The 144,179-nt window shown below is 35.3% G+C and overlaps 4 protein-coding genes across 15 annotated transcripts; 2 read left to right on the top strand and 2 right to left on the bottom strand.

The window, feature by feature from the left end:
* Window positions 1-21,848: 21,848 nt before the first annotated feature.
* Window positions 21,849-34,675, bottom strand: LOC131143800 (NADH--cytochrome b5 reductase 1-like). 4 transcript variants are annotated; one of them, XM_058092159.1, is made up of 10 exons: window positions 34,433-34,675; window positions 34,214-34,320; window positions 32,644-32,785; window positions 32,343-32,433; window positions 32,152-32,229; window positions 25,126-25,206; window positions 24,904-24,993; window positions 22,939-23,004; window positions 22,245-22,331; window positions 21,849-22,146 (listed from the first exon to the last, which is right to left on the bottom strand). In XM_058092159.1, exons 2-10 carry the CDS (start codon window positions 34,317-34,319, stop codon window positions 22,054-22,056), a joined length of 834 nt encoding a protein of 277 aa, XP_057948142.1. In that variant the 5' UTR covers window position 34,320; window positions 34,433-34,675; the 3' UTR covers window positions 21,849-22,053. The 4 variants fall into 4 exon arrangements, with proteins under 4 accessions (XP_057948142.1, XP_057948141.1, XP_057948140.1 ...); XM_058092158.1 differs by having other exon boundaries at window positions 34,214-34,326; window positions 34,433-34,672; XM_058092157.1 differs by having other exon boundaries at window positions 34,214-34,624.
* Window positions 34,676-48,524: 13,849 nt separating this feature from the next.
* Window positions 48,525-49,538, top strand: LOC131144989 (probable transcription factor At1g61730). The gene has a single exon (XM_058094000.1). The coding sequence runs from the start codon at window positions 48,525-48,527 to the stop codon at window positions 49,536-49,538; it is 1,014 nt and encodes a 337-aa protein (XP_057949983.1).
* A 29,391-nt stretch (window positions 49,539-78,929) lies between these two features.
* On the top strand, window positions 78,930-95,747 carry LOC131143799 (endoplasmic reticulum oxidoreductin-1). 2 transcript variants are annotated; one of them, XM_058092154.1, is made up of 10 exons: window positions 78,930-79,311; window positions 79,577-79,708; window positions 87,222-87,483; window positions 87,863-87,973; window positions 93,622-93,740; window positions 94,321-94,425; window positions 94,524-94,726; window positions 94,995-95,118; window positions 95,236-95,420; window positions 95,529-95,747. In XM_058092154.1, exons 1-10 carry the CDS (start codon window positions 79,123-79,125, stop codon window positions 95,548-95,550), a joined length of 1,452 nt encoding a protein of 483 aa, XP_057948137.1. In that variant the 5' UTR covers window positions 78,930-79,122; the 3' UTR covers window positions 95,551-95,747. The 2 variants fall into 2 exon arrangements, with proteins under 2 accessions (XP_057948137.1, XP_057948136.1); XM_058092153.1 differs by having other exon boundaries at window positions 79,036-79,311; window positions 94,321-94,429; window positions 94,528-94,726.
* A 4,148-nt stretch (window positions 95,748-99,895) lies between these two features.
* Window positions 99,896-129,590, bottom strand: LOC131143797 (methyl-CpG-binding domain protein 4-like protein). 8 transcript variants are annotated; one of them, XM_058092145.1, is made up of 5 exons: window positions 128,976-129,590; window positions 115,707-117,209; window positions 100,816-101,012; window positions 100,473-100,623; window positions 99,896-100,339 (listed from the first exon to the last, which is right to left on the bottom strand). In XM_058092145.1, the coding sequence occupies exons 2-4, from the start codon at window positions 117,093-117,095 to the stop codon at window positions 100,503-100,505; spliced, it is 1,707 nt and encodes a 568-aa protein (XP_057948128.1). In that variant the 5' UTR covers window positions 117,096-117,209; window positions 128,976-129,590; the 3' UTR covers window positions 99,896-100,339; window positions 100,473-100,502. The 8 variants fall into 8 exon arrangements, with proteins under 8 accessions (XP_057948128.1, XP_057948132.1, XP_057948129.1 ...); XM_058092149.1 differs by having other exon boundaries at window positions 115,707-117,164; window positions 128,976-129,557; XM_058092146.1 differs by having other exon boundaries at window positions 99,896-100,393; window positions 128,976-129,480.
* Window positions 129,591-144,179: the final 14,589 nt, after the last annotated feature.

Here is a 144,179-nt window from a genome sequence, read left to right as displayed (position 1 = left end):
CCCCTCCATCATCACCTCCATCACCACCATCATCGGCATCGAAGTCAAAATCCATGGTCATCTGATCTCTCTCGTCCTACATCTCTTGAATGCGATCATTCAGCTCACTGAAGCTGACTGTCATGGACCTCTCAAGATCAGTAAAGCGACTGGCAATAGAGATGGAGAACTCCTGGAACTCCTCACAAAGCGCAGTGGAAGACGATGCAAAATCTCGTAGGTCTGACTGGACTGATCCTCGAAACTATGCGAATGAGTCAGACAAACTGGTGATGGCAGCCATAAGATCCACGTTTGATGGCTGCGCAGGCAATGGTGGCTCCTGTGGGGCCTCTTCCTGTGCTGCTGCACCTCTAGAAGGCAACCAGATGTTGCCGACGAACTCATACCCCATCAGTCTCAGGGTCACGCCAGAGAAAATATCAGCAGGTCGTCTTCTCTTCAATGAAGCCACATTTGAGCGAGTGACTCCAATGGATCTAAACAACTTGTTCAGTATACCCCCGTATGGCATTATAATTAGGTGGCCAATTGTTTTGGCCATCATCCATCAGATTATCAGGCTGGGCAAATCTAACTTCCTCCGGGAAAATAGACACCACATAATAAAACAGTCTAGGAAAGACACGTGCACTCTAGACCCTGCCTTGGGCAGGACATTATACGTGATCAAGTGGTGCACAACTTTGGCCTCTAATGTAAACTTTCTATACTGTGGGGGATGGTTTTGGCTGGTCGTTCCTAGATCAGATAAGGTTAGGTTTGCAAATGTGGCAACTGTGAATTCATGTTCGTAGATCTAGGAATTTACCATATCTAGGCACTCAAAATCTCCACGGTCAATATCAAGGACATCTGAAAGGTACTGTGCGTCGAAATGTACATCGGTCCTCAATACTCGGGAGAAGTACCCATTTTCATTATTACCCAAATTTGCATAAAACATCCTAATGTACGTTGGGTAATGACCCCTAGGCTAATAGGAAATAAATGTTTCCTAACCTTGATAGTCAAACATGTCCATTACATTGCCAAAATACTGATTCATAAAATCCAAGCCTAGGATCTTACCCAATATCGCCTACTTAGGACGAAACTCCCGTATGTATCTGACCTTGCACCATTCGGAAATGAAGTACTCATCCTCAGCGTGTGCTATGTCATGGGCTTCGATGTGTGCCATGACTGTAGGATGAAGGATGTGAGGCTCGAAATCAAAGTTTGTTTGGTAATGGCAGGGAAAGGTGAAGGATCTCTCAAGATTTTCGCGCAAATGAGCTTTGATGGAAGGATAAGTATATATATATCGCAGCTCGGTCGACCAAAAGTAGATACGTTCGATCGACGATTGAAGTTCTCCATGCACCGACACTATTCGATCGACTGGGGAGAATTTAAACTAAGATGGCCGGTCGACCGAGAGGGAGTACTATATCCATGTTCGGTCGACCAAGGGAAAACTGAAACTTTCGGTCGACCGTGAGGAATATGGTCACTTAGGTTCGGTCATCCGAGAAGGTCAAAGTCAACATGTTTCGATCAACCGGGAGACTTTACTCATACAATGCTTGGTCGACCGAGCATAGTGAATTTTCCTGATTTTTCTTCATTTTGATCCAAAGTTCTCCCTCAGGTCCAGATTTGATATATTGCAACATAAACATGATTCTTAGGGATTCTTGGTGACGAGATGTTGCACAATTGAGGTACATACCAAGATTTGACTTATTGAGCATAGATTACTTCCCAGTTTTGTAATTGCTTTGACTGTACTTCCCTTTAAGTCCTAACTATTTTGGCACCAAGCACTAAGGAGTATATGACTTTTCTTGAACTATGCTCTTTGGTGATTGGAGAGTATCCTTCAGAAATGATGACATAGATGAGCAAGGATACAAACTGAGAAATGGGTGAAACCTCACCGAGTATGATCGTGGTTTGGTAAGGATTTCCTATGGATGAGATAAACAAGAATTAAAGGTTTCGCAATTTAAACTCAAAGGGACCATTTCCCTAGACGATACCTTTAATTTGGGTTATAGCTATGAGAACCACTCAATATATATTAGCCATTTATGATCAATCATGCTTTAAGCCTAAAGTGATGACTTGATTTCGATTTAGGCTTTTCATGTTCAAAAGTGAGTTTAGGGTATGGTGATATAAGATATAAGATGGAACCCTAACACTCAATTTTGTGCAATGGACAATTGTTGGTTAACTTTATGATTTTCATGTTAGCATGGGTTAAGCATTTAGAATTAAGTACTAGGCATAGATGACATGTCCATTTGGAAGTGTATAAAGAGTCTTAGTATAACAAGAGAGTTTAGTGAGTGTGTATACTAAGATTTTCATTTTAAACAACAATCACTTCCCAAGCCTACAGTCATCACAACCCCATAATCCAAAGCTTAGGATCTAAGGAAACATTTAATAAAGTGATATTAATTTATATCCATTTTTCCTTATGACCTACGGGGTTTGCTTTCATGATTACCCACATCATTTCTTTTTCTAGCTCTCTGGCACTTCTAGATAAGAGAATAAATTGGTTGTGCCTCTTTCTTTTATAATGCAAGCAGGTTTTGTAAATGCATGAAAGGATATGCTTACAATTCTTATGATTGCTTGTATAGACATGATAGTGGGAATTATGTGATAGTCCTAAATCCTTTTTGAAAATATTTTTCTTCTTAATCTCTAAGGATTTATTATGATTATTCTTCTCATTTATAACTTTGAGTGTAGCTCTAGAATAATCATCCATTTCTTCTTCTAAGCAGATAATTTTTAAGATCTTCTCAATCTTTCTCTTTTCTAAGATGGCGTGGTAGTCTTTTAGATTTTCTAATTGTGCAGCCAACTTTTTGCTTTTGTTTTTCAGAAATATTTTCTGCTTAGACATCCTAATTGTAATCTTATGAGCATTACGAATTTTCTTTTTCTGTTTTTCATAAGATTTCATGCTTCTAAAAATTGATGCACATGATTCAACAAAGAATTTAATACAATTGTTTTCACATATATTGTTGCATGCATCATATACAAATTCGTCATAAAATGCAAGAGATGATTCATTCCATAATATATTGCAACATTCAATATATGAATCATCACATATATCATTAACGGAATTATTATGATATTCAACAGCCGATCCAGCATTTGATACATCACATGATTTGGCACAAGAATCATCACAATAAATATCACATGAGCAATCACATGATTCATCACAAAATTTTTCGTAGTAAACATCGCATGAACCATTTACAGTATTATCAATAGATGATTTAGTATATGACCCATCACAACATTCATCACAAAAACCATCAAACAAGCCAGAGTGAGAATCATATACCTCTTCGTTGATTTCTAGCTCATGATTTACCTCCTCCTGATCATTTGAGCTCGGAGCATTTGGAGGAGTTACGATCTCCTTCTCCTAGGATTCTCCATATTTATTTTCTAGTTCATCCCAGATTTCCTGTGCACTATGACATGCCACAAACTCAACAAAAAATCAGAATCTAATCCAAGGTATAATATGTCCATGGCATTAGAATTGATCACATTAAAATCATTTTCATTTATTTGTGCACATCTTCCTTTAGCAGTCACAAGTCAAACCCTCCAGTCCATAGATTTCAAAAATATGGTCATTTTAACTTTCCACGTGTTATAGTCGACACCACAAAATAATGGAGGACTGGAAAGTGACTGTCCCTCACCGAATGGGGATACACCAATGTGAGCCATTGCGATCTTTTTGCAAAAACGTTTAATTCAAGTGTAATAAGGCTCTGATACCAATTGTTAGAATTGGTGTATTCCCAAGAGGGGGGTGAATTGGAATTTTAAACTTTTCTCCCAGGTTGAACTAGATGTTAACAAAATATTACAACCTAGGGTCTTTCTATGTAGTTCTAAATACGCCGATAAATATAATATACGGAAATTTAAATCAAGCACATCATTCACATAACAACATACACATGCGGTAAGTATAAAGTGTGAAAATATAAACAGACACATGATATGTTATCGGGGTTCGGCCAACTATGCCTACGTCCCCGCCTCTAGCTCGCAAGCCCTAGGATTCCACTAATAGCTCACTTAAGGGTGGAGCGGCACCGATTACAACCAGGTCAATTAGCACAAGGCTGACCTCAACCTTAACCAGGTCAATTAGCAGGGCTGACCTCAACCTACACGCCTTAACAGGATGACGCACCTAGCTTTCCTAACCGGGTCTAAGCCAATCCAGGACTATTCCAGGGCTAGTCTCCCTCTTCAAGCTCGTGCCAGGAATACAATAGTTTTTCTCAATAAATGAAATGGTACAGTGACTATGCTTTCAAGCAAAGCATATGTGTACCCAGATGCGCTCAGTCACATACACCACAAGATGATTTAATATGTAAGCTCAGTGTGGTCTAATATTTTAACTCTCAAAGTATTTGCTATATGTGTAATGAGTACGTGAGAGTGTCAATCTTTGTATCACAATATGTGTTCAATCTAACAGCTCACACAAAGATACTAGCCACACAATATATATATATATATATATATATATATATATATATTTCAATCAGTAGATTTTCTCAATCGTATGTTGCTCTAGTGATGTATATGTTTGGTTTGCAAAAAGATATTCAATCTTTGTATTCAGCAAAGGATTTGTAAGTTAATGAATATTGCAACAAAGATTAATGTCACAAACACAAATATCTTTTCACAAATATATCAATATAGATCACACAAGATATTTGAGTATTTTTTGAAAACTATTTTGCAACCCAAAGACAAATACAAGCTTCCTAAGATATTGCAATACAAATGCAATACTCAGAAGCTTAAGCAAGTCTTCTTAGGATAGGTTTATTAGCAAAATCCCCCTAAGAACACTTAGGTTTAGCTCTCGTAAAAATAGAATCAATCAATCAAGAGTGGGAGAGCAAACTTATTTAGACTAACTCTCAATCAATTTACAGAGGGTTTAATCAATATGAGAAGGTAAGTATGAGTGTAGGAGGCTCAAAAATGAGTATTATAGGTTTTTGGATTTTCAAAGAATTTTCCCTAATCAAGTATGCTAATCTACTCCTAATAAACCCAAATGAAGGGGTATTTATAGACACCCCATAAAATATAACCGTTGGGGACCTATGGGGAATTATTAGGAAAATTTAATGACATTTTAGAAAATTTAATCCTGTTTAAAATATTTAACCACGGTAAAAAAATTAGGGCAACCCGAGAGGCCCGGTCGACCAAAACCATTTCAATCGACCAAAGTTCATATGGCTCGGTCGACCAGGACAAATTTGAACTAAGGACTCAGTCTACTGGATGTACATGTCCAAGGGGATTTTTCCATTTTACCGAGGTTCGGTCGACCTGGCCATTTTGAACTAAATGGTTTGGTCGACCAAACAGTTGGGATTTCTCCCGAGGACTCTTGGTCGATCAGGTAGTTGGTATTCAATTTTGGCTCGATCGATTAGGTGGTCAAATTGTTGACCTCAAGAGGTTTCGGTTGACCAGGGGATTTGATCTACAATGGTTCAGTCGACCGAGGCATTGGTCAACCGTTGGCCTGGACCTGGGTTTAGTCGACCGAGGCACAAATGAACTATAGGGTTCGGTCGATCAGGCTGAGATCAAATTGTTGACCCAAGCCGGATTCGGTCGACCGGGGCAAAACGAACTGCCAAGGTTGGTCGACCGAAAGTGCACAATGTGTGCATTTCGGTCCTGTTATAAGTCACACAAACCCTATTCAAGTGCCTAACATTCATAGGTGCAATGGTGAGTGTCCTAGGGTCATTTATGTCCTTTTTAAGACACCAAAAAATTAGGTGTCGGTCGACCGACCCTAAGGTCTTTCTATGGTCACTTTAGGTTATATTTGGTTTGAGCTTACGTATTATATCATGCATGTGATGTGTGTGTGTGCTTATTACAAACCAATCCCTATTTACTATTACAAACCCTTTGCATATAAATGAAATACAATACAATCGTAAATTGGGCCTTCAGCTTCAGTTCCTCTTTGTGCTCATCTCAATCTTGGCAATTTTAAGGTTCCTGCACAAAGTCTCAAACACTCATTAGATACAACGAGTATTTGTCATAATCAAAACCAGGCGTGACATATAAGGTCAACAGAGTTGAATCAATTTGAAAGAAGCAAAGTATGGACATTAGTCCCCAAACCGAAAAATCATTCAATTATAGGAACTAAATGGGTATTTAGAAACAAAAAGGATGAAAATGGAATTATATTTAGAAATAAAGCTAGACTTGTAGCTAAAGGATATAACCAAGAAGAAGGGATAGACTAAGATGAAACATTTGCTCTTGTAGCTAGAATGGAAGCAATTAGGATGCTCTTAACTTATGCATCTCATAAAGAATTTAAATTATATCAAATGGATGTAAAGAGTGTATTTTTAAATGGTTATATTAATGAAGAAGTATATGTAGAACAACCATTGGGCTTTGAAGATATACAAAAACCTGAATATGTGTACAAACTAACTAAGTCCCTATATGGTTTGAAACAAACCCCTAGGGCTTGGTATGAAAGACTTAGTGGATTCCTACTAAATAAAGGGTTTTCTAGAGGTAAGGTTGATAGCACTTTGTTTATCAAATCTAAGAAAGATGACATGCTCATAATCCAAATATATGTAGATGATATTATTTTTGGTGCAACAAATGATAATCTATGTAAAGAATTTGCTAAATGTATGTAAGAAGAATTTGAAATGAGCATGACGGGTGATTTGAACTACTTCCTAGGATTACAAATCAAACAAGCTAAAAATGGAACCTTCATAAGTCAATCCAAATATATAAAAGAATTTCTTAAGAAATTCGACATGGAAAGTAGTAAGCCCATAGGGACACCCATGAGTACTTCATAAGCCTCGATAAAGATGAAAAAGGGAAACTGGTAGATATGAAATACTATAGAGGTATGATAGGAAGTTTGCTATATTTAATAGCTAGTAGGCCCAATATAATGTTTAGTGTTTGCATGTGTGCATGTTTTCAATCAGCACCAAAAGAATCACATCAAATAGTTGTAAAAAGAATCCTAAGGTACTTGATAGGAACAATTGAATTAGGACTTTGGTATCCTAAGGAAACTGGATTCAAAATGATTAGCTATTATGATGTTGATTATACGGGGTGTAAGATAGATAGAAAAAGTACAAATGAGACTTGTGTCTTTCTAAGACAATCTTTAGTGTCTTGGTTTTCTAAGAAACAAAACTCTATAGCCTTATCGACAGCTGAAGTTGAGTATGTAGTAGCTGGAAGTTGTTGTACACAAATCTTATACATGAAACAACAATTAAAGGACTACAATTTAGAATACTCCACCATTCCAATTAAGTGTGATAACACCAGTGCCATAAACATCTCTAAAAATCCTATATCACACTCAAGAACAAAACACATTGACATAAGACATCACTTTCTAAGAGATCATGTTCAAAAAGAAGATATCATACTTGAATTTATAAGCACAAATGAACAATGGCCGGATATATTTACAAAACCTCTCTCCGAAGAAAGATTTATATCCATTAGAAGAGAACTTAGGTTGTTACATAATAGATAAGTAAGTTAAGAAGGTTTCAGGTTAAGAATAAAGAGAATTTTAGAAGTCTGGGGACTTTAGGAGACTGAACTTGAAAGTTCAGGTGCCTACATAGAGGCTTAGGAGCCTGAGCTTCAAGCCTTAGGCAACTGAGGTGCTACTGCCTGTTGATATTCACCTTTAGAAAATCTTCAGGAGACTGAGCTTATTCTTCAGGTGCCTGAAGTCATAGGGTACTATATATATATATATATATATATATATATATATATATATATATATATATATATATATATATATATATATTAGCGTGAAAACCCTAATCTTTTTAGATTCTAGGCTCTTGAACCCTGCTCCACCACTCACCCAAAGTACCCACTTCCAGTTTCCTTCAATCCAAGCCTCACAAACACGATTCTACATCTTCTCCCATCGATTTTAGGGTTTCTCTTGGCTGATTTCTTCCATCAAAAATTGAAGATGCCTCGCACAAAGACAACAACAAATAAGGGTTCTTCTTTAGGAAAAGATGACACCAACATTGAACAATGGTTGGTCACTTTGCATTCAAAGCATAGATATCGAACTCATCTTTGCTCCATAGAACCAATCTTTGGTAAAGTTATTGACACACATTTCTTTGATTATGAATTCTTAGAAATCCTACCTTTATTTCAAGATATCAATTGGAAAAATTTTGTTTTTTATCAAGCCAAAGGCTTATTTCCTAACCTTGTCAAAATATTTTATGCGAATATGGTTCATGGAGAGAATGTTTTGACCACCGAAGTTAAGGGCAAGAAGATAGTTCTAACTCCTCAAACATTAGCTCCTATTTCCATATTGCTCCGGGCGAATTTGAATGCCCTACCTTTGCCCAATCATGGATTCTCGAACAAGGCTTCCCACACAAAGAATTTTTGCCACTCATTATGGGACATGAACCTATTTACTTTGGGCATCCTCCTATGTACAAACAACTAAATTTGAAAGCTCGGATACTTCACAAGATCATCACCAATAACATCCTACCACACACCAGTTCATATGATCATATTTCCTATGTCGATTGTTTTGTGTTGTGGTGCTTGTTGAAAGGAAAGAAACTTGATTTATCTAGCCTAATTTTGAAATGGATGTGGGCTAAAATGGAAGCAAATCAAGTCACCCTTCCATATGGTGGTGCTCCTAATATTATCTTCGCCAATCTTAGTACTACCACTCCTTCATAACTGTTCATCAAAAGGACTCGGTACAATCTTTTTACTTCCACAACCCCCAAACAAATGGACTATGAAAAGCACAATCAGGGTTGGTTCTTGAAAGGAGGGAGACCATGAAGGCCAGCAACTATACCTCCTCCTAAGGATCAGCACCAAGGCCCTGCAGCTAAAACCCCTTCATGGTTCGTACCTTTCTACATTGAGTTCACATTATTCAGCCGTGGCATGCGTTCAAGTCTTCAGTCCCTTCAGGATAATTACTCTTCACTAGACCAGCGTCTTACACATATTGAGCAGACTAGGGCTAATCTATTTCGCAGTGACCCTATGGGCACTAGCTCTATTCCTCGTAGTGACAATTCCTTGGATGCAGAAGAAGGTGGTGAGGAAGGAGATGCAGAAGAAGAAGAGGCTGAGGATGATGATAATGATGATGCTGATGATGTTAATGAAGAAAATGATTATAATGCTGATGATTAGCTTAGCATTTTTTTTCCGTTATATTACAAAACAGCCTATGTTATCATTTTGCCTTGTACTGCTTTGCTTGCTTTTTTTGTTAAGTTTGGTCTATTATGCTTCTTATGTTACAGCTCTTTGTATTATTGGTTCTTATCACTTTTTGATTGATGTCAAAGGGAGAGAGATATTTTGGAGATCAAATATGAGAATATGAAAATGTAAGAATAAAACATAAAAGCACATGACCTATAAACATAAAAGAATATAACATATAGTATGAGCGAGAGAAAGTACAATGAGGATATAAGCAACATCAAAATATGTTTTAATGAATGACATGATGTTATAATTCATATGATTTTTGAACTTATATGAAATCATCACTTTAATATTAAGTATGCTTATTGTAAGGGGGAGTCTTTTTCAAGGCTTTATCATTTTTGCTCCTTATTTGTCATCATCAAAAAGGGGGAGATTTTTGGCCTAACAAGGCTTTCACATCTTGTTTTTATGGTAACAAATAAAGGATGGTTTAACTAATTCGTGTTCAAGTGTTGAGATTTCAGGAACTTTAAAATGACAAGTTCAAAAAGATCAAGAAAGAATGACCAAAGATCACCAAGTGCTTAAAGTCATACTACATTTACAAAGTGATCAAAGGGAAGCTCAAGGAGACTCAAGATAGTTAAAGCAAATGAAGCTCAAAGAATGATCAAGCTCAAGGAAAAAGAAAGGATATTCATGAAGACCTCAAAGAACAAAAGAGTTGTTAAGTTTTAGGAAGCTTCATGTAAGTACTTTAACTCTAAATATCATTTTGGATGAGATGAAGCTCATTAGGGGATAAAATGGACTTAGAGACCTTATTTTTAAAACCTTGAAAAATATATTTTAAATGTAAGAAAGCAAGAAAGCCAAGGGTTTTGAAAACAAAAATAAAAACAGATTTTTTTATCTGTTTAGGCGATTGAGGAATAAACCTCAGGCGACTAAAGATTTTTCGAAAAGAATTATGAAGAGGCAGTGTAGCCTCAGGCGACTAAAGTTGGACCTTAGGCACCTGACTCTGTTTTCAACAAAAAAATAAAATAGTGTGCTGAAGGCTCAAGCGACTGAACTAATTGTTCAGGCGACCGAACCTCGACAACAGCTATATTTTTTTTAAATGTTTTAATTTCAAATTTAAATTTCTTGCACCCCAAACTTTCTAGAAACTTGGGGAACACTCCAAGTAATCTTGGGCAGCACGAATAAGACTCTTTCTAAGCCTATAAATACATGGTCTATGAAATCAAATAATACCAAGAATTGAAAATCATCTCTCAAAGCTCTCTTGCTCTCAAAGCTTTCTTGCTTACTGAATTGCTGCTAATCAATTGAGATTATTATGAGTTTCTGATTTCTTCTCTAAGCAAAAGTTTTGAGTTCTTAAATCTTATCAAGAGAAGGATACCGGTGAAATAATTCTTGAGCTTCATACTTCATTCTTTTTTATATTTTGATTGAAGTATATTGGTGATTTCAAATTGTACTAACTAGCTCTATTTGAGAGCATTCTTTGTACACACATATTTGATCTTCTTCTTGTTGTTTTTGATGGTTCAAGGTTATTGGGATCATTGGACCAAGCATGGGGAATCGCTTGGAGAGGGGGCTCCATCCTTAAGGAGGTTTGTAATGGTTTGTTCCGCTTAGAAAGGAACGGTATAGTGGAAACCTTAGGTGGTATTGGCCTAAGGCGAGGACGTAGGCTGGGGATAAGCCAAACCTCGTAAAAAATCTCGATCTCATTCTTAACCTTTCTCTTTATTTTCTGCATATATAAATTGTGTGGTGTGTATTCAAAGTGGAGGAAGCCAAAACCAAGATTGAGAAGACTTTTGACTTACAAAAAGTACGTTGATCTTTTGCGGAAACCTTAAAGGGAGTACATTGATCGTTTGCGGAAATCTTAGTTGAAAGAAAGAAAACAAATTTCATTCTTAATAGGGCTTGAATCAAATATCCACAGGGCTATAACCAAACTCTACTTTGAGTGTTTGGAATCAACAAAGTGCTACAACTTGTTTATTGTGTTGATTGGATTATTTGGTTGTTGTTTGCTTCTGTTGAGATTGAGTGTGGTTTGTGGATTGGTTAAATATCTAAGTATTATTGTGTGATTGCTAAAAAGGTTGTGAATTCAAAAAGAGTTTATAAAGAAAATTTTAATAATCCAATTCACCCCCCCTCTTGGGACTATACCTCAACTTTCACTTACCTTTCTTCTTTGAGATAAAGTGCTTCTCCTTTCCTTCATCTTCATTCAAAATAGTCTTGCGCATAGATCTCTCTTCCTCAAACTGTTCTGATTTCTCAATCATGTCAAACAACCTTAGCGTCTCCGAGACAAGAGCATCTTCCTCATCCGAGGTCTTACTATTCTGGGTTCTTTCTTAATAAGGAATATGTTGTTGTTTCGATGGTGTGAATATGAGATATAAATCCTTAAGGTTGTGTCTTGCCATAATGGGCTTGGTTGGATGTGAATAGGCCCACCACCTAGTAGGAGGATATGTCCCCCTTTCGAAGTAACAAATGGCTTTAACTAGTCAACCTGCATAAATTTCTCTTTATCTGTAGGCATAATCCTTTCCATAAGCTCATTCATCTATTTTCTAATGGCCTTGATGTCTTTACAACGTTAAGTTGTCACATATAAGCTATATTTAAGCCATTTGAACATTTAATTTTAAGCTCGTGTATATATATTAGGTAGGATTGTAAACGAATCAAACTACTCGCAAGTTTAGATTGGTAAGAGATCATTTAAACTCTTTTATTATATAAAAGTGATTTTCAAACCTAATTTTGCAGTTTGTTTAATAAATAAGCCAAATTTAAACATGAATGACTCAGCTCATTTCGAAGCATGAGCAAGTCGATTATTGGCTTGGTTTGGACTCATTTAATAGGTTTGGCCCGATTTTTCATTATTTTAAAATAATATATTAAATAATACCCTGTTCAGGAAAATATTTCCTAGAATGATGCTCACGTAATCTCTTTGCTTGGTCCAGCGAGATTTGTCATGTGTCAAGACTAGCTTTTTTCCTAGGCAAATTTCATTGGACCAAGTAGCGAGATTTGCTTGCCACGCGTCAACACTCAATTGGGCTACCATCTAAATCTTGTTGCTTGGTCTAGCAAGATTTACTATGCATTCAATTTTTTTATTATTATTAATAATCCAAAGTATGTCATTTTCAAAAATCTTTTTAACTACAATTTGTAACATGGATTGTTTCGATTTTTTGTGTTCTCCTTATTTATGTATTTATTATAATAATGATAATAATAAATTAAATTTTTGGTGCAAATAATCATTTATTAATTTAAATTTTCACAGAGAATAAATTAAATTTTTTTAATTTAATTAAAAATATTATTTTTATCATAAATTAATATAACAATCATATGTTATAAATGTATACTAATAACAAGATTATTTTTAATTAAAAATAATTATTATTGAAATTGTTAACTAAAAATATTAATAATTCTAATTTAAATTATATTTAAAACTAACTTAAATTGAATCAAATGTCACTTATAATTTTTAGGGCTTCTCCAATCCAACACTTATTATCAACACTTATTAAATTCAACACTTCTACATAAGGAATTCCAAGTCACTAATTTATTTGTCTTGATTGTAGTAGATCATACAATTTGTGCATGCAGAATTCGTGGTACTTATTTGGCACCACCACTATAAATTTTATGCAAGCATTATTTATTTGTCAAATAATGTCTTAATGAAATTTCTAAAAATGTGATCCTATAACAATAGGAGGCAACAAAATGGATGGATTCTTTTACTTTAATATATTTTGCATTGGTTGATCCTTATTCAAGTACAATGACCAACCTTCAATAGGAATGAGTCACGTAGTAGTCATTATATGCTTATTACAGGAGAAAGGTCTAGTCTCACTGTCTCGGCCTTTAAAAAGACGTGTGGTCGTACCATCCTTGCAGCCTCAATGTCTTCTTTCCTAACCATTGTTTCCCTTCTCCTTCTTCTTCTTCTTCTTCTTCTTCTTCTTCTTCTCTCTTCTAAAGATATAATAATTAATAGCTAAAGTGTACTAGTGGAGATCATCAGCAGTGGCTTTGATCAGAACATTTTTTGGGTGCTTGATTCGTCTTGTTCAAGTAATTACATTCAACTTTGATCTTGTTTTATTTGTCATTTTTAGCACTTATATATATGCTTCTCTTCTCTTAATTGTTTAGAAACATATAACGGGAGGGCAAAGACGAAAACCCTAAATAGATGCTTCAAATGACCAAAATACGGATATAAATGTTGCATTGTTCTCGCTAACTAGAACAAGAGTCCATCACTATAGTCCCAGAATTGTACGCGCACATCGCTTCCATCCACTTTGGCAATGTTTGATAGGACATCTCCCAATCGTCGAATACTTGGGCAATTACCTTCTCTTTGCCCAACCAAACCTTCTTATACAAGATCGAATAGCTGAAATAACGATCTATGAACTCTTTCAATATGGCGATTGATGTCGACGCATCTCCCCTTATCATATTCACTATCTCCCTAGCAATGAGGGATGATGTGATTTGATTATGGTCCTGTGAGAGAAGTTTGTTCAAACAAGTGTGTGGACCACCATATTGGGTGATTTCGAAAATTCGATGTTTCATCTAATACATTGCTCGCACTCTCCATCCGCAATCGAACTTCTAATACCTAACAACCAATAACACTGGGGTAGATCGCACAACGTGGAAGTCATGGTGGGTTTGAGCGTGATACATTTGCACTACTGCTATCAACTAATCCTTCGACCTAAATAGCATCCCCCTACTCAACTCAGAGGATTCATCTCAACGAGTCGCCCGTATAGGAAGCTCTTCTTCTGCAGTTAAATCTGCAGCATCTACATCAATATGATCGTACATTAGAGGCTTGTCCATAAATTGGGCATCATACGTGGCATCATTCGTTTCATGGGGGGTGGGTTCACATCATCGGGGAGCTCATTTAACCATTCACCTGTTTCCTGCTCGTACGTGTCTTCATCTTGAAGATTAACATCATTCGTAATGTTCATCCCCTCGTCTTCACAATGGTGAACAATGATCCTGGGCCCTCTATCAGAATTTCTTCGCAACCTCCCTAATCATCCGTGTCAAGAACAAGTGTTTTGTACGTCGGCAGCTCGAATGACAATTCTGGACATTCTTTGAAATCCACCGTAGGCATACCACTAACCTCCGCACTCGTACAAATATGACGTATTTTTTGGGTGTCTTCCTCCACTTCAGCCAAATGCTCGGTAGGTGCCCCGGGCTACCTATCCATAAGGACACCCATTTGAGGAATGGTTTCGACATATAACTGTACAATTAAATATGTCGGATCTATGCAATGTGCATCCAACACATTGCGCACACCATAATCATCAGATATGGGAACAACCTCATAGAGGACTGTGCCATTGAACCTTTGCATAGGGTATCTTGCAGTCACCCGCAATGCATATTGATCTGGATCAATATGCAAATATTTGTATATCTTCGTATACAATTTATTTAATTTACACCTATGGCCAATTCGAATTGGTCAAACCGGTTTAGTACTATAACTAACACCTTCTACTCCGGTGATAATATCCTCCCCCCCCCCCCCTCTCATATACAGCAACACTGTCACCGAAACACTGATTAAGCCTCTTGCCATTTAGATCGACCCTAAGGATATAGTAAAGACCTACGAAAGACAAAATTGTATATATAAGCACATCGCATAAGACATCTGTTCATTTATGCTAAGCTAATCAACTATAATCACAATTCAATCCATTATGTAATAATCCTTTAAAATAAAGTTCAACAAGCAGCATTTGTTAATCATTCGGCACGTGGTTTATACACTTTGATTATTTTGGAAAAATTCTTATCAACAATTTGGTAGCATGTCGTCTACAAATAGGACATTTTCCCATCTTGCATATCACAAACCATGTGTCAGATATCTTATGAGTTTATACGACATGCAATTCACAAGCCACTGCATCAACCATGCAGGTGGCATTCAGGTCAATCAACATGCAATCCTAAGGAACTAAATTGAGTTAGTTCATATTGTAGACTAGATTTTGGGTTTCTAAGCTAGCAAACAACAAGAAAGAGCAATTAATGAGCCAATTTCAATCTTTATCGAGCTGCTTAAATTGTCTAAAAGAGGTGGGTTTAGACAATAGCAAAGAGTTACAGTAGAAAGTGCAGCTTGGCAAGGAAGAAGTCATGTTTGGTCATAGCATTCGACGCAGAATACTGTTTTCTTTAAATTGACATAAAGTTAATGCCAATATTGCAGTAATATTATTAAATCATATTTGTATGAAGTTTCGCATAATAACATTCAACAAATATAAGTACGATTCTTAAATCATGATGTAGCAAACTGTCATTTGACAAATTATTAATGCAAACAATGTTTTTGTTTAAATTTATTCATATTGTTTAAACACTACACCCTATACCATGTGGAATTCAAAATCAAACTTCACTGACCATAAAATTGTAACCAACAATATAAGGAATATCAAAATCAAACTTTTCTATATAATTCAAAATCAAACTTCACTAACCATAAAATTGTAACCAACAATATAGGGTTTTTAACTCCTACCGATTACTTGCCTAATCAAAACCCCTTTGTGACTTTTTTTCCAAATTTCAAGGAATATCAGCACCTTTTCTTTTAAAAAAAATAATATTAACTACACTTTTTCTACAAAAAAATAAATTGATATTGTGTGAAAATTAAAATTGAATCTATCATATGATTTTCTCCATATTAACTAGTCAAATATTCTTGTTTTCAATGGTCATGAAAATAAAAATAAGAATATATGATGTATGCAAATTAGAGTTACGAGTGATTCATGAAATTTTATTATAGTCATTTGTAGTGTAATTTTACATGTTAACTTATATAGTTTTTAAAAATTAAAAAATAGGTTGTCCTTTTCAAAATTTAAAAAAAAAACTGAAAATAATAAAAAATTACACATTTAAACCAATTCTTTATTTTCTTCCTTTCTAATACTACTCTTAAAAAGTTTAAAATAAGATAAATTTATAATACTTTTTTGAAAATTTTTTTAAAAAATAAAAAGTTCAAATATGTACTTTAACATGCATTTAGGAGTATAGAATTAGGATCACTACATTTAAATGAACACAAATTTAAATCCAAATTTTGAAATTCACACTCCCAAACTCTATCTTATTTCTTTTACTTTTGTACTTAACTATTCATTAGAAAAGTATCCTAAAAAAATTTTTCAACTGTCAAGTTAGCAAGGTAATTGAATGAGTATTAATTTCATAAATTTTGTTTATTTTTTAGTGAATAATTAATTCCATACTCGCAAAATTTTGTTAAAAATTTCTTCTATTTATATTTACAACAAATTAATTTTGCAGCAAACAGAATTACCAAAATTACAATATCAAAACTTATCTTAAAAAATACAAGAAAACCCCTAACCTTATAGCATACAGCATACAACATACAAATTTGGGCATACAAATAACAAAAATTTGTCTTAATAAAACTACATTACAGCATACTAAAAATTAAATTTCACATAACACATAATAAATGAAATGAACCAGGAAAAACCCTAACCTGTAGTTTTTGGGCATTTCCAAACAAAGCCTTCAATCAGCAAATTGAAGGAGTTATGTAGTAATTTATAAGGCACACTAACAATTTGATCAATTAAACTAACAAACCCTCCAATCAAAAATATGAATTTCAATTTCAAAATAAATAAGCAAACGGTATATATTTTAACTTACCCCATCTCCTCTGTTTATATGGGTACTCCTCAACATTCACAAGGACCATTCAGCGAGCAACAGTCACCTGGCACACGTTTGGCCTATGGAATCTGCCCTCGGCAACAGTCACCTGTAGTCTTCTTCGTCTCTCTGCGTCTGTCTGCGTAGCCTCTAGTCTCTTTTCGCGCATAAAAGTGAATGAAAAAGGGTTGTTGAAGGACCAAAGCAAATCTTGCTGCTTGGTGCAGAAAGATTTGCCACACGTCAGCTCACAGATTATTTTTGAAAGCAAAACTCCCTGTTTTGTTCAGCGAGATTTGCAGGAAGACAATGCCACGCATCACCACCGAAGCCCTACCCATGGCAAATCTCGTTGTATCAAGTAGTGAGATTACGTGAGCGTCATTCAGGGAAATATTTTCCCGAATAGCATATTATTTAATATATTATTTTAAAATAATGATAAACTGAGAAAAAAACTCTATTTACGCTCTAGTTTAATAAGGTTGAATTGGATTTCATAGACTGTAAAGGGCTAAAAAGTAGGGAGCGTTGGGGCTATTGGCCTATATCAGGGCTCACATATGAGAAAGTAAGGTCAAAGTGCTCACAAGGATCAAATGAAGCTTAAATGAGTCAAAGCATGGATTTAAAGATGATATATTAAACCTTGAAGAATATGAGGTCATGCATGATTTTTTGAAAGCCAAGAAATGTTTAAAGTCAAAAGAGCCAAATAAAAGCAAAGTGAGAGAGTTCAAAGAATATTAAAGCTTGAAAACCAAGAAAGAGCCAAAGTGAGCATGAAGACTTGAGCGTCTAGAATGTTAATGTATTAGAAGTCTCATGTAAGTGCTTTAATGTTTAAAATATCGTTTGAAATATTATGAAACACTTAGGTTAACTTCTTGGACGTAGATACCTTTTAAAATACTAGGAAAATATTTTCATAAGGTCAAAAATTATTTTAAAAAGGTTAGAATCATTTTTGGAATGAAAAGAACTAAAAAGAGTTTTTTCCAAATGCTATCAGTTTTTATACATCCGCATTGAGGTGAACTTTTCTCTATCAAAAACTCCTTATTTTAAAATGTGTTCAACATTAAGGTTGTAGGATTTTCTCTTAGCTTTCTTTTTACACCAAGAACACCTAATTTGGAGTTATACAGAAAAAGTTATGGCCAAAACATTGAAACAGGGTCACAACTGTCAGCCAACCGAACACTATTCACGGGAGGAACTTCAGCTGACTGAACAGCACACAGAACCACTTCAAATGACCAAAGTGTAACTTCAGATGTCTGAAGAATAACTTTAGACAACCGAAGATTAAGTTCAGTCATCTGTAGATTTTTTGCTGAATTTTTTTTAGAGGCAGAATCACCTCAGATGACTGAACCCGAGACTTCAGTCATCTGAACATTGTTAACAGGCAGAAATTTCAAAAATTTTATTTTTTAAATATTATTTGCTTGGACTCCAAACTTTCTAAAAACTTGGGAAATTATCTAAGGAAACTTTAGCAACAAGGAAACAAGTTTGAAAGCCTATAAATACATGGATTTGCAAATCAAAAACATACCAAGAATTGAAAAAATCTTTTTGAGAAAGCTGAAAGCACTCTTATTCTTACAAGTTCTCTTGTTTACTCATTGAAAAACTCTTTTGCTGAGATATTTTGAAATGCTAATTCTTCCTCATCTGATTCCTACTGCTAATCCTCATCTAAAAAGGATATTGGTGAATTCTACACTTGAACTTCATTCTATTTCATATTGATATTTTACATTGAAGTATATAGTGCTGAACTTGTACTAATTTTCTCTTTCTAGAGAGTGTTTCTTGTACACAACTATTCTTTTTATTTTTCTTGTAGATTTACGATTCCAAGGATTGTTTGGATTGTTGGCTAAGCAAGGGGATATTGCTTAGAGAGGCGGACTCTAACCTAGTTAAGGAGTGACCGGACTAGGGGATATCGTTTGGAAAAAGCGGACTCTAACCTTAACAAAGGAGTGTTGTAAAGGTTTGTTCCACCCATCAACGGAACAGGTTTAGTGAATCCTTTGGTGGTTTTTCCAAAAGCAAGGACGTAGGCTGTGTTGAAGCCGAACCTCGTAAAAATCTCCTTCTCACTCTCTCTTTCCCTATTCTTTATTTTCAGTGCATATTTAAATTGCGTGGATGGTTTAAATTTGAAAATCATATAAACTACGTATATTTGGAAATCAAACAAACTTAAGGTTTAATTTTGATCTGGGTTGCAGAAATTGAAAAGGAGTACGTTGGTTGAACCATTCTTTGTGGAAACCATACGGGAGTACGTTACTTGGTTAAACACCCAAAGATAAATTAACTGAGAGTTTATTTGGATTCTGAATATTTGGAAAGAGTGATTGGATGATGCATTGAATATTATATTGAAGGAACAAATTCATATATACAGGGCTTGGTTCAAATTCATATTAACAACAGGGCTACACACAAGCTAAGAATTCTTATGATTGTTTGGTTTGATCATCATGGTAAATTGATTGGTTTGGTTGAAAAGTTGTTTATTTGTTTGGTTAAGTAATAAGTGTTATGGTTGAAGATTGAATGTTTACTTAGTTCTTGTTTGATTGAAAAAATAGATAAACAAGTAAAAGAATTGGTTAAATATTAAAAGAAGTTAAGGACTTTAAAAAGAACTAAAAACAAAAGTTTTAAAAGTCAATTCACCCCCCATCTTGGGAAGCTATTCCTAATTTCAGGGGCTATCTAACTCATACATCATTACTTAAATTTAGTGATAAGGCTAATGCCTGAGGCCAATGCATTACCTTGGTCACACACACACACAAACTAAAGGTAGTGTCATTGAAATCCCGTTTCTTACCTTTTTATCTAACAAAACCTTAACGTTGAGTTTGGAAGTATGAATTTCGGATCTTAGATTTTAATTTAAGAAGATTTAGACAAATTTTAACACGATTTTTGTATTACATCTTATCCAAATCAAAGGACTCTATAAACATGGGGTAAAAATCTAATGAGAAGTTGCAAAAGAAATAAATTGTTCATTAGCATCTCACTAGTTCATCGTAATAAGGGCTTGTGAACTCTCATTCATTATATAATAAACAAGCTTGAGTAAGTATATTTAAACCCAACTTGAATTCAATTTGAGTTTAGTTAAAATTTTAATAAATAAGTTTGAGCATGTCAAAGTTGGACGCGATTTAACTATGTGCAACCTTAAGATCAAGGCAAGGTGAGCAAAAGTTTTGTTTTATTGAATTAAAACACTAATAAAAACCAAACCAAACCAAACCAAACTAGCTATAAGGACGTTTTGATTTTTGTGAAACCCTCAATTTTTAGTTCGCTTTTAATTTATAAATTTAAGAATTAATAATATCAAATTGGTTATCCATTTTTTGATTGGATGGTTTCTCCATCATGGTTTCTGGTTATGATTCTCTATGGAAGGCGGATTGAACCTCTGTTATGGTTTGTGCTGGTGGTAGTTTGAGCTTCCAAGTGGTTACTTGGTCTTCAGTTATCGTCATGGCTTTCCTTTGGAGGTGGTTCGAGTTGTTTGTCTTCATCTTGGTCTTGGTCTTCTTTCTCATTGTGGATGGTGTACCGGCAAAGTTGATGATCCTTTTCAAGCTTGAGGGCTGATCAATGATTTTGTGCAGCTCATCGTCTTACGGCTTTGCTTGTTGGAGGATGTTGCGCCTTGATTCCTCCTAAATTGGATATCCATCATTTTTATGGGTTTCTGTCTGGTGATGGCTTGAGTTCTAAGGTATTTTAATTCTTGCATTAATTGATTTTTGGTTTATGGTATATTTTTTGTTAGTTTTGATGACTTATTGCCCTGGGAATGCTCAGGTTTGATGTAATAGTGTAGATCTTGTTGATGGAAGTTTTTGCTTCCTTCCTCTCGGGTATGCCCAGAGTTTATGTACATATCCATTTGATCAATATAATTTATCATTTACTTATCAAAAAAAAAAAAGTGTTGGTGACGACACAGTGTAGGTCACCGCTAACTCCTCAAATTCTAAAATTACTAAGGTTACGTTTGGTATATAAAAATAATAGTATAATAAATTATGTTATTACTATAAAACAAATAATAATATGAAATATTTTATAAATCTATAATAAAAATAGATAATGAATAACTATTCCCAAATTTTACCATGAAGATGTCTATTCCTTTCAGCAATTAGGAACATTATTCCCCTAATTCCCAAAATTTATACCATATCCCATCATATTTCAAGGAGTAACTATTCCTTCGAACCTAACTAACTGTAAATTATTTTACATGGCTTCCAACTTCTTAACTCGCAGCAAAATTAAAATATTAAGATCACTATAAATAGATCCCTCAATATATTTCATATATACATTAGCTTGACTCATAATTAAACATCACATTCAGCTGTTTAGGATCCAACATTTTGACCCTAATTTTGAATCCAGCTTCCAAGTTTGACCAAAATAATCCATCCAAGCAAGCTTCTTTCCACACTACATCAATTTAGTTTCTAGGGATTGGTGTGGCATTTCAACTCATCAATTTCCATCACCAAAAAAGCCTAGTTTTCCGAAAATGATGAAACAATTACATAGAAGTAAAAGCACAGAGCAAAACAAACATTGAGATACTTAGAATGTGACGATTTTGTGTTGCAAATGAAGTTAATCTTATTCATGAGTGCACCATTCTCACAGAATCATGTCAAAAGTTGTAAAGTGCCAACTATTCGCAGAGTATTAAAATCCCATCGAATGCCCTCATAATAGAAATACAGAACAAAAATGTCTTCCGCTGAACCAAATGCGATGGTTAAGTCCAAATACAGGCTGAAAACCCAAGAAATAGAATCAGAATTGAAACAGCATCCCTGAGGAATATCCAAGATCATCAAGATGGGCAGCCATGGCCTTGTTCATAGGTGGTGGACCGCATCTTAGAATCTGAAGATTAGAGGATCAAAGGATGAGTTGACTCGTATCTCTATGATACGCAAAATGCAAGCCGAGCTTTTAGAGCATAAGAGGAGAAACAATTTCACCTTAATATCAGGCGCAGGTGCAGGGCAGTGGGCTTGAATCATCTCCTTGGAAACAAACCCAACACCACCATTCCACACATCAGGAGGCTACAGACACATTCAAGCAGAATTTACGTGAGGGAATACCCATCAACAATGACTGGCAACAACAAAAGGGCTCTATCCTGATCCTGATCATGGGTTAGCTTACATCTCCATCAAAGTGAAGCAGTAATGGACTGCTGTACATATAAGCAAACCCATCCCATCAGGACGTGGCAAGATACAAAAAAAAAATAGTTCAGAATTGAAATATGCATTTAATGTGTTTTAAGCAGCTGATTGATCAAAGTGCAAGTACATGATAATGTTATTGTGAAACATTAAGCTCCCTAGCAGGCACCCAAGCAAAGGTCCTTTCAGAACATGTGCTGGTTATAATGTCAACATAAACTTTAGCCAATGGGGGTGCCAGAGCAATAGTTTCCAAGTTGCCAATGGAGGTGTTAGAGCAATAGTTTTGAAGTTCATGTAATCATTGCTAGGACCTGCTGTGTGGGAAGTTCGGCGTCATAACCATACATGAAAAATAGGTTCATATTCTCTAAAAGCTACTCCAGAGATATAATAAATTTTCAGCTCAAACAAAAAAATAAAAATAAAAAAGGTATAAATAAACAAAAAAAAGGTATGCCACATCAGAAAGGAAACCAACCTGATTCAGCACATAGTAGACAGTAAAGCGATTAGGGTAGTTACTGGCAAGGCCATCCAACTCTTCCTGAAATGTGGAGTACAAATTAGTTCAATCAATTTAACTCAATCATGAGTTAACACATTGAATTTGTTACTTCCACGTAGTTTATTTCAATCTGCCAAAGACCCCTTAGTCAACAGTCATCATCCTCTTTAATTAAGTCCTATAACCAGAATAAGGAAAGATAAGTGCTCATATGTAGCGACTGGAGTGTGCGCATGTGTCTCTATATCAAGAAGCAAGGAAACATAATAGTACTGTAAATTTAAAGAAATTTTAGAATAAATAAACATATTTACTCCCCCCCCCCCCCCCCTCCAAGACCCAAAAAAAAGAAAAAAAAATAAAAAACAAAAAAGCAACAAAACGAAAACATTCACTAAATATCTAATTGAAAGTGCAACAAGCTCATCACAATGAACTTTAACCTTCTTTGATAGACTTGTATGGCAGGTAAGACATGTCACTGCAAATGATCTACTTTGATTTCTGATATAAATGCGAGGCAACTGAAACAAAAATGACCAATCCTTCTAGAACCTCTTCCAAAACCTAATCCAATACCAACCAGAAAAAGAAAAAAAAACAATCTTCTCTACAAATTAGTAACAGAAGTCTGTCATTATCATCGACACTCCTTTTCCTTAAAAATCTCCCAGAGTAATGCAATAGGAAACATCCTCCAGAGATATATATAGTATTACTCCCTCTTTGGACGTATTTAGAATTTATTGTTGATACATGAAAGGTTCTAGTTTTAGAAGTAATTTTAAGTCATTATTGCTATCTCATATCCTACCATGGATGTATCTATGTTAGATCTGTTTTTAGTGTAGTCAGAAGAGCCCAGGCAAATTTGATGAAAATGAATTATTTGAAGACCATCTGGTCTCCCCTTCCCACCCCCGTCTCCCTCTGATTATCTCTATTTCTCACTAGAAAACCTAGAGGCCTGTTTATTGTGGAAAACAATTATCATTTTCCATTTCTAGTTTTTCAAAGAACAACAGTAATGCCACCCCACCTTGTCTTCTAATTTTCTAACATTTGTATATGAAACATGGTAAATGTCTTTTATCCTTATCCAAGTTCTCTATGTAAATGTTGGAAAACTAGAAAACAAGATGAAATTTTTATAATTATTTGCAAAACTGGAAATGGAAAATGAAAACTTTTCTTCACAACTAACAGGCACTAGTTTCCTCTTTTCTCATTATTTTAGAAGTCACATTTTTTAGGAACCTCTTGGAGGCTTTATCTAATTAGAATATGAAAGATATTAGTTTACATTACCTTAAAAAAAATAATATAAAAAAAAAACAAAATGCCAAAAATAAAAACAATGCAGTCATTCACTTCACAATGCTCAAAATTCACTGGTAACCTGAATGAACTTGACACAGTTCTATGTAGCTAAATAAAAAAATGTTCCTATTAATTGCATAGTAGCCCTTAGAGAGGAGACACCTCAATGGTATGACAAAAGGACTTGCAGGTTGAGGTCTCAAGTTCACACTTTAATAAGATATGAAGGGAAGGGGCTAAGAAAGAGGAATCGACCCCCAGTCTACCCCTCATTATAGAACCAGGCCACAATGCACCCTCAATGGACCCAAAAAATAAAAAAAGGTTGGGCACCGCCCAGGCTGCAGATCACCTACAGAGGTCCAGCACCTAGACACTACACCTTAACACTTCACTTCAATACAGTGCACAGAAAATGAACATATTCACAATAAAGTGCAGGGTGCTGGAGGCTAATTAATCACATTGGTAACATCTCAATATGCACTCATTCCACATTCCCATTGCTTCTTGGTTCATGCAGAAACAGTCCTAAATCAAGTTTCAAGTGCTAAGTTACTTTAACACACGGCTCAAAAAACAGGTAAATAAATGATACATATTAGAGATACAAATTACCTTCAAAAGAATGTCTTCAAATGTAACATTGGCATATATAAGATGAACTTTTGTTTTGTCCTTAGGGTTTTCCAATATGGCTCTAGCAACCTTATTGCAACCAGAAAAGAAACAACTGAACACATTAATACCACAGGCCTCAAAAAGATATCAATTGAAAATAGGAGCAAAATGAGATCTCAAAAAGTAAAATATAAATATAATAAATTCTCAAATACATACTTGAAACATTGGTGTAATTCCAGAGCCTCCAGCAAGCATCCCAAAAGCTCTAACTTGGCCAGGTTGGTACTTAAAACGCCCCTAATTGCATTACAGAAACTAATAAGAGCCCTTTTCATCAGAGTCAATAAGTGAATGTCAATCTAGACATGAACAATGTTGCCCGATTAGCCACCTTGAAAACCATATTTCACAAGGTGCTAATGAAGTCCTGGTAGAACCATTATGCAAACATCGTTAAGGGGTCTGACATCAAGCACATTCACAAGCAATCCATTTAAAAATACTTTAGCACCAGAGTAGACTGGAAATAGGATAATGGTAGGGATTGATGGGATTCCCAGCATGTTTTTAAAAACCCAGACCCGCAACCAGCCCGGACTGGTGGGTTAAACCGGTGGTTGAATTGGTGATGTAAGCATGATGTTACACACACACACACACACACACACACATATATATATATATATATAAAACAACGATACTATTACAATCATAGAGATGATATTACAAATATGTGATTATAATCACCTATTATAATAATAATAATAATAATAATAATTACTAGCAATACTTCAGATAAATTTATACTTTTCTATTCTCTAAAATATTCTTTAAATTTATTAATATATCATATTAAGTGTCAAATAAATATCAAAATGCAGAGAGAGAAGACTTTGATTTCATTAAAATTTAAGTTAATGCCTTTATGCATTATCTACATGGAAGATATGACATATGACATCAAAGCACAGTCGGTTGCATGGCAACACACTTATGTTGGTTCACTGTTGTCCTGGGATCATATCCTCCCCACAATGTTTTCTCTACACAGCATTTACAGTTCTTTTGTACTGGGCTGGTTGACCTACTATTGCCCTGGTCTAATCCAGTACAGGTCAGATCTGACAGAATTGGCCGGTCAACTCCAATTCATTCCAAATAAGGCTCATAGTTAGCAACTGGACAGGCTCGGTGACCAGTTCAGTCGAACCTAGTCAGCTCAGCAGTCAGTCTGGGTTTCAAAACCATGATCCCCAGGTTGTAAGCTATCATCAATCAAGCAGCATTGAAATATTGTATGTGGTTTTTGCAATGGATCATAAAATTTCACTGAGATGAAGAAATTCTTCAAAAGTCCCTCCATACTAAAGGAACATGATTTCTTCAACAATAACAACAAGCCTTAAGTCTCACTAGGTGAGGTCGCCAACATGAATCCATTTCCGCCAATTCACCCAATCAAGAGCATTTTCCTCTATTAGATTAAGGGCTATTAAATCCTTACTCACTTTTGCTCCTTATTTGTCATCATAAAAAAAGGGGAGATTGTTAGCCTAATAAGGCTAAATCTAGTTTTGATGATAACAAATCAAGGGTACTTAACATGTTTGTTTTAAGTCTAGTTTCAGGGTTTAAAAGTATTCATGAGATCAAGTTCGAGTGTTTGAAGAGCTTAAATGAAATTTGTACTTAAAGCCATATTAGATAGTTTTATCTTATAAGAGTCTCATGTAAGTGCTTCACAAATTCAATACTAATGTTTGAAGCTCTTAGGAAATATCATTAACTTAGAGACCTGTTTTTAAATAATGGAAAACATTTTCTCAAAGTTTCAAGTAAGTTTTTCCAAGTTACAAGTTAAGTGTCGAAACCAAATTTTGAAAAACAAAGAAGTGGCAAGCAGGACAGTCGACTGATGATTAATCATCAGGCAACTGATGTGTTGCTGACTTTGTTAATAAATAGACAGAACAAGAACAGGCGACTCACCTTTTAAAGTCCAGTCGACTGACTCAGCACTGACTTTCAAAATGCGCTAATTTTAAAAAGCTCAAGCGACTGACCCTCGGGCCTTAGTCGACTAAAGTCTATGTTTTAACTTTTTAGCAATGCTGATAAAGTTTCCAAAATTGATTTCTTGGTTTCCAAACTAAGAGAAAACTTAGGGAAACGGTAAGAAACCCTTGTGCACTATTTATATGTTTTATTTACGCATATTAGGGCAACTCACAACACACAAACAAATTAAATTTCTAAATTCTATTGCTGAAAAGCTTTCCTAAAGAACTGCTGAGTTATTGCTGAAATTCCCACATGAAATTCTGATTTGCTCTACTGAAATTCTCAATCTCTAATCAGAATACTGGTGATATTACTCTGAGCTTCAACTTCTTTATTGTTTTTGATTGAAATATACTGAATCTAACTTGTACAAATCTACTCTAACGAGAGTACTTCTTTGTACGAACAAGTTTGTTCCTTGTTTCTTGTTTTTGTTTGACGGTTCAGGATTGTTGAATTGTTGCCTAACGAGAGGGTTGTTCTCATTAGAGAGGGATCTCCACCTTGAATGGAGAGAGGATTGCTCCACCTGGTAACAAAGTGGAAAGGAAATCCTCACAGCGTGCTACTTGAGGCAAGGACGCAGGCCGCTGGCCGAACCTTGTAAAAAATCTGGTGTTCAGCTCTTCTTCCCTTGAACCTTTTACATTCTTGCAAGATTATTAACTGCGTGTATCTTTAATTAATTATTGAGAACTTGCTGAATTTTGGGAATTTGTTGAATATTGATTTTTCTTGTATTTGAATCAAGGAATTAATTGGTTGTGTGGATTGGATTGAATATTCAGACAAACTTTAAATACTAAGTTTTAAATATACAACTGAGATAAATCTTGTGAATTTGATTATTTCATTAAAAGAAAATTGCAGGGTACTTAAGATCAATATGCTGAGATTGCTTTGTGAGATTATTATTGTACATTGTTGAAAAGAATAACTGATTTTGAATTTTGCTCAACTATTGAAGCATTGAAATTTGGATTTGGATTGTAATCTCATATTCACATTCATATATACCTAGGACTCTCGATTGGTATAGTACGGTCGCTGATTAAAATTTTTGTCTTTGTGTGATTGTAGCAAATTAATTTGAAAAGGGTAATACTTAACTAAAGTTTTTGTAAAGAAAATTTTAAAAATCCAATTCACCCCCCTTCTTGGGAGTACACCTTTAATCTCAGACCTCAATTGGATCAAGGGCTTTCAAGCCATGAGACTTGACCACTGAGATAGACATTTGAGTGTTTCTTTGGATTAGGATAAGCATGGCTAGGTTGGACTTGATATAGTCTTGTCGTCACACGGGCATGACTCCTTGACAGTTTAGGTAGATCAAAGCGAGGGTGATTCCTTTTGGCCTTGGTGATCTGCACATCCAAGATACAATGCAGCATACCACCCACAGAAAACTACTCCAACTTTTTCCCTTTGATGTTGGTTGTGATGGATAGTGCCAATGAACAGAACCTATGAACCTATAGTACTAGTGAGTAGTAGGGAAGAATAGTGCTCGTGAGGAATACTAGTGGGTAGTGCTCATAGAAGTGCTGATGAACAATACTCAAACAATGTCCATGGACATGATTACGAACTATAACTCAAGAATGATTGTCAAACTTCTAGGACAGATAATCAACAAGAGTAAGACCAAGTATGGACAAATTGAAGCTTGTTGGGCAGATTGAATCTTGCATTAATATCAATTTGCTGTAAAATAACCAAGAGAGAGAGAGAGAGAGAATAGACAGATCCGTAGACACAAGGATAAACCATTAAACACAATTTAATTCCAAATCAAATAATTAATCACATAATACTGGTATTTAAATACCTGAAATGCTTTGCTAATAGTTAAATCCTAGAATTTGCTAAATTAGGACCTAGCAAAATACAACCAAAAGAACACCATAAAAGATACAAAAAAATCCCAAATGCTTTGAATTCAAATCCCTGGCCTGGTTTGTGTACTATATCAAAAAGTAACTTCAAAAGTAAGGAATGGCTATATCAAAAAGTCACTTTAAGAATAAGGAATGACCCCAATGGTAATGGACTCATCCTACCCTGCGTTTTAGTGGGGTTCAAAATTTCCAAGACTGCCCTTGCCCCACTTGCCCAAAATATAATAAAAATTAAAAAAAGAGTACGAATAATATGTAAAACAAACCCAGGGAATCAAGAAATATTCTGTTGACGATAGTTAAAGTTTGATAGTCAATTACAAATAATTCTGTGTGGTGGAAAAGATAATAATAAATTTGTTTTATATACAATGAATGCATCTTGGAGAAAAAAGACCCATTTTTGCCATTGAGATTTTTAACAGACTTATCCATACTCATGAAAAGCAGAAAGTTCAATAAATGATCAGCTGTCTAATTTACACACACACATATACAGAGACAGATGTTAAAAAGTCAAAGACAATCAAACATAAATAGAGAAGTATTATGAATTTATGATACTACAATTAAGAAAAAATATATCAACATTTTTTGTTGTATTTCCATGTTTCACACTAAATTTTCACCTGCTTCTTCCTAAAAGACCTTGATATGCAATCGCAAATCACAACAGGTGGGAGAAATATTTAGCTAACAACACAGAAGGAAAATAAACCATCATCCTTACCAAATTGGTATATTTGGTTGATCATGGAAGATGAAAAAAAGATGCTAAGCTTCCTTTAGGTTAGCATTTCAAATAGAAGTTTCTTCATTCAGAAACACGGGGCATCGTGTTTGATTAGTCATTTTCTCCAAAACTGTATATAAGATTGCACCTCATAAACATCCCAATTTTTTTAGTTTTGAACAAAATTTATTTTATGTAAAACTGGGTACAGTCCTAGACATCAGACCACCTCTAAGACCAATGGTGAAGCTCTGAGCACAGAAGCAGCAAAGAAAAGGCTACTAAAGCAGCAAATAATTGAAAGTTGTCTTCATCATGTATTCAACTCGCCCATTGGGTTGTGATTATTATGGAGAATTCCATTTTGACAGCAATTTTTGGGAACTAAGGAAGGATTGTTGCCACATGCTTGGATCTTGTCGCACCAGTTATGATGTATAAATCAAGCGAGCTTGTGAAAAAGAAATTGAAATAATAAATAGATCTTGAGAAATTTGAAACTCAAAGGACAACACAATTCAACATCATCAACCCATATTCAAGCCAGATCAAATGCAGCAGCTCCAGCAAAATTGAAATGCCACGAAGGGAACATAATGCAGCTCCAGTACTACGGGCTCACTGGTTTGCCCCAGAAAACAAGGAAGCAGGAGACAAAACTAGATGTCCATGGCAACTGAGGCTGTCAGTTAATTGCTATTTTTTGGCTGCAGAAACTTGGTGGCTTTTTTTTTTTTTTTGTGCCTCCTTCAAATGTAGTTTTGAAGATGTTGTAGAACTTGGCTTGGCTGCTTAATTTGCTCTTCATGTACAATATACATCCACTCACCCAAACACATTCCTATTCTCATTTGCAAAAACAAACTTGAATTTATTTATCAAAACACATTTTTGAGTATAAAGTATGCATAATGCAACTTAGTGTTTTCATTTTTTTGAATACAAGAATCTGGATGCAAGTTTTTAAATTGCTAACTAAATGGGGCTGGTCTGCTCATGAGATTGACAGAAGTGCAAATGCTGCTGCTCACAACCCCTAACAATGGGCACCTTCACTTAATGTTGATGGCAGCATCCCTTTGTCCTGTATCTCAGACCGTGTTGTCTCCACTTGCAGCTCATTTTGTTTGGCCTTGTGCAGTAAAAAGAAATGAGGATGAAAAAAAATGCATAAATATAAGAAAGAGGGAACAGCCTGGATCAATGGCAAGGTTACTCCTTTGTGACTAGTTGGTTATGGGTTCGATTATAAGGAAACAACCTCTCTGCATAAAAGCAAGGGTAAGACTGCGTACACTGTGATGACCCTCCCCCTACTCTCACAAAGCAGGGAGCCTTGTGGCCCGGGAGTGCCCTTTAAGAAAAAGGGAAGAAGTCCCTCTCCACTTGAAATTTTGATTAAATTAGGGATAGTATGAACAAAGGAACATCCAATGAGCACAACCCAATATTTCCTAAATGCCAAACTCAAAAAAAATAAATAAAAATAAAAGAAATCAAACTTTGCCCATGGTAATATTGTAATTAAAAATTTACAATACATTTCACCTATTTTTCAATAGTATAGGCTATTCCATAAGAGAAAATATTTTAAAACCTTCACAACATAAACTTAACACAAGTAATTTCCCGGTATCATTGTGGCAAAATAGCAGCTTCGTTAAAGGGGAAAGAAAAAACATTCACACTATAAGAAAGGCCATGACTAGGATCTAGCATGAAGCATGCCCTCAGAAAGTCCAATGAATATGTTGACAATGATGTAATAGAACTTGGCTAGGCTGCATAGTTCTTTGGTTCCTGTACAATTCACGTCTGATTATCCAAACAATTTTTTGCTCACTTTTGGAAACTAAACTCAGATTTAGGTATCCAAACATACTTTTTTAGTATAAAATATGCATAATACAAATCATCTTTTTCATTTTTGAAAACACAAATCTGGCTACAATTTTTTTATCAATATCCAAAAGGGGCCTAAGATATTGGGCTGTCCACTCAGACAGTCCATAGAGAAGTGTAAATGGTGCTGCCCACAGTCTCTAACAATAGGCTTTTTTTTCTTAATGTTGGGGACAGCACGGTGGCATCCCTTTTTCTCCTATATCTCAGTCCCTGTTATCTCCACTCTCCCTTGGACCTCACAAGACCACCAGTTTTATTTTGTGTCCAAAAAAAAAAAAAAACAAAACCAGTCCCCTCAAAGCTGAATAAACAAAATATCTCCACTTGAAATTTTGATGAACTAGAAGAGTTGAATTGGAAAAGGCATGAGGAAAGGAGAAAAAAAAAAAGATAGAAAGGAAATTTGTTCATCCTACTTTTATACTTACAATACATTTTGTTTATTTTTCCGTGGTATAACCAATTCTGTAAGAAAAAAATAGTTGAGCATATCAACAGCCTAAACTTATTTCAAGTTAGCGCCGAGTCACATTGTAAGGAAAAAAAAAAGGATCATGAAAAAGGCCATGAAATGGATCTAAAACAAAGCATGCAGTCAAGGGCAATTTACTGAATATGCTACATGAAGAAGATTGACTGTACCTTGGGTCCCTTCACAGCCAAATAATCACCCTCACACATTTCCCGAAAATGGTGAGACATCCTTCCTTGGGGATACATCTACTTGCAGTGAAATCAAGGAGCACATATTTAAATGGAGCAACTAAACAAGAAAAGTGATTGATAGAAATCAAGTCAATTAAGTCCACAAGAAGCAGGTTTGGGGTTATTACCTTGATAACTAGCTCAAAATATCCAACATCAGAATCCAAAGTGGTTGGGGTATATGGTTTAATAACCTCTTCTCCTTGGCTATCTTTGCCCCTGTTTGAGAATGCAGTTGCCAAGCCAAAATGTCAAAACAATAACTAGACCTCAATCCTATCTACAAGTTGTATCATTCACTTGGAGCTCCAAACATTTGAATGATCAAAAATTAAGAGCCATTAAGTCATGGACAAAATGAGCATGCATGTACATATATCAGACTATGACAAAAGGCAGAAACAACAAAACAAATTCAATCCATCAAACCTGCAACTTATATGTTGTCCAATAGGGAGACCCAACACTGAGGTCGGTGTGGGAAGTTCAAATTTGAACTTTGCCACATTATGGCTAAGCTGCACGCGCTTGACAAGTTTAAATTTCTTGAAGTTTTCAGGATCTAAACAACCTACATGCACCCAAAAAAACAAAAAAAACAAAAAAAAAAAAACGACAACGACAACAACAAAAAATCCATCAATCTACAGAGGTAAAAACATCAACAATTAAAGAAATGAAACCTCTTGGAAAGCAACAGAATAATTCTAGAGAACAAAAAGGATATAAAAAGCATTTATCAAATAATCCACCAGTACAAAAACGATATTCAAAATTTTCAAAATTGTTATATTCCTTCACTCTAAATAATACATTTAAGGAAGAATTCAAACTTATATAATGCTTAGAATTTCAATAAATCAGAATAAATACATAAATAGAGGAAAACAAACTAAAATGAACTAAGATGAGATAACAGTATCTAAAGCAACAAAAAATGGAGAACAGAAATAGGTAAGCCTAGAGAATGCAAGCAAGTGGACAGCTCATTGATATAGATTAGACCAAGTGTGTGCTACTTCACAAGCCTAAATGAATTTATCATCATCCCAATATAACATGGACTTCCACATCAAACCCATCTCTTCCAAAATAAACTAGTCACCGGGAAAAATGTTACTTGCATTCTTTTTTATACTTGGAACAGTTCTACATTACTACTCAGTTGCTGAGGCCAAAACCTTAACCCCCCCCCCCCCCCCCCCATCACACATTTGCACAAATGCTTATTTCAATTGCTCTCAATCCCAAAAAAAAGCAATGCTCTGTCTTGCTCCATAGTCCATATCAGATTGTTAGGCTCCATATTGTATTATTAGCAAATTGAAGTGAACCCAAACCTTGAGATCTCATTAGGCCAGACTGGCCAGTCCATGAACCCGAACCAGTTAAGCTGCGCAAAAGCAGCTTGGATTACTTAAATCTTAAGTATACCAGCGACTAGTCTTATTTAGAAAACTTCCTGAACAAACTGGGCCTTTTGGAGAATATTTATGTAGCAGCAGTCATCAAATCTAAATTCAGCATACACATAAGAAAAAGAAATTTTAATTTTCAAAAAAAAAAAAAAGGCGAATCGTAATACCGCTGAGTTAATGCCGAAAGGATAACTAGTTCTGGAGAGTTTAAACACAAAATGATAAAGCAAACTTCAGTTATCTAAACAAACAGGAAAAAAAATCTAATTGTTGACACGCATAAAATATGCTGAATTTTTTTCAAAATTCGAAGGACCCATTATTCAGAACCCCAAAACTAAGCATTACTGATAATTAGAAATTACTCATGATATTTCCATAAATAGAGTACATATAAAAGGCAATGGAACAATGATGAAGAATCCAAACAAAGAAAGAAAGAACAACAGTACAGCCATTAAAGTTCCACCCAACAAAAATAAGATTCAGAAGACTTGTTACGTGTCAAATCCAGGCAGAAAGAAAACGCAACGGATAGAAGCTCAAAGCCTCAAATGCATCATCTCACTAAAGGGTCCAACCTTTTGGTTTCTTTGTGGAATAGAAATAGGCAGCACCGGCAACAACGGCGACGAGGGCCACAACCACACCAAGAATCTGGACTTCCGGCGTTTCCAAGAATTCCATGCTGCGACTAACCAGAAAACCCAAACGTTAGAGTTGATTTGTGGAAACTTTGAGCGGATTTACCAATAAATGACTGAGGTAGGAAAAAGGATAGGCGGAAAAATGGTTAGTACATCTCCGCTTTGAAGGATTGGTGTGGTCAGGCTTCAGCTGTGACAGTGGCGAGACGAAAATAATTGATGTAGATGGGATACGGTCATACTGGTAGGTGGAATAGGGCGATGTCGTTTCACGATTTCACCTACCCCGCGGCTCCCCAAAGAAGAAAGAAACAAAAAGAACAATATGTACAGAGTCTCAATGGAAGTTGTTCTAACAAATGGGGTGGACTCGACTGTTTTATGTTTTTGGATATAACACTCATGTCGAAAAAATGATTTAAACTTTTTATTGAAAAAACGGGCATTTCATTCTTGTTTTTTATTTTATCCAATGTTGGATCCATGACTTACGTATAAAGTGTGTAAAGTTAAGAACGATTTTTTGCTCTTTTGTGTTTTTCGATATAGAACACTCATGTCGAGAAAATAATTTAAACTTTTTATTAAAAAAACGGGCATTTTATTCTTTTTTTTTTATTTTATCCAATGTTAGATTGATGATTTATGTATAAAGTGTATAAAGAGCAAATAGAAAGGTATCCCAGGCTTCTGTTATTTCTATTCGTGTTTTCTCTTTTCTTTTGTCTTCTTCTTTTTTTTCCCTTATTTTTGATCAGGAACGGACCTATCACAAGAATATTTTTTTTAGTGGGGCGATAGCTCTGAAAAGACAGATTGCCTATCTTTTCTTTCAGCTCAGGAGAAATACGATCAGGGAGGGCTAATTCAAACCCTTCAGGTAAAATAAGAGCAGCCCCTACATTCAAAGCCCCCTTTTTACCATTAGCAAGAACTTAGGCCAATCCGAATTGATCTTGTAAGAGATCCGCTACAGAACGAATACATTTATTTTTCAAATGATTCATATCTTCACGTGTACCCATTCCTTCATTTCTCCTCTTTGAATAGAAGATAGCGCAATTTCTCTTGGGTTTATCAGTCTAAGCACGAAACGATATACCTTGATATTATTGATAATTTTTTGACTCAAAGGATCATTCCATCTCAATTGAAAAAGTAAATACCTTTTCAGGAAGAAATCCAGTTCTGCTTCTGCATTGCTATTGTATTGTTTTTTTCTTTTTACGTTTTTTCATGTTTGATCTCGCATACGTGAATACCCCCCGAAGCTATGGGCAAAACACCCGGCAATGAGACCCAATTTCCCATTCCTTAGTTGGAAAGATAAGTGGCCATGAAAGGGGGATTAAGTGGAACAGAATTAACTGGGTGATAGAGTCATGGAAACACTTGTTTTTTTTCATATTTTGGACCTTAGCTTCGTGGAACAATAGGCTATTGCTGAATTAGGGAATAATTGAAATCTTAGATCAAAACATTGTTCATGTCGCTTCTTCACTTTATCGTGTGAATGTAGCAAGTGAAGTGGGATACAAAAGAAATATAATTAAAATTAAAATTATAAATGATCTTAAGAAAGAAATTTGACTTTATTAAGCTATTTTTAAAAGACAAAAGATAAAATGATGTAGTCACAAAATTAAAACTTCAATTGTAACCTTCCTTATGTATTTATAGAATTTAAAATTTCACATATATCTTAAAAGTCAAAATTGAATGCACACCCTTTTTTATATTTTCCCAATGTTTATACAAATTTTAACTGTTCAGCTTCTATCAAACTTTGGAAATAAAAATTGTATTTTTTTCCTTCATCCTGTTTACAGAGATGAAGATACACATATATAGAGGATTATTGAGACCTATATTTGGATATACAAAGATTATGACTAGAATAAGGGGTGACCCTTGAAATAAGGGATTTACATTCAAGGTTCATCCCTATAATCTATCTAGTTTTAATGGCAGTTCACGCCAACACTCCCCCTCAAGTTGGTGCATACAAATTTCTTATGTCCAACTTATCAAGTGAGTTGTAGAAGTTCTTCCTACATACTGCCTTTATAAGTATGTCTGCTAATTGGTCCTTAGACTTTACGAAGGGAAAACGATTTATCTTGGCCTCGAGGTTTTGTTTGATAAAATGTCGATCTACCTCCACATGTTTTGTGCAATCATGTTGAACAAGGTTGTAAGAAATATTAATAGATGTCTTATTGTCACAGAATAGGTCCATCTCAGAACTAGGAGCAAAGTCTATTTCTATCAATAGTCTCCTCAGTCAGAGGAGCTCACAAAGATCCTTAGCCATTACACGGAATTTAGCTTCTACACTTGATAATGCCACCACCTTTTGTTTCTTACTTCTCCATGTAATCAAATTCCCTCCAACAAACATGAAGTAACCTAAAGTGGACTTTCTGTCCAAGATATTCCTTGCCCAATCAGCATCAGTATATCCTTTAACTCTTATATGATTATTCTTAGAAAACGTAAGTCCTTTTTCCAGGAGATGACTTTGAGTATCGAAGAATCCTCGTCATTGCAACAATGTGATCCTCACTAGGACAATGCATGAATTGACTTACTATACTCACAACATAAGCAATGTATGGGAGAGTATGTGAGAGGTAGATAAGTTGTTGTATAAAACTTGAATTTGCATAGCAGAAGTCAAACATAGCAATCAATGAAATAGCAAATACAAAACACAACCACAACAAACAAATGACAGCAAGAACAACACAAGGAATTAGGTGATTCAGCAATGCCTACATCCAAAGGAGCAATCAGCAAAGAAATATTAATATCTTGTGTCAAAGACATTTCCAATGTTACAGATACATCATAATAGACATATATATATATATATATATATATATATATATATAAACACCACGGAGGCTTTCCGTCCAAACCCTCAACCAACTTAACATTCATATTCAAAATTCAAAAATCTGCAATGGGTTCCAGAGCCAACCGTCGTTGGATTGGGCCAAGTCGTTGACGGTTTCAAACAGTGTGCAAATTATCTGAATTCTAGTGTCAAACTGTCGATGGTTCCCTTGCTCCTCCTAGCATTTTTTATTTTCCACTATGTCTTCTTCCTTGTACATGCATCTCATCAAGTATATGAGTCACATAACTCGACAATCTCCACCTTGGCTAGTATACGCCCTTTAGGAGAACCCAAAAACATAGTCTATTGCTCCACCTTGACCTTGGAATGTTAGGTTGGGGATCGTCTCCCTACTAGCACTTAGAGACATGAAGCAAGTCCAAGCAATGCTTTAACTTTTTAGTGGTAACCGGTTTTGTCAAAATGTCCACTGCATTATCAGATGTGTGAACTTTCTCAAGTACAAGTTCACCTGAAGAGATCAATTCTCAAACTGTAAAAACCTGACCTGAGATATATAGATTGACTAAATGAGAAAGGGTAAAAAGGTAAATTTTGTAGGCTTCGTCGATGAAGCTATTGTTCTCGTCGATGAAGGGCCTCATACTCTTCGTCAACAAAGAGATACCAAACGTGTTGTAAAATATCAGAATAGGGTTTGTCGCCGAAGGAGCCGATTCGTTGACGAAATGTGTGGATGATTCATTGACAAAGGCATCGTCTCATCGACGAATTAGACCAGGTCAAGGGTCTATAAATAGGATATTTTGTTGCTTAATGGCTAAGAAAGCTAAAACTCTCTCTCTATCTCTCTCTCTATAAGTTGAATCCTCTCTCTCTCTCTCTCTCTCTAGGATTTTAAGTCGTCAATTGCCGAAATCTACGATCCGATGTTACCACGTGGATCAGGAGGAGAATCTTTATGTTTATAGCGGATCAGAAATTCATTTCGAGGATTTTCGGGTTTTGACCCAAAACCGAGGTAAGGGTCCAATTTAAGTTTTGTTTTGGTATATATATATAGTAGTAAGAATTGTGGTGAAGTATAGTTCTTAGATGTTTAGGTTTTAGGGACTTGGTTCATAGTTTTGGAGCCGTAGAGTTCGTATGTTGGTATTTGGGAAAAGGTAAGGGGATTCTATTTATATCAGTCATTTTTGGAAATTGGAATTGGTAAACATGTAGTTTACGATTGTATGTATGTTTTGGTTACTTATTTGGGAAAATATATCGTGTAAAAATGAGGGATTTTTGGGTTACAGTTTTTGGGAAAATTGAGGGTTTCGGGTATCATCTCTATTTCTGTTGGAAAAACTGTATGTTGTATAAAACTGTAGTATTGAGATGACCTTACATGTATTTGTATTAAACTGTATTTCTCGAATCGAAAACGATATGATTTGTTGTATACTCAAATAAGTGTGGAATGAAATGTTGTATGTAAAATGTTCTAGGGTTTTGTAAAACAGATAGGGGCTGCTAATTACTGTAACGCTGATGGGTATAGGAACATGAGTTCCAAAATTGTTCCAGGTTTTGTAAATCAACTAGGGGCAGCTAATTACCATACGTTGAATCTGCTAGGGGTGGCTAATTATCGTATGTTGACACCATGTCTCGGCTAATTACTGTGGGCGAGAGTATCCGGCTCTATATCTGAGGGTGTCAAATATCACCTGTTTGTTCCGGCTGGTCACCCATGGGTGTGAGTGAACACCGTACTGGCAACGGTATCACTGTAAGGCTTCGATTATCGCAGGGTATCGTGTGCTTGAGTGTGACAACACTGACCGTATATTTGGTATGGTATATACTAGAACTAAATTGTGAAAATACTGGAACTGTGTCGTGTTATGTTTCATATTGAAAGAACACTTGTATGCCACACTGATATAACATGCTTTCTTCTTTACTGAGAGGTGTCTTACCTCGAATATACAAATATTTTTTTCAGGTCCTTCGGGTAGCCAAAACTAGCGTCCTAGCATCCGAAAGCGTGGGTGTCGATTAGATATGTTTAGTACCTGTGTAGGTATAGGTTTTATAACCGGGTTGTCAATATTGGGTTTTTGGTAGATACTTGGAGTATGTATTGTATTTTGGCATGTATATTTCTAGTAATGTATAGACTCTGGTATGGTATAATGTATGTATAGAAAGAACATTTTCGCTGCGTATTTGATGTGTATGGACATGTATGTAATTGTGTATAGGGTTTACGTGTACCTCACGGGGTCAAACCCTCATTCAGTATAGTATCATGTATGTTTTAAATGATACAGAGACAAGTTAGGTTACAAAAATTACACTTGGGACCCATCCGCGAGTTTGGGGTGTGACAGCTTGGTATCAGAGCTAACCAGGTTGTTAGGTCTTGTAGACTTGGTTAGGCGTAGCTTTTTGTACATACCATAGTATAGGATGTAGGAAATGGGTAGAGTAAGTCGAGGGTTGTTTTGTTGCTAGACGGGTACTCATTGGCTGTGTTTTGTGTTTTTACTGGAATGACGATTTCAGAAAAATCACGGTAAACCATTGATGGCTTCGTATTGGTGTGGTAAGATAGACCTAGACCCGTGAGAGTAGTAGTTGACATGATTAGCTTTCAATGATTGTGTTAACTGTGTAGGATATAGGAATTATAACCGATTCCTATCTTATTTTCAAAATTGAGCCCAAGGATAATAACTTGGATAGTAGTTCCGAGGGGACTGCAAGTGATGGGTCTCCTTCTGTGCCTCAGAGTTTGATAAGGCAGGTTATGTGGGAGATTGAGTGGAGTGTTAAGAGACGTGAGCACTCTCCTACTACCACAGGTTGTACTATGGAGAGTTTCACCCGCATGCACCCTCCGACATTTACGGGAGGACCCGATCCGATAGTGGCAGAGAACTGGGTGCAGAAGACCGAGAAGATTTTGGAAGTTTTGCACTGCACCGACCAGCAGAAGGTTTTCTATTCTACCTTTCAACTGGTAGGTTAGCGAAAAGATGGTGGACGGTGGTGAGTCTACTTGAGAAGCAGAGAGCTGGTCCATTTGGTATGACTTAGAGCCGTTTCAAGGCGGTATTTTTCGAGAGATACTTCCCGGCTTCTACTCGTGACGCGAAGGCAGATGAGTTCTCGAGCCTAACTCAGGGAACCCTGATGGTGCAGAGATATGATGCCAGATATATTGAGCTATTTCATTTCGCGCCGTATGTGATCTAGAATGAGTATGAGAAGACTCGGAGGTTCGAGAAGGGTCTGAAGAGGGATATCCGTAGGCTTGTGGGGATGCTGCAGATTTGAGAGTTTTTTGTTCTGATGGATAAAGCCACCATAGTCGAGGCTGGCCTCCAGGGGGATGAGGTGGTACAGTAACAGAAGAAGAGGCCAGTATCTTTTAGTTCTCAGACTGATCCTCGACAGGGACAATGGAAAAAGAAGAAGAAGAACCCTATTTTACCAATTCTGATAATTTTGCCTTTTGCATTGTCACCGAAAGTTACATATCCTCCATCCTTTTGAGTAAGGATGGTGAACTTTAATCTATCTCTCATCATATGTCTTGAGCATCCGTTGTCCAAGTACCATTTTTCTTTAGATGGAGTGGACCTAAAGTAGACCTACAAAAGAGGATTTATGTTGTTACTTTTGGGACCCAAACTTTCTTAACTCTTTTTAAGTCTTGTCTATATTTAGTGTTTATCTTCCATTCATTTTTCACTTTGATATTTTTTTTTCTGAGTGGACAATTAAACATTACATGTCCCTTATTTTTACACATGTAGCAAGTAGTAAGTTCATGTATGTTTGTAGATGAAGTACTTGCCTAGTGTTTAGATTATTTTACAAAATATCTCATGAATAAATTTTTCTTCCTTTTGTTTGGTATTCTGTTGTAACCAATTCCTTCTCTATTGTTAGCCATCCTTTGTTGTCCTACCATTTTTTTCAAAGTTTTCTTTTCCTCTAGTAAAGTTGTAAATAATCTTTTCTTTATCTTGAATTGAGTTTTTAAGTTCGTTTATTTGTAAGTATTTCTTTCCATCTTCATTTACTTGAGACTTCACTAATTCTTGAGACATGTCATTAATTTTCTTGTTAAGCTCATCAATTCGTGAGTCTTTTTCTTTTTCAGCAGATTTTGAGGTTTCAAGTGATTTATAAGTGATTCATTTTGTTGTTTCAAGGTTATGTTCCTTTTTTATACTTTAACAAATCTATTATGAAGAGAAAATAATTCAGCTTGAATTTCTTTGTAGGAGGGCATACTCTCGCATGAACTATTACATGATTCATCACACGAATCTTTCGGAGAGGAGTAGTAAGAGTTTACCTCTTCATTGTGAGCCAAGAAGCACATGTTGGCCATCTCTTTTTCGCTGGATTCGCTTTCTGATTCACTTGAACTTGTGTCGTCCCATGTAGCTTTCATTGCTGGCTTTTTCTTCTTCTTTTCCTTCTTGAGCCAAGGGCAATCCGGCTTGATGTGTTCGAACTTTTTGCAATGGTAGTAGGTAGGTGGATCATTTTTGTTCTTGTTTTCCTTTTTACTATTTTCACCTTTTTCAATTTTTGACCCTATGAATTTTCTAGTGAATTTCTTATTTCTTTTGAAGAATTTTCCAAGTCTTTTAGTTATGAACGCTAATTCTTCATCATCTAATTCACTGGAATCATTTTCTTCTTCACTTGAATATTCTTTTGAGGCTTTAAGAGCTATGAATTTTTTATTTTTATTTTCAATATTTCTTTCTTTCATAGTCATTTCATAGGTTAGAAGTGATCCTATGAGTTCATCTAGTGAGGTTGTTTTGAGGTTTCTACCTTCTAGTATGGTCATGGCTTTTGGTTCCCAAATGGTTGGAAGTCCTCTAAGGATTTTGCCAATCATCTCATATGTGGAGTATGTTTTCCCTAAAGCATTTAGTGAGTTTATAATATATGTGAACTTAGTGTACATGCTTGTGATGGTTTCGTTAGAATTCATCCTAAAGGCTTCGTATTCACTAGTCAACATATCAATCCTATTATCTCTAACATCTACGGTACCTTTGTAAGTTACTTCTAATTTATCCCAAATTTTTTTTGCTGTTTCACTTGCCATAACTCTATTGATATCATTAATATCAAACGCACAATATAGGGCTTTTATTGTACTAGAGTTAACTTGTAGCATTTTATGATCTAAATCATTCATCTCTTTTTCATCTTTAGGGACTTCTTTTCCATTCACAAGTTTGGTGGGGATTAGGTTACCATGTGTAACAACCTTCCAAGTCTTCCAATCCATTGTTTGAAGATAGATTCTCATACGTTGTTTCCAAAAGGTATAGTTGTCCATAAAATATGGGATGATTATTTGAGGATTGACCTTCACCAAAGGGAGCTACTCCTATGTGTGCCATCTAGATCTTAATATAGCTTCTAATTAAGATTTGTTATAACCCCTCTCTGATATCAATTGAAAAACAAGGTGTAGTCCCAAGAGAGGGAGTGAATCGGATTATTAAAATTTCTTTTAAATCCCCTTTTTTTTAATTTTATAAATTCTTTACCTCTTTTAATTCTTTCAATGAATTCTTGACTTCTTGTAGATTTAGAAATCACACAAAAACTTAAGTCTTTTTATTCAATCCGCAACCACACAAGTTAAACAAAAACTTCAATCAACCAATCAAACAACCACAATGTGTTTAATCAAGATATGTTGTATAATTCCTTTGGCAATTCTCAACTTGGTTGTATATAGCCCTGTGAAAAATGAATTTTGTCTTTCTGGATAATAAACAATATAACATTCACACTCTTTCCAAATTTCATATTTCAAATAATCCTTCAGTTAATAGGTTTTGGGGTGTTGACCAATCAATGTACTCCCTTATGATTTTCGCAAATTATTGATTAACCAATGTACTCCCTTTCGGTTTCCACAAGTCCCAAAAACAAACCACGTAGTTTTTATGATTAGGAAATTTAAATCATCCACGCAGTTAATATATTTGCTGAAATATAAAAGAGAGTAAGGGAAAGAGAAGGAGACCAAGGTTTTTATGAGGTTCTGTAACACCCCGAACCCTTAAACTCGGGTTCGGTGCGTTATACCTGATATAATCCTAATAATCCATAATCCATAATATACATTACATACGTAGCGGAAAACATAAATACAATTTTCATAAACATAACATCATAAACACCAGAGTTTACTATTCCTATTTAAATACCATATAATTCATCCATCACCTGCATTTCCATAAATTTACATATCTTCCAAAACATTTCAATATTTTCACAACCATTCCTTACTCAACATCCTTAAAACATAACGACCTGAAACATAAACATATACTTAAACTTAATATAATTCCACAATATATCAAAAAAACATACCCTTTTTCTTTTACAATCCTCAAAAGACAATAAACCCTCGAGCTCCCTAAGCCCGACCTCGATGATGTCCTGAAAAAGAAATAATCATATTCGGGTGAGACACATCTCAGTAAGGGAAGAAATATACATATTAAAATAGCGTGTGACCAACATGAGGTAAATAGATATCATTTTAATTATATTTGCAAATCATTATTATAACACTGAAATCGTTTTCTGAACCTAAACAATCACATGCAAATATTTAACCCACGAGATTACCCAAGGATATGGGTGATTACCCGCCCATACAAGTAGTACCCCTCTGTTCTGATACATAAGCAACCCGAAGGTCACTACTAAAGCATACCAGAGTACTCACCTTTCTCAGTAAGCCCTCAAGTATTAGATTGATCTCGTACTCACACAGTTCAACATTGGTTTACTAGTAAAGGCCCTAAGGATAGGGGAATTTACCCGCCCATATAAGTAGGTTCTCTCTGCCCTAATACGTTATGCAACTACTACCACATCTGAAACTACTAATGCACTTGCCTTTCTCAGCAAGTCCTCAGACGAAGAGTACACCCAACCTGAATCATAGCATGTTCTACGTACATAAATACTTCTACTATCATAATACATCATTCTTTCTATCATTATTCAATCATACACACCTGTTCATATTCATAACTTAAACATTACATTGCATTTCACTTTAAGTGACTCTTTCCCATTTTCATTGTTTACATTTCACATTTCATTCCATTGCCATTTCATTGTCATTTCATTGCGAAACGTTTTCATTTCATTCCTTCGTACTATAGCGATCTTTAACCATCATCAGTTAATTCACATAGAAATGTGTTAGAATCTGCTAACACAGCTCCTTTTAGCTGTCATCAGTTAGTCCACATAGAAATGCACAGAATTTGCTAACATGACTGTCTTTCAGTTGTTTTATATTTACTCAGTTGCATTTAAAATACACAAGCAACATAGTTCATATCATATTTTATTCATAATGTTTTACTTACTTAGCCTACATCTCACACAATTTAACAGTAAAATTCATACTTATTTCTGTAAAATAGGCCAACCCACATTTAACATTTATATGTTGAAAATACATTTCATTTCTTACATAATTCCTCAGAAATTACTTTTCACTTTCATCCATTTACTTTCACATATACATAGCTATATAAGTAGTCCTAGACTCAGAAAACATAATTTTACATGGCTGACATTTTATACCCACATGGGAACATATATACTTAAATAAAACATAATCCATTTTAATTCATGAAAAACTTGACTTAATATGTAATTTTCCCTTACCTGACTTTCGAACTACGCTGATAGGATCCTTAAACTGATGCCCACAGCGTTCACTTGGGCCCTGAACTAAAAATCCTAATTTAATTAAAATAAATTCCAACTAACTCAAATCTTAAGAAAAACACATATTTACTAATTCTTTGGTTCCAGATAATATTATTTGTTAAGGAATTCCCAAAATAACTCACTTACTCTGGTTTTGGGATGTTTCCCAAACTCCTCAAATCAACGATCAACTCCAACAGCCTTGCAGAGAATGATCCTACGAACCCCGTGGTGGTTCCGGATTGTCAAATCGGGTCAAATATGGCCCGAAATTGAAGAGAGAAGACTGGGAGACCGTTTTACATATATATATGTACATGCACGTACACCCCCGCGTGCACACACATATAGATGTGGAGGAAAATGATGGTGACTGGTCCATATTATAAATATAAGAAGCAAACAAGTTTACCTACACAATCAATATAGTAAAGAAAATAATAAATCCAAAAAATGGGGGAAACATTTTCCTTAAATTTAAAATGATTTATTTTCCTCAATTTGACTATAAATTTAAAATGATACAGCAAAATTGAAGATATGTAAAAAGGGGTCCAAGGGGAGAAAAAGGTGCAAAATTAAGATTATCTACGGAATAAAAAAAGACAATTGTGAAGCAAAAGCAGCCCATCGTAAGGCTATTGATGTATTAGAATAGGACACTAATGTTTGAATATGAGGAATTGACCCATCATTTTTTTTAATTTTTTTAATTGGAGATCAAATATGGGCCAATCAAATTCAAACAACTACCAATTAGATAAGTAACATTAAATCAATTTTTGTGGTGATCAAGTGGTTCAAGTCTTTGTAATCTTACCAAAAAGTCCTATTTTTTTTCTTTTCATAGATTCCTCTAATATTTTACCCTCACATAGATAACACCAATATATCTCACAACTAACACAAATTAAATTTCCTTTAGTAGATGCAAATTCTTGCAGTCGGACAAAAATTCTGACAAGGAATTCACATTGATAGTGGAAGAGTCCATTTCTTCAACACCATGTGCAATAATCTAAGTTGTTTTTGAAGGCTTGAGTAGCCTTCTCAATTACACAACATCATCCAAGCTGCAATTAGTGTAAATGACTTCAATCGAACCATTTTTTCTTAATCCAAGTTCTCAATACACATGATTTCATCGAGCCGCAATTAATGTAAATGGCTTCAGCCAAGCCATTTTTACTAATTTGAGCCACATTCTTGATATAGGTGGCTTTATCTTACCCACATTTCAAAATCTGAACCAACTTCTCATGTAAATGACTTGATTTGAGCTAAATATTGAGTTGTTCTTTAGAGCCTTTTGGCTGAACTGCTTTGCCTTTTGGTTAAGTAGCTCTTTCGACCGTGCTTATGAAACCTTTAGCTGAATAGTTTTATTCATTTTCACCAAGCAACTCTTTTGGTTGAGCAGTACTATAACTCATGAGCAGTGCTCATCAAGTGGGCATTTAGAGGACTTTATGGGCGGTGCTCATTATGTGGACCCTATTAGTAAAGCTCATTTCTTGATGTCTCATGGGTTGTGCTCATCAGATTGGTCTTTTAGAGTCTCATAAGTTGTACTTATCAAATGGACCATATTTGTGGTGAGTAGAACTTGTTTCTTGGTGTCTCATGAGTTGTGTTCATCATATAGATATTTTTTAGTCTCATACGTGGTGCTCATCAGATAAACCAATGTATAGCGAGCAAAGCTTGTCTTTTGTTGCCACATGAGCGATGCTCATCATATGAGCATTTTTGGACCTTAAAAGTGGTGCTCATCAAATGGGCCAATATTCTAGTGAGTAGGGCTTGTCACCTATTGCCTTATGAGCGGTACTCATCATTTGGACTTTACAACAAGTGACCATATCGAGCATGTTGAATCAGCTTCTAACCTTTCTAAGCTAAACTTGCCTCCATTCAAATATTTTTTTAAAAATAAAGAATATCTCATGATATTTTAATAAAGTTACATTGAAATCATCTAAAATGGATTGATTGCAAACCTCCATCATTTTTTTTTCAAGTTGATCAACTTTTTTTTTTTAATTTATCCTCAAATGGCAACAAGCATTGTCCATCAACGCCAACGCTGTTGAAATCGTCAAGACTATGAATCCTTGCAATATCTGAAATCTTCAAAGTTGATTTCTAATACATTGGTGATTTTCCTTTTGGTGACATATCCAAAAGAAGCATTCTTGAATTATGTTCCGGATAATCCTTCTTTGTTGTAGAAGCACTTCATATATTTTTTCCATTCTTTTTCTAGAAGACCAAAAAGTGCTCCATTTTTACTATTTGCACTTGTGAATAAACATCAATTGTGTTGATTGAATTAATAGATGTGAGTGATATCTAAAATGATGATAGGAATCAAACTTAAGAGAGGCGGTCATGATCGTTATTAGTTCAACTCTTCCAACCTTCTCACAAAAGGCACAAAATTGTTGCAGCTAAAAATTTGGTCGAATTAACTAGATTGATTACAATCCTAATCACATGCAAAGAATGAAGAAAAAGAGGCTTGGAGGACCCGGAGTGTATTTCGAGGGACTACTTTGATGCCTAAGTTAAGGAATCTAAAAGGATTGTATGTTTGCAATAGTAAAAATATGGATGAGAATAAGAGATCCCTTTTATAGACACTAGGGGTGTGCCCTCATTGATTTCCATTTTAATGGGTAGTTACTACGACAGTAAGAGTTATATTTCAACTAAGAACATTTACTAGGAAATATTAACATCAGTTTCTCTTCTTTTTTAATATTTTGCACAACATTATTGATGTTAACGTGGATCTTATTTTTTATATTATCAAATATAAGATTTTATTTTAAATATAATTAAAAAGAGAATGTTAAACATCAATAAATTTTTATACCTGAGTTTGTTTTTGAAAAAATTCATACACATTAACTATTGAAAATTTAAAATAGTATGATTTTTATTATTAGTTTCAATAATAACTTGAGATAATTTATTAAACTATATCTACTTTGATTATTCAAAACCTTTTATTTATTGTTAGTGTATGTATTTATTTAGTTCATTAGAGAACAGCTAATTAATTATGTTGAAATAAACATTATTTTGGTCTTTGCTAATGTCTATGTATTTATTTATTTATAACTAAATATTGTGCATAGGCTAGAAAGATGTTTTGGCATACAGGCATCAAGCATTAAGAGTTTCGATAAATATTAAATTGCATGACAAATAAATACTCAATACTTTCGAAACAATCCCACAAATTTATATTTTTCATTTTTCTACGTGCTAATAACAATTGAACAAAAATTTTTTTGTTCTGCTCACATTAATTTTTAAAGTCTTTTTATTAAGAGAGAGAGAGAGAGAGAGGGAAGTCATGGGAGGTAGCCATGCAGGAGTAAAAGTGGTTGGAAACAGTGGAGTGAGCCAGTGAGAAGAAGACTTGAGGGGGAGATCGTTTCGGCTTCTTCCTCGGGGGCAATGCAGCCTCCGCCATTTCACGTTCCATCCTCCAGCTCTCTACGCCACCACGCCTTAAAACTCGCGCCCTCACCTACTCACCCAACCCCCCTCGGAAATCAAAATCGACTCTACCTCTCTCTCTCTCTCTCAATGGCGCCCGCTTCAAGCTATTCTTCCTCTTATTCTTCTTCATCCTTCTCCTCCAGAGCATCCCAATCCCGGGAACCCGTGGAAAAGTTGATGATGTCACAGGGTAAATCTGCTAAAGAGGCAGTACAATCTGATTCCTCTTCCGCATCTGAAAAATTCTGTTCCGTTTCTGAATCCAGCTCTCGTGCGAGAACGGTTGATCGTCCCTTGCAGTTATCTCATAATAATATTCCAGTTCCTCCGGTGCAAGGCAAGATCCAAGGTGCCGCCCATGAAACCCGCAAGACCGTCACTACTGGTAAGCGCTTGGCAGAAGGTGAAAGCGAGAGGAAGAAGGAGCTCTCCTCCAAAAAAACTAAAAGGGTGAAGATTGTGGTGAATGATGATGATGCAGAGGGCAAAGTAGGAAATGAATCATCTCCCGCTGATTCCAAGAAGGTTCCGTTTCTGAGGATATGGAGTGACGAAGATGAAATCGCAGTGTTGGAGGGTATGCTAGGCTATAAAACCCAAAAAGGTGTTTTACCTTCTTCCAACATGAACTCTTTTCTGATTTTCATAAAAAAATCTCTCCGTCTTCATGTTTCTAAGAATCAGCTATCGGATAAGGTTCGGCGCCTTAGAAAAAAGTACCGTAACAACGCTGGGAAGAGAAAATCTGGCTCCACCCCTCATGAAAAAATTTCTTTTGAATTGTCTAAAAAAATTTGGGGGGATGAGGGTGCTCGTGACATTACTCCCGTAGTTAAAGTTGAGCGACAGCCCCATGGCAACCGTCATCCTTCGTGCTTCCCTGGGAGTTCAAGCACCGCCTGGAAAGCTCTGAATGAGCGTGGCATAGGAGAAGACCTAATTAAGCTAGCCATTCACTCAATAGGAGCTGCAAAAGTGGCCGAGCTGCAGGAAAAATGGAAGAGGTTTGATATTGATGAAATTGAGATGCTTTTGAAGCGTCTAGACTTGATCAAGGAGAAAGCCGAGGAGATTCTGGAAATTATGAGGTCCAGGATTTAGGTTATGTTCTTCTTGTTGGCGTGCTATGAATTTTTTGTTTTTCCCTTTAATACCCTAGTCCCTATATATGGCAGTTCTGACAGTTTTTTGGATCTATGTGGATTCATGCTGGTCTTGACATGTTTGCTTCCTAGAAATTAGTTCTCTACGGTGGTGATCTTTTTTTTTTTTTTTTTTGGATTACGTACCGGGTGTCCACGTGTCCGTTTTACGGTCCACGTGACTAATCCTGCGCCCCTTGAAGTTGATCCCACAACTCCAAAGGGAAGGTAAATTCAGGAGTTCAGGGGCGGAAATGAGTTCAGGAGGGTTTGAACACCTGACCTCATGAGAGGCACTCCCGCAGCCCACACTACTACCTGAACCACATCCCGGGGGTTCTACGGTGGTGATCTTAGTTTTATGTAATGTATTACTCTTTTTTTTTTTTTTTTTGGCTTAAAAACAGTGTTGGTACTTTAGCTGAGAAACTTCTTGATTTTCAACAATATTTGTTTGTGATTCCAATTAATTTTCATGGTCTGCTATTGACTGACTGCGTAGAGCTTAATATTTCCAATTGTACGTTTTCGTATAAATTACTGATTCTGTGATAAGATTGATATGATCATGATTGTATTTCATTTTCTTGAATGTTCATGTGTGTCTGCTAAAATATATTTGTAACAAGCTTTTATGATAAACTAGCCTCTCCTAAAATTTAACAAAGAAAGGGGCTCTGAATCTCCCCCATTGGAGGCTCCTCTTCAGTTTGTCAAACCTCCTCTTTTAGGATTAAATTTAAATTTGAGGGCTGCTGTCAACGGATCTACCCTAGTTGGCTTTATTTATGCAGTGATTGATTGAGATTCATTAATCTAATTTTTCATCAATAGAATTTGCAAGAATGAACTTGTGTGCGAGTGAAGAATGGACTGAAGTGATTTTTTTTCCCCCAAGCTGCTTGCCTGATTGTAGGATGCGAGACTTGGAAGCATTGTTTTTTACTGTAATGGTGTAGGGATCTGGAACACATAACGGTGATAATAGTTTTTAATATTTGATTATGGTTATAGTTGGAGGTCAGCTTAGATTCCATAAAATTCTTACTCAATGCTTTGGTTGAATAGTTGCAACCATGTTGATATATATATATATATATATATATGAACTGGGAACCTTTCTTTCGGCCATCATTGTACAAAAGCAACAGCAGTAGCAGCTTATAAATTCAAACAACCTCCCTGAACTCATTCCCCACCCCCATCTCTCTCTCTCTCTCTCTCCCTCTAGGATCATTTCATTTCTTAATCAAAAGCAGGAGGGTAAATGTTGTACCGTGCATCGCTCTCAACTTTCAAGCTGCTCTTGCACTCAAAATAGTCGCATACATGATATTATTACATGCATACATGCATGTTAATGATGCGAATACACGATGTATTGTAATTTACTATTTAATTTTTACTAGTAGAGGCATGTATGATTAGTTTGCAACGGGTACTTATCTTGTAAGACTTAATTTATGAAGACACAAATGATGGTGTGGAAAGTGCAAGGTATAGGCACGGCAAAGAAATGTCTGAGGAATTTTGTTAGGAAATATTTGATTTATGTGTTAACGATTTAGGAACCATTCATGCAGGAGGACTCTATGTTTTGTTTTGCTCAATTTTTAGATTTTCCTAACTATTGTTCGAATGAAACAATAAGAGGTAAAATGCAGGTAATGTGGAATGAGCATGATGATTTTGAAATAGTGAGTACGTCGAATCAAATGATCCCGAGATGGGTGGTTTTAGATGGGACAAAAGTGCTTGTCACCCTTTTTTTAATGCAAAATGCTCCTTTTTATGAGCGTAGGGGTTTTTGGAAAGATTTAGAAGCTCTACAAGTAGGGTTGAATCCTTAGCTTATTGTGGGGGACTTTAACATTATATATTTGGGAGGACGGGAAACGAATTGGGGGGCAGCCTAGACCTTTGGCTCCTATGGAGGAGTTTAATAATTGTTTAAACAATTGTGGTGTTGTTGATTTAAAATTTCATTGTGGGCATATGACTTGGTATAATGGACATGTTGGTCCGATTAGGAGATAGGCGAAGCTTGACCTGGCTCTTGTTAATATGCCATTCATTAATTGTTTTCAAATTACTAGGTTGGAATACTTGGCGAGGAAGAGGTTGGATCATAAACATATGCTGATACACTTCTCAAATCACTCGACAAGATATGTGCGACCTCCTTTCAGGTATCAAAATATGTGAAGTTTCCATGAAAATTTTTTCCCTTTTATACGTCAGATTTGAATGGATCTAGTTTAGGTTTCGAGCATGTGTAAGTTAGTTGCTAAGGTAAAAAAGACCAACACTACAAAAAAACTGGTTTTTAGTAATGAAAGTATTAGTGACAAATTCAATTTCGTCACTAAAAGTTGGTATTAGTGATGGTTTTGACAGCCATCACTAATACAACACTATTAGTGACGGTTTTAAAGTCGTCACTAATCCTTTCGTCACTAAAAACCGCGCGGGAAACAATTATCGGAAAAATATTAGCGAAGATTCTAGGGGTATTAGTGACAAATTTAATCCGTCACTAAAAGTCACTTACTAGTGACGATTAACTAATCGTCACTACTAGTATTTATTAATAAATAAAAATAATTTAGTTAAGAGTATTAGTGACGGCTTACAAATTTGTCATTAATAATAGGGTATTAGTAACGGTTTAGATTCGTCACTAATAGTATTTTTAATTTTAAAAAAATTTGAAAATAATTTAGTTGACAGTATTAGTGACAGTTTGCAAAATTCGTCACTAATAATGGGGTATTAGTGACGGTTTAAGGATTCGTCACTAATAGTTTTTTTATTTAAAAAATATGAAAATAATTTAGTTAAGAGTATTAGTGATGATTTACAAATTCATCACTAATAATAGGGTATTAGTGACGGTTTAAGAATTCGTCACTAATAGTTTTTTTATTTAAAAAATATTGAAATAATTTAGTTAAGAATATTAGTGACGGTTTGCAAGTTCGTCACTAAAAATAGGGTATTAGTGACGACTTAGATTCGTCACTAATAGTGTTTTTAATTTTAAAAAATATGAAAGTAATTTACTTGACAGTATTAGTAATGGTTTACAAAATTCGTCACTAATAATAGGGTATTAGTGACGGTTTAAGGATTCATCACTAATAGTTTTTTAATTTAAAAAAATTGAAAATAATTTAGTTAAGAGTATTAATGACGGTTTGTATATTCGTCACTAATAAAAGGGTATTAGTGACATTTTAAATTTGTCACTAATAGTATTTTTAATTTAAAAAAAATATAAAAACAATTTAGTTGACAGTGTTAGTGACGATTTTTAAAATTCGTCACTAATAATAAGGTATTAGTGATGGTTTATAAAATTCGTCACTAATAATAGGGTATTAGTGACGGTTTAAGATTTGTCACTATGAAAATAATTTATTTAACTAATAGTGACAGTTTTAAAATCGTCACTAATACTTTAACCTAATCTAAATTCATCTCCCCGCGCACAATCCAATCTCCCTCCTTTCCCAATATTCTTCTTTCCCTCCTTTCCCTCCTCCCTTCTTTCCTCCTCCCTCATTCCTTCTTCCGGCCTGTGCACGTCCTCTCCAGGTTTCCCCACAGCTGTTGTTGCCATCGTCGTTGCTTTCCATTGCTGTTGTTGCTTCCCACCGCTGCTGTTGCTTCCCCCTCCTCTCTTCTCGCAGTTCTCCCTTGCCAATTTCAAAAGCTGCCACAGACAACTTCAGCTCAGAATTCATCGTATCCGAGAGCGAGGAGAAAGCCCCCAACGTCATGTACAAGGGTCGCCTCTTGAACCGCCAGTGGATTGCCGTCAAGAAGTTCACCAAGCTTGCCTGGCCTAACCCTAAATAGTTCGCTGTGTGTTTTCTTGTCTTTGTTGTTTTTTCATCTTCTTCCTCGGTTGTTAGTGGTTTTCAGTTTTTAGGGTTTAATGTGTGTTTCTTTGTCTTGATTTTGATTGATTCTTAAGATGAAGCTTGGGGTGTTGCGAAGCTGTGACATCGAAGGCTGGCGAATTTAATTGGATACTACCGTGATGGCGATGAGAGGCTGCTCGTTGCTGAGTATATGCCCAAGGATACCCTCGCCAAACACCTATTCCACTGTACGTTTCTCTTCCCCCTTTTTTAGGCTTTGATTAGTTTCAGTGATTAATTATTGTCTGCGTGAAACTGTGAGGACTATTAATACTGACTACTCTTTGCTTTAGATGACCTCAGATGTGAAACTAAATTGCTGTAGATTGATTCAAGCATTTTAAGAAGCTAATAAGTTGTCCAACACGTAGAATAAATCAACTAAAGTGAATAGCCAACCGCAAAATTTGCCTACTGATGCTGTTAAGAACGGATCTCTTGTGGTTTCCAAGAAATATGAATCAAGTGAGAGTTCAGAATCAAACAGTAGTTCTGACGAGGAAGATGTGAGTTTAGTGTTACTTCTAAACTGGTCTTGGAGGTTTTGATATAATTTTGTGAGCTTTATGCATGCTTTCTTGGCAAAATTGAAAATTTAACTGTTTAAAATTATGTATTGTGTTATACAATTCTGTCCTGTACTTAATTACTCTTACTGTTGATTTTGTATGACTTGTACCCTAAAAAAATTTTGTAACTACAGGAAAGGTTATTTTCATTTTTATAAATATTAAGCTATTTATAAGCTTGTGAAATAATTCTGCTACCACAACCACAAGCCTATGGTTCTTTCTTAAAGCCCATCCTTATCAACTAGAATTAAAGAATCCAGCCAGGTTTTTTGATAGCTTGATTGTGTTGTAGCTAATCTGTTGTTCATGAGTGATACATCAAATGTGGGAAACTTCCATCTATTATGCATCTTACCATGACAATTACTCTTTTTTTTTTATTTATTGTAATTGATAATCCAAGTTATGAGTAATCCCTAAAGCTGAAAACTTTGTGACAGATATTACTTTTTTTTATTCTGTTGGTGTTTCTATTGTGTTGAACTTTGATGCTTACCCTCTTGTCATTGGAGCCTATAGAAAAAGGCAAGGCTTAAAAAGGATGACAACGATGACGAGGATGAAAGTTATGAGGAAAGTGATGAAAAACCTAAAAAAAAGAAGAAGAAGAAGAAAGTGCTAGTAGATTTAGTGAATTTATGAAAATTTCATGTACTTGTTGCCCTTTCAATTGTTTGTGAGTAATATTGCACATGTGAAATTGTGTGGTAGTTGGTTGCATCAAATGCTGGAAAACCAAGTGCAAAGACCATCCAAAAGGAGAGTAGTAGTGAGGAGGAAAGCTTTGATGAGAGTTTTGATGATGAGCTTGAGAAGCCTTTAAGGACTCCAAAGAAAAATGTAAAATTCTCCTTAAATAATTTACTAATAAATAGCACTTTATCCTAAAGATGCATGAATTTCCTAAGGTTTTCCTAAAGATGCATGAATTTCTTGAGGTTTTTGCTAATGTTAGTGTTTATCTGACATCACTCAATAAATGTCCAAGTTCATAATAATTGGACCTGCATTTCCATGTTACACTCACCCATTTAAGAGTATGATTGCATTTCATGCGTTACAACAAAGAAACTGGTTTTTAGTGACAAAATTATTAGTGATAGTTTTAATTTCGTCACTAAAAGTGAGTATTAATGACGGTTCCCTTTTGATTTGAGTGCTCTCTTTGTCTTTGGCCACTTCTTTCCTCTTTTTCTTCCTCGAGCAACTAACTTTGGTACTTCGCTCCTCTTTTTCTATTTAAATTTTGGGGCTTTCTTTTTCTTCTATATATATATATTTTTATGGACAAATAAAGATGGTGGGTTCCTTGGATTACTCTTACCCTTTTATTTCTTTGCAATACCAGTCAAACTCAGCCCTCTTCTGCCTACCTCCAAAAGAATCAAAATCGTATTTTTTTAATGTATATTTATGTAAGTAAAAAAATGATATTAACAAGGGAACCCAAATGTTCTTTCTACTAAATAAAGAACCAGATGATAATCTCTTCTTGTGCGGTTGAAATTTTTTTAAAATTTTTTAACAATAATCTCTTTAGAAATAAATATTCTTCCTTAAACAACTAGCCTTGACCATGAATTAATGACATCGAACGTTACCACTAGTCAGGACCATTCTCCCTTAATGCTCTTAATTAGCATAGTATCAACTATATTTTTTTGCTTCAGATTCTTTCTCATAAGAAATCTTGTGCTTTGTGATTGTTGTGTTCAATTTGTTGCTCAGCTTACTTCAAATGATGTGGTTTTTTTTTTTTTTCAAAAGCTCTATCATGTTTAGCACTTTGGATGGTTGCACCATCTATAAAGTACAAGAAATGACATTATGATCCTTGGGTTCATTCTGATGGACCTATTTAGTTTAAACTATATCATTGGATGCCATTAAAAGTCAGTCTTAAAAAAAAGGTTGTCTGTAAAAGGTAAAACAAAATTTGACCAATTAAAAGGTTGTCTAATATTAATTATAGTGATCAACTGCTGATAGAGTTTAAAAGATAATTACACTGTTCATGTGTCCTGCTCATCAATTGAATGATCTTTTATCGAGTAGTGTAGTAATTGATTTTTTCCAAAAGGGAAAGAATCATGGGGGCTGTATATAAAACTTCAATTTCTCATTCTCTCCTTAATCTCTTATAAAGTGAGCATGAGCCTGCTGTGACCAGCCTACTATAAAACTTCAATTTCTTATTATCTCCTTAATCTCTTTAACTATAGCCATTTAATTCATTATTTAATAAGTAAATAGTTGTGTTACATTTGGAATGTGCCAACACAAAAAGGGTCCATTATCACTTAAGAAAGACCAACATCACCTGAGAAAGACCAACAATGTTGTTTTCGGAGTTTGGATCAGCACCAATTTAGTAATGAAAGTAGGATGAGCACAAGAGAGATTGAGAGCTTTGAGAGTACTTTGAGTGTTGGAAATTTCTTAGGGTTATAAAATCATTGGAGTTTGAGGCTATTTATAGATATTTAAAAGATAATTCCTTGCCCCCCAAGTTTACTTGGAGTAAACATCAATTTTTCTAAAAGAGTAGTGCCCAAGAAATCTATTTTAAAAAATCTTCTCGTTGAGTTTTTAAAAGTCTGTTCGAGTGGCAGTTGCCTGCCACGGCCTGGTAATCGCCTGCCACGGCCTGGCAGTCACTTGCCATAGTGATAACAAAGCAACTAGAAGATTGGCAGTCGCCTGCCAAGACACAGGTAGTCGCCTGGCTTAACCACCCAAGCGCCTGACAAGGTTCAGGCAGTCGCTTGGGACCCTACTGCCTCCCAAGTTTAATTCTTTTAAATTTTGGCAGTCTACTGCCTATATTGGGTAGTCGCCTGACTCTTAGAATATTCCTTATTTATTTTGAAAACTTTTCTTCTTTCGAAACCTTTGTTCCTTTGATTTAAAAACATATTTTAAGGTCTTTTAAAAATGTGTTTTTTAGTTTCTTTTTATTTATAAGAGCTTTAATTCAATTTATATTGAAATTTACATGAAGTACTTACAAATAGACATCCTTAAAACTCTAATTTTTTGATCTTCAAGTAAATCCTTGTTCTTCCATGATCATATATCATCTTTGAGCTTTCATTCATCTTTTTATCATCTTTGAGCTTTCATTCATCTTTCTTTCTTCAAGCTTTTGTATAGTATGTTCATCATGAGCTCTATTAACCTTTTGGTCTTTGAAATACTTAAGCTTTGCTTTCTTCCTGAAAAAGTTTAACTTGAAACAAACCATATCAAGTTTATCTTGATTTGTTATCATCAAAATAAGAATTGTAAGCCTTGTTAGGCCAACACCAATACTTACCATGCTTGATTACTATAGGATTTTGAGCAAAGCATTGGAGAACACTATTTACAAAACTATAAGTACATAAAATTATAATTTTTTTTTTTTTACAAATGTTTATGCTACACTAAGCATATGAACAACAAATATTAATGCAAAAACCCTCTTTCTTCCTTTTCATATAGTTATCAATAGAAAATTTTAAATTATCTGACAGAAGATTGTATACTTCTGCACCTTTCCACTTATCTTTCTGATTTTGATCAGATGGTGACATTGGGGATCTTGAACAGCAGTATAGTTTAGGAAGTTATATTTACATTATTGTCATCATTCACGCTAAGTTCTTTGTCATTATATATTTCGAGCGCGTCTCTACTTGTGTTCTCTGGGTCTATAGTGGGGTGTGGTGACAATTTGTTAGTGATGGAAAACTAGCAGGTGATGTCGCCAATCTCCTCCAGATGATGCGGGTGGCTCCTCTCATTAGAAGGTATGTAAAAGGTAGTTTGTTTTTGGGGCATAATATGATTGTTTTATTTTGACTACATTGCACTACACTACACTGCACAAACATCCACTATCCATTTTTAACTACTTGTTTTCTGTTGGGATAAAAGTACTGAAGTGAATGGATGCCCTTGGAAGGACACTCTTTTAAATGCCATTTTAAGAAAACTTCAATTGCACTTAATGCAGTGGATGACTGCATTTTTTTTACTATATTGAATCTTGTATATATATTTGGAAATATTAATATTAATGAATGTACAGAACGACACCCATTAGCAAGATCTATATAACAGTTGCTCAGCATTGATTAGTCTTTGATTGATGTTACCATGGGAAATTATACAGTTGCTCAGCATTGATTAGTCTTTGATTGATGTTGCTATGGGAAATAATGTTTTTACGGAAAATGCTTTGCACTTGGACTGTCGTGTTAAGTGAGTTGGCAAAATTAGGTGGAAATGGAATAAAATGGAATGAATTAAATTTGAGTTTATTAACTTGATATGTGTGTGTGTAAAATTTAATTTTAGGCTTCATTTTATTATTATCATGTTTCATTTCGCAAATCCAATGTGACGTGAATATATTTTAGGTTTCATTTTATTATTATCTGTTTATTGACCTGATAGGAAGTTATTTTTTTTTTTTTCCTAAAACCCTCTCTATAAATAATGTGCATTACTACTCCTAAGCATGCAAGAGCATATCTTCAAGTTATGTCATGATATTTTAGCATGATTGTTTATTCAATGGTTGGACAAAATTTAATATAATTTTGTATTCAAATTTATTCAAATTTATACAAATTTAAATCCAAACCTTAAAATTCAGTCTCAAATAGAACCTTAGATTTTTTTTCTTCTATACATTTATTTTATTTGATCGAGAAAGGATTTGTAAGTTTTCACTAGTTATGGGAATTAGTATGTGTTAAATTTATTTGTGGCATCTTTTTTTCACACTTGGATAGTAACAAACATCTTGTTGAATTCCTCTGATTAAATAATAATTGTTTGGGTATGTAGTTTCAGTGTTGAGCTGCATATATATATATATATATATATATATATAGTATTGTGTTTGTTTAATTCTACGACCTGGACATCCTTACAAGATGAAAATACGTGTCCAAGACCTTACACTTGGATATACATCGAGACACTCACACAAGACAATAAATATGGTCACACACTAATGTACCTCACAAGTACTACAAGATAACACTAGGCATTCTCACTTACAAATCACTTCCATGTTACCAACACACAACACACACTTACAATTCTTTTTTGTACATATAGCACACACAATTTCTATTGTTTGCACACTCAAATTTTTTTCCTGCGCACAACACACACAATTTCCTTGTGCTCATCTAACTTCAGTTTAATAGATGATTTAACTTCTGGACCACATGCTTGGATTGATATATCTTGTGAACTGCATGCTGGTAGTGGACATTAGGATTGCATGCTTGATTGGAATGCCACCTGCATGGCTGATGCAGTGATGTGTATTGCCTACTGGTAGATACTTTTAGGTTGTTGCATGTTTTAATCTAAATGACATCTGTAAAATGCAAAAATATTGTGAATTGCATGTTTTTGTGACTTGCAGGTTTGGAAAATGTTCTATTTATAACTTTTGAAATTTTGTTGACTTTTTCCCAAAATAATCATAGTCATACACCATATGCTCATATGGTTATAGTGTGCTGAATGTTAAAACATTTTTTAAAGAATGAGTGAACTTCAAATAAACTTTGAACTTTATCTCTAAATTTACTTTTACATATGCTAAGTGAAAATTCTATCAATCATAAACTCATTTGCATTATTTGATTATTATAGTTGTTTTAGAGTCCTATGGAAGCCATGTAAATCATAAACATCACATTCTATTTTTTCATAGAACTATATTTTGATATATATTGTTTATGGGTTACATGAACACGTTACATTATTTAATGCTTATTATATGAAGCTCTTGTGCACTTGTAAAATTCATTACTGGTTAGATTATTGTGAACTGTTTATTGTAAATACCTAGGTTTGGAGCATATCTCTATGGAAAATATCATATTTACAGGAGAAATGCTGCCAAAATTTTTCAAAAAACGTATACTATTTTTTTTAATTTTCTTTATTTGTAGGGTTTGCAATCGTCACAACATCAGTACGATGTCATGCATTATAGATGCAGCTTTTGACTTTTTTTGTTATTTGAATAGATGAAATTTCTCTATTTAAATTTGAATTTGTATAATGTATTTGTATTTAAATTTAAATTTGTATAATATATTTGAATTTGAATTTGTTTGATATATTTTTATTTGTATTTAAATTTGAATTTGAATTTGAATTAGAATTTTGAATAATTTATGAATTTTTTTAGAAATTATGGTTTAATGTTATGTATAAGAAAATGTAATTATAGATTTTTACAGGAATTAATAATTGAAAAAAAATAATTTAAAATTATTAGTGATAATTTTAAAACCATCACTACTAATTGTCCAATTTAAGTATTAGTGAAGGTTTCAAAACCGTCACTAATAGTAGGGTAGTGATGCTTTTAATATTCGTCATTAAAGCCTAATTATTAGTGACTGTTTCAAAACCGTCACTAATAATTGCATTTTTTAAAAGTTTTAGTGAAAATTTTCAAATCGTCACTAATAATATAGTATTAGTGACGGTTTTAAAATCGTCACTAAAGCCATAATATTAGTGACGATTGTCACATTCGTCACTAATACTATATTGTTAGTAACAGTTTGAAAACCATCACTAATAGTTGCCTATGAGCAATAGTGACGATTTTCAAACTGTCACTAATAATAGAGCATTAGTGACGAATTTAAAACCATCACCAATACTATGGCTTTAGTGACGATTCTTGATCGAGCCGGTGTAGAATTTATAGTGACGGGCTTAGATTTTTAGTGACGGTTTTAATCTGTCACTAATAAGTATTAGTAACAACATATATAACGACTAATTCAAAACCGTCACTAATACTCACAAAACCGTCACTAACGATCCGTCACTAATAACCTTATTTTTTGCAGTGTAAAGTTGCTTTAAAAAGGTGGAATGCAGAGGTCTTTGGCCGGGTGGACCTTAATATCAAGCATTTAGAGAATCGAATGATAGACCTGGGGAAGCAGTTACAAAGGGGATATAGTCAGGAGGTGGAGATAGAGTTCCTGCTTACAAAATGTGAATTGGATTATTGGCAAAAAAGAGAGGAAAATCGTGTTGCTCAGCTTGCGAAGAAACGATAATTGGTGGAGGGTGATCAAAATTTCAAGTTTTTTCATGCAGTTATTAATCAAAAAAGGAATTCTTCGATGATTAATTCTATGGTCTTAGAGGATGGTACGGTTTTGGAGTCCCTCGAGGAGATTCACGAAGGTGCGGTTAAGTATTTTCAAAATTAATTTCTCTCAGAACAATCTAATAGAGCATTACCTGATTTGAGCCAGCTTATCTCTAGGGAGATTTTTTATGAAGAAAATGAGTACTTGGTCAAAGATCCTTCATAAATGGAATTAAAAACAATTCTAAATTCTATCCCAATAGATAGTAGCCCAGGACCTGATGATTTTGGATCAAGATTTTACAAATCTTGTTTGGACTTTGTCAAAGAGGATTTGCTAGAAGCTATCATGCATAATAGGTATTTATGCTCAAAAGGCCTTAGAATGACCATAGGAACCATCACCCTTTAAACTTAAATGTCATATGCTTATTCACACAGGGTTGATGAAGCACATAGGCCAAAATGAACTTAAATGCACATTTTTAAGTGGTCTCGGACGACCGAACCCTTGGCAGTATAAATGCCTTAGTCGAACGAACAGGTCAGAAGAAATACATTGACTTTGCTCAGTCGACCACACTAAATTGAACGCTCCGTCCTAGGTTGACCAAACCATAAAGTGTCTGACTCACCAACTACTAGTCGACCAAATATGTAGTTCAAGTTTACCTTAGTCAACCGAACCTAGATGAGTAACCGCCTAGACCTTTGTTTTGGTCGACCGAACCCACGAAGGGTTCAAAATCGGCCTGAGATGGTCGACCAAACCTGTAATTCAAATTTTCCTTGGTCAACCGAACTTATAAAAGTGGTCGACTGAACCTTATCCTTGGTCGACCGAACCTCTCAGGTTGGTCAATTTTTACAGTAGATAAATGAGATTAATTTCAATTAAACACCATTAATCTTTTTTCCAAAAGGACCTTTGTATCCCCAACGATTATTTTTTTATGGATGTCTATATATACTCCCTTATTTGTCTTAATTAGAATAAGATTAGAAAATATCATTATAAAAAATCCTCTGAATTTTTTTCATACTCATTTTGCTCATATACTTCAAAACTTCCAAACAGATTTCATATTCTCCTTTCACTTTAATTTGAAAAAATCTTTCTTGAGGAGAATCATTTGCTATACCCTTTTGGTTGCAAACAAATTGCAACTTGTAAGGGAGTGTGATTTCGTATTATTGTGCTCATTTCCTATATTTGTTTGAAGCTTACAACTCTCTCATTTTGTCTCGTCTAAAATTGATTTTTAGAGAGTAAGCTAAAGTTTTTCCTGTTCTATTTTATTGATAAATACTATTCGGGAAGAACTCATATTTAGCTTCTAAGTTTCGGCATTCTTTTTGCCAGATTCAAAGGCTTGCTTGTGCTATTTGATAAAATATTGTTTGCAAGCTTGAAACCCTAATCTTGGTTGTGCCTAACATAGAAAATATATTTGTTGAGATATTTGCTTAAAAGTTTAAAGTCTTTTGATTATTTACTTGTTGAATATATTATCTCTAATCAAAAGGCATTACTCTCACGTATATACAATATATATATACACACATTTGTTGAGAGATTGACACATAGCTTGACCCTATCTCATTTGAGCATAAATTACTATTATCTATGAGTATATTGATTGTGCGTATTGGTACATACTTGCTTATTGGAGAAGCATTGATATTGTACACAAAAATTTATATTATTTATCTGTTGTATTTCAGGTGTGGCTTGAGGGGGTGTTGATCTAGCCTATACGGATTGTTTGTAAAGGTGAGGTCAGTCTTGTTAATCTGAAATGGGGTTTACCTCACCCAGTAAGGAGAAGCTTTGTAAACGGTGCTGCTCCACCCGCAAGTGAGCAAAGGTTTAGTGGAAATCTTCCTACTTGTTAGCTCGAGGCGGGGACGTAGGCACTGCTGCTGAACCCCGATAACATATCTGGTGTTATCTCGTATTTTGAATGCTTTACTTTCTAGCACTTACTTCTTGATATATATATCTGTTGAATCTATCCTTGAATACATATTTGTGATTGACTGAAAATATATGAAGTAAATATTCGTGCACATTAATTACTGATATATTTATCTGTGTTTAAATACGAGTTTTAGACAAACCCTAGGTTGTGAACATACTGATTGCTGATCATTTGACCTAGAAATTTTAAAATATCCAATTCAACACCCCTCTTGGGATTACACAAAATTCAACAATTGGTATCAGAGTCTAGTTGCTTAGACTTAATCGTTTTTCTACAAAAAGATCGTAATGGCTCATGTTAGTATAACCCCTTTTGCTGAGGGACACTCGTCCACACGTCCTCCTATTTTCAGTGGTTTGAACTACACTTTCGGGAAACAAAGGATGCGTATTTACCTTCAAAACATTGATTGGAAGGTGTGGAGAGTGGTCTCTAGAGGAAATTATATTCCCATGAAAACTGTAGAGGAAGCTAGAGTACCTAAGACTGAAGAATAATACACTGATGATGACATGAAAGCAGTAAATGTAAATGTAATTGCTATGAATAATTTATATTGTGCACTTGATGCAAATGAATTCAATAGGGTTATGGCATGCACAACCGCTAAGGAAATATAGGATAAATTATAGATTACTTATGAAGGCACTAGAGATGTTAAGGACAATAGGATTGACATGTTAACTAGTGGGTACGAGACATTTAGGATGAATACTAGTGAATCCATACAAAGCATGTACACTCGTTTCACACACATCACTAACTCATTGCATGCTCTAGGAAAAACATACCCCATGTACGAAATGATTAGAAAAATACTCAGGGGACTACCACTAGTATAGGAAGCAAAGGCTACTGCTATAGTCGAAAGTAGAGATTTAAAAGCAATGACTTTAGATGAACTGATAAGGTCACTCATCACATTTGAGATGGCTATTAATGAGAGACTTAATGAGCACAATAGAGTAAAGAAAGTAACTGCTTTGAAAACATCTACTAACACCTCTAATGAATGTAGTGAACCAGAATAAGGAGAAGATATGACTATGCTTACTCGAAAATTTAGTAAGTTCTTTAAAAAGAATAGTAGACCATATAGAAGGTTCCATGGCTCAGCATCTGAAAAGGTAGAGTCAAGCAAAAGAAAAGAAAAATCAAATGCTCCCATATGCTACAACTGTAATAAAGTCGGGCATATCAAACCAAACTGCCCATTGTTGAAAAAGGAATCAAAGAAAAAGAAGAAAGCAATGAAAGTCAGCACATCGTGGGACAAACATAATAGCAGTGATTCAGACACAGACTCTCGTGACACTAAGGTTGCTAACTTATGCTTGATGGCACACAATGATGAGGTACTATCATCTTGCTCTTTATCTTCTTACTATTTTGATGATGATTTTAATTCTAATAGCATGCCTATATATAAAAAACTGCAGCATGAATGTATTCGTGTCTTTAAATTACTAAATAAGATGACTAAGGAAAATGGTGTTTTGAAAAACAAATGTGAAAATTGGTCAAAACTTTTTGAAATTGGAAAAAAGTCCCATGTTGTGTCACTTAAATAAAATGATTTGAAAATTGTAGAGCTTGAAATAAAATTGGAGGATAGCTCCAAAAATATCTATAAATTTACAGAGTGCCAAAAAATATTTGAAAAAACTTCTTGAGGTCCAAAGAAATTCACTTGACAAAGAAGGTCTCGGCTTTAATGGAATTGAAAACAAAAGACAAAATGATCTTTATTTGGGACATTTTGCTCGTGAATCAAAAACACACATTCCACCTAAAGATTCATTCAGGAAAATGACATGTTATAAATGCAAACAGAAGAGTCATATTCAATTTGACTGTCCATTTAGAAATGGAAATATGAAAATTAAGAAAGTATGGAGAGTCAAAGGTGAACCAAGCACTAACCCTTTTGGACCCAACAAAATTTGGGTACTAGCATCAGTTACTTAAATATGTTTGTAGGTGTGTTTAAGATCATCCTCCTCTAAAGACAAGTGGTATGTGGATAGCGTCTGTTCACAACATATGACAAGGCCAAGTTCACGTCCATTGCACCCAAGGAAGGAGGGTTCGTGACCTTCGGGGACAACGCAAAGGGCAAAATCATCGGAGTAGGTAAGGTTGGTAAGGAACCTTCACTTGTTATTGATAATGTCTCATTAGTTAATAGTTTAAAACATAACCTACTAAGTATAAGTCAATTGTGTGATAAAGGTTATAAAGTGTCCTTTGAAAATAACAAATGCATTGTCGAGAATAAATTTGATAACAAATTTTTTTTACTGCTGATCGTCACGAAAATGTTACACCACTTGTTTTGATAATTTAGTTTCACAACATGTGACATATTCTTTTGCAATAAATGAAATAAGTTGGCTATGAGATAGGTATCTAGGGCATGCTAGCATGGATCTACTATCAAAACTTGTGAAAAAGGACTTAGTTAAAGGCTTACCAAAAGCACATTTTGTGAAAAATAAAATTTTGATGCATGTCAAATGGGTAAGCAAACGAGATCTAGTTTCAAGAAAAAGAAAATCATATCCACTACTAGGCCACTTCAAATACTACACTTAGACTTATTTAGTCCTAATCAAGTTTAGACTTCAGAGTCTATGAGGAAAATTATATACATTTGTAATTGTAGATGATTATTCTAGGTTCACATGGGTACTATTTCTTACACATAAAGACATGGGTACTATTTCTTACACATAAAGATGAATCATGCGAACAATTTACTAGACTTTGTAGAAGAAATATTAGGTTCTTACAAAAAATGGGTAGAACAATGCTTAATGAACATAAATTACTCAAATATTTCTGGGCCAAAGTAGTGAGCACTGCTTGCTATGTAATGAACAGAGTCTTAATTAAACCCTCTCTTAATAAAAACCCCTTATGAATGGAATGGTCATAGACCAAACATCTCCTATTTTCATGTCTTTGGCTGTAAATGCTTTGTACTTAGGAATAATGAGCACCTAGGAAAGTTTGACTCAAAATTTGATGAAGGAATTTTTTTAGGTTATTCACTTGACAGCAGGGCTTACAGGGTATTTAATAAAAGAACATTGACTGTTATTGAATCCATCCATGTAGTCTTTGATAAGTCTAATCCTTTTTCTAAAAGAGCTTATGAAAATGATATTGAAATTAGATTAGGACTAGAGAAGCTCTCCATTGAAAATAATGCAGATAAGAATTCAGAGATTAAAGATAAATCAATTGAAGATAATAAAGCTGAAAATGAGGTTCAAGAACTGCCTAGAGACTAGAAATTTGTTAGGAACCATCCTGTTGAACAAATTATAGGAGAACCCTCATGTGGAGTTGCCACACATTCTTCCTTAAGAAACCTGGTTATTCATTTTGCATTCTTATCTTAGGAAGAACCTAAAAATATTAATGAAGTCATAGAGGATGAATCATGGGTACTATTTATGTAGGAAGAGCTAAATCAATTTGGAAGAAGTAAAGTCTAGACCCTAGTTCCTAGACCTGACGATCACACTACTATTGAAACCAAATGGGTTTATAGAAACAAAAAGGATGAAAATGTAGTGATTAGAAACAAAGCTAGGTTAGCAGCCTAGGGATATAATCAGGAGGAAGGAATATACTTTGAGAAAACATATGCTCCCATGGTTAGGATGGAAGTCATTCGCATGTTACTTGCATATGCTACTTTTAAGAACTTTAAATTATATCGAATGGATGTTAAAAACGCCTTTTTAAATGGCTATATCAATGAGGAGGTCTATGTAGAACAACCATCAGGATTTGAAGACCATAAATATCCTGATCATGTATATCAATTACCTAAAGCCTTGTATGGACTGAAACAAGCTCCTAGAACTTGGTATGAGAGGCTTAGTGGTTTTCTTCTAGAAAATGGATTTATCAGAGGCAAGATTGACACTACACTTTTCATTAAATCTAAAAATGATCACATGCTCCTTGTACAAATCTATATTGATGATATTATCTTTGGAGCTACAAAAGATGAATTGTGCAATAAGTTTGCCAAATGCATGCAAAACGAATTTGAAATAAGCATGATGGGTGAACTAAGCTTCTTCCTAGGACTCTAGATTAAACAAGCCAAATATGGGACATTCATATGCTAATCAAAATATGTTAGGGATTTGCTCAAGAAGTTTAACATGAAAGATAGAAAAATTCTAGGAACACCCATAAGCTCTTCCACAAAACTAGACAAATACAAGCAAGGTATACCGGTAGATGTCAAGCTCTACCGTGACATGATTGGTAGCTTGTTGTACTTAACTACTAGTACACCTAACATTATGTTTAGCTTGTGCATGTGTGCTAGGTTTCAGGCTGCACCCAAAGAATTACATATATTAGCCGTTAAGAGGATACTTAGATACCTTGTTGGGACTATTGAATTAGGATTGTGGTACCCTAAGCATATTTCATTTGAGATTGTTAGTTACACGGATGTTGACTTTGCCGGTAGTAAAGTAGATTGAAAGAGCACTAGCAGCACTTGTCATTACTTAGGATAATATCTGGTTTCTTGGTTCTCCAAGAAACATAACTCAATTGCACTATCCACAGCTGAAGCTGAATATATTGTAGCCGGAACTTGTTGTGCTCAAACGCTTTATATGAAGCAACAACTTATGGACTTTGGATTGCACTATGACACGGTTCCGATCAAATATGATAATACTAGTGCAATCAATATCTCGAAGAACCCCATATCACATTCACGAACCAAACACATTGAAATTAGACATCATTTTATTCGTGATCATGTGCAAAAGGGGGATGTGGTACTTGAGTTCATGTGCACTAATGAACAGTGGGCTGACATATTCACAAATCCTCTTCAGGAGGATAGATTTATACATATTAGATGTGAATTAGGTCTAATGCACAGTAGAGATGCCACCTAGAAATATGATTGGGTGCATAAATTGAGGGGGGGCAAATTAACTTAGAAAACTACGGCTCTGAAATTATAAACATTCTCTCACATCAATTATTAATATACTTCATACTTTGTGAGATCACTTTTGTTATCCATTTTGCGCTGCATGACTATACTATTTTTTGGATGTTGGAAGTAGTGTGCTTATTGTATGAGCTGCTTTGATCCGTACTGGACTACTTGAGTTCATGGATGTGGAATATTATAAATTGCTTGTTGAAATCAATCAGGTCTTTGATAAATAGATTTTTTTTGGGAAATGCTCTACTTTCAAACGACATGTTGGCCAAATTTCTAAAAATCTTCCCAAAACTAAATTTTGTATATGAATAACTGCTATCCACTACATGCTTATAAGCTTCTATCACCTTATAATCATCTTAGCACATGGTTTATGAATTTCTAATTATTTTTGGGAAAGTTCTAAAGAAATTTTGGCAGCATGCCGTTCGTAAATTGAACATTTCCCAAAAATACATGCACTTGAAATATGGTTGTTTTCAATAAATAATTCATATTAAGCATGCAATAACCTAGATCCACTATCAGCATGTAATTCACATCACTGCATCAGTCATGCACATGCGTTCTAGTTCAAGCATGCAGAAAAATATATTTAATCAATATAAACTATCCATTAATTAATATAATCTTTTTGCAAGCAATGGACAGTGGCATTCAGCTCAAAGCAGTTTACATTAAGAAAATATCCATTTTTCAAATAATATGTCATTAAACAGAAATGGATACTTGCATCCAGCTCAAATAACAATTTATGTCATAAATTATCCATCCATAATATAAATTTAGCAAAAATGGATATTAGCATTCAGCTCATACAGATCATCCAAAGAGTATAAGCACAAATTGAAAGTGTTCATTTGATGAACTTAAACAAGGCTCCTTCCCCTTAATTATGTACCCCAAGTATGTTGAGGATCACACAACTCATTCCACCGAGGCTTCCCAAATATAGCTGCATTGACCCCATGATTTTAGATATTTCATTCATTCTAGGATATTAGTTTCCATTATACATACGGTATCATTTAATTGTAATTATTTTTTGTAATTATAAATATAGTATCCACACCCACGTTAATGCATGGCGGTTTCTCAAAATATTCACATGGTATCATAACAAAATTGGTCCTTCTTCAGTGCATGAAAAATTTCCCTGCTGCGCTCTGTTCCCATCACACCAAACCCGACGGACACCACCCTTGTATCTCCGTTCCCCCCTGTTCTCATCATCAACTTCAGACGACATCATTCTCCGACGTCATCGTCTCTATCCTTGTCACCTAAATCCAACATTATTTGCGACATCGTCTCCGGCAACCCTTGCCAATCGCACACTACTGCACCAACTCCCAGCGACATCACTCTCAATTATTCAACTCTGCACGTTCATTCCCGATGGTCGCCATCACCTACCTGCTTGCCGATGGTCACCACCCACCATCACTAACCATGTTCTTCTAGATCTCCGTCTTTGTAGGTTCCTTGATCGTCACCGCTGCCTTCGTGTCTCGATTCTTCACCAGCACACGTCCTTTGCTATTGTTGCTGCTTTCATTTTCTTATATGTTTCTTTGTTTTTGGTCTTTCGCTCCATCCCTTAGTTCTCACCTCCCATTTTGTTTTCTATTTAATTCTTTTGTGATTAGTTCAAATGCGGAAGTAGCACGCTAACACATGGCAATATTTTGTATCTTTTCTTATATTTAAAAAAAAAAATCATATTGAAGCACCTCCAGAGTTGAGATCAAGGTCAAAAAATAAAAAATTAAAAAAAATAACCAACCTCTTCTATTTGTCTTCGTGGCTACGAATACTGTAGGCACCGACAATTTTGATGATCCAAGTCACGTTTTTTATCTCAATAATTCTTACAATTCTAGCATCGTCTTGATTTCCAGTCTCTTGATTGAAACCACCTACAATACATGGATCCAATCCATGGTCATTGCCTTTAGCACCAAGAATGGTACCATATCCAAGCCCCCCAAGACCTCTTTTGTAGAGTATCGACAATGGAATCGTTGCAATAATATGGTAAAAGCATGACTTCTCAACTCTCTTTCAAAAGAAATTTCTGCTAGTATTCTCTTTTGTGATCTTACTCGAGATATCTGGATAGATTTGAAGGAGCGTTTTTCTCAAGTTAATGGTCCTAGGATGTATCATCTTGAACAAGAAATCCATAATCTTATTCAAGGTAATACGTCTATGACCACCTATTTTATAAGGCTGAAATTGCTATGGGATGAGTTTCCGTCTCTTCAATCTAATCTCTTTATGGGAGATGTTGCTCCATACCAACAGTACCAGCCTACCATGAAGTTCCTTATAGGACTTAATGACTCCTATGGTGCGATTCACGGCCAAATTCTTTTGATGGATCCTTTGCCCATGATCAATCGCATCTACAGTTTAGTTCTTCAAGAAGATTGTCAACGAAACATCCAAACTCCCTCACCTGTTGTTGGGGTTGCATTAGTTGCAAAAGGTATTCTCTCCACCCCAAAAGATGGCAAGCTGTTTCGCAAGCCCAGACCAAAGTGTACTTACTGTCACAAAGAAGGTCATACTGTAGATCGCTACTTCTTCATCCATGGTTTCCCATCTGAACTTCGTGAAACTAGCTTGGGTTCCAAGCCAAGTGCACCCTAGGTCTCTTCCGTTGACAACAATCCATCCACTAGCAGTCTTCCTTTTACTTCGGATCAATGCCAAAAGCTTTTAGCCTTGCTTCACTCCCAATCATCACCTATGGCAAACCATATAGGTACTACTGAGTCTTTATCAGGTATATTCTCCCATCTTTCTTCCGAAAGTCGTTGGATTCTTGACAGTGGAGCCACCGATCACATGGTGCGTTCTCCCACTAACTTAACCTATTCTATTCATATTCTGGTCGCACAGTACAACTACTTGATGGTTCTCATGCTTTGGTAACACATATTGGATCCATCGTTTTCTCTCCTTCCCTTATCTTGAAAAATGTTCTTTGTGTTCCTTCCTTTCATTTTAACCTCATTTCTATTCACCTGTTATGTCAAAATCTCAATTGCTTAATCGTTTTTTCTACACACCTGTGTTTTATTCAGGACCTATGCTCGATGAGAATGATTGGACGGGGCACTAAGAAAAATGGGTTGTACTACTTCCACAAGACATCTCCTGCACGTTGTTGGGTGGCTACATCGAATTCCCAACTATGGCATCGCCGACTCGGTCATATTTATCCAATTAAATCTTGTCTTTGCTTTCACAATATATCTTTGGCATTAATTCTAATTTGGATCCATGTTCCATTTGCCCATTGACTAAACAAACACGTCTTGAATTTCCTTCAAGTTCTATTTCTTCTATTGTACCTTTTCAATTAATACATGTGGACATTTGGAGGGGTTACAATGTTCCATCTCTCACTGGGGCACAATTTTTCCTGACCATTGTTGATGATTACACTCGTTGTACTTGGGTATATTAAATGCGTCATAAGTTGGAAACTCGTTCTCTTCTTCAAACATTTATTCGACTCATTGAAAATCAAGTTTCCCATACAATCAAAATTGTGCGCAATGATAATGGTTCTGAATTCAATATTCCCTCATTTTATTCAGAAAAGGGCATTGTGCATCAAACTAGTTGCGTTTCCACTCCTCAACAAAATGGGGTTGTGGAACATAAACATTGACATCTTTTAAATGTTGCCCGAGCTCTTCTATTTCAGGCCAACATGCCTAAAGAATTTTGGGGTCATGCTCTTCTTACTACCACTTATTTGATCAACAGAACCCCTACTCCTCTTTTGGGCGGGAAATCTCCATATGAAAAACTCTACACCACCCCGACTAAATATCACCACCTTCGAGTATTTGGGTGTCTCTATTATGCCTCCACTCACTTCTGCCACCCTTCTAAATTTGACCCTCGTACCATTCGTTGTGCCTTCCTTGGATATCCCTACGGAAAAAAGGGTTATGCGTTATATGATCTTGCCACACACAAAATCTTTGTTTCTTGTGATGTGGTCTTTCATAAAGATCAATTTCCTTTTAGTCACACCCTTTTTGAACCATCATCTCCTATCTTACTGCATCCTCTTGACTCTCCAGATCTTCTCTTCGCCAACCCTACCCAGACACCTCTTGGCTCACCTCCTATTAGCTCTAATGGTCCCTGTCCGACGATCTACACGTGCAGTTCAGCCACCTGCCTACCTACGGGATTTCCATGTTGAACAAGCACTCCCTTCTCGCCCTACCCCAACATCTAACTCAGCGGCAGTCCGTTCTTCAGGTACTCCTTATCCTCTTTCTGCTTCTCTTTCTTATGATTCCCTTTCTTCTACACATCGTGCTTTCACCACTGTTATCTCCATTGCACAAGAATCCCAGTCTTTTTTGCAAGCCATGTAGGATCCCAAGTGGTGTGCTGCCATGCATGCTGAGATTGATGCCTTGGAAGCCAATCACACTTGGACTTTGACTCCTCTTCCACCCCATAAACGACCCATTGCTGCAAATGGGTGTACAAAATCAAACACAATTTTGATGGATTTGTAGAACGTTACAAGGCTCGCCTTGTTACCAAAGGGTACAACCAAAAGAAAGGGATTGATTACATTGAAACTTTTGCCCCTATAGCCAAGATGGTCACTGTTCGCACTGTCCTCGCTCTTGCTGCTGCCCACAATTGGCACCTCTTTCAGCTTGATGCTAATAATGCCTTTCTACATGGTGATCTCGATGAAGATGTCTACATGCATCTTCCTCCTGATTTCGAATGAAAAGGGGAGACCAGAATCTGCAAGTTTAACAAGTCTCTATACGGTATTAAACAAGCATCCAGACAGTGGTATGTTAAATTATCATTCACACTTATCAATGTCGGTTATAAACAATCTAAAGCAGATTACTCTATGTTCCATCCTATCCCACGAAACAAGTTTCACCATCGTCTTGGTCTATGTAGACGATATTATTTTGGCAGGAAACAACTTGGAGTAGATCAACAAGCTTAAGAAATACATGGGAGATTGCTTCAAACTGAAGAATCTTGGTCCCTTAAAATACTTTCTAGGGATAGAGGTGGCTCGCTCCAAAATTGGAATTTTCCTGTCACAAAGGAAATATGCCTTGGATATACTTGAGGAGACTAGTTTCCTTGGGGCTAAACCATGTAATCTACCAAAGGAACCAAACATGGCACTTAGTGAAACGGATGGAGAACTTATCTCGGATCCATCTTCATATCGAAGACCGTTAGGAAACTGATATATTTGACTATCATTAGACCAGATTTGGCATATACGTTGCACACATTGAGCCAATTCATGGATAAGCCTCGAACTTCCCACTTGGATGCATCACGTCAAGTTTTATGCTTTCTCAAACAGACATCTGGGCAAGGAATTCTTTTGTTAGCTTCCAGTGGTATTCAATTACATGCATTCTGTGATGCCGATTGAGCTCAATGCAGAGATACTGCGATCTTTTACTAGGTACTGTATTTTACTAGAAAAATCACCAATCTCTTGGAAAACCAAGAAGCAAACAATAATTTCACGGTTCTCAGCTGAAGCAGAATACTGCTCTATGGCATCAACCTGTTGTGAAATTACTTGGTTGAAGAGACTTTTGACAAATCTCCAGATATCTCACCCATAACCAATCAAGTTGTATTGTGATAATAAAGCAACTATTCACATCGCTTCTATTTCGGTTTTCCACGAGTGAACAAAGCATATAGAGATTGATTGCCATCTTGTACGGGAGAAGATCCAAAACCAAGTTATTCAAACCATTCACATACCTCCAAGTCAGCAGTTTGCAGATTTATTCACAAAAGCACTCGAACCCACACAATTCAACCATTTACTGAGCAAGTGGAGTATAATCAATATCTACTCCAACTTGAGGGGGAGTGTTGAGGATCACACAACTCATTCCACCAAGGCTTCCCAAATATAGCTGCATTGACCCCATGATTGTAGATATTTCATTCATTCTAGGATATTAGTTTCCATTATACATACAGTATCATTAAATTGTAATTATTCTTTGTAATTATAAATATAGTGTCCACACCCACGTTAATGCGTGGTGGTTTCTCAAAATAATCACAAAGTATTAAAAATTTATCTTTTTGTGCCACAAAATTTTGCCAAATACTCTAGATTTTCAATTGACTCAAACTTAGCTTTTTACGATTAAATTAAACTAGTAATTTCTAATGGGGGAATGAGCATAAAATATGTTTGCTCGGTTAAGCTCCATTTTGAGTTTAGGATTATATGATATATATATATACAATATTAATTCCCTAAACCTCACATCTGTGTGCTGGACAGAAATATGCTATATTTAAGATATTTATACTAAAGCATATATAGCATTAAAAATCTTTTAACAAATAAATGCTTATTTTTCCTCTGAAGGAGATTTATTTGAGCAATCTATAGCCAATATAATCAAATAATAATCAATCATAATAATGCGTATACCCTAAGCAAAATGGATTGGATTTTTTTCACTAAAGTTCTCATATTGGCTTGATTTTCCTAAGGTTCTTAGTCTAATAATAGTGTATACTAAAATTTAAAATTTTAGACACAAAACACTATTTAGACATTTAAAGCATCATAACCCCTTTTTCAAACCTAATTCTAATATCTTATGAGTATTAATGAAATTTCTTTTTAAGCGTCTCGCAAGATAACATGCTATAACACATGATTCAATAAAGGGTTTAACACAATATATAACGCAAGAATTGTAAGAACCCAACCCAAGAAAGCTAGATTAAATAAAAAAGTAAAGGGTAAAAAGGTAAAATTAGTAGGCTTCGTCGACGAAGCCTTTGTTCTCGTCGATGAAGGCCCTCATATTGTTTGTCGCCGAAATTCAAAGCCTTGTCGACGAAGAGATACCAAGCGAGTTGTAAAATATCAAGAATAGGGCTCGTCGCCGAAGGTAACGGTTCGTCGATGAAATGCTTGAATGGTTCGTTGACGAAGGCGTTGTCTCGTCGACGAATTGGACCAGGTCAAGGGTCTATAAATAGGATATTTTGTTGCTTCATTGTTAAGAGAACTAAGATTCTCTCTCTCTCTCTCTAGGGTTTCGGGCCTTCTGGTACCTGAATCAACGATCCGATGTTACCACGTGGATCAGGAGGAAAATCTCTACATTTATAGTAGATCGAAATTTCTTTTCGAGGATTTTCGGGTTTTGATCCAAAATCGAGGTAGGAACCCGATTTCGTTTTTGATTTGGTAGATATGTAGTAGGTAGCATTATATTGAAGTTGTGTTCTTCAATTTTTAGGTTTTGGGAACTCAGTTTACTGTTTTGGAGCCATTTAGTTCGTGTTTTGGTTTTCAGGGAAAGGTAAGGAGTTTCTGTTTATATAAGTTATTTTTGTAATCTAAATCGGTAAAACTATGGTTTACAATATTACGAATGTTTTGGTTACTTAATTGGAAAAATCTATCGGGTGAAATTATGGGATTTTTGGGTTACAATTTTTTTGGGAAAATTGGGGGTTTCGGGTATCATCTCCGTTTCTGTTGGAAAACAATATATTTGGTTAAATTGTGTTATAGAGATGACCGTACCTTTGATTATTTAAAATTGTATTTTCAGAATACCTGATATGAGATTGTTTGTTACCCAAATAAGTGTGGAACGAGTTGTTATATATATATTGAATGATATGTTTTGTGGAAAAGCATGCCGATTAACTACCGTAGGTTGTGTGTAATTGAAATGAGATGTGAATTCCAAAATGTCCCAGGTTTTGTGAAAATGCTGAGTCGGGATAAATCCGAAGGCCTAGGACAACCGAAGCATGCCGGTTAACAACCGAAGGCTGAGATATGAGGCGTGCCGGAATGATACCGTAGGTGGCCAAGTCGGTTAACTATCGTAGGCTTAGATATCTGGCTTGAAGCCGAGGGTGTGCAATACCACCTATGATTCCGGTTGGTCACCGAAGGGTATGAGTTTGTACCATGTTTGCACCTGTTGAACGCTGTAGGGCTTAGGCTACACCGGGTTACCGGGGGCACCATGTCATGCGATCGGCTTTGGTCGAAGAGTGTGACAACACTAGACCAAGGTATTTTGGTGAGATGTATACTTGAACTGTATTGTGAAAATACTGGAATTGTGAAATATTTATGTTTTACTGTTGAAATAATACTTCTGTGCCACACACTGATATAACCTGTTTCTATCTTACTGAGAGGTGTCTCACCCTTATCATACAAATATTTTTCAGGTCCTTCGAGTAGCCAACACTAGCATCCTAGCGTTTCAGGAGCGTGGTGGTTGGTTAGCTTTGTAGGAGTACATGTGTAAGTATTGTTCTTTGGTCGAGTTGTCATTTTGGGTTATGTAGACGCCCGTGGTATGTTATGTATTTTAGGGAAATTAGATCCTGTTTTGTATAGACTCCGGTATGGTTTTATGAATGTATTAGGTTGAATTTTCCGCTGTGTATATATTGTGTATATGATGATGGATAGGGTATACATGAATCTTATGGGGTCGGACCCTTATATTGTATATATCATAGATGTGTATGATACAGGGACAGGTTAGGTTACTAAATCACACCCTGGGGCGCATTTTTGGGTTCAGGGCGTGACAAGAATCATGGCATGAATTAATTAATAAAGTAGAAGGAGAAAAGATATACCTTTTCAATTTACTCCTTCTTAATAGCTTAAGCTCGGAGTGGCGTTCTCCTCTCTCTCAATTTTTCTATACCTCTTATGGTTCCCAAAATCCTTAGCACTTAAAAAAAATATAAACAAGGCACAAAATAATGCATGACACTCAAATGATATGCATTAGAACTAATGTCATGCTCATTCAATTCATTTTCAATTTAGAAAACTGTGTATTTTAAAAACACTTTCCAAATCCCCCAAACAATTAATTTTACAGAAATACTAATTTTCAATAATCATAAGGTAAAATCTACACAAAAACAACCAGTGGAGGATTTGCAAAGGATTTACCCTCAAAACAGGGATACACCGAAAGTGAGGTGTTGCAATCTTTATGCAAATAGCGGTTAAACTTATTGCAACCAGACTCTAATACCAATTGAGAGGAATGATATATTCCCCAGAGGGGGGTGAATTAAGTATTAAAAACCTTTTGACTAAATAAACCTTTATGTCAATTCATCACAAATCATATCCCATTCAAAGAATAGTTTTGTATGTAAAATGATTAAGTTATGTGTGCTGACGTACACGTGTGAGACATATCTCATTTAACTTAATGTGTGCATGCGAAATAGTTATAACCATAAATGAACAAACATACACATACTAAATTTAAAGTGCAAAAATAAATGAGAAAGAGAGAGAAAGACGCAAAATATGTTATTGGGGTTCGGCCAATCTTGCCTACGTCCCCGCCTTAAGTCAGCAGTTCAAGGATTCCACTATATGCTCACTTTAACCGGGCAGAGCAAGACCACTTACACTCTCCTTACGGGGTAGAGACTCCCCAGCTCAAATTACGGGGTTGAGTCACAACCAATTCTTCTTACGATGTGAAGAGACCTTGGTTCACTTTTCGGGCGGAACCACATTGTACGCCCTTTAATAGGAAGGTGCACCTCCTAGCTTTTCTAATCGGATCTGAACGAATCTGGGACTCTTAATCGGACGAGTCTCCCTCTTCATGCCACGCCTGAAATACAACGGATAATATTTTTGTACAAATAAATTGCTTCTATAATAAGTAGAGATGTACACAATAAAAGCTCTAAAATACACTCTCGTATGATATGAAATATGTTCAGTAGAGTAATGATGTTTTTCTTAACATAATCTTTACAATCTTTAAAAATAATGTATATGATGACTACTCAAAGATTTGACCCTAATAAAATTTTCTCCCAAAAGTATTTTTTAAAAAATAATAGGAGAACTTAGGGATTTGCTCTCAAGGGCTTTTTGCACATAATGATAATGATGATCTTCGAGTAAAAATATGTATATGAAAATAAGTGTTCAAAGATTCAAAAGTCATTCCTAATGAAATTTTGAATAAGTGTTTATACAACTTTCTTCTATCCAAAAAATTATTTTGTTTTAATTAGTCATCCAACATCATTCAATTTGTTATAATTATTTATGAATATGTCATTATTTTATTTTATTTTATTTTTGTATATGAATCATATTACATAATTTTTATTTTAAATTATAAAAGATTAAGCTAATTTTGATTTTTACCAGGCTGTTAAATATCATATTTTAAATATATGAAAAAAGTTACATTTAATTATTTGCATGATACAACACATTTGTTCTACCCATGAATTCTTAAAAAAAATAAGTATTATCAATCTTTTTAACTACTTAAAAGAATATGATTAATAATAAAATTAGTTATAGTGGCATTTTAAAATTTTAGAATAAAAAAAATTAGGTAACATTTGGAAGTTATTTTGGATTAAATTCTTAAGATATCTCGTAATCATTCATTATTTTAATAAAATAAAGAAAGAATAGTCATTTTTAAAAATAAAAAAACAGAAATTTTTTGGAAGCCGGATTAAAAAATTAAGAAAAAAAATCATGACCTAAAGTTTTGTATTGTGATTGATTCTATTAGATATTTAATTTTATTTAATGCATTGATAACAATTTGTTGTCGCCAAAGGGTACATGTGATGCGGGACTTACCATAAAAATAATAAAATTAAAAAAGTTTTGTATTGTGATTGATTCTATTTGATATTTAATTTAATTTAATGCATCGGTAACAGTTTGTCGTCGCCAAAGGGTACAAAAGAAGACCGGCAATGAATTTCTACTATTAATAATTTCTACTTGTGCGTTTCATCCTTCCGTTTCATGTTTATTCTGAGGGGCGGGGTTTCTGTGTGTGTTTCTTTCTGATTTTTGGGATGGTCACGAAGGCTGAGAGCAGAGACAAGAAGATGATGAAGACAAGGAAAGAGAGCAGTTGGAGATGGGGATTGATGGTGGGGGCTCTCGTATCTGTCTTGCTCGCCGCAGCATTCGCCTCTAGGGCCGCTCCTAAAATCTCTGTCTTCTTCAACAACCACCATCACAAGTCCTGCCACTGCTCTGAGGTCCTCTCTCTCTCTCTCTCTCTCTCTCTCGATTTGGCAATTGCAACTTCAATGTTTTTCGTTTTCTAATCGTTTTTTTTTTTTTCTTTTACAATTTGGAATTTTTAAGCTTGTAATTTTTTGATTTGTTAAAGTTTGCGTGAATGTTTGTTTGTTTGATGCATTCTGAGATTGTTTGGCCAACCCATTCTCCGTTTGATGATCTGGAGAAGCTGCATTGATTTGCTTTATGTTTCCAATTTTTATTTTTTGTCGTCTCCTGCAGGATTCGCGGAAGTATACCGGCATAGTTGAGGACTGTTGTTGCGACTATGAGACTGTAGATAGTCTTAATGGGGAAGTTTTGCATCCCTTGCTCCAAGAGCTTGTTACAACCGCATTTTTTCGATATTTTAAGGTCTGCTATACTGGTTTTTTGATTTGAGGATTTTAATCTCGTTTGTTTACTGATGAGTAATGTACATGTGCTAATGCTTATTTCTGTTATTTCTATAACAATTGAATGTTTAAGAGGCGTGCCCTTGACCCTCAGTGTTGCTACCTAGATTTTAGTTCTTTTTTTTTTTTAATAATAAATCTTTGAACTGCACAGAAGCAAGCTATACGTCAATTTGTTGGATAATGTAGGGCTGATTGATGTAGGCATATAGTTTGTCTTATTTCAATCATCTTTGTCTCAATTCACTAATTGGAGGAAGATTTAGGAGTAACAGTTCTTCCATGGGGATTTGGAACCCACTAATCACATGGTACTGCATTAGCACTTGAACCCACTCAAGTAAGATATGTGCTTTATGTGAATTTCAATGATGTGGGCACTACACTAATTAGTGGGTCCATACATTGACAAAACATGTAGTTAATTGATGGGTTCCAAATCCCACATGGAGAAACCATTCCTCCTAAGTTTTTCTTGGTTAATTTTGTTTGTATTTGTTGGTTATATGATTGCAACCATGAAAGGGAGGATGGGCATGTATTTAGGTATAAGGGAAGAATGTAATTCTTAACCTTGCGGAGCCCAAATTTGAGGATTGTAGAAATAAAAAGTTAGCCTCATCCAGTTAGGAAAGGGATCCATATCTTAGACTGTAGGGCATTTCAAAAATAGCATTTGAAGAGTTAGTGCTTGATAGCTGTTGTTATTAGGGAAACCCCTCCGGAGGTCAAAGATTTTGTGCATGAGTTGTCTCCTGCCATAGGAGATTTATTGACTAAGTTTTCAGCTATTCTATTAGATGAGCTCCCTTGTGAGCTACAACCTATGAGAGACACTCAACATGTTGTAGGTATGGTTCTTGCGTCACAATTGCCCAACCTTCCCCACTATAGGCTGAATCTTTAGGAGAATTGCTACATGGAATAGGCATGTAGGAGAGCTTTTATAGAGGGGTTTTGTGAGCCATAGCTTTAGGCCTTGTGTTGCACTAGCCATTTTGACTCTAAATAAAGTTGGATCTTGGAAGATGTCAACAAATACTATAGTCATTAATAAGATTACCATCAAATATAGGTTTATATACCTAGGTTTGAAGACGTGCTTGGTACTTTAACTAGTTCTAGTTGGCTCTCCAAGATTTATCTACCTAGTGGATACTACAGGATGGACTTAGACAAGTAACCAAGTGGAAAATTGCATTTTAGATCCATGATGTTTGATTTGAGTTCTTGTGTCTTTTGGGCATTCTGATGCTGCCTCCTAGCATCTTTATGAGGGTTATTGCTCTTGTCTTGCATCCATTCATAGGGATTGGAAGTGGTCTATTTTGATGACATACTGATCTATAGTAGGACTAGGAGGAGTGCTTAGCTCATTTTCATGCAGTTTTTGTCACATTGAGGGAAGCTAAGTCATAGCCCAACCTTAATGAGTGCACATTTTTGCAGCCTACTTTGATTTTTCTTGGTTTTTTTGTTCTGCATGTGCTGACCTTGATAAGATTTAAGCGATTAGAGAGTGATTTGAGCCTAGGACTCATTTTCTAAATCCCAACTTTTTGTCGGTTTGTTATTCATACCAAATATTTTGAACTTGTGTTGTGGAACCTACAGTTAGCATTTGAGTAAAGTCAGAATTTTGCCTCTTTTTTCTTCTCTCTAGTTACGGCCTCCCTTCTTCCTTCTTAACCTTCTCCTTCCTTTGTTTTTCCTCCTCTCTTTCTTCCCTTTCTCTTTCTTCTCTCTCTTTTTTCTCTATCATCTCCCTACTGTCCTACATCACTGTTAATAACCAGGGTGTGTAATTGGCTGGTTCCCGCCTCTTTATTTCCTAGGGGAATTGAAATGTACTATGGAGAAAAGCAAGCAAAATCAGGAGAATCTCTTCAGCTTAGTTGTCAGAGGCCAAACACTTTTTGTACTAGTCTAATGGCTGTGCTGCTGTTGTGGCATGCAAGCTTTGGCTAGTTAGAGAATTAAATTACAGAGCTATCAAAAGCTTCAAGTAAGCAATAAGCAGAAAAGAAACAAGAAGAAAAAATCCAATTTTGAGAAAGAAAGCAGCATTCATTGATCAAGCATCATTCAAAGGCTACAAGTGTTAATAGTTAATACTTTAATCAGAGAGGCAGTTTAGGCTTACTATAATGATAAGTCAGTTATTAGCCTATTACAACTTATGGAGTTCTCATCCCCCCAAAGGAGCATTTTGGATCATTGCTAAACTTACACAACGAATGATCAAAATTCTGGAGGAGTCATATACCCAAACTACTACACTTCTAGTGATCTGAACACAACCACACCATATATTCATGTGATGCCAAAAAGGCACAAGACGAGTGTTCACGAGAAACCCCAAGCAAGGACAAGATCCTGGGCAAGCTTGGTTTGTCACAATAGTGATTGAGTTTGCTGAGGAAAAGAAATCACAAGAATGGATATGATGTAGCAAATCCCCCCTGCAACCCAAAAAAAAAAAACAGGGAAAAAAAAGAAGAAGAAGAAGAAGAAGAAGAAGAAGAAAAAGAAGAAAAGAGCAAATCACAAACTATGGAATATTCTAAAATATGTGAGGCATCTCATTTGGAGATTCTTGGATACACCAGATCTTTTGCCCCATTTTATCTGATAGTAAATTTAAAGAATTATGCAGAATGTGAGCCTAAATATGAGATGTGTTCTTTTTTATATATATATCTATATATTTTTTGAAATGACATGGTTCTTTGGAAATGCTTGGTCACTTGCAGGATTCATGGGTTAAATTCACAACTTTTTCTGGTTTGTTATTTATTTTTGTTGACTGTAAGCTGTTTAAATATTGGGCACTTGTGTTGTGGTACTTTCAGTAGTATTTTGAATATAATCAGAATTTCCCTCTCTCTCTCTCTCTCTCCTCTTTACCAAATCATCTTCTCTTCCTTTCCTTCTTTCTCCTACTGACTCCTCCTTCATCCTTCTTCCTTCCTTCTTTCCTTCCTCTTCTTTCTCCCTCTTCTCTCCCATCTCCCTACCATCCTACATCACTGTTACAAATCACATCGGACATTTAATTGATTTCCCCATCTTTTTTTTACTAGAGGAATTGAAATGAACTGTAGGGCAGAAACAAACAAAATTAAGAAACCTCTTCTGCCTGGTTCTCAGAAGCCGAACACTTGGAACTAATAACGGGGCAATTTCATGCAAGCTAAGTCTAGTTAACCAAAATGAATAACACAAGTTGAAAGCTTCAAGTAAGAGTAAGCAGAAAATATGCAAGAAGAGAGAATCCAATGGTGAGAAAGAAGCATTATTCATTTATAATGTGTCATTCAAAGGTGACAGGCATTTAATTGGGTGGCAATGTATGCTTGGTATAATTGCAAGTCTGTTGGCTATTAAAACTATTTGAGCACCATCCTTTCCCTAAAGATCAGTTTGGATAATTTCTAAACTTACACTAGGAAACATCACAGTTTTGGAGTCATGACCAAAGTATTACACTTTCAGTTAAAAAAACGCAACTGCTCAAGATATATGGATGCAATGCAAAAAAGTTACAAGACAAATTATCATGGGCAAGGACAAGGTAATGGGCAGGCATGCTTGTGAAACTAGCAATGATTGAGTTTATAGAGGAAAGGAAAGGATAGGAAAGATATCACAAGCATGGATATCTTTTAACAAGTCTTAACCACCCTACCCACTCATTCCTGACAGAAAATAATGAGATTTGAAAATGACATGCAAACTCTTGGATCTGAAAATTTTAATTGAAGCAACATACTAACAAAGGACTTCTATGTTAAGGCATTTTGCTTGGAGATTCTTGAATACATAAAATATGTTGCCTCAATTATCTAATGGTTAATTGAAGATTTGTGCAGAAAGTGAACGTAAATGTGTGAATGTTGATTCATGTGTTATATTCACAACTTTGTTGGTTTGTTATGTTATTTATTTCTTTTTTTATTGAGGGGTTGACAATTGGATGTTTAAAAACCAAGCGCTTGTGTTGTGGAAGTTTTTCCCTTAGCAATTTGTATTAGATGAGAATTTACATATATTTTTTCTTCTATGTGCAACATCTCTTCTTCCTTCTTTCTCCTTCCTCCTCCTTTGTTCTTCTTCCTCTTTTTACCTTTTTCTTTTTTTCTCTTCCTCGCTCCTTTCCAATCTCCCTACCGCCCTACATCACTCATAGTAACAACATAGGGTATTTAGTTGAGTGGCTTCCCCATTGTTTTCTTTTTCCTAGAGGAATTGAAATATAATGCTGGGAAGAAACAAGCAAAATCAAGAGAAACTCTTATGCCTAGTTGTCATGGAATGAACACTTTGCACCAGTGTTATGGTGTTACGACCACGTGTCATGACATGCAAGCTTAGATTAGCTAGTCAAAGTAAGTTATACAATTATCAAAAGCTTCCAGTAAGCAGTACACAGCAGTGTTTTTCAAAAGGCATAATCAAGGTTTGCCCTAAGACAAAGCATGCCTAAAATAAAACATATTGATGCAAAATCTAAAATACCTATAGTCAGCCCTTGATCACTCAACATGGCTGAGGCATGTGGACCATTAGGCCATATGCGAAGGCAGAGATGGCCTATCATGGGCTATCTTGTAGGTTTTATACAATACGGTATGTTGCTAAGGAGGGAGCAGCACATAATATCTCATTCAATATGCCTTGGTGATGCTCAACATGGTCAGATATGGACATGGTTAATGGTTGTTGAGATGCCTCATGCCTCAGCGATGCTCAACATGGGTAGAGATGGACATGGTTTGGGCTTTCACTGCATTATTGTAGCTAGTTTCAGTTATGCTGCATGATATGTGGGCAGTTGTATTTCAAAAAAATGTAATGTCGTGTGGCTTTGTGCTCTTGTGTGGGAAATGACATGATTGAGGAGAATTTATGCACAACACAGAGATTTGACTTGCTCATGTACTCTAGTAAAAGACGTTGGTAGTTTGTTGACATGTTGACTGGCAGTTACTTGGTAGTTTCGTAAAGGGGCTGACTTGCATTCCTTTGTCTAAAGGCAGTTTCATAGGTTTCTAACATCAACATTCTAGCCATGCAAATGCAATTAGAGTGGGTTGGTGCCTTGCTAGCACATGCTTGTTGCATGTAGCACAACCTAAGTTGAAGTTGTCAACTGCAAACTTTGATAATTGGAGTTGTCAATTTTGTTTGAATTAACATGGTGCATGCCCAAAACACTAGAGATTCTTGTGTGGGTGTTGCTGCATGTTTGTGTGTTTTCTTTGTCTTGATAAAAGATTAAAGGCTAGGAGGTGTTGCTCGTATAAATGTTTTGTGTCACAGTCTCACATCGGATGTGTATTGGGGAGATCTCGAGTTTATAAGAATGGTTCAGGCCCCAACTATGCGAGGCACTTTTTATAGAATAAAACTGTGAAGCTAGTGGCCCAAAGCAGACAATATGTCACCGGAGTTGGGTCAAGACCATTACATGTGGTATCGTGGTACCTTGGAGGTACTATCGTGTGATGGATCCTACCCAAAGGTATGAACCACTTTGATGAGAGTGTCAAAGATAAGACGAGAGAAGATATCATAGTCCCACATCGGATTTGCACTACGGAGATGGTTTGGGCCCCAACTATGTGAGGTGCCTTTTGTAGGACAAAATCGTGAGGCTAGTGGGCCAAAGCAGACAATACCTTACCGGAATTGGGCTGAGACGATTGCACTTTGCTTGCATGCATATATTCTATCTATATACTTGCAAGATAACAAGCCAACGAATTTGATTGTGTGAAATTGGCTGGACCAAGTGGGACTTGGTGCATCACAATGGGGAAAGAAATTTGAGGGAAATTTGGATCTCATGCCACTGACTCTCTTAATGCAAACACATACTACGATAAGGCTTAGGCTTTTGGATGAAAGGTGCACTACTTTTGCCCTTTTGGTTGAGGCTTATGCATTTGGAGTTTGGTTTTTCAAGTGAAATTTAGTCTTAAACGATGCTAGTGAATCTCAAAACCTCTTGAACTTGAACCTTTCCAAAAAATTGGAAAGTTGCATCTTAGATCATGAACACAATTTGTTTACACTTGGGTTATCTTTTACCATGGTCTACGATTCATTTTTGATATTTTTTTCAAATTTTATTTGTAATCCCATTATTTATTTCTATATATATATATAATTACCAAAAGGCTTATGCCTTAATGCCTTAAAACCTACACCTTGCCTCATTAGGTTTAGATAACCTCACATTATGCCATCTCCTTTTAAAACATTGGTAAGCAGAAAATAAGCAAGAAGAGAGAAATCAATGGCAAGAAAGAAGGCATGTTCATTGATAAAAGAGCATTCTTCAAAGGGTGACATGTATGTAATGAGGGGAGCAATGTAGGGTACATATAATCACTAGTCTGGTCATCTATTATGACTTAGCGAGTGCTCCCCAAAAAGGCATTTTGGATCATTACAAATGTACATGAGAAAACATCAAAATTTTGGAGTCATATCTCTAAACTGTTGTGCTTTAGGTGACCCAAACACTACACCATGTGTATGGATGCAATGCCAAAAAGGGGCATGAGATAAGTGACCCCATTTTTTTGAATTATTCTCTAGTAAGGACCTTCTCATGGTTCTGCTGCTTCTCCTACATCAATGGGACATGCGAAAACCAAGTTGCAGTATCCTATCTGAGGAATTTTATGTTAACGCACCTCATTTGAAGATTCTCGAATACAACAAATCTTTTGCCACATTTATCTAATATTTAATTAAAATTTGTTTAGAATTTGAACCTAAATGGGTTATGTGGTCTATTTTATAACCGGGAGGGGGGGGCATAAACTACAAATTATGGGACATGTTAAAACTAAGATGAAGAAATATCCAAAATCTTTTGTAAAAATTGTGTAGAATTTTAACCTAAATCGGTGACTACAACTTATTGAGTACTGAATTCTTTCTTAAAGAGCATTCTGGATCATTACTAAACCTATAGTTACACAAAGAAACGTCAAAATTTTGGAGGGCTAATATCCCCAAACTATTACACTTTTAGGGACCCAAATGCAAGTACACCATATAAGAGTGCTACGCAAAAAATAATAAATAAATAATAAAGAAAAAAATAACAAGACAAATGATCATAGGTATGCCCAAGGTTCTACACAGGCTTAGTTTATGGCACTAGTAGCACTGAGTTTGCAGAGTAAAGGAAAGAAATGATGAGCATGGGATATGCCAAAACTATGTTGAAGCAAAATCACAAGGAATTTTTTTTTTTTTGTGAAGTCATATTGTTTGGATATTCTTGAGTACACTAAATTGTTTGCAACATGTATCTGATAATTAAAGAATTATGCAGAATATGATCCTAAAGGTGCAATGTCTTCCTTTAATGTATTTGAAATGACATGTGCTTTGGCAATGTTCAATCACTCATGTGATTTCTTTAAGTCAGATGTAATTTTTCCTTATTGTAGGTTAAGCTACAGTGCGACTGCCCTTTCTGGCCTGATGATGGTATGTGCCATTTGCGTGACTGCAGCGTTTGTGAATGTCCAGAGAATGAATTTCCTGAACCTTTCAAGAGCCCATTCCGTCATCATGGTCTTCCACCTGACAATTTGGTGTGTCAGGAGGGAAGGCCGCAGGCCACGGTTGACCGCACCCTTGACAATAAAGCTTTCAAAGGCTGGGTAGAAACAGATAATCCATGGACAAATGATGACGAGACAGATAACGGTAATCTCCCCCCCCCCCCTCCCTCTTTTTCTGGAAAAAATTTTGATTCCTAGAAATGTTTGTTATTTAGGGGACTAGTCAACTGCCAGCCAATATGATTTATATAGATACACACACAGATGGACATACACACTTATGATGGTGTGAAGACAGCTAATGTGGCATGTCTGCATGTATATATTCAAATCTCTATTTATCTTGACATCCATCTAAACCATGAGTTGGAATGTTGGATTTATAAACGCTAGTATGAAATGAATTCTGAACTTCAAAACTACCCTAATTGCATTTATTGATTCTAGAATTTCATGTTGTAGTTCTATGGAGTCAATTTATTGAGAGAAGTTTGTGCATTTTGACTTTGAATTTTCATCTGCAGATGAGATGACATACGTAAATCTTCAACTGAACCCTGAACGTTACACAGGCTATACTGGCCCATCTGCCAGAAGGGTATGGGATGCTGTCTATTCAGAAAATTGTCCAAAATGTAAGTTGAATCCTTTGGTTAGTTTAAGAAAAAAGCCCATAAAATAAAAGAAGCAACAAGTTCATTTTATAATGATTTCTCAATTCCCTACTAATGTTAAGTTATGTGCCGCCTGAATTGCAAATAATGATTGGAAACAGTGATAATACATTTCTTGCACTAGTCTTTGATTTCCTTTTCCTTTTGCTTGTAAATATCTGTTTCCACTTTTATATATGTCATTTTGTGTCGATATGCTTTATTTAAATGACTGTTGGTTATGCATATAGTCATCCTTTCTTCTATCACACCATTCTTTGTTGATTTTATTTATTTATTTTTTTGGTTATGGGAGTGGAGGTATTGGATGTTTGAGACTTGGTTCTTTTTTCCATTATAATATGGACAAAATAATTTAAAATTCTTAAAGTTATTGATCGAATGTACTTTTTTCATGGGATTAGTGGTAAATTTACCACGAAAATTGCATTATTTTGTCGATGTTCTATTTTTCACTCCATTTTACCCCTTTTTGAAAAGAATGTGTGACAGGAATTGTGAGCATCAAGACTTCTAGATGCATGAAGCTGCAGTTTGTTCGTTGCAGAAATATAATTTATTAATTTATGGAATTTGTTTCAAACAAGAATTCTAGATGCAAAATATATCCAATATGCTAAATGTTTGCTTTTTCATCAAGGAAGAAGATATTAATTTATGGAATTTCTTCGTCTTCTTCTTTTTCTTCTTCATCAATGAATAAGAATGTACAAAAGGGTGAGTATGAAATCCTCCTAAGAAGAAAAGAGTATAAAGAAACACAAATAAATAAATAAATAAATAAATCCTGCCAATCTTGCTGTAAATCTGAGAAGCACACCTCTTTAAGACAACCTGCTGAAAACAACCAAAGCAAAACCGCGTAGCAATCCTTTTCCATAGCAAAGAGCACACCATCTTCTTCCCCATAAAACACAGCATTGATACTTCATGGACATGTTTCCTACAATTTATAGACATAAATACAATTTCAAACATTTAAAAAAGAAAGAAAGAAAATGACCACTTCTTTAATGCTTTTCTAGCACCCTTAGGCATAATAATGAGTTGTTATGATGCTGCCTCTATGTTAGTGATGAGAGATGATTGTAAAGCAGAACCACAACTATGTTTTTTTAAAAATAAAAATGATAAATGTAGCTATTTTTATGGTAGTGCTGTGAAAATTGACATTGAAAGAAAGGAAAGGAACAAGCATCATTGTATATATTTGTTATTTTGACTGCAGTGACATGTGAATGATTAAAAACTTGTCAAGTTTTCATACATTGTATATTTATATGTATGAAAAGATGGATATATAATTATTATCATTCTCATATATACAATGTTATGCGCTCTCTAAGATTTGCCATCCAGTCACATACACATCCCATGTCTCTCATGCCATGTTCATGTCTTATGGGTGGCACCTGCGAGATGCTTCTTTGTGCATTCCTTTAAATCTTAAGGCTCTTGAAGGAAAAAGTTAGGTCAAATATACAAAGAAATCAGGGAAGAAGATGCATAAAATGATTCAACTTCAGCACAATATGGTTTGGATTACGGCTAACGAAATATTTGGCTCTCAGGTCCTTGCTGAATTGTCATTTTGTTACCTGTTTTGTTTGGTGACATTTTGTCTACTTGCTAAATTATTTCAAACATATTTGACACCAATTTCTACCAATATCTTGCGGCTGCTATCCTCATTCTTGTGCACCAATTTCCAAAATTTTTTATTTTTACTGGTGAAATTAAATCTGGCAATTCAGAGTTGTCAGCAAGTAGAATAACTTGGAAACTTACAGCATGTTGAGTCAACACAACAATGCTAGGACTGGTGTTGGGTGGAGAGGTGCTACTTCAGAGATTCAGATAATGTAGAGTCAGAACCGGGAATGGAATTAGAGATGGGAGAAATTTGGGTTCAAGACAGATTTGCAGTGATTAGTTGGTCAGTGCAGGAATGGTATAGAGAAGGAATGAAAATATTCCTCCAACAGAAGGATAAATGCTAATATATATGTTCGATCAGATTCCAACCAATTCTCAGGCTAGGTAGCTCTGGAGTAAGCTTTTTTGGTGAGACATGGTGGCAGTGGATGATTTTTTATCTTAGTGATTTTTTGAGAGTTTTCGTAGAACTAAGAAAGGGAAAATTTTGCCAAAATGTGCACTCTATTCTATACTTTGGACCTTCTTGTTGTAGGGAATGCTAGGATCTTCAAATACAAGTCACTCCTTCCTATTTGTTATGGGATAGAGTAGTCTTTCTCACTTCCCTACGGGCAGTAGCTTCTAGTATGTTTTGAGGGGTTTCTTTGATTGATTTGCAATAATATGGGAAAAAAAAAAACTGCACAACCCCCACTTCTTTTTATTAACTGTAGAGTTGATAATATGATATCAAATGTATCATAATAATGCAATATAGTATAATAATATAATGTAATATAGTTATTATTATTTACAGTACAAATAATATAAAAGTAGACAATGTTCAGACTCTTATAAGAGGTCATAAGCAGGTACATTTTAAATGTTTTCTTTGTTGCAAATGAAATAAAGGATACTAGGAGAAGGAATTGGCAGGGATTCATGTTAGACTGTATTTTGAGAGAAGTTAATCGGAGTTTTTTGGATAGGGGTTTTGAGCAAGGTTTTGGGGATAGGTGGAGGAATTGGATTGAGAGTCGTGTTCTTCTTATTCTATGTTTACAGTGATTGCTAATGGTCAACATTAAGCTTTTGATTTCGGCTTCAAGGGGCTTGGTCAAGGTTGAACCCTTGCCTCCTTGTTCACCTTAGTTATTGGTATTTTGAGTAGGATGATGCTGTCTAGATATGAGACTTTTGGTTTTTTGGAGAGGATTAGTGTGGGTAGGGAGGAGGTTCTTGCTTCACTTCTTTAGTTCGCTGATGATATTATTCTTTTCTTGAAAGGCAGCTTATGAGATTTTATGAATCCATTAACTATGTTATAGATTTTATAGGTCATTAATATATTGCATAGTAATCGTGATTTGAGACTAAACTTCAATTTTACTCCATAAGATTCTTTGTTAATTTAGTATTTTTCAATAGTTTTTTTCTCAGTTTTTACAAGATAAATTAATATACAACAACAACAATAACAAGCCTTAAGTCCCCATTAGGTGGGGTTGGCTACGTGAATTCTTTTCCACCAATACACCCGATCAAGAGCGTTTTCCTCTACAAGATATATTAATATATGTAATATAAATTAGTATACAAAATAATTATACTTTGTGAAGGTTAATTAAATTAAGCATTCCAATTACTAATTTTGTGTGGAATTTCATATAAAATTGTTGATTGGTTTTAGGAACTGTTAATTTTAAGCCATAGAATAAACTTGTTTCTAAAAATGTTAGTAAGAATTAATGCATTATAAAGTATTATTATATCAGGAGCTTGTACGTACTAAAAGGTTATCAATAAATAGTAAAGAGACTTGAGAGGCTGGCACAATGAGCCATGTGGGGCAATATTATTTATATTAAATATATATTACATATATATTTTGTAAGTAGTTATTCATGTGAAATGCAACAACAAGCCTATGTAATGAGTTTGTTAATAAATATTAAATAAATAATAAAAATAAATAAAATCTATGCATCACAAAGGGCTACAACGAAATACTATCATAAAGGCGAGATGTGCTTTTATAATTTTTCTAAGATGGCTTTCTTGCCTTAGTAACTTCTTGGAAGTTTGATATTTTATAGGAACTCTTTAAATATGCGGGCAAGGCTGCTGACATCTAATCCCGAGATCCCGTTATATCTGAGAGTCTTGTGTGCTAAGGCAACCTGCTTTAGTTTATATGGGAAGCCATGAAACACCTAAATTTACTTGTATGATCAACTTGCAGGAGCTAGTGACATGACTGACATCAAACATTATTTTTCACATGCTTATGTTGAGTAACTACTTCACCTCAAAGCTTAAGTTGGTTGTGTGCTAACAATATATATCAAACCTTAGCACTCACCTACATTTATGGCCCAATCACATGTGAAGAGGTAAGAAAACAATGGTGATAAGATAATTTTGAAAATCGATAATAAATGAAGGCAAAAAGAACTGAGCCTGGGACCTCTCAGCAATCATGGCTCTGATAACATGTGGAATTACAGGTTTCTTTACAAGCTCTAAGTTGTAGATAAGAGTGATTTTATCCCTTTGACGTATATTCTTAATTATGCACACCTAGTATCCAATAAAAAACAAATACTGAACAGACTTCAATTTAACAAGAAAATAAAACCTAAGCATGCTCCTAATCATGGAAATTAATTTAAAGAGTAAGGTACTAATATGTAACTGAAAATTTTTGACATGCTTCTTATCATGCAAATTAAAATGAATGATATATTTTTTTTGTTCACATCTCTTCAAAGGAGGATTTCGTAACTCCTTTTTGTATATTCTTTATTCTTCAATGTGTATGTATGTATGTATATAATGATTTACCATTAATTAAAATTCTCATTCATGCAAATTAATTCAAAGAGACTCAGGCATTATATGAATTGTGAAGTGAAGAAAATCCGAATTATAAGAAAAATGATCCAACTGAAGAAGCAACTGAAATCCTACAGAGCTCGGGAATAAATGTTTTGGGCTCTATTCGCTACAATATTCATTTTTCTTCTCTCTCTCTCTCTCTTCCCTTCGGGGCCCTGCTGTCCTATTTATAAACGTCCAAGGGGCAGGAAGGATAGGATTTCGTCGCGGAGATCGATGATTGATCCGATAGCCCCAATGCAGCCCGAAATTCAGTTTCAGTTGGCAAGAGAGCCATCCAAAATCCTAAGGGTACTAAAAACATCCAGTTGTGTAAAGTATCAGGGCAAGAGAGGTGATAGTGAGGTGCTGGCTATATGTATTCCTTCATTGGAGAGGAAGAGGTGTGTGCTGCCTGCTCTGCCAGGCTGCTTTTCTTGTTAGCAATGGTGTGACCCTCACACAACTGGCACCAAACAGGTGCTGCAGACGGGTGGTGCTTACTCTTTTGCTCATTCAATGCTGAAAATACCCCACGATGATGAATTGAATCACAAAGAAGATTTTCTTATAACTTTGGGGCATAAATTTATGTAATTTAACTGAAAACCCTCAAACTTATGCATTTTCCTACCTATAACACTTACTCCACGTAACTAAAATGAGTTTGATAAAATGTGGGGACAAGATGGGATGTCTACACCACCCTGATACTGCTGCTTCACAATGATCGTCACCACCATTGATCCTAGCCCAGCTATTTCCACTGTGATCCTCTTCAATGTTACACATGCTTTTTTTTTTTCGACAGCCACTTGTATGCATGAATACCTTTTTTCCCCCAGCGGAGGGGGGGGGTGTGTTTTAATTCATCTTGACTTCATTGTATTATTTGCCTGATTTTGGTTCTGTGAGTCTAATCATCAAATGCCATAATTATGTTTCTATTTCTTATGGTATGGTGAATTTAAAATTTAGCTTTGGTATCATACCAGCTTAGATGTGAGGCTCTTGTGTATCTTCCAATTTTTTTTCCCCTCATGTAATTTTTTAATTCTTTTTCCTTAACTGCTTTTTGAGATTCACTTCAACAGATTCATCTGGAGAGATTTGCCCAGAGAAGAAAGTATTATACAAATTAATATCTGGTCTTCACGCTTCAATTTCAGTCCACATTGCTGCTGATTATCTCCTTGATAAAAGTATTAATCAGGTTCTCCTTCTGCCTCATACCCTCCAAACATTCTACTTTAAAAACTTTGTTTTTCTGTTTTGAATATTCAGCAGATGGATATGTTCAATAATTACATTCAACAATAATAATGCCTACAGTGTTTGGGTTATTTGGTCATAGTATATGCGTTCTGTCTCACCCAGTGTTTCATATTCTTCAATTGCTTTAGAATTGGATTTGACCGTATGTATTTTCCCGAATTACTCTATAAGAATTTGATAGATATAATTGAAATCTCAAAAGGAAACAAAATATCTTAGACTAAATGTTTTTCTGGTAGTTATTTTGAGTAACAAATAGAGTTTAGGCATTGAGAAAAGTTTTCCAAGCACCAAGTATATTGCACTCATGCAAGATATGATAACTGAAATCGTTCAATGACTTGATTGTTCACCTGCATATTGGCTTGCATTGATATTTGATAAATATATTGGTTATGATATTTGATATTGATGATTGATGATTTTTTGGCTGCTTGGGCAAACTAGAAACTCTAAAAGAATTGCTCTTTTTATGTACAATTAGCCATAAAGCTGACATTTTCTGGCTATATTTTCAGTGGGGTCAAAATCTCGAGTTGATGTATGATCGCGTTTTAAGGTACCCAGAACGTGTTAGAAATTTGTACTTCACTTTTCTCTTTGTTCTTAGAGCTGTGACAAAAGTAAGTAAATAGTGTTTGCCCTTTGAGAGCTTTAGTTATATTTGTTGATGCTGACAATTTCCTAAAATCATTTTTTTTCATCCTTAATTTGTGCTTAGGCAGCAGATTATCTGGACCTCGCTGAATATGATACTGGAAACTCTGTGGAGGACCTGAAAACACAGTCATTGGTGAGGCAGCTGCTTTACAATCCCAAACTCCAGGCTGCATGTCCACTTCCGTTTGATGAAGCGAAGTTATGGCAAGGCCAAAGTGGACCTGAGCTGATGCAGCAGATTCAAAAGCAATTTAAAAATATTAGGTACTCTCCCAACATTTACCCATCTTTATTTTTCATTAAGCAACACCATAAATTTTGCAGGAAAGACACATTTACACAGTTTAATGTGACGTGGGAAGGACAAGTGGTTGAGTAAAAGATATTCTATTGCTATTTGTTTAACTTCGGTTGCCATTTTATGGACTGCCATAGAGTGCCGACTTTTAGCCTTCTAATTGTGTATACCTTCCCCATTGGGTTTTCCTCTCACCAATGGTGACTGCATGAATTAAATTTTCTGTTATTGCAGCGCTTTGATGGACTGCGTGGGCTGTGAGAAATGTCGACTCTGGGGGAAGCTTCAAGTTCTTGGTCTTGGTACTGCATTAAAGATTCTGTTTTCAGTTGATGATCAAAAACATCCAGTACAACCTGTGAGTTTCTGTATCTCTATGATAGAATCTTTTCAGCTTTCTGGTTATGAATTTTGTGCTACTGAGCAACATGCATTAAGCAGTCATTTATGAAAGTTTTTGCTGCTGTTCTTGCAGATGCTGTTGCAGAGAAATGAAGTGATTGCGTTGGTTAACTTGCTTAATCGACTCTCGGAATCTGCGAAGTTGGTGCATGAAATGGGGCCTTCAGTTGAAAAGATTATGGAAGGGCAGGTTCCCGAACCTCCTGCGCAAGAGATCTGCATATTGCAAAGAATATGGCAGTCAGTAGTTGGTCTTTGGTAATTCACCTCTCCATCTTGCATATAAATTCATCCTCTTCACCCAGCTGTTGATCATTCCAAGTGGGAAGAAACACATTAAAATATTTACTGAAATTCTTTTCGCAGGTTAGGGGAATTGACATTGTGATCAGTCATGACTTCAGAAGCAGTTTAAATTATTATACGCACATGTGAACAATTCAGAGCTCTAGAAATAGGAGAGTTTTTGGAGGCATAGGAGAAGAGCAGAATGGCGGAATTAGAAAATAATCATATGATTCCAATATGTGGGGTCTTTAAATTGTTGGTTATCATAATTTATCTGTCATGTTAAAGCTCTCAAAACTTCTTTTTTTTTTTTTGACATTTACTGTTACCTATACGGAAAATGATTTTGAGACCAGACGAACCCATAGCAATTAACCTTAATAAAATAAAATTAAATCACAAGGTCTTCGGAAAGTTGGTAAAAATGAAAATTTGAACGAAAGGTATGATGTATCGAGGAATAAATTTGATTTTATTCTAATATTATGTACCAAATGTGTAATTAAAAACTTGTTTGCTTAAGAGTGAGTTCAAGTATTGAGCTTTATGACTGGTAGATTTGAAAATGACTTTTATCTTTTCTTGAGAAGGGGAGGACAAAATGAATAGAATGAGTTTGGCTGTTTTACTAACAAGAAACATGAAACTTAGAGGAAGGACAATTAATTGATCGACTACTTGTAAGGTAATCTTGGACAATTTTTTAGCACAATTGTTTACTAGTTAAATTGATCGACTACTTATAAGGTAAGTTTGGACAACTTGTGCTATGTATATTTAAATAATACGGAGGGAGATAATCATACTATTTTTCCTAGCATCTATTATTAATTGTTAGTGCGAATATATGACAGTAATTTTTTGATTTTATGAATTCTAAGCAGAATTAATTTTCTTTTTGCTTTTTGGAGATGATTACGTCATGGAAATTATTAATCATCATTCGGGCAAGTATAATTTTTTTAATTGTTTTAAAATTTTGTTTTTATTTTTTTCTAAAAGTTATTGAAATTTTATTTCACTTGGTTGGAACAAAATATGGTAGCGAAGTAAGACAGTTTTATGCACCCTATGCATAAGGCCTATTAAAAATATTCCATCTTTTTATATTAATATCTTGAAAAATCATCCATTAGAAAAGACAGGAATTTTGAAAGTCATTTGCTCTAAGTATATTTTTTTATTGGAAAATCATGTTTCTTATAGAAAAATTAGAAGTTAAGCTAGGGTTCTTTCTCTTTCAAACCATACTCTCACCATTCTCAATTAAATATGTAAAGTAACAAGAATTTAAAATGGATCATCCTTTCTAACTTACTTGATTTGAATGATATCTTTATGTCCCTTCAGCACATCTAACCATCATGTGCAAATATTATATAAATTTTATTTAATTTAATAGAGTCACTATCTTATGATTTTTATATTTCTAACTCAAATACTAGAGAAAAACATCATATTAGGTACTAATACTGTCAACAATTAGAGAAACGAAAACTTAAAACTAGAAATCTAGAACATGTTTGGTTAACATTTATAAAACTAATACAAATTTAAAACTTAATTAAAAAAAATGCACATCTTCATCTTTAGATAAAAATATTTATAAAAATATTACTAAAATAATAAAATTACTAATAATACAAATTAAAAATTTTCTATAATAATAAAATTTATTATAATTATTTTATATAGTTGTTCTATTTTTAAATTTTTCTTTATAATAAAAATTTTATTGGACATGACAATTGAAAAATAGTAATATTATTTTATAATTGGCTTTATTATTATTTTTTGAAATTTATGTATATGTTTATTTTAATTATATTTAAATTCATATGATCATTTAGTTTTGATTTCAATTTTTTAAAGTGTATAAATTGAATAATTTTGTAAATAAAAAAAAAATTATTTCTAGATATTATAACTTCTAGCAATAGTTGGCCAAAATAATTGAAAATAATAAAATCTGGTTTTCAATTTTTAAGCAAGCAGCTGAAACCGATGACAAAATAGAAAACCTGATAACAAAAACAAATACATTTTAATAAAATATTTTTTCATTGTGTAGAAATAGAAACAAAAAATAGAAAATAATAACGATACTAAACAGATCGTTAATTTATCCTTTTAATTTCCTTATAATAATTTTATATTTTCTAATTCAATGAAAAGAAATAAATTAAAAAAATATTCACAAGCTGGACAAGTTATTTGAGCACACTAAATATCCAATCATCAAATAACAAATATTTATCCAATTGAAGGCATGAAAAATATAGCCCGCATATGGGCCCCCCCTTGGGGCTATTTCGAACTCAAATGCCGCTTTATTACTAAGGTTGCTCACTTAGTACTTTGAAGGGTTAAATTCATTTGTAGCTTTCTAAATGACACTCCCATCCCTTGAGTTTTTAAAAATTACCACAAAGCCCCTCTAAAATTTAATTTAATATATAAAAATAAATTTTATCCATTATAAAATAATATTTTAAAATGACATTAATTTGATAAATTAAATTGAAAAAATTGATGAGTATAATATTTTGAAAATCAACAAAGTCAATTGAAGACCTAATCAACTCTCAAATTTAGCAGTCTAACCATCGAATTGCTTCGAATCAACTTATTCACATTAGTATAAAAAAACTAGTTACTATTTCCCTTCCAAAAAAATTTCTATTGTTATTTTTATTTTTTAAATATATATAAAATAAAAATTAAATGATAATAAATACTTGATAATTATAGTGTTACAAAATGTTTGTTAGATGTAATTTTCATAAAACTTTAATAACTAAAGACATAATAATACAAATAAAACATAGTTCAATACTGCAATATTTTTATACACAATTAACTTATCAAACAGTGTTAACAAAAAATATAAACTAAAATTTTAAAATTCATACTTTATAAATTGAAGTTACGCAATTGAATATTAATTCTTCTGTGTGTAAAATATATAGGAATGGTAGATGAATAAAAAATTTAAATTGATATTAATTGATTGACCTTTGTTTGAAGCAATTCATTGATTTTTCCTAATTTTATTCAAGTTGTTATGTTATTAAATATGGTATTGAACCCTACTTGGAAAGTGAGCCTTAATTCGACTAAATGGCATATATGAACCAATTTTTACTCTCTAGCTTATTTTTTAAAGATACATTTAGTTATTTAATTTGCATGAAAAGCATACAAGAAGTATTTTGCAACAATATAATTATCTATGTATTTTTTTTCTAAGTTCTTTGTATGATTTATTTATTTTTACATATTTTTAATAATTTTAAAATAATAATTTAATTATGTTGTAATATTTATGTTAATTGATTAACCTGAGCCGGTCATTAGGTGTTCATTCACTTTGTTCAATTCTTAGAACATATTACACTTAATTGGCAAATTTTTCAATTTTATTCATTAAATTAATGTTATTTTTTAAAAAAATTATCTGATCAAAATTGAATCAAGGGATAAACTTGTTATATTATTAAGGACAAAATTGTATTCCTTTTCACTAGACTTAACGGTCAATTAGCGGTTGTTGATCATTTTATAATTCTTTGTTAAAAAACTAATTTAATTTAATTATTTAGGGGCAAAGAAATACTATTAATCTTCTTCTTTTTTTATATGCTCATATATATGTTGGAACATTGTAATGTAATTCCAGTTAATTCTTATTATTTGAATTCTAAAATATGCTGAAATTTTTTGTTTGTAAAAATAAAAATAAAAAAATTGTTGCCTAGCATAGCGCCAAAGTTTTTTTGGGGGGGGGGGGGGGGGGGGGTAACAAGTTATGATTAGTGAAAATTAAGAAATAAGTTTGTTTTCTACCTCTTAATAATTCTAAAAAAAAAAAAATTACAGAAACATAAAAAATATTAGTATTTAAAAATGACTTCAAATTTTTCCTAATCAAGATTGTTTGGAACCACTTAAATATAAGTACTTTTTTGAAAAACAATATTTATTTTAAAAAATATTCATCCAAAAGTAATATATACAATTACTTAATATAAGTATCTTTTCATGTAAGTACTTTTTTTAAAATATTAAAATAATACTTATTTTCCCTTACAAAATAGTTTGAAGAAAAAAATACTTTTTAAAATAAATACATATTTAAGTATAAATCAAAAACTACTTATTAATACAAGCACTTAAAATAAGTATTTTTTTTAAAAAAAATTATTTTTAAAGACATCCCAAATAGGAATTCAATTAGAAATAAATAATTATTTATTTTGTAAAACTACTTCAAGAGCAATCTTACTACACATGGTTTACATATATGTATGTGTATTGTGTGTTCGTGTATTTTACTCATTTATTTCAAACAAAGCCCTTGCCGCTGAGTTTATATCTTTATTTTCTTCGGCTACCAAGTTTTTCTTTTTAAAAGAAAAATTCTTCATTAAAAAACACAATGCATATGATCACAACAAATAAAAACCCTAAACTATAATTTCCAATATTAAAAACATTAGCGTGTTATCATCTTTTTTTTTTTTTCTTTTTTTTTTCTTTTTTTCAATAAAACTAGAATGCAAAGGAAATAAAAATAATACCAAAAAGGTCCTCATTCTTCCACAACTTGGCATTCCAAGCCAGCAAACCAAGGCCCAAAAAGTACAGTCCCTCGACATAAATTAACACGAAAAGCGGCAATGACAGTTTGCCGCCCTATGCACATACATGCTTCTTCCGGAAATTCATTGTCCCAAAAAGTGGAATGGCCAAGCAACTCATAGAAAGTAGCTCGAGGTGTTCGCTTTCCATTTCCCAATTGTTTGAAAGATAATCAGGGATGAATCCACATATACTTCTAAGTCTCCGATTTTCATTTTGGAAGCCACTTGTAACGCAGACTTCATACTCTGCTAAGTAATGTTATTTGTGCATGAGAAAGTCAGAACTTCATAAATCGAAACCTGCCAATGGACTCTGAAATAAACAGAACTCCAAAAGAATGAACAGAGGTAACATTCCCCTTTAGGCTTTAAGTATTACCTCAGCTTCCATTAGACAAAAACCAAATGTCTACTGCAATCCACTGTACATACTGCATAGACAGTCCCGGTATTTTTTTAGCATGTGATCGGTCGGCCTCACCCTCTTCCATTTCCCTGTACAGAATATTGCATATGCATCTGCTGCATACCTGATAAATCAACAAGGGAAGAAGAAAATTAAGATTCTATACAAATTAAACACAACTTCACAGCAACCTTCGGAGCAAGAAAGGATATATTTTTTTCTTTATTCTTTTTGTTTGAAAAATAATTTAAAGGAAAAACAGAATCACTGAGAATAAGGTAAGAAAATGAAAATAAGAACGGAATTCGCAACTCACTTGCCTACACCATGCAGCTGGGTGACATAAGTCCAGCTTTCCTCCAAATACTCCCGAGAGAACCGCTGAATCATTATTGCCCTCTTCCTCTGTAAACCCAAAGTTTGTATCACCTCTTCTATCTCCTCCGTAGAAACTTCCGTAGCAGTCTTTGCATTTGGACACAAAGCGAAAAGATCTGATATAACTCTTTTGGCCTGCAATAACATACTTTATGCAAATTTGCCACATCCATGCAGAAATACTAGCAGCATCAATTAAAGGTAATGCGAGGCAAACCATGCCTACCAAGGGACTTCTGAACAAATTTATGAGCAAATTTAATTAATACACACCCACACCACTTCACCTTCACTTAGAGAATTTTGAAACATAAATCAGACATTTTAGAGAAACACATGGTTGTCCATATGTGAAATAGGATGCATCTCATCCAGATACAACAACAACAAACCAAGCCCCAACTCCGACTAGGTGGGGTTGGCTACTAAAACCTTTTTCCGCCAATTAACAAGATTGTGGACAATTTCTCTCACAATTTCAGGGCTATTAAACCTTTACTATCTCATTTCAAGTTATTTTAAGTCTACTCCTACTTTTGCTACTGCCCTCAATAGTAACTAGCTCACTCCTCACTGGTACACTATTTAACCAACATTGCATATGACCAAATCATATGAGCCACCCTTCATCTTATCTTCTACAGGTTCTATGCCTAACTTACTGCGAACATGTTCATTTCTTAATTTATCTTTTAACGTTATACCACTAATCCACAGTAGCATTCTCATTTCAACATCTGATCTAGATTCTATAGATATTTAATCATTTTGAATGCTGAGCACAAAAAATGCAAGATTTTTCCTTGGTGTCCAAGAGCTTCTTGAATTTCTCACATGAGTGACAAACTTGATGACAAAAAAACAGAATTTGCTGAAAAATGTTATCACCAAAGTCATAGGCATCCAGCCCACATTGGGCATAACAAGCAAGGACCATGTGCAGAGTGTGAAAACAAACAGAAAATAAATGTCATGCAGATGAAGGGATGTCTATTCAACTTCTTACATCCCCATTTCCATGTTCTTACTCAACAACTTATCATTTTCTTCACATAATGACATTGTGACATAAAGCAACGACATAGATGAAGTTGCTACAGATATTTAACACATCAGATCCAGCTTGCTATTGATATTTAATCATTATGAATGCTGAAACAAAGCAAAGCAGGATTTCTCCTTGGTGTCTGACAAACTTAATGAACAGAAAATGTTACTTCTCACCAAAGCCACTGGTGTCCTGCATCTTGGGCATAAAAGCAGAAAGAGCATGTGCAAAGGGTGAAAGGAAAAAAAAAAAAGGAAAAATTTTAAATCGGCCAAAGGTAAAATAAATAAGAAGATGAGGTAAGGGATGTCTGTCCACCTTTTTAACATTCCCATTTCCATTTTTTTAACATCTCCATGTTTCTACTTGTCAAAGCACAGCTTCTAAGTTTCTCTCCCATACTATTCTTCAGACATTAGATCATTAGAAAACTTGAACCTCTGGGAGTCTTCACTATAACAATAAAGATATAAATCTTATAATAAAAAAAAAAAAGATATTAAATATTCATATCAAATTTGAGTAAAAAAAATAAAAAAGGAGAAAGGTTGCAAAAATAAAGTAGCAAATAATTTCAATATAAAATAGAATTAAAAAAAGGTTGAAATTCTTATGTTAAGAAATTAAGTTATTTTCATAGAAGAAACAATAACCAAGTCCTGCACTTTAAAAAATATTAATAAGAATAAAAATGGCAATAATACAAACAACTCAAAAGGCAAAAGGTGAGACCATTGCTCTGGTAGGTAAAATCCTAGAATCCACTCCTTTATGACCTATTTATATGACATTAGCAAAATATCACAGAAACAAATATATAACTACAATAATATTTTTTTTATTGAAAAAATTACAAATAAATTCAAAATTCCAAAAATCTTATTTGTCTCAAACTTGAGGCATGTGCATTGTCCCTTATGCTGCATCATGCATATATTGTGCCCAACTTGCTCCATGAATTGGATAAATGTCTTTTACCCTATTATTGAAAAGATATCCCCATGTTCATCTTTAGATTTGTCATTATACCCAATGTTTTAAAAAGCAAAGGCATAAGGCAAGGTGTTTTAACCTTTAATAGGTGAGGCATAGGGCTTTTGTGAGAATTTTTATTTTCAATAAAAAAAAATGCATATAAATTACACATTTTAAAAAATAAAGAGAAAATAAAAAAAACACAAATAAAATGTAAAAAAAAAAATCAAATATAATTTGTAAACTACTTTGGTCACTCAAAAGTTGCCAATTTGAATTCACTGCGTATATCATAACAAACGATAGCTTTAACATTATAAAGTTCAAATTATTTTTAGGATCTAAGATACAACTCTCAATTAGTTTGGAAAGATTGAAGTTCAAGAGTTCTAGAAATCAAGTCATATTACAGCATTCCTTTTATACAAACATGTCAAAATTTTCTAGCCAAATCCAACTTGAGAATCACACCCAAAATTCGTAAGCCTCAACTGAAAAGGCATGCCTTTTGTACAAATGCGTAAGCCTCAACATGTAATGCAGACTTTTTGGGATTTGGCATTCTATGTTGAGTCTCAAGGCATTTTAAGCAGCTTTTCCTTGAAGCAAGCCTCAAGGTGAGCCTCAATTGAGCCTTTCAAAACATTGCCTGTACCTACGTGTTTTCTCACTGACCATCTCTCTCACACAATGATAATATACTTCAGTCTGTTCCATCTTTACATAAATTCAATTGTTTACAGTGCATAAATAAGTTAGACTGTTGCAGAACATTGGTGCACCACTGGAAAACGCCATCACATGAAAAGAAGATCTATCTAGGGAAAAAGGGAATAGGGCACTGGCAGGAGCTCTGGCCCCCATAAATTTCTAAAGCTCTATTTTTTCATATAAATAGTGTGTGCGGGTGCCCAAGATTGGCCTTCTTGTTGGGCTGCCCTTAACCTTAGATCAATTTTTTGTGTGTGCGGGTGCAGGAACTCAGGAAGGCTGGCCAAGGCAAAGCTTCGAGAGCAACCAAGGCTGTTTTTGTTTTTGTCTTCGTTTTTTTTTATTTTTTGGTCTTATTTATCCTTTTTTATTGTATTTTTATAAATGAAAATGGATTATTGTAAAAATTTGCCTAACAAATGAATACTCGAATCAGGGAGGTGAGGACGAGTGAATTGAAATGAGAAATCACACCTAAGCAAAGACCTTAGATGGCACCAAAAATAAATCAAAAAAGAAAAACATAAATTTTAACCAAAACCTAAGGTTTTTCTACATAATGACCAGACAAAATTAGGTGTCTACAGTATGCACTTTGTGCTAGATCATCACTGGTTTGTATAAAATTATGCCATAAAACTAACATCGTGTTTTGTTGATGAAATGGAATTTGATGGGAATGGAACAAAATATAAATTAAAATGGATACCATAAAGAAATGAAATGATAAATGTGATTCCATTCACTTAGATTCCATCCCTATGTACCCAACGTGTAGTATGTGAGATCTTTAAAAAAAAACTACAATTAACTAGAAACACTGAAATTATCTTGACCTTTAGAAATTTTAAAAAAAAATAACAAGTTAAAGAAGGTAGATATTCAAAAAATTACATATTACTTAATTAATTTTTAATTGAATAAAGAAAAGTGATGGACCAAGAAAGTGTTGAATTTGTAAATTTTTAAGAAATTACAATTAAGTACAAATTATTATATTAATTTATAAATTTAGCTATAGTAAAATATTAATTTTATTGAAAGTATACAAATTATAATGAAAGAATTAAATAAAGTTCATAATTCAATCTTCTTTAAAATAAATATAGGATTATAGGAATTGGCATTAAAATAATATTAAAATGAATATACCTATTCTTGGGCCCTGGGGTGCTTAGGGTTCTGGGGATTTGGTTGGTGTGTGGGCTTGAGTTTCCATTTTGGATGGGATTTGATTGGAGTCCACAGGAGGGCGTAGGATTGTGTTTTCCATGATCATGCAAGGATGTGCGACTGAAGGGGTACTGCATACGAACCCTGTGTGTGCGCATCTTGCTGCATATATGTTGATAACACTAAAATAATTCAACGGAGGGTCAAATGCTTTCAGCATCATACATACATCATAATATGACTAGTTGGTGAAAAAAAAGAATGTGACAAATTGGATGTAAAAGGAAAGTATTACATTTTGTTAAACATTGACTTCATCTTGTTTTAGTATTTAAGCTTTATATTTATCTTCTTTCTTTATTCTTTAATATACTTAAATCATTTTGTTTATTTGCAAACTCAAGGAAGAACTTCAATATACACAATAAGGGCTCATCAGCTTCTCCAATTTGCTGTTCTTTAGTAACCTACCCATGTGAGGTTCTTTAGTAAATTGGACGTACATCCTTGAGCTTTAAAATTATTCATGGGAGCGTGAAATACTTTCATCGAATAGGAAGACAAGTGAGGACGAGTACCTTGTTGAGGCAAGGATAAGTCTCTTGTGTGAGGAGCAATGCTTTGGTGGTTTGTGGAACCAATATTGTATCTTTGGTTTAATCTTCACGTGAAGTTGGGAGTGGAAAAAAATGCCAAAGTAGGGCCAAACCATAGTTTCTTTACTACCGTTTCACTTTTATTTTGTATATTGATGGTTTGGTTTTTTGTGCTATACTAGAAATTATTTTCTTAATTTAGGAGTGAGTAGCAACCCAATTCAACCCTCTAATGTTGCTACTTGGGCCAACAATTATCCACCATGAGATTCACAACAACAAAAATGTGAGAAACCACAATCACAACAAAGACCTATAGACCTACGCTTTCCAACCCAAGTGTCAAGTCCAAGCTCTTAACATTGGCTTTCTGAAAAATAACCTCAGCCATTCAATATCAAAGAATCTCATAATCAGCATTAATTTTTACTACTACATTCTAAATAACGTCCTCCATTTCCACAGCCAATAAACCACTACTACTTGTTTTTGCTAAAGGTTTCTTAGCAGCTCAAATGGATGCCCTGGTTCCTCTCATTTTAGAAGTAGAACACCATGAGCTACAAGCTTATAACTGAGAAGTCTGGGAACTCATTGCCTATCTACAACACAAACTTAACTGATTGAGATCAAGAAGTCTTTTTCCAGAAGCAAAAAGCAGACAATGAAGCTCCAAAAGCAAGAGCTATGGGATTGAAACAAATTTATTTATGCTGGGTTGCTACTAGTTTCTTTGTTTATTTGAGCTTTAAAGCTCCATTCTAGTCTATTTTAAGTTTTCTATTATAGGAATATTATACGAATTTCCATTTATGTCAGGAGCCAATTTCCAGTTTCACAAAACACATGCCACTTATAATTATAACTATTGCGTGCCAGAATCATTAATTTGAATTGTACAATTTCCCTCCATACAAAGCAGAATCAAGTCCAATTTCATGCCAGAACTGCAAATGTTCCTTAATGAGCCCTAAATCAATCAATTCATATGTGAATTGATCAAATCAATATCATTTGGTCAGTTTTCGTGATTCACTTCAGTTGGGTCACACCTGGATCCTTCAAGGACCCAGTCAGGCCGAACTCACCACCCCCCCCCCCCCCAAAAAAAAAAAGAAAGCTCTATTTCAATGCTCTTTTTTTTTCTGCAGAAGACGCATTTGTCTTCTGATCCTTCTCGGATCCAGTCAGGCCCAACTCCCCCCCCCCCCCCACCCAAAAAAAACCAAAAAAGCTCTTTTTCAATGCTTTTCTTGTTTGGCATAAGAAGCATTTGTTTTTCCACTCATAGTTCCGCCTCCGAAGACAGCAGAGCAGCACAACTAATGGTTTCTCTTCAACTATTCTGAAAAAGGCTGGATTTGGGGCTTTGTTATACTGTTCTTCCAGTAGAAGATTACTGCAACTGGGGTTTTGTGCTGGTTCATTGAGGTAGTTTAACTTGGGGAAATCTGTCAGGATTTAAAGATTAGTTTTTTGAATTTTCATAAACAACAACAAGAAGAAGCCTCAAGTCCCACTAGGCGGGGTGGGCTACATGAATCCTTTTCCACCAATTCACCCAATCAAAAGCATTTTCCTCTACTAGATTAAAAGCTATTAAATATTTCCTCACTGTCTCATTCTAAGTTATTTTAGGCCTACCCCTTATTAGCAATTCACCACAGCTCGGCCCTCTCAATGCACATGCATCATTCACTGAAACCACCATTCTAGCCCTAATCAGTGGAGAGCTGTTGAGGGACACTGGAGCTCTCGCGTCAATAAATTCAATCCACGAAGATAATTCAGCAACTCCAACAAATCAGGATACTTCACACCAACAAGGCAATAGATTTACACTCTCACCAAAGAAGGAAGAATCCAATCAGCATGAAGATCGCTCCAACGGCAATAAAATCAAACCAAAGAAGGAAGTTTCTAATCAACACGCAGTCTTGACACCCAACGGAAACCGTTGACGGTTTCATCAAACTGTCGACAATTTGGACTCAGCAAGTATTATTCCATCGACAGTTTCAGACAGTAAGCAATTCTGAAGCAAACCGTCGACGGTTTGGTGAAGCGATTTGAAACCGTCGACGGTTTCATCGAAAGGCTTGACCGTTGCTGTACATTTATTGAATATCTGATGCCAATAGCCAAAAGACCCGATTTTATGGAATTCAAAAATCACAATTGCATCATGTATCTCCTTTAAATATTGTTCTTTGTATAGCCTAAGTGTTCACGTTGCCATTCATTGAAATAAAATTATTATTTCTCCCAAATCCTTTGTTTCATTTTTTATTTATGGTATCAGAGCCATTGAGAACACTAGGCATAAAAAAATAAAAAATAAAAAATAAAAAATAAATCACAGTTTCTACATCATTCAATTAGTCTATCTCCTTGCTTACCTTCCGCTCCTTGTTTTTTTCTTTCTTGCCCCTTTCCATGGCTACATTATCTCTCAATGTTGGCAACTTTATCACCCTTAGACTCACCCCAAACAATTATCCCTTGTGGCGTGAGCAAGCATTGGCTCTTGCTGAGAACCAAGAATTAGTGGGGCATCTCACAAATGAAGAGTCTGCACCCAAAAAATACAATCACACCAAATCCAAGCAGACCCACAAATGCAGATGACACCACTCCTCAATTAACAGATGCTTTCATAGCATGGCGAAAGTCTTATCGTCTCCTTCGAGGGTGGATCATTGGGACACTCTCTGAGGAGACTCTCGGACTCGTTGTTGGCCTTGACACAGCTCATGCAGCGTGGGAGGCCCTCAAAAATGCATATGCCCAAGACTCGCAAGAATGTGAATTTATTTTACGTCAACAAGTTACCTATCTTCGAAAAGAAGATCACACAACAATCACAAACCACATTCGCACCTTCAAAGGTCTCTGTGACAATTTAGCAGCAATTGGGAAGCCCGTTCCAGACCAAGAGAAGGTATTTTGTCACCTCACTAGTCTTGGTCCACAATATGAAGTCTTCACAACAAACTATGTTGAAGCCCCCAAGACCATCCTATTCTGAGTTGCTCTCTCAACTCCAAAACTTCGATCAAAGACGCAACTGGTTTTCTAGCCACACCGATGTTCAAACTGCATCCCTCACTCATCAAGTGGCATTTTATGGACAACAACAGCGACATCCCTAATCAAACTCTTCAGGTTATCGTGAACCCACACAAAAATTCACATCAACCAGACGTGGATTCTAGACACAACAAAACAAGGACTCAAGGCAAGCTTATACAAAATATACCCCTCAAACAAATACACGGAGGCGTCCTCCAATCACTAGGTGAACGCCGCATGACTCCTGCCAAGGGGGTCAAGTATCGTGACCAACAGTGTCAATTGTGGCATGATGGGCCACATTGCAAAGATATGCTAGTGGGTACCAAAGAATCAGTTTCTCAAGATGACATTCCACAAGCACTTGCAGCATTAGTGCTAGACAACAATATTGTAGACACATAATGGACTACTGACACCAGGGCTTCCAACCACATGACTAGTAAGTCAGGTATGTTAACTCACCTTCAAAAATATTCTGGTTCTGACTCATTACTATTTGGAGATGGGTGTTCCATGTCAATTCTTGCCATTGGAGACTCTTATATAAAACAAAAAAATTCTGCCTTACAACTAAATGATGTGTTATTAGTTCCCCACCTAACAAAGAACTTACTCTCTGTAAGTCAGTTAACCACTCAATTTCCTGTTAAATGTGAATTTTCTAATGTTGACTTTTGTGTTAAGAAAAGGGAAACAGGACAAGCAATGATGATAAGGAAATGCAAGGGTGACCTATATGTCCTACCAACTTCCACAGAATTACATTTCTCTCGTCGAATCAAATCCAGCACTGTAGAAGTTTGGCATCAACACATTGGCCATCCCTAATTTTCAACTTTACAAAGGCTAAAAAATAAAGGATTAATTGACGTTGTAGGGACAACAAAACCACAGCATCTCTGTGATATTTGTCAACTAGGAAAACTTAGTCGGTTGCCTTTCTCTTGTTCAGAGCACTCAACTACTTGTATATTTGAAAAAATTCATTATGATTTGTGGGGACCCATTCCTACTCTTTCTATTGTAAAATTCAAATATTATGCTTGTTGGTTGATTATTTATCTAAGTACACATGGATTATTCCTTCATGTCAAAAGTCTGATTTTTCCAGTGCATAGATAGCCTTTGAAAAGTATGTAGCTAGACAATTCAACAAACAAATAAAAATCTTTCATTCAGATGGAGGTGGTGAGATCATAAATTCCAAATCGTGTACTCACTTTCTTTCTACAGGCATCGTGCATCAAGTATAAGCACCATATACGCCCGAGCAAACAAGTATGGTTGAGAGACGCCATAGGACTATAAGAGAACTAGGTATGACAATGTTATTTCACTGTGGCGCACCTTTACATTTATAGGTAGAAGCCTTCATTACCACTGTTTATCTTATGAATCAGCTGCCCTCATCAGCTCTCAACTTTGAAACTCCATATTTTGCATTACATGGAACCCATCTAGTTTACTCCTCACTTCAAACCTTTGGGTGTGTTTTCCCTACACTTGGGACACGCGACACCACAAGTTCGATCCTAAAACACTTCTTTGCATTTTTGTTGGTTATACAGCGACCAACACAAGGCTTACAAATATTTTCATCCATCAAGCAAAAATTTTTTATCTCCCGGCATGTTGTCTTTGATGAGTTGTTTTTTTCCTTATAAGTCTACACACACACCCTGCATGACAACAGCAACACCACATGCAATTAGTATTTTCAAAACCTGGCTACCGAACACTACCACTCACTCTTCTACAGACACATCCTTGGATTCTTCCACACCTCCGTGGTTAAGTCCCTCACCGCCACCCCAAGATACAGCAGCATCTTACTCACAACAATCCACATCACCCAAACCTTCACCTCTGCTTCCCCCCAGTACTGTATCTCATCCCACCACTGATAATATATCAAATGAATCTCCCGACTTACCTCACGAAACGACTTCACTAAGCACATCACCACCACACGAATCACACACACCTGATACCTCGGCAATATACCAACCCATAGTCCCACAGACCGTGCCTACACCACCAGATCCCCTCACCAACACCCTACATCTTCAGCACAAACACATTCTATGGTCACTCGGTCTAAACTGGGTGTGGTCAAACCCAATCCAAAATATGCCCTAACCACACTCACCTCGGCAGCCATACCCCATGAGCCTCACAACATAAAAGCTGCTCTAGCCCACCCTAGTTGGACAGCAGCTATGAATGAAGAACTTTCTGCCCTACACAAAAATAAGACTTGGACACTTGTTCCTCGCACACCTAACATGCATATCATTGGTTCCAAATGGGTGTTTAAATCAAAACTCAAATCCGATGGCACCCTAGATTGACTCAAAGCATATTTGGTTGCCAAAGGGTATCATCAAATTGATGGCATAGACTACACTGAAACTTTTTCCCCCGTTATCAAACCTGGAACCATTCGCATGATCATAACTATAGCACTCGTCCGACAGTGGTCTATTCGTCAACTAGATGTCAAAAATGCCTTTTTGCAAGGTTTAATTTCTGAGGATCTCTAAATGTAGCAACCACCAGGAATGGTAAATCCACAACATCCAACCTACGTTTTTAAACTACAATGAGCACTATATGGCTTAAAATAAGCACCTCGTTCTTGGTTTGATCGATTTAGTGCCTTTCTTCTTAAATATGGTTTTTTTCTATAGTCTAACTGACCCTTCATTCTTTATTTTTCACTCTGACTTTGGCTCATTAATTTTACTCCTCTATGTCGATGATATATTACTCTCACAAGATCTACTCCCACACTTGTTACACATTTCATTCACCTCCTAAGCAGTGAGTTCGCAATGAAATACTTAGGGCCAATTCATCACTTCCTTTGAATGGAAATCACGCTAACAACCAATGGTCTTCATTTGTCTCAATCACACTACGCTCTTACTATTCTTGAACGCTCCAATATGGTTGATTGTAAGCCCACGAATACCCCTCTTGAATCTAAAACAAAACTTCCTTCCAATGACGCTCTCATGAAAGACCCTAGTTACTATCAGGGACTTGTTGGTGCTTTACAATACCTCACACTAACTTGTCCTGATATTTCATTTAGTGTTTAATTATGTCTCCCAATTCATGCATGCTCCCACACTAACGCACTTAAAAATGGTTCGCCATATCCTACGATATGTCAAAGGATCAATTGATATGGGGTTACATTTTTCTTCACACACTCCACTTGATCTAGTTGCTTTTTCAGATGCAAATTAGGCAGGATGTCTTACAACGAGACGCTCAACAACGGGCTACTGTACCTTTCTTGGCGGAAATCTCATCTCGTGGTGTGCAAAGAAACAACAAACTATCTCACGATCCAGCACGGAGGCCGAGTACTGTGCCATGGCCAACATAGCTGCTGAACTCACCTAGATCACCTTTATCCTCCAAGACCATCGAAGCACACTAACATCTCCTCCCACACTCTACTATGACAACCTCAGTGCGCTTCACATGACCGTTAATCCTGTCTTCCATGCTCGCAGTAAACATATTGAGCTGGATTATCACTTCGTGTGCGAACGAGTTGCTCGTGGCCTGCTTATCATTCATCACATGTCCAATACTCACCAGGTCACCGATATCTTTACAACGCCAATGTCTAAGTCAGCACTTCATTATTTTCGCACCAAACTTTGCCTCCAACCCCGGCAAGATTTGTGGGAGGGTATTAGCAATTCACCACAGCTCGGCCCTCTCAATGCACATGTGTCATTCACTGAAACCACCAATCTAGCCCCAATCAGTGGAGAGCCGTTGAGGGACACTGGAGCTCTCACGTCAATAAATTCAATCCATGAAGATAATTCAGCAACTCTTACAAATCAGGATACTTCACACCAACAAGGCAATAGATTTACACTCTCACCAAAGAAGGAAGAATCCAATCAGCATGAAGATCGCTCCAACGACTATAAAATCAAACCAAATAAGGAAGATTCTAATCAAAACGCAGTCTTGACACCCGACGGAAACCGTCAACGATTACATCGACGGTCTCAGACAGTAAGCAATTCCGAAGCAAACTGTCGACAGTACCATCGACGATCACATCAACGATTTAAGACAGAATTGAACTCAATAGCAAACCGTCAACGGTTTCATCGAAAGGCTTGACCGTTTCTGTACATTTATTGAAGATCCGATACCAATCGCCAAAAGACCCGATTTTATGGAATTCAAAAATCACAACTGTATTATGTATCTCGTTTAAATACTACTCTTTGTATAACCTAAGTGTTCATGTTGCCATTCATTGAAATAAAATCATTATTTCTCCCAAATCCTTTGTTTCATTTTTTCTTTTCCACTACCCTTTTTCATGCCAAAAACAATAACTAACTCCTCCTCATAGGTGTGCTACTAGACCTATATTTCAAATGCCCAAACCATCTAAGCCGCCCTTCCCTTATTTTGTCTTCAACTAGTGTTATGCTTAGTTTATTGTGTATTTGCTCGTTCCTTAATTTATCATTTAATGTTATACCACTCATCCACCTTAACATTCACATTTCGACAATTTTTACTTTTTTTTTTACACGTTGTGTCTTAATTGCCCAACATACTAAATCATAAAAGCATAGTCGTCTTATAGAACTTTCCTTTTAATTTTAAGGGCATTCTATGATCCCACAACACACCTAACGCACTCCTCCATTTTACCCAACTTGCTTTAACTCTATCTAATACATTCTCTTCAATTTCCCCTTCCACTTGCATAATAGACCCACTATTTCAAAATCTACTAGTGCTATTAATTTCTTGATGATCAAGTTTAATCTTCTCCCAATACTCCTGATGTTATTGGAATTACATTTCATATATTTTTCCTTATTCCTACTTATCCTAAAACCTTTAGATGAATCTAAAATCCTCTGCCGCCACCACCATCCCCAACCAAGAAGAAGAAGAAAAATAAAAGGATTAAAGAGAAGAAGTTGCCTTATGTGTTTTTGGCTGGGGGAGTTAGAACAACTTGGTTGGATGTAAAACTAAGAAAGATGACAAACAGGGAATGCATCGCAACCTCGCGTGACGCGCGCCGCCTCACACCGCCGTGGTCAGAGCTGCCCTAAAATGGGGTAGCTTAACTAAGGAACCGACCTAGGGTTTCTTGGTCGAGTATCGTGGAAAATGACCTTAATAAAATTTAGGTCTTGCAGAGGAACCCAATCCATCCACGTGTTCTCAACAAAATGCAGGTCTGCGAAGAACGCGATCTTGACGACGAACCGGCTAGTACCTAGAGGTTCTTTTCCAGCGCTGCTCTTCGCGACGGTGATACAGCAGATTATCACACCCAACCTAAATCTAGAAATAAATTAGTTTGCTGCATTTGTTGAAACCCTAGGCATAGAGAAATAGAGAAGAAAGAAAGAAATGATCAAAAATACCTCACAGGTTTCAAGAGGATTGCAAGAGATTTAAAGCGCAGCCCTCAAAAAGAATGGGAAGATTGAAATATAAAAATATATTTTCAGTATCTTAAAATTTTTTATTACCTTTTCTTCTTTCTAGGTCTTAAAGAAAGCATGCATATAAAATATTTTTTGGGTAAATCATACCTAGAGTCCATAAGTTTTGCAAAATCCCACTTTGCCTCCTGAATTGTAACTGTTTGATCCTCAAAGTTTCACATTTAGGCTAGTCTAAGTCCCTGTTTAGGGATCCCATTGAGGCTGAAATTGAAACTAAAAGGTTTAAATTGTTATAATTTGAACTTCAGGGGGGTGAAAGTGCAGTTCAATAACTTTAGGGACTCGTGGTGTAATTTACCCTTATTTTTTTGTTGGTTGAACATTGGTTGAACATCAGAAAGTTCAGTTTTCTATTCTTGTCCTTGATTCCTTTATTTTTTAATGTATCTTAACGCTTTTCAGCTTAAGCTTTCAATTTATAATGTATCAATGTATGTCAATGCTCATAATTATTTAATACTTATAGTCTTATAGATTGATACACGTATATTGTAGTCATTATATTTCAATTTTTCAGTATAATTTTTTTTTGCTTTACTCATCCATGTCGTTTGTGTCTGACTTTGAAAATTCATATTACATCTTATAATTTGATTCGACTCCCAATTCTCAATTCCCAAAATTGGGATTTTGATTCATGAATCAAATATTCATTTAACAATAGTGGATGACAACTGTTCTCAAAAATAATTTTTCATTTTTACATATTGATGTAGGACGGAAATGGGTACTTGGATGGATCATTTTGACTCAATTTGGAGACCAATTTCAAAGAATAAGGTCAAGGGATTGTTGGGTCCTAAACTCAAATGTGTTTAGTAAATTAGTAGTTTATTATGTGTGTTTAGTTGTTTGTAGTAGGCTTATGAGTATTTTGAGGTTTCTTTGTAATATATACCATATATGTGTTTCAGGGGTTGGTTTGTAATTTCATGTATCTTAAAAGGTTTGTGTAATATCATGTAACTTAGGCCTTCTTATAAATAGGGTGCAAAAGTTATGAAAGATCTTCTTTATTTATTTATTTATTTATTATTATCATTATTTTATTATTTTTTTAATGATTTTGATTTGAGAAGTGAACATGAACTTTCTCCCTCAGTGCTGACTGCATCACATATATCCACAACACAAGTACAGAGACCCGATAAATCACGTTACTGATATATACCAATAAAAATACAAGACTTTGCACTACACCATTGATAGTGGCCAAACAAAATATCCTCGGCAGACTATGTCCACTATGATGACCTTATACAAAATGATAACCACTTCACAAATATAACAAAAGAAAAAAGCGCATAAAAAAAAAAAAAAGAGCCATTGATAACAATTCACAAAATCCATGATAGTTGTGATCTACTAGGACCAATCAGTGTACCAATTCTAGTCACGTGGTCAACAAATAAAGAATTTCCTGCAACCTCAGGAGGTTTAATTTCTTAGGAAAGTTATATAAACATGATGCATCATTCTAGGATCACAGATATAATGTATAATTACAATCAAGCTAATGGAAAAATCTGTAAAATTAGTATTTTGGATGCATCCATCAAATTTCACGTTCAAAGTATACCATGAAGAAGTTTTAGCATCCACTCAAGAGAGAAGTCCCTACACCACAGATCTGAAAATTTCAAGAAGGAATGCAAATTTGATGATAAATAGACTACTGTCACTGCCCCCAGCATAAAACATAAATATAAATCAGGTAAAAAAATGTACACACCTGCAAACCAGTTGTGCAGTTGAGGAGCATACATATCACCAACACCCTCCAAGGATCATGGGCATGATCCTCCTGGAGCAAATCAAACGGGGAGCGTGGAGGGGTCCATGTATTATCTGAACTTTTTCTTTGGTAAGCCTCATCTTGCTTCTGAGAAGCAGACAAGGTAGACTTAACCAACACCGGTCCTCTAACCTCTTTGACTAATTTTACACCCTTGTCTTTGCCTTCTATTGAATTTCCATCAGCATTCTCTCCTTCTTTTGGTACATTATAGAAGTAGGGCGAGACTACGACAACCTTCTGACGAGACTTTTTGCATTGTTTTGGACATATATTTGGCTCCTTCCTCTCATCAGTAACTACTTGTTGCCCCTTTGCTATTTGGAAGTAACGAGAAACCACTCTTACTGGTGGATGCAATTTCTCCTTCAGTTCTTCATCCCTTCTCCTCCTCTTGGAAGAAACATTTTCAATTGTTGTATCAATTTGATGGTTCTTTCCTTTCCTTGAGCTTTTGATGATTTTTGGCAAACATGTATTCCCATTCTCAGTCTCATTGGCACTATTCCTGGCACTGTTGTTGAGTAGGAAAACTTGTTTTATCTTGTTCTCAGAAGAAAAATAAGGTTCTTTTTTTCCCCTCTTTTCTTTAACATTGCCATCATCTTCGATCGCAACCTTTTGAAAATAAGAAGAAAGCACCAGTAATGTCTTCTGGTCATGATTTTCTTCCCCTGTATCATTCCTATAAAATCTGTCATTAATGCCTTGCGCAAATACAGCATCATCCTTACCATTATTAGCTGCTTTTCCATTACCCTCAATTGCTACCCTAGTTTGACAGTTTGGAACCATACTCAGTTTCTCCCCATCCCTGTCCCTTTCTTCTACCTTTATAACTTTCCTAGAACTGGAAGAGAAAACATGCAGTTCCTTCCTCCCCCCTGTCCCTTTCATCTTTTTGCTATCACCCTTATAAGTGAATTTAGAAAAAGCGTCCACTATATTAATCTTATCAGCAACAAATCCAGCAAATTCACTGCTTCGAGCATTTTGATTGACATCCATCTTCGCTTTGAAATTTCGTTGACTCTTCTTCTTCTCCTTTTTCTTCATCTTCTTTTGTTCTTCCATATCCCTCTCTACATTTACTGCATTGAAGCTCAAGGGTTCCGTGCAGCATTTGTCATCCTTTCTGTCTTTTTTCATGCAATCACACTCACAAATCTCTGCTGACAATACATCCCCATCAGCTTCATTCTGAACACCATATTTGAAGAGATTAATCTTCCTTTTCACTGAGGACTCTGATTCCATCTTCTTTATATTATCATTCTCATCCCACTTTTCTTCATCTTTGACTTTATGAAAATATGGAGAAATCATTCGTGATTTAAGAGCTACATTACTATCTTTACTATCACCTTTTTACTTCTTCATTATCTTCATTTTCCCCTGAAAATGTTTCACCATTAGCTGCATTCATATCAGCTTCATTGCCTACAACAAGCAGTTAAAAAATTTTGCCCATCAAAAATAAATAAATACGTAAAATTTTGAACTGATTAAAACTTGATATCAAGTTTTCCAACTATGCAATGCACCATTGAACATTTCGTAAACTACTTTGTACTCTGGGCAACATTAATTCTAGTGTTCAAAATTAAATCAAGTGCTCAAACATGCTTTTACCTTTGGCAAACAGACAAAAGATTGAGCACTAAGAGAAGAGATTTACACTCTTAACTACAATTAACATTACCCTTAATGGTGAAAACATTCTTTGCATGTTCCAACTTCCAAGACCATAAGCGGATAATCTGAGAAGACCATATACAATTTGCAAGACCCCAGGCTGAAAATCATTATAAAAAAAAACCCTCTTTTTGTAATTAATTTGACCATACAAGCTTCATCTTAAGTTTCCCAGCAAGTTTGAAATTTCTGTTTTTCCACCACCTAGAAATCAAAATGCTGGTCAATTTCTGTCTCACAAAATTTCCATTGAAATTTCCACAAATCATCTAAAATTGATTGAAATCTCAAATTTTCAAAAAATTTGTTTAATTTTTTAATACAAAAGAAAATTTACTTGAATTTGAAATTTGAGATTTAAAACTTAATAGAAATTTTTATTTTAATAAATCTTCATTTTTTATTGAAAATAAAGATTATTACAAGAAAGATGAGAGGTATAGCTTCAAATTTTAGAAACTTTACGAAATGTTAAACTTCGATACTATCTACAACATTTTATTCAACTTTTTATGTCCAAATTAGTTGCATTTGCTGAATAACTAATATTTAAACATATGAATTTCATTTATATTAATTAAATATGTTTATACACAATATACTTGTTATTAATGTATCTTATTTACAATGATTTAGTGTTAGATCTTACAATATTATGTCTACTAAGAGTTTCAAAGGTTTCATAATGATGCTTTAATACTAATATTCATCATTTAAAAAAAAAAAAAACTGAAATCAAAATTTAAATCAACATAAAATTTCCAGAGAAATTTTGATGCTTTTCAAGTATCAAAATTTTACTCCAAACCAAAATTTAAAGCCTTGCATCCACTTTCCTTCTTTGGCCAGTCTGGACCATACAACCATTTGTTTTTTTTTTGTGGGAAGGGGGAGACCTACTGAAGAATGTGATTTTGGTGGTCGAAACAGATACAGTACCACTGCTGAAGTGGGGTGGGGAGGAAGCATGACAAGAGGGATGGCAGTGAAACAGCACAGAGGTCCTGTAGGAGCCAGGGAAATGCCCAAAAAAACAGAAACATATTCTACCATTCAAGGGTAAAATCGTTCACACACAAAAATTGACAATACTCACTGTTCATTGCCTGCTTCACGCTTTTTATATTGGTATAGGTTTATATGATAATTTCATTTAGCTTATTTATCTTCTTTACAATTCATTGATTTGAAGCTTAAGTGTAACTATGAGAAAGAGAGAGAGAGAGAGCCATAAATGCTTAAATACTTGAGGTCAGCCACTTGTTATTGTTATTTGCTGCTATTATCACCAAGGCACAACACTTCTGTAATTAAGAAAAACAAACATCAAAATGAATAAAACCCACTCAAATCACTTGTATGAAGTTCGGACTAAGAGTAATAAACTGAATACAGATCATGAAAAGCATTTATTGGACCTAATGCACACACATCCTGATTAAAATGATAGGTATGTTTATTGTTGACGAAATGCGTAAATGAGGAGTGAACCAGACTTTGTCGAAAAAACGAAGAATGAACAACACATTAGTAATTTAAAAATACAATCAAGCAGACCAAAAGAAACTTCCAAAATCTTGTTGCAAGCCTCATCTTCAATTTTTAGCCATTGTAAAGGACAGTTGATTATTTTTTCTTAAGAGCAACTGCATATTTCAAACTTTGTTGTTAATGAAACTAAAAGAAAAAGAAAATATGTTCTGCTTGATTAAACACTAATTAACACTTTTTTCTCACACAGAATGAGAACCTTTTTTTATCGAGGATAGAATATATTACAAGTAGGATAAAAATTCCTCTTAATATATTTTAAAAACAAACAAAAAAAGAAAGAAGTGAAAACAAAACAGACACAACAGATCAAGTTGACACTGCTCTCCAATCTCACTAAAGATCTAAGAAACCTAAGCACCCAAAACATAAGAAAACAATTCGAAAAATGTTATCCTACCCCACATTGAATTGATAGACCATAAGAAGGCCAAAACAGCAAATCACATAATCTCCTCACTTCCTTTTTCCTCCCAAAACCTCTAAAATAAGTCCAACAAAAAGCATCCAAAGAGTTGGAACAGATCCAAAGCAGATCAAATAAACCAAAGAGCTTGTTCCATAAGACTCTAAGCGCCAGCACAGTGAAGAAACAGATGAACATGGGCCTCATCACTAGTGAGCAAATTTCAAAACCATTAGGAGTCAAAGCTCCATCCCTTCTAGTCTATAATAGATTATTGGTGTATAGAGAACGCCATCCAAACAAAAGCTGTAACCTTAAAAAGGGGGCCTTAGCTTTCCACAAAGTCCAAATTCTATCATCCCAGTCAAAGAAGGGCTGAAAAGAATTCAACAAATGAATTTCCTAACCTCCCTATCATTAGGGTTGCTATATAATGAAAATCATAGGAAACACAATCTCGATTGACAACCAGGAGAGTGCACAAGCAGAGCTATGCTAAACAGAGAAGGAAATGCATCACAAAATCAATGCTCCCCTACCTAGAGATCCCCCCAAAGTGTACCCTAGAACCATCCCCAGATTCATATAATACAAGGAAGGAAAAAATGTAAAATCCGAGAGAGAAATATTTCTAGATATATTCTTGAGAAACCCCTTTGTCCAATATTAGCATTCTGGAGAAACCCCTTTGTCCAATATTAGCATCCCTTCCATTTGTATCAAATCATATTTAGTCGTGATAACTTTCTATCAAGGAGAGGTGGTTTACTTTTAGACAAAAATTCCAAAGAACCAAGGCCCCCTACAACACTACTCCTACAACCAACCTCCCAACTCACAAGATGATCCCTCCTCTCTGCAAACCCTGACCAAAAGAAGTTCCTCATAAACCTTTCTAACCTCACTGCTATGCTAACGATTAAAAATACACATAACACACAGAAGAATATGGGGAGAGAAATCTGGATCAGTGTTTGAAAAGGCTCAATCGAGGCTCACCTCAAAGTAAGGCATACCAAAAACATGAGGCTTAATCTAAAATACCAAATTCCAAAAAGGTTAACCCATTACATGCTGAGGCTTACACATTTTTACAAAAATTACACCTTTTGCACCTTTTTCATTGAGGCTTATGCATTTTGGGTGCATGATTCTCAAGTTAGAAATGGTTAGAAAATTTTAACTACATGTTTGTATAAAAGTAATGTCATGATTGAGTTTATTTCTAAAACTCTTGAACCTGAACCTTTCCAAAATATATGAGAGTTGTATCTTACATCATGAAATTATTTGTTGTCATGATTTATGTCATGTATTCAAGTTAGCAATTTTTAAATGGCCAACTAGTTTTTTGCAAAGTACATCTAGTTTAATATTTTTTAAATTATATTTGCGATTTTCTTAATTTTTTCTTTATTTTAAATATATATAATATAACAACAACAACAAAATCAAGTCTCAAGTCCCACTAGGTGGGGTCGGCTATATGAATCCTTTTCCGCCAATTTATGTGATCATGTACCATTTCTTTTGACAAATTCAGGGATATTAAATCGTTACTCACTATCTCCTCCCAAGTTATTTTAGATCTACTCCTACCCTTTCTACTGCCTCCCAAAGAAACTGACCCACTCTTCCTCACTAGTGCACTTGAGGCCTACGTTGCAAGTTTCCATGTCATTTGAGTCGTCTCTCCCTTAACTTATCTTCTATAGGAGCAACAGCTAACTTACCGCAAATATGTTCATTCCTTAATTAATCTTTCAATGTTATACCACTCATCCATCTAAGTATTCTTATCTCAGCAACTTTTACTTTTTGGATATTATGTTTCTTCGTCGCCCAACATTCCGATCCATATAGCATAGCTGGTCTTATAGCTATCCTATAAAACTTCCCTTTCAATTTTAAGGGTATTTGAAGGAAGAAACAATTGAATATTTTCTTCATTGATTTGTTCATATGTACATCCCAATATATATAATACGATTACCTATTCTAAACAAGGAAACAATTTCCTTACTAAATAATATCAAATCCCCCATATCAACCTACTTCCCTAATTTGTATATTATTTACAATGATACTCTAGATTGGGATTTTAACACTCCCCCTCAAGTTGGATCATAAATATTAATCATCTCCAACTTGCTAATAAGATCATCAAAGGTCTGTCGTCCCAACCCTTTAGTGAAAATATCTGCAGTTTGTTCCTTGGTTGGTACATAAGTCATACATATAATTCCTTCTTCAATTTTCTCTTTTATGAAGTGTCTGTCTACTTCCACATGTTTAGTCCTGTCATGTTGAACTGGATTGAGAGAGATGCTGATAGCTGTCTTGTTGTCACTGTAAAGTTTGATAGGAAAGTTCACTGGGACATGTAATTCCTCCAAGAGTTTTCGTAACCACAACCCTTCACATATCCCTTGAACGACTGCCCTGAATTCAGCTACAGCACTACTACGAGCCACCACATTCTGCTTTTTACTTCTCCAAGTTACTAGATTTCCCCAGACGAATGTACAATAACCTGTGATGGATCTTCTATCTTCCACTGATCCTGCCCAATCTGCATTTGTAAAGATCTCTACTTCCTTGCTTTCACATTTCTTAAAGAAGAGTCTTCTTCCCAGGGATACCTTGAGATATCTAAGGATCTTGTATACAGCATCTAAGTGAACTTCTCTTGGTGAATGCATGTGTTGACTTACTACACTGACTGCAAATGCAACATCTGGTCTACTATGTGATAGGTAGATTAGCTTGCCAACCAATCTCTGATACCTCTCCTTTTCTACTGGTTTTCCATAGTCTTCAACCCTCTTTACTGTTTCCATCGGGGTTTCATTGGGTTTGCATCCCAGCATGCCGGTTTCAACTAGGAGATTAGTAACATACTTTCTCTGAGAAACACTAATTCCCTTTTTCGTTTTTGCCACTTCCATGCCCAAAAAATACTGCATCTGTCCCAAGTCTTTAACTTCAAATTTAGCAGTCTTTAACTTCAAATTCAGCAGTCAAGACTTTCTTCAATCTCTCCATTTCTACAGCATCATCACCAGTAAGGATTATATCATCAACATACACTATTAGAATTGTTCTCTTACCTCCTTCCGACTGTTGGAAGAACAGTGTATGGTCTGATTACCCTTGTTGATAACCTTGATTCTTTAGTATCTTTGCGAATCCGTCGAACCACGCTCTAAGAGATTGTTTGAGGCCATATAAGGATTTCTTGAGTTTACACACTTTGTTTTCTTCACCTATTTCACTAAATCCTGGTGGTATAGTCATGTATACTTCCTCTTCTAATTCTCCATTTAAGAAAGCATTTTTAATATCAAGTTGTTGCAGTGACCAATCTAAATTGGCTGTCAAGGACAAGAGAACTCGAACTGTATTTAAGTTTGCCACTGGTGCAAATGTTTCAGTATAGTTGATGCCATAAGTCTGAGTAAAACCTTTTGCAACAAGTCTGGCTTTATATCTTTCAACTATTCCATCAGATTTATACTTCACTGTGAAGACCCATTTACAACCCACTGGCTTCTTCCCTTTCGGTAAATTTGTCAACTTTCAAGTTTCATTTTTTTCTAGGGCTCGCATTTCTTCCATGACCGCCTCTCTCCATTTCGGTATTTCTAGAGCTTCCTGAATGATCTTTGGAATTTGCATCCTGTCAAGATTAGAGACAAACGCACAATATCCTGTAGACAAACTTTTATAAGACATGTATTTAGACCAAGGGTATTGGGCACATGACCTGGTTTGTTTTTTGATTGCAATAGGTAAATTGAGATCATCAGGTGCAGGATTATCAGAGGAAGACTCAATTACCAAATCAGGATTGGGCATGGGCACATGGTTATTCAGATCCATCACTGGTTCCAACGCTCTTGGTGCCTCAGGTATGAGATTCTCTCTATCCTTTGTTTTCGGCTTTCTTGAGTAAACCAGTATGTCTGCATTGTTTTGCTCTCCTGTATCTCCCCCTGAGGGTAAGTGTTCTGTTGTGTTTGGCGAGTCAGGAAGTAATTCAGTGGAAGGCTCGATAGATGGAATAGATGGGTTAGAGAATGGAGTAACCGGAGAGAATGACGCAGATTCTGTAGCAAAGAGGTCAAAGAACCGATCTTCACTCCATTTCTCCCCCTGAAGAGAGGGCTTTGAGAAATAAGGAGTGGTTTCAAAGAAAGTGACATCAATACTAACGAACAGTCGTTTTGAGACCGGATCATAGCATTTGTAGCCTTTCTGGGTAGGCGAATAACCAAGGAAGACACATTTAACAGCACGAGGATCCAATTTATCACGATGGTGTGCATGAACATGAACAAACGCAGTATAACCAAAGATTTTCAGTAGGAGACTAGAGGGGAGTTGAGAGGTAGGAAAATGTTCCTGGAATTTCTGAAGAGGGGAGACAAATGAAAGTACTCGACTCGGCATTCGATTAATGAGATGTGTGGCCATTAAGATGGCATCGCCCCAAAAACAATGTTTCATGTCGGTAGTAAACATTAATGCCCAAGCTACTTCAAGTATATATCTATTTTTTCGTTCAGCAACCCCATTTTGTTGAGGGGTATCCACACAAGAACTTTGATGGACAATCCCATTATCTTGAAGATAAGCTCTCAGGATAGTATTAAAATATTCCGTACCATTATCAGTACGTAAAATCTGAATATGAGTTTGGAACTGTGTATGAATCATGGAATGGAAATTGATGAAAATGGAGCGGACTTCAGTTTTGTCTTTCAGTAAGTAGTCCCAACAAAGACGAGTATGGTTATCAATAAAGGTAACAAACCATTTTATATTGGTGCGATTGAGGGAACGTGAGGGACCCCATACATCACTGTGAAACATAGTAAATGGGCGAGATGGTTTGTATATGGATGATGGGAAAGAAGTACGACGATGTTTGGCAAACTCACACACTTCACATTGAAATTCAGAAGCCATTTTATTGGAACAAATAGATGGAAACAAATGTGTTAAATATTGAAAACTGGGATGACCCATCCTTGAATGCCATAACAACAGTTCACTATTTCTAGAAGTAGATGCAGAATCACAAATTGCAGTATTACATAGTTCACTCAAACTTGCCTCCTCAAAGTAGTAGAGTCCCTCATACGCTTTAGCAGTGCCAATCGTCTTCCCCGATGATAGGTCCTGAAAAACACAATGAGAGGAAACAAATTTAGCAGAACAATTTGAGTCTTTGGTTAACTGACTGATGGCTAACAGGTTACAAGACAATTCGGGAACATGTAGGACAGATTGTAAAGTTAAAGAATCAGATATGCGAATACTTCCTTTTCCAGCAACTGGTGAGAGAGAGCCATTTGCAATTTTTACTCTCAAATTCCTGGCATATGGAGAATAGGATGAAAAATATTGATAAGACCCACTCATATGATCGGATGCACCCGAATCAATTATCCATGGAGATTTGTAACAAGATGTAGAAGTTAACGCTGACAAATAATTACCTCAGTGAGCTAGGGAACTAGAGGAAGACTGACCCGATGTTTGAATGGACGAAATCATCTTATATAACTGATCCAATTGTTCAGGACTGAATGCACTACCGGGAGCGGTATTGGGTTGTCTCCTTGTAATCTTTCAGTTGATTGGTCGGTGCTGGCTTGGTACCCACGATTTTTTTGGTATTGTCTCGGCTTCCAATCTGCCGGTTTTCCATGAATCTCCCAGCAGGTATTTTTTAAATGACCTGTTTTGCGGCAATGTTCACACCACAATTTACCTTTTTGTGGTCGTTGACTAGGTCCACCTGGACCTTTTGATACTAGCGCTGAAATATCCGGCCCAGGGTGTCCAGCGTGCCCATCTAATTTTTGGGCAGACACGGGTACAGTGAGGTCCAGCCCAGCAGATTCATTTTGAGGCCTCAACATCACACGCCTCCTGTTTTCCTCCCTCCGGACTTCTGCGAAGACTTCTCGGGTCAAAGGAAGAGGTCGCCAGCCAAGAATCCTTCCCCTCACGTCGTCAAGCTCTCGATTCAGGCCGGCAAGGAACTCGAAGACCCTCTCGTTTTCAAGCCTCCTTCGGTATCTTGTGCTGTCGCCGGAGCACTCCCAGTCCTCGTCGGTGCTCAAATTGAGCACCTACCAGAGATGAGTCATCTCCATGAAATACTCGGTGACACCTCTCTCCCCTTGTCTCATCTGCCACAATCGTGTCTTAATTTCGAAGATCTGTGAGTAGCTTTCAACGTCGGAGTATGTCTCACATACGGCTTCCCAGACTTCCTTCGCTGTTGGCATGAACAAGTAAACCTTTCCGATTGATGGCTGCATCGAATTGACGAGCCAAGCTGTGACCATGGAGTTTTCGGATTTCCTTCTTTGCAAGGCTGCAGCGTCAGTAGGGTCTGGCTTCCTCCTTTCGCCGGTAAGGTAACCCAGCTTCCCTTTTCCCTCAATCACCAATTTCATGGATTGAGCCCATTCACGAAAGTTTTTTCCGTTTAATTTTTCCAATGAGAGTGGAAAGGCTGTGTTGTCCAGCCCATTCAAACCCCCAATGGATGTGGCCTCTGAGTCACCGTTGATAATTGCAGACGAGGTAGAACCTCTGCTGTTGGTGGTGCTGTTAGCCATCGTTTAGCTAGGGTTGAGAAAACCTAGCTTCGATACCATGAAAGAAGAAACAATTGAATATTTTCTTCATTGATTTGTTCATATGTACATCCCAATATATATAATACGATTACCTATTCTAAACAAGGAAACAATTTCCTTCCTGAATAATATCAAATCCCCCATATCAACCTACTTCCCTAATTTGTATATTATTTACAATAATACTCGGGATTGGGATTTTAACAGTACTCTACGATAACAGAGCACACTTGAAGCACTTCTCCATTTTACCCAACCTGCTTTAACTCTATGCATTACATCATCTTCAATTTCTCCTTCAACTTGCATAATAGATCCAAGGTATCGAAATCTACAAGTGTTATTTATTTCTTCACCATCAAGTTTAACTTTGTCTCCAATATCCCTCCTATCATTACTAAAATTACATTTCATATATTCTGTCTTATTTCTACTTATCCTAAAGCCTCTAAATTCCAAAGTTTCTCTACATAACTCTAACTCAGCCTCTACTCTGTTCCTAATTTCATCAATAAATACAATATCATCTGCAAACAACATACACCATGGAACCTCCTTTAGAACACTCTGAGTCAATTGGTCCATCACTAAAGCAAAAAGATAAGAACTCAAAGAAGATCCTTGATGTACACCTATGGTGATTGGAAATTCTCTAGTTTCTCCATCTATAATCCTTACACTAGTCATTACTCCATCGTATATATCCTTAATGACATCAGTATGCCTACTACAAGCACCCTTTTTTTCTAAAACCCACCATAGAACTTTCCTAGGTATCCTATCATATGCTTTCTCAAGGTCAATAAATATCATATGCAAATCCCTCTTCTTTTCCCTAAACTTTTCCATTAATCTTCTTAAAAGATATATAGCTTCTGTGGTAGATCTCCTAGGCATAAAACCAAATTGATTTTCTGAGACCTTCATTTATAACCTTAATCTTTGTTCAACTAACTTTTCCCATAATTTCATCGTATGACTCACAAGTTTAATTCCACAATAGTTATTACAATTTTGAATATCTCCTTTATTTTTGTATATAGGTATTAAAGTATTTTTCCTCTATTCATCTGACATTTTCTTAATTTTTATAATTGTATTAAATAAATTAGTTAACCATATAATTCCGTTATCATCTAAGCATTTCCAAACTTCAATAGGGATGTTATCTAGTCCCATAACTTTCCCATTTTTCATTTTTTTAGTGCAAACTTAACTTCGTTAACTTTAATTTTGTGAATAAATCTCATATTTTTAATCTTTTCCTCATTTGACAGTTCTAAGTTTAAGTCTTCTATTTGGTTTTCATTAAACAACTGACTAAAGTAACTTCGTCCGTAACCAAGACAATATCATCCTCATTTTTTATACATTTTACATTTCCTAATTCCTTACTCTTCCTTTCTCTAACTTTAGCAAGTTTAAATATATCTCTTTCCTCTTCTTTTGTATCTAATCTATCATACAAACTATTAATTGATCTGTATTTAGCTTCATTAATGGCCTTTTTTTGCATCTTTTCTTGCCTCCTTATACTTTTCAAAGTTATCCCTGTTTCTACATTTTTGCCACGTTTTATACCAAATTCTTTTTGTTTTTATGGCTTTTTGTACCTCTTTATCCTACCACCAACTTTCTTTGCTATTTGAGAATCTTTCCCTTGATTCACCTAAAATATCTTTTGTTATCTTTTGAATAGAGCTAGCTGATCTACTCCAAAGAGTATTTGTATCTCTATAGTTCAATCCTCATCTTTGATCATTTTATCTTTAAATTTTATTATATTTTCTCCTTTTAGGTTCCACCACCTAGTTCTCTTACACCGGTTTATTTTATCCTTTTTCTTCAATTTTTTAATAAATATATCTAACACTAAGACTCTATGTTGTGTGGTTAGGTTTTCACCTGGAATAACAAATATATATAATATATTTAACATATTTTTATCTTTAAAAAAAATCTCAAAAGGCTTTTGCCTCAACGCCTTAAGGCTTACGCCTCGTCTCTTAAGGGTTAAACCACCTCGCCTTACGCCTTTGCCTTTTAAAACATTGATTTGGATTAAAGTGATATCATCACCCCCAAGAAAAAGGAATATGCTTGAATAGTCTAGATGCTTAAGATACCTTTGGTATACTCTGTAAAGAGCAAGGATTCTCACCTAAAGTAACACCTAAGTCAGTCAAAGTCCATTGCAAAATATCACAGCCAATAAGAGTTGCAAAACTAGAAATTGCGTCAAGAAAAATGTTAATAGTTGCTAAATCACATTTACCCAAATTATGCTTAACCCTATCACTCACTTAAAAACATGTAGGATGTTAAGAATATTAAAAAATAAAATAAAATAAAAAGGCTTGTCAAACACAAAAAAGGTTTTCTCAGAAGAATGCAAATGCAAAATCACATCATTCCCCACACATTGGCCCTGAACCCCACAAATGGCCCTATCAATCATCATACTCAAAACATCAGCAAAGAGAATAAAGAGAAAAGAAGACAAGGGATTCCATTGCCTTCTCCCCCTAGAAGCTGTAAACAAAGTCTCGGGTGCTCTATTAGTAGTAACAACAACTGGAAAAGAGCAAACTGAAAAACAACCCCTAGTCCATCTTGAAATCAATCAAAAACTCTACCTGTATAAACTCTATCCAATGCGGCAAATACATTCTGTCGCAAGCCTACTCAAAATCTAACTCAAAAAACTAAACTTTTCTTCTTCCTCCTCTTTACATATCCAACCTCATTAGGTACAAGAATAGCATCCAAAAGAAAAGGGAATAATCTACCCAGGCTCAATTGTATTAGCATTCATACCCAACTCAATTTACCCTTTTGGACTTTTCTCACTAATAGCCAACAAATTAAATACCAAAAGAAAAGTGCGTAACTTACCTTGAAAATTTTCTGCAGCTGTGATAAAGCAAGGACGTCTTCAGAACCCAAGTTTTGACCACCGAACAGTGGTCACACCAACAAGCTACCCTGCTGACCAAAAATTTTCCAGCAGGTCCGAATTGATGAGCTGTTATCAGCGCAAGTACATCCCCACAACGCTGCAGATTATCCTCCTTCGCTCCCTCCGTCCCTCCCTCAGATCAACAATAAATGAAAATCAGAAAAAGCCGCCGAGAGGCTCTGTCATGTCGACGCTGATGGGTGTTCTACCGACTCGAGCAGCCGGCGCTCATGGCATCACAGAGGCAGCAGCAATCACAGGTGTTCCCCACCCCTCAGGCCGTGGGTTCTCAGTCGAGCCGCTCCATCTGCTTCAGAAAACCCTCAAAACGGGAAGAAGAAGAAGCCGGGAAGAAACATTTCGATCTGTTCAGCGCAGTGGCATCCTTGTGCATGAAAACATTGAAATATCTAAGAATCTGACTAAAAAGCCCTTCACTCAATTGAGGTCATCCCCCAACATAATCTTTGTGTCACAATACCTGTCAATGAGTAGCCACCAATCAAAGTTGAAGGAAATGGCACCATACAATAGAATAACATCTCTTAGAAGACAATGCCTAGTACTATAGTCGACGAATAATAAGGGTGGACATCAAGCCTCCGGGCTAAGAGGAACATGTAATCGCATTTTCAAATAGATTATCCATAGGGTTTCGAATCTCACATGAAAGCCCAAGACATCTTTTGAGGATGTCAAAAGCGGCTTTCCTTAATGTGCTCACTTAGTATGCAATAGGATATTAGGAGAGATAGGTTATTGGCCTAATATTCCCCCAAAAGTAATGTCTTTGAAGCATTCCTATTCACATATGAGTAACCAACAAGATCTAATGATCATGTGTCTTAACTCGTGAATGCCATTATAAGTATTATTTGAATCAACCACAATGTCATACTAACATACTAAAACCATCCTTATGACATCTGCATAGTTGAATCCATGTTAACCAAAGTTCCTTCCAAGTCAAAATCATGCACCGAAATCATGTGTCATGAACGCAAGACTCTAAAATAGTGGCATCTTCCTCCACTCCAATTCATCAATGTCATTCTTGATTAACATGCAAATCAGTCTAATTAGACATCCAATAATACTACCAAAACCCAAGTAAGATGTTTTTTATCAACATGTTCCAAAGGGCTCACCTATCAACACGTTCCAAAGACTCTAAAATAGTGGCATTGTAATGCCCTGACCCGCCACGTGGGGCCCCGAGTGCTACTTAAGTGACGTATGTGTTCTTGATACCATATTCAATATAAATACAACGAAAATAAGTGATACATTCTCCAAACACATTACTAGAGTTCTAATTACTATTATACATAAATGTCTCCAAATATCCATATTACAACTCATAATACTGTACAAAAAGAAAACTCAGATCATACACACTGCATAATAAGCTTTATGACTAGCTCAGCCCCTCTAGCCCTACTAAACACGATCTCTGGTGTTTCCTGAAAAGATTAGTTGTATATTGGGGTGAGACACTTCTCAGTAAGGAAGACTAAGTTAAAATTAGTGTGTGGTCAGCATGAATTTTAGTGTATGCAGAAAATAACCAATTTTCCATTTAACCGAAAATAGTATGTAAATATATATTCATTATACACCGTTAAAATAAAATGCCCATTTTTCCTCCTACAGTATAAACTAGTTCGATAAATATTTAACATCATTTATATAAATCAACAGATATGCATAAAAGACACTCTCTGTGACTAACATCATTTACTTCCCCCATGGTACGAGTTATGCAACCCAAAGGCTGGACTAAGCTTTGGTGATCAGCCCAAAACAAAGTCAAAATATCCCTCTACAAATTCATCTGCAGGCATCCATAGCCAAGCTGCAAGCCCGATGCCCTTACTTCATCCTCACGCAGGCTATCGGCTGAGACCACCCTACACTTCTATCCAGAATAGTGTGGGCGCACATGGTCTAATAATCAATCACTAGCAACGGTATCGTGCTCATAAAACAACTGGTCCCCAGGGTTCCTAAAGCATATCATGCAAATTAAGTAATTAAAAGTTGTAGTTTAAATCATTTCGTTTCAAACTGCCATTAAATAAAAACTCGACCCCCAGCCATCAAATAAACTCGGCTCACAATCATCAAATAAAACCTGACCCATGACCATCATATAAAACCCAGCTCACGGCCGTCATATCAAATCTCTGTATTATTCACAAACAATTCTAGTATGTTTCACCAATAGTTCCAATATATTTCACAATCATTTCCAAATTCGGTTACACGATAAACCATATAAATTTATTCACCTGCCACATAATTTCAATATTCAAACACGATCCAAGAGACAACTAAGAAAACATTGTATTTTTAGTTCATGAGAAAAATCAGATTTTCCATCGTTCATATTTTTGAAAATATCGTACCATATATCCTAAATTTGTAAAATCCCTGTTGAACGGTTGGTTTTTAAAAATAATCTTTGAACTCATAAATAAATATACAACAGTTTAATTAGATTATATTTAATAAAAATCCGGACTTAAATTAATCCCCTTACATGTTTACTGAGAGGAAATTTCTACAACGCTCCTATAGCCCATTCTACAGCGATACGGGCTCCAAAACCCTCAAAACACATTTTCCCCATCTTAATCAACTCAAATCCCAGATTGGCAACTATTAAACATCCCTAAGCCCATACACCCCTTTTAAATAATTATATACTAGACAAACAACTCATTTCTATCCTTACCTCAACTTTGGGGTGATGCCTGGAAAGACCTCGTTCAAAAATCCTCTCTACTAGACTTGTAAAGAAACTCCCCTAAATCCTCGTGGTAACTTCCGATCGTCGATTTGGGTAACGAACGACGAGATATCGTAGAGAGAGAGTGAGGGGCACTATTTTAGAGAGAGAGAGAGAGAGAGAGAGAGAGAGAGAGATTTTGATTCCTTAATGAAGAAGTAACTTAAAAATCAATTTATAGGTTGTTGACCCAGTCACATTCATTGATGAAATGGAGCCTTCGTCGACGAATTACAGAAGTACGTTCGTCGACGAAAGAAGAGGTTCGTCAATGAACCCTAAGCCTGAAATTTCTGTTGTTTGGGATCTCTTCGTCGACGAACCACAGAAGGGCATTCGTCAACGAAAATAGATGATTCATCGACGAAGCCTACTGCTTTGCCCTTTTTAAATTCTCTTTCTTTTTTTCTTATTTATTTCCTTTATTTTCTAGGTTCAGGTTTCTACGGGCATCTTCCTCCACTCCAATTCATCAATGTCGTTGTTAAATAACCTGCAAATCAGTCTAATCTGACATCCAATAATACTCCTAAAACCCAAGTAAAAGTTTTCATCAACACATTCCAAAGGGCTCATCACTACTGGGGTGATTCTTCGAACCATCTCAATAGGATGACAAACTTGAAATGAGAAAATATGAAATTGGGTTGAAATCTGAGTCAAAATATATCAATGGAGTCGCCACTAATCTACTACTTATCATAGGTAAAGTTAGAACAACTATTTATTTATTATCGATTGATTTAGTCAAGTAAGCATACCTAAGGTCTTATCAATAGTCATTTTCTAACCAAACAAATCTTAACTCAACTAAAAAAATTAAAATTCAAGACAAAAAAATAAATAAAGAAAGATAAAATTTTCCATTATGTGATTGACCAGCCACTTATGGGCAATCGGTTAGTCCTTTCTTCTCCCTGTTTTCTTGTGTGTAGAAACCCAAACTCGAAAAATAAAAGGAAATAAATAAGAAAAGAAGAAGAAAAAATTAAAAGGGTAGAGCAGCAGGACTCGTTGACGAATCCCCTATTTTCATCAATGATTTCCCTTTTGTTACTCATCGACGAAATTCAAGCATCATCGACAAAGAAATCCCAGAGACGGTAAATATTAGGCTTAAGGTTCGTCAACGAACCCCTCTTTCATCGACGAATGTGCTTCTGCAACTCGTCGACGAATGCAACTTCTCGTTGACGAGCGTGGCCTAGTCAATGGCTTATAAAATTAGCTAGAAGAATATATTTTTAGAAAATAAAACATCCTCTCTCTCTCTCTCTCTCTCTCTCTCTCTCTCTCTCTCTCTAACCCATGAATTCTCATCCTTTCTCTCTTTGATTTCTCGCCATTCATAGCCCGAATCGACGATTGGAAGTCACCACGATAATCTAGGATTGTTTCTCTACAAGTCTAGTAGAGCAGATTTTTGAACTAGACTTTCCAGACACCACTCCAAAACTGGGGTAAAAAGGTATTTTAGGGTTTAATTGTTAATTTGGAGTATATGGGGCCTAGGAAATGTTAAATGAGAAATATTATGTGGGTTGAGTTGATTAATTTGGGGAAAATGTAATTTCGGGGTTTTGAGTTTCAAACGCCTAGGGCGTGAATTTAGGATTTTCAGTAGGTTTCCTAGTAAGCCAGGTAAGGAGATTATATTATGTTAGTTGTTTTTAAATTATGAACCGATTAAATTGCAATGTAGGTTTACACAAATGGTATATGTATTTTTTTGAACGAATCGGGTATATAAAAAGGGTGGTTTTGACTGTTTTATGTTTTTGGGGAAATTAGGGTGAATGATTTGAACATCTCCTATTTTCTATAAAATAAGTAGTTTGAATTAAATAAAACCCTAGAGATGCTCAGACCTTGTTTTCAGCAATTTGTATGTTTCCTTGTCAGTTTATTTATTTATGGTTATTAGATGAAAATTGTGTGGTATAAGAACAGTTTTCAAATGGTATATCTGGGTAGAATGTTTTACTGATACTATACAGTATAATATAACGGTTGGGGGCCAAGTTTTAATATAATGGCTGGGGGCCGATTTTGATATAATGGCTGGGGGCCAGGTTTTATTGAATGTCAGGTTTTATATGAAATGAGATATAATATAATTTTTACTGTGAATTACCATATATGATTCTAGAGCCTTGTGGATATGAAATGTGATATTATAAGCATGGTACCGCAGCTATATGTGGGCAGTGAGTGCAATCACACGAGCATGAAGTTTGATATAAGATAGTCGATTGGAGACTTGGGCTGCAGTACTACTCCAAGGTTTTTGCCGGGGGGCCTCATCCGAGGTAGTTCCGGGTAACCATAGGTAGGCACAATCGTACTTACAACCTTAGTTTTGACTCAGCTACGGTTCGACTGGCTGTGAGTTAAGTCCAAACTTCGGATCGCACAACCCATTATGAGGGGAAGCATGTTGTATGAGTATATGATAGCGTGACGACGCTAATTTATCAGTTCATGTTGTATCTTTTATGCATATATAGGCAAATTTACTATAAATTGGCTATATTGAGCTGACAATTTATTATTCTAAAATTATATGTTTTCACATATACAGTGTAGTACAGTTTTAAAAATGTCATTTCATATACAGTTAAATAATGGAGGTTTTATATTCACACGAGAACTCATGCTAGCCACACACTGATAATAATATAATCCACCTTACTGCAAATTGTCTCACCCCATTATACAAATCATTTTCAGGTCCTCTAGGGAATCGTGCCTAGCGTACTACGGGGCTGGAATCAGACATTTTGGGGGTGCTAGACAAAATTGGTGAGTCACCGGTGGTTTTATTTTGTCATCCGATTGGGATGTATTGGATAGATAGGTAGTTAGATGCATGTATTTGGGAACAATTAGAACTCTAGTAAAGTGTTTTGGTGTTTTAGTACTTTCCGATGTATGGTTAATTCCAATAATGATAGGTGCATTCGGGATTCGCTGGTTAGGGCGGGTTGCAATATATATATATATATATATATATATATATATATATATATATATATATGCATGTGGTATCAGAGAATTTCTATAATTATAGCAAATTTAAATTTTTGGGTCGTTAACATATGCAAAAATTGTTGGTGCTATTTGCACGCAGTCAACCAGACCAATACAAATTTTAATTTTAATTTCTTTTCTTATAATTGATTGGTTGATTTGATTGTGCCATGTTCCCTTATCAATGCCATATATTAGGTAGTGAATAAGTACATTGGTAGTGGGTTTTTGGTATTTATTTTATTTTGAATTTAAAATTTAAAATTCAAACCTACTTTTCTACATTTTGCATGGTAGGCCATTTTTGGGTATGCCTATAAAAGGGAAAAAAACGTATAATGACACTTAGAGGATTTTCGTGCATGCTTGGAGGAGATCTCTCGTTCCTTGGATTACTTTTTACTATTTAATTTTTTTAACAATATATCATATTTCTTTATATGAAAGACGTTGGATGTAGATTTGTATTATAAATAATTAAATTGTATTTAAATTTGCCCAAGTACATTCAAATTCAAAATTCGAAATTCATGCTCTCAGATTTAGTATAATGAAAAAAAAAATTATAATTAAAACAATGTAATGTAAAATTATTTACTCTTTTTTAACAATATATGTTTTATTAATTTTTTAATGACTAAAATACTTCGTGTGAGAGTGTTTGTTCTTTCCTCTCTATTAAAAAAATGCTATTATATCTTTTATTAAAAAATTACAAAAAAAAAAATGTTTTCCCTTTTCCTTCTAATCTTAAAATTCAAATTTTCATTCTTTTAAATTTTGATAATTTTATTCTTTTAACTTTTGATAATTTTAGTGAACTTCTTTATTGAATTAGGATTATTTTTATTTTAACTATCATTCAATATTTTTTAATATTTTATGTTTTTGGTGATTTAAAATTGTGTAGTGTAACGATCCCTCATATGGCTATATTAATATTCATTTTTAATCTATATATATATATATATATATATTATAAAATGGACTAAAAATGAATATATGTATAAACAAAATTACATAGTATATACCAAAGATTAGAAGGAACGGCTATATGCAATAGTGAGGAGGGGAAAAGTCAAATTTTATTTTAACAAAAAAAAATCTTATATTATTTAAAAAATTTACAAAAAAAATTTAAATTATAAAGTTAAATTGTAAATCCCTACAATATTTTCAGAAAAAAGAAATCCTTAGCCAACCAAGTCCGAACTCTTCTTATATCCCATAATAGACCCCAAGTCAAAGAATTCGTTTAGACCACAGCCCTCGATAAGTGTCTTATCCTAGCCTCTTCTAGAGAACAGTATATTGATCTTGAGCTTGACCAAGATCTGATCAACCAATAGAACAGAGAAGGTTATACTCACCTCCACTTCAGTGCTGTTCGACTTCTCCTCACTCTTCATGGCAGAAAAGGACTTCTTGTTACAGCAAGAATCACTCTTCTCAACATCACTTATACTCAGTATGAGCATGCTGCAATCGGAACTTCTCTCACTACACTTCAAACTAGAAGTGTCTGCCTCACCTTTTTTCCAAACTTCAATATTCCTTTAAGGGATAAGAATCTGAAGAACTACATAAAAGTTCGGCTTCAAATCATCAGTGCTCCTCAGATATCTTCTGCCTACATGGCTATTCTTCACCATCAGCTCATTTATAGACTTCAAAATCATGTTGTTGATCTCCCCCTTCTGGGATAGTCTGACAACACCCTTCTGATCACTGCTGAAAGAGAAGATGAAGTGTCAACCATTCTGCAGATACCACGACAAATCCCAAGAGAAGAATTGAAGCAGCTAATTCCTCTAGAGTGGATTACCAGCTATGAACGGCTTCACCAGCAATCGACACCCATCCATATTTCAGATCCTAAGTTTCAAAGGCTTCCAGATGGAACTGTAAAGATTGTGTTTGATCCAAAAGATGGCGCTTCTTCTAGCACACCACCGGTCTTCCAATCCTTGATGATAAAGCCTGTCACTTCTGAAGATGACATTCCCATTGACGGTATCAATCCAGATGGATCTCCCATCTATACTGACAAGATTAAAGGCCACTTTATATGGGATATTGACCCATCAATGTGTGATCCATATTGTGATTGTGACAAATCACACCAGAAGGAAACCAAACCATCCCGTAAACCCTTCTCTCCTTATAGAAAGCCTAATAACCCAAGTAGCCCATGGATAGGAATCTGGCGTCCAGATACTAAACCCAAACCTTTATGGATCTATGACAGAGCTCTTGAAATTCTTCATCAAGAAGGATTACTTCCTCCAAAAGAACCGGATCCAGTTCAGAACCCAGTACCTACTCGGATCCAAACCCTACATATTCCTTGTTTTGTGGCCTCTGCATATGACAAACGTTTTCCACCATTGGAACCCAGAGCACATCCAAAATTAAACATCCATTCTAGACCTTTTGTTCAAACCACTGAAGTTCAACCAGATGGCTCCAGAAAGCCTCCCTCTCAAGCAGAGCAAGTCTTAAACTGGCAAACTCAGAATGCCAGATCCCAGAATTCAACTTTATCCTCCATCGATCATATAGTTGATAAGCTTATTTCTCATGGCACTCAGCTGAACCAAAGACTTGATCATTTTGATTCCCAACTCAATGAGATGTACACTGGCCTGAAAAGAAGGATCGCTAGTCTTGATACTGAGCTCAAACGATACATTGATGAAGGATATTTTGGACCTATGTTCAATCAGAAGGAGTCAGAGATTAACAGACTTAAAGACCAGTTATCTCAGATGGAGCAAGATCTCCATCGTCCTCCTCCAGTATCTTATGTCCTTAAATCCTTTCCATATTCACTATCCTATTCTCTTTCCCATCTTATTCACCACCATCTCTCTCCTACATGCCAAATTATTCTAAACATTTCAAATCCACAGCTGAATTCCCCAGAAGAAACTCTCTCATACCACCCTTCAAACCTTCCTTTTCGAGATTCTCATCTTTGCCTAAATCAAAATCTTCCAAACCCACTTTTGTTGACCAAAACTTCAAACAACCATTTCCATCCCAGGATCAGCCTCCGTCAATGCTTGATGACAATGTTTTACCTATCCCTGAAGCATCCTCTAGAGAAAATAACAATGATGTTTCCATTGAAGCATCATCAGAGACATTGTCCACATCAGATGATGAGATTACAGATCTCTCACACATGCTTATGGCAACTCCAACTGATCTAGGCTCATCCAGATCGCAGGAATTCAATGAATAGACTGATACTACAACTCCCATTGTAGAAGAACCCATTGAAGTTGAATTAGCCCCTGCTGAACCAATCCCAAAGCAATTTGTTCTCTAGAATGGTCCTTGGTTTTCATTTGAAGGTTTATCACCAACAAAATGGAGAGATAGAATTGGAGAATTTGGTGCTTGGATTGACCTCCAACTCTCTAAACCTGGAAACAATCTTGATACTGTTCTACTTGAATTTGTTTCTAGATTCACTGGAACATTATGAGATTGGTTTCAAAGACTCGGTGATTATAGAAAATTGACGTTCATTAGATCACAGTCTCCTTCTCAAGCTCTTGGAGTTCTTTATCATGAATTTATTGGAGACCCTGATGCTTATGCCAATGAAGTCAGAAAAGAATTCTTTGAAATGAGATGTTGTTCACTAAAAAGAAAAGATCTTGATTTTCATTATCAAAGAATGTCCACACGTTATTAACTCCTTGGCGGTATGAATGATGAAAATCTCAGATAGGTCTATGTTAATTCTCTTCTAGAAGACATTCAACCTGAACTTTAAAGAAAGCTCTCTGCTCTTCAAAGATCCTTGAGAGACATTTCTCTTGGAGAAATTCATCAGCTTGCTTTAGCCTCTCTTGAGAAACTATGTGACACTCATCAACTATTCTCAAAGATGATGAAACAGAACCACAAGTTTACTAAACAGTGCAAGAAGCCATATCTTCAAATCAAATGCAAAGAAAAGGATTGCATCTGTAGTCCTAAAAAGAAGAAACACTTCAAAGATTATGGTTCTGACAAACGTCTCTAGAAAAATTCCAAGAAAAGAAAGAAATTCAGATTCTTTAAGAAAAAAGATTAACGAGGACATGATAAATCTCCTCGATGATTCTTTACAAAAGGAAAGGAAATTATGCCAAACAGTGCCCGATGAACAGGACAAAGTCTGCAAAACTCGCTCAACAGTTACAAACAGAAGACCTTGATGCAGATGCTGAGTCTGTCCGATCGGAGCAAGAAGAAATGACTGAAGAGACAATTCTTGTCCTTACTAATTCAGAAAAATCTGATTCAGAAGATGATTCCCAATCAAAGGAAATATTCAATATCCAGCCTATTCTCTCCCCTGAAGGTTCTCCGATAAGTCCTCATATTCTAATCCAGCTTCTTCCTGAAAAGTATGGTAAACCCATACCTGCTATTGCATTCATTGATACAGGATCCCATAAGACCATGGTTAATCCAAAAGTTTTACGATCAGATTGTTGGTCTTCCTATACTCAATTCTTTAGAGATCTGAATGATCAAATTTTTACTACCACCTTGATTTCCAAAAGAAAAATTGGGATTAAACTTTGTTCTAATTGCATCATTTGGACTCATGTCATTGGAAGTTCACTTCCTCAAAAAGATGTTTTATTAGGATGGGATCTTTACTGTCTTTCAAAATCCCTGAAGATTCTTTCCACAGGAATTCATTGCAAAAGAGAATTCAAAGCCTTTACCCCCATAAACAAGATCTATTCTCTTTCCCATTCCTTTTCTGATTTCCTTCCCATTCAAAAACAGTTGTTGAAATTATGTGCAAAAAGTCATGACTAGTTTGTCCATAATCATCCCCTCTGGAAAAACCCAGATTTCTTCATTCACATCCCCTTCAAACTCAATGAAGATGTAAGTCCAACCAAAGCCACCCATCCGGGTATGTCTCCATCAGATCTTAAGCTTGCCAGGGAAGAATGTCATTCTTTATTACAACAAGGTTTAATTGAGCCAACCAGTTCCTCTTGGGCATGCCAAGCATTTTACCTTGAAAAAAGATTAGAAAAGATAAGAGGAAAGAAAATATTGGTTATTGATTACAAGCCATTAAATGTGTTCATTAGGGATGATAAGTTTCCTATTCCAAAGGGCAAAACACAATTCATCCATCTTACTGAAGCCATGATATTTTCTAAGTTCGATCTAAAAGGATCTTTTTGGCAACTTGGAATTCATCCGGATGACAGATTCAAAACAACCTTCTGTATTCCAAATGAACAGTTCCAATGGACTATTTTACCCTTCATACTGAAGATTGCGCCATCACTATTTCAAAAGGCAATGACAAGGATTTTCAATCCTATCCTTCACATTACCTTGATCTACATTGATGATATCTTATTATTTTCTAAGAGTCATGCGAACCATTATCACCTTCTTGAACATTTTCACCAGCTGGCCTCACAGTTTGGGATAATGCTATTAGAAAAGAAAAGCATGATTGGACAGCACGAGATTGATTTCTTGGGAATGAAAATATCTCATGGGACCATCTGTCCAGGTCCTCATCTCGCTGAAGAATTATCACAATTTTCTGATGATAATCTCTCCATCAAGGAAATTCAGCAATTTCTCGGCATCATTAATTACATCAAAAATTTTATCCCATATGCAAGCCGGTACACCAGTGCCTTGTCACAATTGTTGAGAAATAAACCACTCCCATAGGGCCCTGTCCAGACACAGGCTGTCAAACACCTCAAGAAAGCTGCAAAGGATCCACCACTTCTAACTATTCCATCCAGAGGAAATCTTATCCTCCAGTCAGACGCTAGTGATCATTATTGGGGTGCTTTACTGCTTGAAGATAAGGACAACAAGAGATCCATACCAAAAATTTAACTTCTATGTCAGATCAAAGCACTTCACAATTGAAATGGACAATTCATCTTTCCCAAAAATGCTTGAATTCTGGAACAAGATTTTCCTTGATCCACAGATTCTCAGACAGAAAGATTGGTTTTCCATATATGACTTCTCTGTGAAGCATATAAAAGGTGACCATAATGTTCTTGCCTACATGTTATCTTGCCCTCGGAAAACTTCCTTCCTCATCTTCAAACACTGAGCCATTCCACTAATCCTTATGGCCTCGTCATCCTCCTCTTCACCTCCAGATACCCTCTACCTTGATGCCTCTACCCAGATACAGTTCCCTCTAAAAATACTTCCTCAGACCAATGATGCATCTAAAATCAAATCCTATGCTAAGACCTTCTATGGCTACTATGTTGATCTGATAAACCATCACATGACCTTCCCATCTTACCCTTTCCTCAATCCTTACATCATCAAGCCATCATCCTTTAATACTAATGTACTATGGTATATATGGTATATCTTTGTTTTGCAGGTACATGCTATATTCCTTCCACTGCAGGAGATGTACGCTCATCTCAATGATCCAGCAAAACAAAACTCCTTGTTTTGGACTTTCCTCCAATTGTTTGACCCTCTTTTCACCTGGAGAAAGAAATTGACTACCCTCATGGGTAATCATAACCTTTGGAAGATGGACCCAGCTGAAGCAGCCTCAGTACACAATATCTTCATTCTGCATAGACCATATTTCTACAATTCCAACAGGAATCTCTTATAGTCCTAGAATCAAGTCTACGAATGGGATACGCTGCACAACTTCCCTAGTACATGGCCCAGCTACAAGCCTTCATTCAATATTTTTAAAAATTTTATGTTTTTGGTGATTTACAATTTTTCAAAACTTAACAAAAAATCATGATTCTGCAAGAACGTTTGAAGAATTATACAATAATATTACAAGGTATTAATTATTTGAATTAAAAATATTATCTACATATTTTAAATACTTACATTTATTTACATATATATATATTAAAATTAATTTCAATATTTATTATTTATGTATACACATCGCAAACATTCATGAGAAACAATTGAAATAAAGTTAGAAACTAAATATTCAGGCATTGTGTAGTGTAACGATCCTAGGCCCAACTCCAATGAGGTATTGTCCGCTTTAGCGCACTGGTCTCGCAAGTTTGTCCTATAAAAGACGTCTCTTTTTAGTTCGAGTCCAAACCCTCCTTATAAGTCAAAGATCTCCCTAGTACACATTTGATATGGACTATGACATACTCTCCCATTCAATCTTTGATGTCCTCGTCAACATGATTTTCCCTAATACACATCCAATCTGAGTTCGTGGCAAGCTCTTCATCTAAATTCTGACATCCTTGTCAGTGTGATCTCCATAGTACACATTCGATATGAGATCACGATAGGCCCTTTCGTCCGATCTTTGACGTCCTCATCAAAGTGGTTTATACCTCTGTGTAGGATTCACTCACATGATAGTACCTCTAGGGTCAATCCACTCACATGAGAGTACCTGCAGGTAGGACAAATCCACTCGCATGATAGTACCCCCTAGGCCGGATCCACTCACATAATGGTACCCCTAAGGAGGCTCTTATACCAAATCTAACGACCTGGGTCCAACTTCGACGAGGTATTGTCTACTTTGGCCCACTGCCCTCACGGGTTTGTCCTATAAAAGACGCCTCTCTTAGTTGGAACCCAAACCCTCCTTATAAGCTCAAGATCTCCTTAGTACACATCCGATGTGTGACCGTGACTTGTAGTATAGCAATGCAAAGCATATAATCTTTTAACTTAAAATTGTATAAATAATGTTAGGTAGCATATTTGCAATTGCTTTTAACTATTATTTTACAATAACTGTATATATTTTATTTTAGATGTTTACATAAAATAGAAGAAAGATTTTATACTTTTCTTCTATTTGTAAATGCATGTTTAAGATATTAGTTCAAATCAAAAAATAAAAATAGTATGATTCATTTATTTACATGTTAATTTTTTCTATATTTTTTAACAAGTACATTGCAAAATTAGTGGGATACAATTAAAAGAAAATTAAAAGATGTTCATATTTATGTTGTATACTTGTTCAAATCAGTATTAGAATTTTATAAAAGGAATTCAATTAGCACAACAATTTAAAAGCTTCTAGTAACAGCTCAAGTGAAGAAGAAAGTGAATCAAGTGACTTAGATCAAGATGAATTAGCATTCATCACTAAAAGATTAGGCAAATTTTATAGGAGAAACAAACAGTTTCTTAGAAAGTTTAATAAAAATAAACTTGAAAAAGAAGAGACAAATAGAAAAAAAAATAAAAGTAAAAATGAACCTCCTATATGCTATCATTGTAAGAAACCAGGGCATATCAAACCGGACCGCCCGTTACTCAAGAAGGACAAGAAGAAAAAAAGGGAAGCTATGAAGGCCACTTGGGATAATTCAAGCTCCAGCGAGACGGAAAACAAGTCAAGTGGACAAGAGATGGCAAATATATGCTTCATGACTAATAACGAAGAGGTAAACTCCTAATATTCCTCCACAGAATCTTACAATGAGTCTTGTGATGAATCTTGTGACAGCATGCCTTCCTATAAAGAATTACATGCTGAGTTGTTTTCTTTACATAAGAGATTCATAAAAATTTCCAAGAGAAATATAACTTTGAAAGATCAAAATAAAGAATTAATGAAGCAACTTGAAACATCTAAAACCAATGAAAAGGAGAAAGATTCTTGTATTGAAAAATTAGAAGATGAAATAAAAGAAATTACTCAAGAGATTGGAAAAATTAAAGAAGATGATTTAAACAAAAAGGAGTTAGAGATAATCGAACTTAAAAAATCAGTAGAGGATAAAGAGAAAATTATATATAACTTTACCACAGGAAAAGAAAACTTTGAAAATATAATTGGACAACAAAGACTAAATGGAAACAAAGAAGGGATAGGTTATAATGGAAAAACAAACAAAAGGAATAAAAAATTATCTACCCTCGCTTATGGCAAAGGAATACCATGGTTACAATGCGATGCTTTGGAAGATTACACACAACACTCCCGAAGACCATACCACCTATACTGCTATACATAACTACATACCATTAGAAAATAACTCCTGGTACTTCTGGCGTATCTCTGACTCTAACTCCCATGAAGCTTCCTCCACTGCATGGTTATGCCATAATATATTCACTAGTGGTATTTCCCTAGTCCGTAACTCCTGAACTTTCCAATCTAATATCAGTACTTGTACCTCCTCATATGATACAACATCACTGATCTCTAGAGGTTCGTAACTCAGCACGTGCGAAGGATCTCACACATACTTCCTCAGCACCGAGATGTGAAACACGTCATGGACTCTAGATAACACTGGAGGTAAAGCCACTCGATAAGCAATCGGAC

This window comes from Malania oleifera, chromosome 12 (genome assembly GCF_029873635.1).
Source record: "Malania oleifera isolate guangnan ecotype guangnan chromosome 12, ASM2987363v1, whole genome shotgun sequence".
Taxonomy (NCBI): Eukaryota; Viridiplantae; Streptophyta; class Magnoliopsida; order Santalales; family Ximeniaceae; genus Malania; species Malania oleifera.
This window is presented reverse-complemented; position numbering and strand designations above follow the sequence as displayed.

Bases quoted from the DNA above. Each gene is read 5' to 3' on its own strand.
- LOC131143799 (XM_058092154.1), top strand. From the start codon at position 79,123: ATGGTCACGAAGGCTGAGAGCAGAGACAAGAAGATGATGAAGACAAGG. The intron at 93,741-94,320 runs GTTCTCCTTCTG...CTATATTTTCAG, and splicing joins TTGATAAAAGTATTAATCAG to TGGGGTCAAAATCTCGAGTT. The intron at 94,727-94,994 runs GTACTCTCCCAA...CTGTTATTGCAG, and splicing joins AAGCAATTTAAAAATATTAG to CGCTTTGATGGACTGCGTGG.
- LOC131144989 (XM_058094000.1), top strand. From the start codon at position 48,525: ATGGCGCCCGCTTCAAGCTATTCTTCCTCTTATTCTTCTTCATCCTTC.
- LOC131143800 (XM_058092156.1), bottom strand. From the start codon at position 34,319: ATGGAATTCTTGGAAACGCCGGAAGTCCAGATTCTTGGTGTGGTTGTG. The intron at 24,994-25,125 runs GTATGTATTTGA...GGTTGCAATAAG, and splicing joins GAATTACACCAATGTTTCAA to GTTGCTAGAGCCATATTGGA. The intron at 22,332-22,938 runs GTTGGTTTCCTT...ATGTGTCTGTAG, and splicing joins TCTACTATGTGCTGAATCAG to CCTCCTGATGTGTGGAATGG.
- LOC131143797 (XM_058092145.1), bottom strand. From the start codon at position 117,095: ATGATTTCTCCATATTTTCATAAAGTCAAAGATGAAGAAAAGTGGGAT. The intron at 101,013-115,706 runs GTGTGTACATTT...ATGTTATTGCAG, and splicing joins ACTGCACAACTGGTTTGCAG to GCCAAAAGAGTTATATCAGA. The intron at 100,624-100,815 runs GTGAGTTGCGAA...TTGATTTATCAG, and splicing joins CAGCTGCATGGTGTAGGCAA to GTATGCAGCAGATGCATATG.